This window comes from Bufo bufo, chromosome 5 (assembly GCF_905171765.1).
Source record: "Bufo bufo chromosome 5, aBufBuf1.1, whole genome shotgun sequence".
NCBI classification, from domain to species: Eukaryota; Metazoa; Chordata; class Amphibia; order Anura; family Bufonidae; genus Bufo; species Bufo bufo.
The window spans coordinates 145,489,729-145,633,907 of NC_053393.1; the positions used below are offsets into that span (position 1 = coordinate 145,489,729).

A 144,179-nucleotide genomic window follows, 5' to 3' on the forward strand; every position below is an offset into this window, starting at 1 on the left:
AAGTCCTGAATGCACATTTCCAGCCTATGCAGTTTTCAGGCTGATCATCAAACCTGGTGATGCCAGCAGAGGCGGCTCTTCCATTAGGCCACTTAGGCCACCGCCTAAGGCCTCGCGCTGGTGGGGGCCTCGCTCTAGCTCCCACCCGACAACGCCGCAAGTACAATTATTGGCTTCCGCTGCAGGGGCGGACTGAGCGGTCGGGCACTTCGGACGTGGTCCGAGGGCCCGGCCGGGAAGGGGGCCCGCAGCGGCATCAGGTCACAGGGAGATGAACGCTTCCTATGACGGATCTCCGTAGCGGAATTGAAAACGCTAGTGTGAAAGTAGCCTAACAGACAGTGGCGTGCCTAGGGTGTTTGGCACCCTGGGCGAGTCCTTTCTCTGGCACCCCCCTTCCCCCTCAATACCCCCTCACAGTAGTATAGCCCTCATTGTACAACCTTCACAGTAGTTTTGTACAGATGTGTGCCCCCTCACAGTAGTTATGCCATCTCTGTGCCCCTTTCATAGTTGTAATGCCCTAATTGTGCCCCATTCACAGTAATAATCCCTACTGTGCCCCCTTCATAGTAATAATCCCCATCGTGTCCCCTTTATAGTAATAATGGCCAGTGTGTCCCCTTCACAGTAATAATGCCCATTGTGCCTCCTTAATAGTAGTAATGCCCTCTGTGCCCCCTCTATAGTAGAAATCCCCATTGTGCCCCTTCACAGTAATAATGCCCTCTGTGGCCCTTTCATTGTAGTAATGCCCTCTGGCTCTGTAGCCCCTCTCTATAGTAGAAATGGCCATTGTGCCCCCTCCATAGTAATAAAGTCCTCTGTGCCACCTCCATAGAAATACAGTTCTCTATGCCCCCTCTATTAAAAAACCCACCCCAAAAAAACACAGTAAATATTCACCTTGTCCCATTCCTGATGCTCACATACCTCTCTTCCCTGCAGGCACAGATCGCTCTGCAGCACTGGGTGGGCGGAGCTTATGCAGATTTCTGGGCTGCAGGCTGCGCCCACACAGGCTGGCAGCGCGATCTGTGTCTGCAGGCTGAATGGTGGAGCGGGGAGAAGTCTTCCTGCTTCACCATTCTGTGCGGAGCCGGCCTGAAGGAGGGGAGGAGCGCTGGAAGCTGAGCGCTCTAGCAACGAGCACTTGCATATGTATTGATGGAAGCGCTCATTGCTTCTGGCACCCCCCTGAGAGCCAGAACCCAGTGCCACTGCTTACAGATTAACGTTTTCAGTGCTTGCAATTGAATACAGCTCATACATTGTGGAAAGTTGCACTAGGGCTCCCTCTGGTGGTTATTCATCACAAGCAGGCTGGGAGATGGTGGAGATATGACTAAGCAGTTTTTGCCATAAAGCAGGGACTTTGGAAGAAACTTCAAGTTTCCTGCTCTCAATATTTTCTCTGACCTTCCATGTAGGGTGATTTAGGCCTCTAGCTCTTTCACTAGATTGTGGGTGTTATGCAAGCGGGTGTGGACCCACTGCGCCACTGACTGGCGGTACTCTGGAGGTGCGTGACTAAGCAACTACCTGGTCTTCACTAGAGCCTCTGATGGTGAGGATAGGCTTGGGCCATTATGGTAGTTGCCAGGTGTCACTCCAAAACAGTCCCCGATTCAGCTGACCAGAGGGTCAGAGATACCGGTGCAAGGACGTGGTCGGGAAGTCCGAGGTCAGGGCAGGCAGCAATCAAGCAAAGTCCGTAAACAAAGTCCAAGGTCAGGGGCAGGCGGCAAACAAGCAAAATCCAATAATTCCAAAGAAGGGTCCGGTACACAGCAAAGCAGAACTACAAAAACACCTTCACACACAGAACTAGACAAGCTAGTGACCACGAGTTGCTCAGGCATCTTCCTGGGGTAGGAAGCGCCTTTAAATACTTCCTGCAATTCAGCCATAGGCTAGTAAGACAGGACGCATACGTGCTGCCTCACAAGGGAGGAGAGACACACGCATGCAAGCCCTAGGCAGATCTCCAGCAGTAAGTAAACTCTGGCTCTATGTACTCCAAGACTGCACCATTAGAACCTCTCTCACACTGCCGCTTGAAGGCATACACAACTCCTCCACAAGGTCCAGCAGTTCATGTACTTCCTATACAGATTTGGTGTAACGGGATGCCTGCTGCTTAGCTTCGGGAGCGAGGATCTGTGTTTGGCCTCGTTCCCAGGGCGGCTTTGCTAGCTGGGAGGCTCCCTGCACCTAGGTCTGCCTTGAGCGCCGAGATGATCACTCGGTGCTCGACTTGTCTGTCTGTCGGTCATGTGACGCTGGCCACGTCACATGACCCTCACTCCCCACTATAAATACAGGCGGCCTGCTGGCTACAGGTTGCCTATGATTTTCGTCCTATAGGCTGTGTACTTTATTGTTATTTAGCTACCTCTGTAATTGAACCTCGATCCGCCTCTTGACACCTCTTCTGCCTGCTCCTTGTACCTTGACTCTACCTCTCGGATTTTGACCTCGGCTTGTTTACGGATTTGTCTTTGCCTCTTCCCTTGTTCTGACGTGACCTCCTGGACTGACCTCAGCTAGTTGACCCGCCTCGCCTTCCGTTTTTGTTCTACCTCTTGTCCACTTATTGTAACTTCTCAGTGGCTGTCCTCTTCCCTGCTGTCTTTCTCTCTGCTTGTACTTAGTAGGTTAGGGACTGTCGCCCAGTTTCGCTCCGTCACCTAGGGGAGGTGGTGCAAGTAGGCAGGGACAGGGGACCGGGTGGCAGCTCAGGGGGTGCACCTCCGCTCTATCTTGATTCCCGTGACTCTACCCGTGACATTTGGTCAGTGACCAGTGGTGTCATAAACCTCTTTCTAACAACTCCATTCTGGCTTCTACCGCCAGGACAGTGCAGCGCAGTGCTGGCGGGAGACCACGTATCGGTAAGTGTTGGAAATTGGTCGCAAAAACACAAGACGACTTCTTCTTGAGAAGATTCTTTCTTTTATTCAGAGACAAGAGCAGCAAGACAGCATTTAAAGTACAAAAATCAGGCAGAATACGGCATGAGATAGATGCCGAACATGGATAGATCCCCAAACATGGTCTTTTATACCCCAGAGAACAAAGGAATAATTGGTATTATAATTCAAGTTTTCCAAAGTGTATTGCAGTCCATAGACATCAATGTTTACACACAGATTACATTATTACAGCATTATTATACATAACATATGACATCACAAATATTTTACTATTCATAACCATTGATATACATAAGTTCGTTCCCTTGGGTCATCCATCGATATGCTCCAATCTTAGTCCTTGTCTCCATTCTGCTCTTCAAGGAGACATATGGACCATTACCACTTGAGTTGGTCATCTTTATTTATTACCTATCCCAACACCAAGGGTCAAACATAATCATAAACATGTCAATAGCCTTCTACAACTTCAGTAACCAAGTATATTAATCTTAAGATCCCCATCGCTAAGGCCTCATGCACATGACAGTGAATAATGGCCATGTGACGGCCGTTTAAGTAACGGCCGTCACACGGCCATTTTTAGCACCAATGAAAGTCTATGGGGCTATTCACATGGCCATTCTTTTAACGGCCAGTAAATAGCGTCCGTCCAAAAATAGGACATGTCCTATTTTTGGCCGTTTCCACGGCCAGATGGACCCCATTGAAATCAATGGGACCGTTTTTAAGGATTGCACCTGTCTAACGGCTGTTAAAAACGGGTACACTTTATCTATATACCCCTCACCTCATCCACTTGCTCACGCTGCGGCAGTCTCTTCTCTCTTCATTGAGCTGGACCTGCGATATGCGTGGTGGTAACGTAACCACATGGGAGCGATCAGTGACGTCATCTCGCACATCACAGGTCCTTCGGCAGATCCTTTTCAGTGAAGAAAGAAGAGATTGCTGCAGTGCGAGCAAGTGGATAAGGTGAGGGTTTTTTTTTTGTATAAAATCAACAACAAAAAAATGCAGCGGTGGGCCACTATGGGGGCATTATTTAAACCATGGGGGAAATTATTTAAGATGGGGCCATACATTGGGGGCATTATTAAAGGGAACCTGTCACCGGGATTTTGTGTAAAGAGCTGAGGACATGGTTTGCTAGATGGCCGCTAGCACATCCGCAATACCCAGTCCCCATAGCTCTGTGTGCTTTTATTGTGTAAAAAAATCGATTTGATACATATGCTAATTAACTTGAGATGAGTCCTGTACGTGAGATGAGTCAGGGACAGGACTCATCTCAGGTTAATTTGCATATGTATCAAATCAGTTTTTTTACACAATAAAAGCACACAGAGCTATGGGGACTGGGTATTGCGGGTGTGCTAGCGGCCATCTAGCAACCCATGTCCTCAGCTCTATACACAAAATCCCGGTGACAGGTTCCCTTTAAAGCTGATGACATAAAAAAAAAAAATCTACACTATGGGGGACATTATTTAAGATGGGGGGGGCCTACATTGGGGGCATTATTAAAGCTGGGGACAGTATGAAAAAAAGGTTTACACTAGGGGGGAAATTATTTTAGCTGGGGGCCTACATGGGGGCATTATTAAAGCAATGGGCAGCAAAAATCTAGAAATAAGTCTAGAAATAACTGCCAATCAAATTCATCCATTTTTTCATGTCCGTTTCTAACGGACATGAAGAACCGATGCTAAACGGACATTTAAAACGGACACACGGACAGAAAATGGATGCACACACTGATGCAAAATGGCCATGAAAAACTGACAGCAGTTTTTTTCACTGTTGTGTGCATGTAGCCTTATGCAACTATTATTTACTTTCTAAATCCTACAGTTACATGCTGACCCTTTTAATCAATTACTTAAGAACCTCTATTTTATTATCCAAAGGATTATTCACTAACCATGCTATTTCGTCACCTTCTCTCAGACTCCTTTCTGAGGTGATAACACAAGATATTTACAAATAACTCAAGTAATCATTTCAGTCCTAATTTGAATAGATATAGGGTTTATAGGACACGGAATGTTGTTTCATGAGAATCCCTAAATGAGTAGGTGAAAGAATGTGGGTGATTTATGAGGGACAAATGAATGAAGTGCCTGATTTATGGAGATTCTAGTAGGTGTGACATCTTGTTCGTGGCAAGATAAGTCTGTCTGTCTTAAGGAGACAGAAGGAGAGAAAGTGTGTATGAAAAACATAACCAGCAGGAAATTTCCATGGGTGCATAGTAAATTCTTTGCTAATCCATAATGGAATCTTCCACGAAGAAGGATGTCGAAAGCGACTTTATCCTGAACATAACAAAGACTCATCGCATGGCTCATGAGCGAATTAAACCAGGGATTCCCAATTCAGAGGGCAAAACTATAAGACCAGACTTTGCAGATTGAAAAACATCCCAAAGAAGATACAGAAAAGATCTTGGGAAGGATAGAAGTAAGTCTGAGATGGTGATAGAGAAAGCCGAGATGAAGTGCCTTGAGAGCCAGACCCAAATCCTGTGATTGGACTGAGACAGACCATGGAGACCACACCAAGTAAAGGCCCTATTACACCTGCAGATTAAGCAGGCAATTGTCTGTAAGGAAGCATTCCTTCCTGGCAATCACCTGCTCAATAGCGGAGACCGTTGCTGTTACATGCAGAGATCTCCTCAGTATGTGGACGAGCGTTTGCTCGGCAGCAGAGTGCTGATTACATGTCACGATCTGCTGCCGGCAAACTAATATTTTAAAATATGTTGAAAGACTCCGATCACCTAATGAACGGACGTTGGCTCTTTCATCGGGTAATCGGTAGCAGTATTAAGTCTCATGTAGACGTCTGTTGAACACGGTCCGTGAGATACCAGACTGGCATTGCAGGAGCGCACGGCATCATAGCAACCAATAACGCCGTGATCTCCTGTAATGCCAGTTCGGTATCTCACGGACCGTGTTCCACGGACGTCTGCATGAGGCTTTAGACTGCCAGATCATCAGTAACGAATGTTCATACGAACACTTGTTAGCGATGATGTTAGCTATTATCTGCCAGTGTGATAGGCCCTTAAGTTCGGGGATCAAAAGTGCTAAACTGCCAGGCAAATAGTCAGAGAGAGTGGCAAAGAATGTGATAAAATGTTTAAAAAAAACTGACATGTTCAAGGATGGATGTCTTGATCTTGAAGTGGGAATTGGTACTGTTTGTCATAGTTTATACTATGTCTCTTTCTCCTTGAATATCTGTGTGCGAATGCGTTGTTGAATTACAGGAAAGCTGGATACTTGTATGGATGGAGACAGCAGGGGCAAGTAGCTGTGAGTGGAAAACCAAACTCTGCTTCGGTTTCTGTTGTGTTACTAGTAAAGCATTAGCTGGCATCTGATGCCTACTGATTGTTTTCTAGGATAATGAGAGGGACATTTGCATACTAAGCTATTCTGATTAAAAAAAATACTATAGTAGGGACTTTCTAGAAATGCTATTGTACAGTAGATGTATAGGCTCACTACCGTTACAAGTACCTGTAATAGAAAGATTGCTGCCTTGCCATTTCCACGCCTCCATGAAGTCTTCTATAATGCAGGTGCTGCCATTGAAACTAATATTTTCATTAGAAGGAATGAGGTCATTAACAAGGGGGTTATTGATTTTGCAGACTGGATGAATGATGAGGAGGATAGTGTGAATATGGTAGATGGAGGTTTCACGTTTGTGGATGCAGATCTCACTTCTGTGGACGCTGATTTCAATGTTGAGGATGAGGTGGATGCTGATTTCAATGTTGAGGATGAGGTGGATGCTGATTTCAATGTTGAGGATGAGGTGGATGCTGATTTCAATGTTGAGGATGAGGTGGATGCTGATTTCAATGTTGAGGATGAGGTGGATGCTGATTTCAATGTTGAGGATGAGGTGGATGCTGATTTCAATGTTGAGGATGAGGTGGATGCTGATTTCAATGTTGAGGATGAGGTGGATGCTGATTTCAATGTTGAGGATGAGGTGGATGCTGAATTCAATGTTGAGGATGAGGTGGTTACTGGTAAAGCTTGAGACTTTGTCAGATTAGAGATATCTGTTGAAATGACAATGACTTTTAAAAAGAATTATTGTAATATTTTTAAAAACTTTAGTGGGTTTCATTTATGAACATTCCTAGCTTTTCTACTACCTAAATACTTGCTGCGTTCATCTTGCAGTAATACTGCTGCCGATTGCCTGATGCTCGATCATCGGACAATTCAACTCTTTTGACATGTTAAAAAAGTATCGTTTGCCGACGGCAGATCTTGGTGTCTAATAACGATCTGCCGACGGCAAACCACTATACAGTATGCAGACGAGCGATGACATAGCGATTGCTCCTTCCCATACTGTGGAGGAGATTGCTGTATGTAATAGCAGCGGTCTCCTCCAGTAGCAAGCAGGTGATTTCCGTGAGGGAACGCTTCCCTCCCGACAATCGTCTGCCACATCGGGCTGTGTAATACAGCCGTTAGACTTGTGTTCAGCGTCTTGACTATAGAAAGCCATTTCATGAAGTTCCTGATGCAGAGATGCAAACTTATCGGCAGTCTGGAATGCTTTAGTGAGTAATGATACCGAAGATAAGGGATTTTGTGCTTGTCAACATTCAGTGGCTCCGCTCTGAGTTTACATGGTCGACGTCTTCGCTTTTGACCTGCTGTTACTCCTAGGTGCATCCACTTCCCCGCAATAGCAATTACAGTTGGCTGGGGAAAATGTAGCAGATCAGAAATTGTGACAAAGTTGGCATCCTATGTCAGTGCCACAATTAAGGTCATTAAGCTCTTCAGTGTGACCCATACTGCTACCAGTGTTTACATGACTGTGTGCTTGATTTCATGCACCTATTTTCAAAGGGTGTGGTTGAAACACCTGAACTCAGCAACCAGGAGGGTTGTTACATACCTTTGGCTATAAAGTGTATAAAACCTGTCTGGTTCAAAACCTGTAAATGTAATCCTTTCCAAGTATTTTATTAACCCTTTCATGATGGGGAGATTTTTCCTTTTTTTTTTTTCACTCCCAGGAAAGCCATAACTTTTTTATTTTTCTATTCACATAGCTGTATAATGCCTTGTTATTTGCGGGACAAGATGCCCTTTCTAATGGCACTATTTACAGTTGCATACAATGTGGTGGGAAGTGGGAAAAGAATTATAAATGGTATGAAACTGAAAAAAAAGTTTTTGGGGTTTTGTTTTTACGACATTCCCTATACCATAAAACTGACTTTCATTCTCCAGGTCAGTACAAATCCGGCAATACCACATATGTATATTTATTGCGTTTTTAAACTGAAAAAAAATATTTATGTGTGCTGATCTTTGTGAAGATTTTTTTTTTTGCAGGGCGATCTGTACTTTTCAGTGATACCATTTTGGGGTTGTGTATGATTTTTTTTTTAATCAATTTTTATAACATTTTTTGTGGGAGGAGAAGTGACTGAAAAATGAGGAATCGGCCATATTGACTTTTTTTGGTGTTTTCCATATGGGATTCTATTTTTTAGTTTTTTAATAGTATGGGCATTTTTTCACACCCGAATACCTATAATTAGGGTTGAGCGAATCGACTTCGAATAAAACATCCGAAGTCGATTCGCATAAAACTTCGTACAGAATTAGAATGTATTGGCTCCTATGAGCCTAAGTTATTACTTCGCGAAGTGGTACCTTGGAACCAGACCCGAGTTCGGGAAACGTTTTTTTACAGTAGAAGTCAATTTTTATGAAATTATTACCCGAAGTCTCGCGAGACTTAGCAAAATAATAACTTCGGCTCATTGGAGCCAATATATTCTAACACTGTACGGAGCGCTCGCTCCATACAGTATTGAAACTAAGTTTTATTCAAATCGACTTTGATGTTTCACCCGAAGTTGATTCGCTCATCCCTACCTATAATGTGTATTTTTTTTACTTATTTTTTCATTTTGGGGAAAGGGGGGTGATTTGAATGTTTAGATTTCTTTAAAAAAAATATAATTTCTAAACTTTTTTTTTATTATTACACTTTCTTTTTATAGTTCCCATAGGGCACTATAACAAACATCATTGGATTGCTTTTCTCATATACTCCAATGCATTAGCATTGAAGTCTGAGGATTTTACAGTATTTCTATGGAGACGTACTATAGGCAGGGGCTCCATAGAAATTACTAACCAGCAGCCTCCTGTCTCACAGGAGGACAGGAGCTGCTGCAAACACACTCCGGATCCCTGCCGGGGAGAGCTGGAACACACAGGAAGCGCACGCTTCCAAGTTTTCAGTATTCAGATGCCTGTGGTCAGGATTGACCTCGACATCTGAAGTGTTAAAATGTCTGCGATCGGCATTACTGCCAGTTGCGGACGTTAGCCACGGGTTCCTGTTGTATGAAACAGCAGACACCCTGCAGCTATGGCGCCCGCTCCGCTCAGGATCAGGCTGTAACGGTCACGTACACACACACACAGGGGGGTGGGAGGGAAGTGACCACTGCGCTCCACCCTCACCCCAGGCCCTGCCTACTTGCCTCGCGAGTCCTAATGACAGGGGACAACTGGACGGCAATCCCTAGCTTGGAATAAGTGCAGGGATGACAGACAGACAAACAACAGAACGTGAACGGACCGAGTCAATACCAGGAAATCTACAAAGTACAAATGGAGCAAGCGGAGAATAGTCAGGAGAAGCCGGGGTCATAAATACCAGGAGAGTCGTGAAGTACCAAAGGAGTCAGCAGAGGATCGTCAGGAGTTCAGCAGGGGGTCAGTACGCCAGGAAAGACAAAATCGCAGGTGGAACCTAAATAACAGGCAATCTGTGGCCAGCAGATTGCCTGTTTAAATAGGGAGCTAGAGGGGTCATGTGACGTGGCCAGCGTCACATGACTTCACACAGACTACACAGCCGAGCACCGAGTGATCAGCTCGGTGCTCAGCCCTAAAACCATTAGCATGAATGCAGATAGATGCACGCATAGTATTATCAGGAGCGCGGGTGACGCTGGACGCACTGATGATGCGCGCGCGCTCTGGACCGCAGAAATAAATAGATGTATGGGGGTCGGGAAGGGGTTAAGGAGTTTGATTAGCATATGAAACAGTTTTTTGTTTTTTTTTGTGTTCAAAAATTTTCATCTCCTTACAAAGTATTCTTAAAAACTTAAAGCTGTAGACCAGAGTCTAGAATGCCGCTGATATGGTTGGCCATATATACTGTAAAGCTGATTTGCCGTACTGACATCACTATGCAGAAACTCTTGATAAATAGGATTAAAACATAGATATGTCAGAATAAAAAGACTAAACAGCACTTTTAACTCAGATATACCCTAGTATTCTATCAGTAAGTTCTTTGCCGTAATCTTGATGTCTTCAAGAACCGTAATATCATTGGGCCATAAATTCAAATAACTAAACAGAACTGCAGCGTAGGCTATCGGCGTCAGGTACTCTTTAACGCTTTCTGCTCTTTAGGCTACATTCCCACAACCATATGTGTTTTGCGGTCTGCAAAACACGGACCTTCAAAAAATACGGATGACGTCCGTTTGGCATCCGTATTGCATCCGTTTTTTTGTGGATCCATTGTGACAATGCCTATCCTTGTCTGCAAAATGGACAAGAATAGTACATGTTTTTTGCGGGGCTACAGAACGGACATATGGATGCAGACAACACGCGGTGTGCTGTCCGCATTTTTTGCAGAACCATTGAAATAAATGGGTCCACATCCTATCCGCAAAAAACGGAACAGACTCGAAAACAAAATCCGTTCGTGTGCATGAAGCCTTTAAGGGAGTGTGTCAGCAAGAAACTCAGTGGTAAACCAGGCACCCTAACTCTGCCATTTTACTACGCCTGCCCCTCCCCCGTATGATCTACAGGACCAGGCTTCAGAATTGTTATCTCAGCTGTCACTAAAATCTAGTGCAAATTCTGCAAAAATTGTTGCAACCTTGGAGCATTCGCAGTAAACTTCCTTTCAGTGTGCTGCACTGTGCATGATCAGAGGTTGTGTCAAAGTGCTGAGGTGTGAGATTTCAGGGCGATGCAATATGACATTTCTGAAGTTTGGCCCTGTCAATTATCCATACAAGAGAAGGGATAACAGAACAAAATAACAGAGCTAGGGTGTGCTGTGGGGTTTGGTCCATTCTTTGTGCCCTTAACCCCTTAAGGACCCTGCCATATTTCACCTTAAGGACCCAGCCATTTTTTTGCAAATCTGATGTCACTGTATGTGGTGATAACTTTAAAACGCTTTTACTTATCCAGGCCATTCTGAAATTGTTTTCTCGTCACATATTGTACTTCAGTACAGTGGTAAAATTGAGTCAAAATTTTACATTTTTATTTATAAAAAAATACCAAATTTACCAAAAAATTCGAAAAATTTCCAAATTTCACTTTCTCTATTTTTATAATAGATAGTAATACCTCCAAAAATAGTTATTACTTTACATTCTCCATATGTCTACTTCTTGTTTGGATAATTTTGTAAATTACATTTTCTTTTTTGGGGATGTTAGAAGGCTTAGAAGCAAATCTTAAAAATTTTTTAAGAAAATTTCCAAAACCCACTTTTTAAGGACCAGTTCAGGTTTGAAGTCACTTTGTGAGGCTTACCTAATAGAAACCACCCAAAAATTACCCCATTTTAGAAACTACACCCCTCAAGGTATTCAAAACTGATTTTACAAACATTGTTAACCCTTTAGGTGTTCCACAAGAATTAATGGAAAATGGAGAGGAAATTTCAGAATTTCACTTTTTTGGCAGATTTTCCATTGTAATCAGTTTTTTTCTGCTAACAAAGCAAGGGTTAACAGCCAAACAAAACTCAATATGTATTGCCCTGATCCTGTAGTTTACAGAAACACCCCATATGTGGTCGTAAACCGCTGTATGGCCACATGGCAGGGTGCAGAAGGAAAGGAACGCCACATGGTTTTTGGAAGGCAGATTTTGCTAGACTGTTTTTTTGACACCTTGTCGCATTTGAAGCCCCCCCCCCTGATGGACCCCTAGAGTAGAAGCTCCAAAAAGTAACCTCATTTAAGAAACTACAGGATAAGGTGGCAGTTTTGTTGGCACTATTTTAGGGTACATATGATTTTTGGTTGCTCTATATTACACTTTTTTTGAGGCAAGGTAACAAAAAATAGAAATTCAGAAATTTCATCTCTATTTGCCATTAACTCTTGTGGAACACCTAAAGGCCTCTTTCACACGGGCCTCGCGTGTGAGGGCCGGTCGAGATGCGGGTGCGTTGCAGGAAAATGCACGATTTTTCCGCGCAAGTGCAAAGCGTTTTTTTTTTTAAATCATATCATTTTTATTGAACATTTTACAGTGTAAATACACGTTTTAACACATTACGTACAAGGATGACATAGGGACATACTGTCCATAGGGCTAATAACAAAAAGGATACCAAACTATGTGTAGTAATCAAGTTTCAATCCAACCCCCCCACCCCTCCCATCCCACCCCACCCTAACCTGCAAAATACAAAGGCACATTGTTAAACATTCCTATTCAGACGTCGAAACGACAGCCATGGATCCCACAATTTTTCAAATTTCGCTGGGCATCCACGCTTCTGGTACACCATCCGTTCATAACTCAGCATTGTGTCAACCGCACTTAGGAATTCGCCTAGGGTTGGCGGCGCTGTCTGTATCCAATGTAGGGCGGTTAATTTTCTAGCAACATATAACATTCTACCTATAGCTATTTTATGCACCTGACCGGCGGCCAATTCAGAGACATATCCTAACACACACACTTTAGGGTCAGAGGGTATTCGTACTTTGTAAACGTCCTGTGTTGTCTGACGTACCAACTCCCAGTATCTCCCTAACCTCTCACACGTCCACATCATATGCAACAAATCTGCAGACACCACAGAGCATCTTCGACAATCATCCGTGGGTCTAAACCCTACACGGAACAAAAAAAACGGTGTTTTGTAGACTCTATGGACAATAAACAGCTGCGAGAGTTTACGTCCTTCACTCAAGGAAGAGAGAGGTATCGCCTCCAGTATGTCAGACCATTGGTCATCAGTTAATTCGCCAACATCTTTCTCCCATTTACTTTTAACCGCAAGCGGATGTGACATTAGAAACTTATCAAGCAACAGCTTATATATACAGGATATCATACCCCTCCTCGCCCCCCTGGACAGGATCTGGTGCAATGCAGCATCTCTCCCTGCCACCTCAGTCGTACCTTTAAATGTGGAGTTGTATGCGTGTCTCACCTGAAGGTACTTATAAAAGTGAGTTCTAGGCAATTCATACTTCTCCTGAAATCTGGTAAATGACATGAACTTCTTTTCCTCCAAAAGATGGCCCAACCTCAGAATACCCTTTCTTTTCCATGCCCTAAAATCAGACAGGGAGAGGAATTCCGGCAGCACGGGATTGTCCCACAGTGGAGTGTATTCCGTATTGCCGATAACCCCCCTCAGGAGCTAAGTGCAAAGCGTTTTAATGCGTTTTGCACGTGCGTGAGAAAAATCGGCATGTTTGGTACCCAGACTCGAACCTGGACTTCTTCACAGAAGTTCCGATTTGGGATCGGTGTTGTGTAGATTTTATTATTTTCCCTTATAACATGGTTATAAGGGAAAATAATAGCATTCTTAATACAGAATGCTAAGTAAATTAGGGATGGAGGAATTAAAAAATAAAAATATAAATAATTAATCTCTCCTCACCCACTTGTTCGCGTAGCCCGACTCGTCTTCTTTCTTCTTCTTTGAGAACCTGGGAGGAAAAGGACCTTTGGTGACGCCACTGCACTCATCACATGGTCCATCACCATGGTGATGGATCATGTGATGAGCGCAGTGACGTCACCAAAGATCCTTTTCCTCCCAGGTCCTCAAAGACGACGAGCCGGGCTACGCGAACAAGTGGATGAGGTGAGATTAATTTTTTATTTTATTTTTTTTAACCCCTCTATCCCTAATTTACTTAGCATTCTGTATTAAGAATGCTATTATTTTCCCTTATAACTAGAGTTGAGCGAACACCTGGATGTTCAGGTTTGAGAAGTTCGGCCGAACTTTTCGGCACTAAAAAGGCTGTAAAACAGCCCAGGAAAGAGCTAGAGGGCTGCAAAAGGCAGCAACATGTAGGTAAATCCCCTGCAAACAAATGTGGATAGGGAAATGAATAAAAATAAAAATAAAATAAATAAAAATTAACCAATATCAATTGGAGAGAGGTCCCATAGCAGAGAATCTGGCTTCACGTCAGCAGAGAATCAGTCTCTTCATGCCATAGCAGAGAATCTGGCTTCACGTCACCCACCACTGTAACAGTCCATTGTCATATATTTAGGCCCCGGCACCCAGGCAGAGGAGAGAGGTCCCGTAACAGAGAATCTGGCTTCATGTCAGCAGAGAATCAGTCTGCATGTCATAGCAGAGAATCATGCTTTACGTCACCCAACACTGGAACAGTCCATTGTCAGATATTTAGGCCCAGGCCCCCAGGCAGAGGAGAGAGGTCCCGTAACAGAGAATCTGGCTTCATGTCAGCAGAGAATCAGTCTGCATGTCATAGCAGAGAATCAGGCTTTACGTCACCCAACACTGGAACAGTCCATTGTCAGATATTTAGGCCCAGGCACCCAGGCAGAGGAGAGAGGTCCCGTAACAGAGAATCTGGCTTCATGTCAGCAGAGAATCAGTCTGCATGTCATAGCAGAGAATCAGGATTTACGTCACCCAACACTGGAACAGTCCATTGTCAGATATTTAGGCCCAGGCACCCAGACAGAGGAGAGAGGTCCCATAACAGAGATTCAGGCTTCATGTCAGCAGAGAATCAGTCTGCATGTCATAGCAGAGAATCAGGCTTTACGTCACCCAACACTGGAACAGTCCATTGTCAGATATTTAGGCCCAGGCACCCAGGCAGAGGAGAGAGGTCCCGTAACAGAGAATCTGGCTTCATGTCAGCAGAGAATCAGTCTGCATGTCATAGCAGAGAATCAGGCTTTACGTCACCCAACACTGGAACAGTCCATTGTCAGATATTTAGGCCCAGGCACCCAGACAGAGGAGAGAGGTCCCATAACAGAGATTCAGGCTTCATGTCAGCAGAGAATCAGTCTGCATGTCATAGCAGAGAATCATGCCTTACGTCACCCAACACTGGAACAGTCCATTGTCAGATATTTAGGCCCAGGCACCCAGGCAGAGGAGAGAGGTCCCGTAACAGAGAATCTGGCTTCATGTCAGCAGAGAATCAGTCTGCATGTCCTAGCAGAGAATCATGCTTTACGTCACCCAACACTGGAACAGTCCATTGTCAGATATTTAGGCCCAGGCACCCAGGCAGAGGAGAGAGGTCCCGTAACAGAGAATCTGGCATTATGTCAGCAGAGAATCAGTCTGCATGTCATAGCAGAGAATCAGGCTTTACGTCACCCAACACTGGAACAGTCCATTGTCAGATATTTAGGCCCAGGCACCCAGGCAGAGGAGAGAGGTCCCGTAACAGAGAATCTGGCCTATTTTTTAGGCGCTGGGTGACAGGTATACGTTTAATCACAGAATTAGACTTGGATCTGCACTGTAGCGTGTGTGTGAAGTTCTTGAGAATGACCCTATCAGCACCTTGAATCTAATCTACCCTTTTAGGGATAGATTTAAAGTAGGCCTGATACAGCAGAAACCACTAATTTTGAGAATTGCAAAATTGGGAATTGTTTTTCAACCCAGAACAAAAACTGTGCTTTGACGGACACTAAATAACTTGACCAGCTAAAACAGTAATGACAGATTTGGATGAATATAAATGTGAGGCCTATTTTTTAGGCGCTGGGTGACAGGCTCAACTTGCCCCTGATGTAGTATATGGCCAAAAAATAACCACACTATTGATGGTTAAATGCACTTTGTGACAGGCTCAACTTGCCCCTGATGTAGTATATGGCCAAAAAATAACCACACTATTGATGGTTAAATGCACTTGATGAAAGCTTGACCCTGATGTAGGATATAGCAAAAAATAACCACACTATTGATGGTTAAATGCACTTGGGGGACAGGCTCAGCTTGCCCCTGATGTAGTATATGGCCGAAAAATAACCACACTATTGATGGTTAAATGCACTTGATGACAGCTTGACCATGATGTAGGATATAGCAAAAAATATCCACACTATTGATGGTTAAATGCACTTGGTGGTAGCTTGTGCTGGCACACCACAAGCCACAAAATGGCCGCCGATCACCCCAGAAAAAAGTGACTGAAAAACGCTCTGGGCAGCCTAAAAACACTGATCAATTGAATAGCAGCAGGTCAATGATCCACAGCTGTAGATCGATCACTGAATGAAGTCTTTTGGAGGAGTTAATCTGCCTAATCTCGCCCTAACGTCGCAGCTGCAACCTCTCCCTACACTTGTATCAGCAGAGTGACGTGCAGCGCTACGTGACCCAAGCCTATATAGAGGCTGGGTCACATGCTGCACTGGCCAATCACAGCCATGCCAATAGTAGGCAAGGCTGTGATGGCCTCTTGGGGCAAGTAGTATGATGCTTGTTGATTGGCTGCTTTGCAGCCTTTCAAAAAGCGCCAAGAAAGCGCCGAACACCGAACTCGAACCCGGACTTTTATGAAAATGTACAGTTCGGGTTCGCTCATCCCTACTTATAACCATGTTATAAGGGAAAATAATAAATAATCTAGCAACCGTGCGTGAAAATCGCACCGTATCCACACTTGCTGGCGGATGCTTGCGATTTTCACGCAGTCCCATTCACTTCTATGGGGCCTGCTTTGCGTGAAAAACGCACAATATAGAGCTTGCTGCGATTTTTATGCAACACACAAGTGAAGCGTGAAAATCACCGCTCATGTGCACAGCCCATTGAAGTGAATGGGTCCGGATTCAATGCGAGTGCAATGCTTTGACCTCACGTATTGCACCCGCACAGAATTCTCGCCTGTGTGAAAGGGGCCAAAGGGTTAACAAAGTTTGTAAAATCAGGTTTGAATACTGTGAGGGGTGTAGTTTCTTAAATGGGCTCACTTTTTTGGAGTTTCTACTCTAGGGGTGCATCAGGGGGGCTTCAAATGGGACATGGTGTCAAAAAACCAATCCAGCAAAATCTGCCTTCCAAAAACCATATGACGTTCCTTTCCTTCTGCGTCCTACCGTGTGGCCATACAGCAGTTTACAACCACATATGCAGTGTTTCTGTAAACTACAGAATCAAGGCAATAAATATTGAGTTTTGTTTGACTGTTAACCCTTGCTTTGTTACTGGAAAAAAAGGATTAAAATGGAAAATTTACCAAAAAATAGCTGTTTTGTCACCGTTTTTATTTTGTTATTTACAACGTTCATCTGACAGGTTAGATCATGTTCTATTTTTATAGAGCAGGTTGTTACGGACGCAACAATGTGACTACTATTTTTGTTTTTTGTTTCAGTTTTACATAATAATGCATTTTTGAAAAAAAAGATTTTTTAGTGTCTCCACATTCTGAAAGCCATAGTTTATTTTTTGGGCGACTGTCTTATGTAGGGGCTCATTTCTTGTGGGATGAGATGACGGTTTGATTGGCACTATTTTGGGGTGCATATAACTTTTTGATCGCTTGCTATTACACTTTTTGTGATGTAAGGTGACAAAAAATTGCTTTTTTGACACTGTTTTTATTTTTATTTTTTTACGGTGTTCATCTGAGGGGTTAGGTCATATGATATTTTTATAGAGCCGGACGTTACGGATGTGGCAATACCTAATATGTATACTTTCTTTTATTTATTTAAGTTCTACACAATAATATCATTTTTGAAACAAAACAAAATCATGTTTTAGTGTCTCCATATTCTGAGAGTCATAGTTTTTTTTTGTTTTTGGGCGATTGTCTTAGGTAGGTGATCATTTTTTGAGGGATGATATGACGGTTTGATTGGCACCATCTTGGGGTGCATATGACTTTTTCATCGCTTGCTATTACACTTTTTGTGATGTAAGGTGCAAAAATGTCTTTTTTGACACCGTTTTTATTTTTATTCTTTTACGGTGTTCACCTGTTCACCTGAGGGGTTAGGTCATGTGGTATTTTTATAGAGCAGGTTCTTACGGACGCGGCAATACCATGTTTCCTTTTTTTATTTTTATTTTTTTATTTTTTTACATTTAACATAAAGCATTTTTGAAACAAATAAATCATGTTTTAGTCTGAGGCCATCGTTTTTTTTTTTTTTTTGGCCAATTGTCTTAGGTAGGGGCTCATTTTTTTTTAGGTGATGGTTAGATTGGCACTATTTTGTGGGGCATACGTCTTTTTGATCGTTTGGTGTTGCACTTTTAGTGATGTAAAGTGACAAAAAAAAATTATTTATTTAGCACAGTTTTTATTTTATTTTTTTGACAGTGTTTATCTGAGGGTTAGGTCATGTGATAAGTTTATAGAGCCGGTCGATACGGAGGCAGCGATACCTAATATGTCTACTTTTTCTTTTTTTTCTATTTTAAAAAAAAAAAAAATTTACTTTATTTGGGGAAAATAACGTTTAGTTTTTTTACTTGCCATTTTTAATTTTTGGGGGGGAAAACTTTATTTATTCAACTTTTATTTCACTTTATTTTGTGTCCCACTTTGGGACTTCAACTTTTGGGGGTCTGATTCCCTTTACAATGCATTCCAATACTTCTGTATTGGAATGCATTAGCTGTAAGTGTAATACAGTGTGTATTACACATACAGCTTCCTGCCTGTGAGATCCAGGGGGCTGGATCTCACAGGCTCTCCCCGGAGGGCAGCCCCAATGCCTAAGGAAGGCATTATGCTGCCTTCCCTGCTATCGGGTCCCCGTCACAGCAGCACGAGACCCGATGGCAGCTCCGATCCCCGCACGACATCACACGTGCCGTGGTCAGCGCTGACCGCGGCACATCAAGGGTTAATGTGCCGGCATCTGGGATTTCACCGATGCTGGCGCATGCAGCAGGAGTCCGGCTATCAGTGACATGTACGTCACGGGTCTTTAAAGTCCCATGGGTCCTTACGGGGTTAATGGCTCGCAGAAAATAAAAGGTACGGTTATATTATGATGGGCAAGCTGTACCAGGAATTCATGCCTAGTTTACAATAGATTTTTCTGCTGAAAGGCTCACTTTAAGGCCTCTTGCACACGAACGTATTTTCTTTACGTGTCCTTTTCGTTTTTTTTTGTGAATCATTAACTACAGTGGGTGTGCAAAAAAAACGGCAGTTACTCCGTGTGCATCCTGTTTCCGTATGTCCGTATTTCCGTTCCGCAAAAAAAAAAGAACATGTCCTATTATTGTCCGCATTACGGACAAGAATAGTACTGTTCTATTAGGGGCCAGCTGTTCCGTTCAGCAAAATACGGAATGCACACGAATGTCAAGAGGCCTAAGGGCTCATTCACATGAACGTGTGAAGCCCGTGCTGTGGACCGCAAATTGCGGTCCCCAATGCACGGGCACCTTCCGTGGGCCTGCGCATGGGGATCGCCTGCCCCAGGCATTTTGTCCGCGATCCTTCCGTTCTGCAGAAAGATAAAGCATGTTCTATTTTTTTGCAGTGTGGAGGCACGGAAAGGAACCCCAGAAAGCACTCCGTAGTGCTTCCGTAGTGTTCCGTTCCGTGCTATCGTTCCGCATCTGAAATGAATGGGTCCGCATCTGTGATGCGGAATGACAACGGAACGTGGCCCGTGTAATGCGGATCCGTAAATGCGGTCCGCAATACGGGAACGGGACACCAACGGTCGTGTGAACGAGCCTTGACACAGATTTTTTTTTTCTTCTGGCTAAAAATGACTTCATATTGAGTAGAAGTGAAAACAATTTGGGACAATAAGAGGGTAAATAATAATTGCATTTTTTTGTTACATAAAGTTAATACACTTATGATACTTTGTGACGTACCTTCCATGGATATCGAAATGAAAGCATCTCCTCCTTTCAGGAAGTCCCTTCTATAAAGCCATTCTTCAGCCGTAAAGAGATATTGTCCATATATGCCGCCAGTTATATTGTATATAGTCCCATTGGGATATGTATATTCAAAGCCATTCACCGCTGGATTATCCCACGCATAATAACCATCTGAAAGTAGATACAATCCACTATCAGTATGTAAACATTCAATATCATTTGTACAGCCAATTAGCTTCACAAATGTAATCTACTTTATGTTAATAACTACTGATCATAATTAGTAAGGAGCTGGTAAGTGCTTAAGGGCTCATGCACACAAACTTATTTTCTTTCCGCTTTAGTTCAGTTCTTTTTTTTGCGGACCGTATGCAGAACCATTTACTTCAATGGGGCTGTAGTTACTCCGTGTGCATTCAGTTTCCGTTCGTCCGCATGGCCGTTCCGCAAAAAAGTAGTGCGTGTCCTATTATTGTCTGCAAATCACGGTCCGAGGCCCCATTGGGTCCGCAAAACATACGGAACACACACGGAACACATCCGTATTTCATCCGTATTTTGCGGATCCATACTTTACAAATGCTATGCACAGCCCATATTGCTCATGTGTTTGCTGATTAATAAGTTACTATTTCTGTATACGATATGCAAAAAACTGATCAAATACAGAAACCATGTGGATATGTTTTGTGCAATAACGGAACGGAAGAGGACTTAAATCAGAGAGAAAAAACCTCAGATAAGGAACAACGGATCAGTGAAAAACGGACCGCAAAACAACAACGGTTGTTGTTGGAGCTGCTATTGGGCCACGTGAGAGAGAACAACACCCTTGAACCACTATTAATAATGGCCATGTTAAAGGGGTTAACCGGGATTTATATATTGTTAACTTATTCTCAGCATAGGTCAACAGTATGAGAGTGGCAGCGGCGGACTCTCAGGACCCCTGCTGAACAGTTGTAAGAAGAGTCTGCGGTGTTCCATGAGCGCTTAGGTCATTTCTTAGGCCAGTAATGTCACTGCACATCGGTTACGTGACCTAGACACAGCTCAACCCTCTTCAAGTGAATGAGGCTCAGCTTAAATACCAAGCACAGCCTATATGCAATGTACAGCACTGCTCTTTGTAAGTTGCAAGGAGGCTGCAGAATTCATGGGAATGATACGTCATCCTCAAACAGCTGATCGGCAGGGATACCTGGAGTTGGACCCCCGCCGATCTCATATTGATAGGATAGGTCATCAATATGCAAATCCTGGAGAACCCCCTTTAATATATTATTCCACCATCTTAAGACTCACATTTTGTGGCTGTGCAAGGGTGTGGGAATTCACTCATGCTTATTTTGGGGCAAATTAGATGCATATGTGCATGTATAAAGTTATGTTGGTGAAAGGATATCATCCAGCTTGGTCTTTGTGTATTCCGTTAGTTAGTTGGGGTCTGGAGAGTGGGTGGGGTCTGGAGAGTGCCCAAGAAAGTTCCCTGTTTTTCCCACCAGTGTAGCGAGTGATGCCGCAGAATCAGACAAACTGGGTTTACGTTAGGGAGAAGGCTAGTAGCAGGCTGAGCAGATAGGTACACATGAAGTCGGCTGGTGTGCAGGTGACAATGGCATGTATGCAGAATTAGGTCGCTACAGCTATAAGGTCTGTTCGACAGTAAGTGGGCATGCAGTGTTAAAGTATCTGTGCCCTCCTATGGAGTGATCAACAGTAAATAAAAGTTGTTCGGTTGCTGCATCAGGACTTTTGCTCTGTCTGCTATCTATTGCACTCCATCAAAACAACCTGCAATCCACAGCTATTAGACTCTTTCAGTAGGTTCCTATAAATTTAGGTTTCTTTTCATGCAGTTATAAGGTGAGGAGCAACATAAAAACAAATGTGTAGATTGTTTGACATACAGTAATAGTGACCTGATATAAAAGCAAAAACGAATACAAACTGAAACAATGTAGATTACACAACCCATAGAAAAAGAAGATGATGGAAGAATAGAACATTTCCCATGCAATTGTATAACCAAGTAGACTATGATTTGCATGTTAAACTTACAGTATTCATTAGGATCAGTAGTAATACTCTTCATATTTGATGTCCGTTCTTGAGCATTTGGGTTTTGATCGATGAACTCTACTGTGACTTGTCTCCAGGGGCATGGCCATTGAAGAGTAGCATCATTCGTGCCTGATACCAAATATAGATATGTTGCCATGTTGAATGGAAAACTTGACCAAGGATCTTCTATTAAGGATATCTGGTAGGCATATCCATCTTTGGAGTAGTATGGGGGACTATAAAGAGAACTTTTTATCAAGTCACGTGTAAAGTTTCTGATGTGCCAGACATTTTGAGGGCATTCTGTTTCTGACAAATTGATGTCATCAATTGAAATTCCTCCAGCGGAGTCGCCCCCTCCTTTTAGTCCTTGAAATACAAATCTAAATTTGTTTTTTGCAGTTAGTTTAGAATGGTGAATCTGCCAGTAATCAGCAGGTGGACCTGAAAAATAAAATGACCAAAAATAAGCAATACTCTCACTTATATGATCACACATTCATTATAAATACATAGTTACAGAAAGTGCACCTCCTTCATATACTTCTCCATCCCTTCTCTATATAGAGAAACCTGAACATTAGGAGGAAATTTATCAAGAAGGCTACTTTCTGTGCTGGTCTTGATATGCCCTGCTCATTGCCGTGATAAAGCACTGTATAGCGTGAAATGTGTAGCCTGAAGGACGCCATGAGGAAGCTTTTAACCTTCATGTTATAAAAGTTAAGTTTTATCTAAAGGCGCTGGATCATGCAAAGTTTCAGTTTAAAAAATAAATAAGTTCTCTCTTCCCCATGTGAGAAGACCAGTACTGTAAATAGGGTGGCTACTTGCTTAAAGGGCTTCTGTCACCCCACTAAACATTTATTTTATTTTTTTGGTTACTTATAATCCCTATAATGCGATTTTTGCATACATACTGTAATTAATGTGGGGGATTGGGTCAGCACAACCTGTATGTGGTGCACATCACTATGGCGAAATACATATACAAACGGAAAATGCAAATGTGATCGCACTCTGCATCCAGCATTCTGCCCTGCCTCCATGCTGGATGAGGCATTGGTGTACATTTTGGCCAAAGCGTAATAAGCCACTCACCACGTCAAGGTCGCCTCTATTGAGTGGTCCCTAACACTAGTTCCTACCTGTTTATGGGCCATGACAGCCACACAAAGTCCAGGGAATGCAGGTCAGCATGCAAGCCAAGCACACTCTGCTTTTAACCCCGTCCGGTGCCATTACAGCTTTCATCGGATCCAGGGATGCAAGTACAGCATGCACGCTGAGCCCACCATATACTTCTCCTGGAGCCAAATGGCTACTGGTAGGTTCTATATAAGCAGACTCAGTTTTATACTGACTTTAAAACCAGCCTCCAGGACAGATTGACTGGTCAGGTGTGCATGACTCCAAGGAGATCGCCACGCCTCCAATATATACTACAAAGAACAAATGTGGGGGATTGGGTCAGCACAACCTGTATGTAGGTGCACATCACTATGGCGAAATACATATACAAACGGAAAATGCAAATGTGATCGCACTCTGCATCCAGCAGTATAAAGTCAGTATAAAACTGAGTCTGCTTATATAGAACCTACCAGTAGCCATTTGGCTCCATAGAGGCGACCTTGATGCGGTAAGTGGCTTATTACGCTTTGGCCAAAATGTACACCAATGCCTCATCCAGCATGGAGGCAGGGCAGAATGCTGGATGCAGAGTGCGATCACATTTGCATTTTCCGTTTATACTGTAATTAATCATTTTGGTTCAGCAGATTATGTTAAAAACGTACTTTTAAAATATGCAAATTACCTTGCTACCAGCAAGTAGGGCGGCTACTTGCTGGTAGCAGCCGCATCCTCCTATCTTAAAGACGCCCCCTCCGCATGTTGATTGACAGGGCCAGCGGACGGGATCTTTCTCTGCTGGCCCTGTTTGCATTCAAAATCTGGCGCCTGCGCCGTATCTGTCTTCAGTCGGCGCAGGTGCACTGAGAGGCGGACGCTCGCTCGGCGCTCCATCCTCAATGCGCCTGCGCCGGGTGTAGATGTGACGTCATCAGCGCAGGCGCATTGAGGATGGAGCGGCCGAGCGAGCTTCCTCCTCTCAGTGCCCCTGCGCCGACTGAATACCGTTACGGCGCAGGCACGAGATCTTGATAGCAGACAGGACCAGCCAGAGGACGATCCCGTCCGTTGGCCCTGTCAATCAGCATGCGGAGGGGGCGTCTTTAGGATAGGAGGATGCGGCTGCTACCAGCAAGTAGCTGCCCTACTTGCTGGTAGCAAGGTAATTTGCATATTTTAAAACTACGTTTTTAACAAAATCTGCTGAACAGAAATGATTAATTACAGTATGTATGCAAAAATCGCAGTATAGGCATTCTAAGTAACCCAAAAAAACAACAACTGTTTAGTGGGGTGACAGAAGCCCTTTAACAATATAGGACAAATTAAAGGGATTATCCAAACCCCTATAATGACACCCCCTCATATAAATTATACTGTACTCACCCTGCTGCCCGGCACCCACAACGCTTCTGATCCCCGCACGGCCGCTGCTGCATCTCCGCGTCGCATGGATCAGAACATCCGGCGATGGAGCTAGCATCCAATAGCCAGGGGCGGATTAAGTGCATGATAGGCCCGGGGCTGTCTACCCAATTCGGGCCCCTCCCCTCCATTTTAGTTTTATTTATTTTTTCTGTATGAAGAGGCTGCGGTGCTTTGTAAGCGCCACAGTCTCTTCCTAGGCCATATGACATCGTTCACATGGTCTTGGTGCAGCTCTGTCCCATCAGAGTGATTAGGGCTGAGCTGCAGTACCAAGCACAGTGCTATCAAATGGACAGCACTGTGCTTGGTAAGGAGCAAAGAGGCTGAGGCGCTCACTGGGACATCGCAGTCTCCTCAAACAGCTGATTGGCGGGGTGCCAGGAGTCAGACCCCCACCATCTCATAACTCTCTGAGTACAGATGTCATAGATGTTACCTGCAGTCCTATGTAACACCCCACATAACACAGTGAACTATTGTGTTATGTGGCATGTTACATAGGACTGCATAGAACATCTACTACATCATCTGCACACAGAAAGTTATCACTGTTATATGGGCTGTTACATAGGACTGCAGGTGACAATTTAAATTTTAGTTGCCAAATTTAAAATACATATGATTATGATAAAAAAAGACTTGGAGGAGAAGATGAGACGCAGTTCACAGTAGTGAGCCAGCTCTACATATAGGGGAATACAACATCACATTCCTCTTCTCCTCCATTTGACCCAGACTGCCATGACAAATAATTTCAGCCGCATCTCATCTCTACAGAGTTTGTTAAACAGACACGTTAGAGTTCTCATATTGGGGTCATTTATCAAACTGTGTAAAGTAGAACTGGCTTAGGTGCCCATAGCAATCAATCAGATTCCACCTTTCATTTTCCAAAGGAGCTGTCAAAAATGAAAGGTAGAATCTGTTGCTTTGGGTAACTAACCCAGTACTACTTTACACCAGTTTGATAAATTACCCCAAAGGTCCCTATAGTGTCTACAGCAATTATAATGTCCCATACAGTGCCCCAAGTAATAATATTGTGCTCCAGGTAATAATGCCTGTATAGTGTCCCCAAAAATAATGTCCCCTAATAGCAATGCCCCCACACAACCCATATATAGTAATTTCCCCCACACTGCCCAATATAGTAATTTCCCCCACACTGCCCAATATAGTAATTTCCCCCACACTGCCCCATATAGTAATTTCCCCCACACTGCCCCCATATAGTAATTTCCCCCACACTGCCCCATATAGTAATTTCCCCCACACTGCTCCATACAGTAATTTCCCCCACACTGCTCCATACAGTAATTTCCCCCACACTGCTCCATACAGTAATTCCCCCCCCCCACACTGCTCCATACAGTAATTTCTTCCACATTGCCCCCATATAGTAATTCCCCCACACTGTTCCCCATGTAGTAGTTTGCCCCCACAAAGTAATTTCCCCCCCCCACACTGCCCCCATCAAGTAATAACCCCCCAGACTGCCCCATTAAGTAATTTGCCCCGACACTGCCATCCATTAAGTAATTTGTCCCCACACTGCCCTTCATTAAGTAATTTGCCCCCACACTGCCCTTCATTAAGTAATTTGCCCCCACACTGCCCCCAATTAAGTAATTTGCCCCCACTGTCCCTGTAGTAATATGTCCTCCTCTGCCCCCCAAAGTTGGCACACACACAAAAAAACAAACAAAAAAAAGGCTAATACCTGTGTCCGGAATGGCGAGGCAGACGCATGTATGTCAAAGCCCTGCACGCTCCCCTATATAGGCGCGCGATGATGTCATCACGCACGCCGCACGATGACGTCACCACGCACGCTGGGCTTTTACCACCACATAGGCCTCAGGCCTACTAGGCTTAAAGCCTAAGGCGGTGATAGGTGGCAGGGCAGGGAACTATGCGCTCCAGTGCCCTGCCGTAGTTTGTGGACGTTTGGGTCGGCATTGGGGCCCCCAGAAATGCTGGGCTAGGGGCTACAGACCCAAACGCCCCAATTATAATCCGCCACTGCCAATAGCAGACCACGAAGGGGACGAGCCTCCCAAGTGTCACCGGCAAGGAGATGCAGTGGCGGCCGTGTGGGGGAATCAGGAGAGACACAGGTGCTGGGGAGAGGTAGGTGGCCACTGGCTTCATCCCAGAAAGCCAAACCTCACTGGCCATGCTGCCAAATCTTTTAAGACACACGCTGCTCCATGAAGCCACGCCCCCATCACAGGCAGGAAAAAAACGTATAGTATACCACCACCCTATATAAATTTGGAATTTTCTGTTATTTTACATGTAAAATACTCCACCGTACAAATGCTGTGTGTGAACCTGGTCAATCCAGCTCTTCTATCGAGTCACTCCATCTTGTGCCTGTGATCCTTCAGTTTGTCTGTTTTATATACTGAAGCCCATGCTTCCAATTGGGCTCCTGGTCAGTGCTTTCCCCTGGATGACCTCCTATCAGTAAGTGTAGACACTAGACAATACACGCTTAGCTGATCCTCCCACTGTAGAGATTTCCAACCTCTCTCCATAACGTCTCAGTCCCTGCTGTGCCCCATCTCTATCCCCAGGTATTGGCTCCTGAAGGAGTTATGTGCCCACCTCTGCTGCTCTCCCATCCGTGGCGCTCCTCTGTTCCCGACCGTTCCCGTCTGCACAATTGGCCGGTGCAGCTGCAGCGCGTGTGCTGATATGACGTTGATATCACGTAAACGCGCAGATCCAAACGTGTCGGGGCCTGCCTCCTTAAAGTGACCAAGTGAGCGGACCCGCTGTCTAACAACAAAAAAGGAGGACTTCTGGCCGTCTGTCCTGGCCTTGCGCCAGATGGAGGACCAGGAGTCTAAAGACCGGACTGTCCGGCCTAAAACCGGACATCTGGCCACCCTAGGGAGCGGGGTAAATATAATCTATATGAGGGACTCAGCCATTAGGGGGTCATTATAATAGCAGTTTTCTAATAAAAGTGTACATTTTCCCTAATAAAATATATTAAGGAAAACACTTACCAAGACTGTCCCTATTGTGGTCATGCAGGTGGAATACTGGTGGAAGGAAGGTATATTTCACCCAGATTTCTCACCTTGCTGAAGTAAGTGTAATCCAGGGAGTGCTGTGGCCTGAACAAACTTAGTTGTTTAGGCAGGATTCTTTCTGGAAATACGTGGGGCCTGGATTATGGGGAACGGTTGTTAAGGTTGGCAGAGGGAGCAACCGTTCCCTTCCTTCCAGGCCAGTTTGTTGGTATGCTCTGAAACACCTTAAGGCAGTTAACCTCGTTAGGTTGCTATATACAGAGTGCTGTGGCTCACTTAGGTGGAGGCCTGCAAGGATAGCACACGGTGCTGTGAATACTGAGGACCAGTGAGCAAACTACATGCTGTGTGAACGTCAGCCTAACAACTGTAGCCTAGGTGAGACAAACTCTTTGTGTTATTATAATGAAGTGAAGAGTAATAGAATAGGCGGCACTCACCAGCGTAGAAAAGACGATTCTTTATTCATACAAAAGATAAAAAGTAACTCTTCGGGCTGGAGCGTATGGTGCGGTAGAACACAGATGAAGTCGGCGGCGATGGCCGTTTTGAGCTAACTTGCGCTTCGTCAGGCCAGTGTCATAGTTGCGCTCACATGCGCATTTTATGCACGTCACTGCGTCAGGTTGCCTAAGCAACTAAGACGCTGGACCTCATTGCAACCGCCCATACGATCGAGCCCAGCTGGATCCTATAACTTCTATGTGGCGTCAGAAATGAAGGTTAGATGAATACACTTAGATCATGTCTGTCATTGAGTCCTAATGGACCTACAGCGTTAGCTTTTATAATCCACATGGTTCCCTCTGTAGGAGTGCACGGTGCCTGTCCCCACCTCAGGACCTAAATGGCACTTGCTCTATCCCTGCAAAGGAAATACACTGTGGATTACCACCATGTTCATTGCGGACATGTTCAATAAACCTGGTGCAGCCTTTTCCTGTTTTTAGGGAGTTTAGATGTTCTCTGAACCTCTCAAATAAAGGGCGGATTGTTTTTCCTATATAGATCAAGTAGACCACGTAATTACTTCTGCAAGTAATAAATTGTGTAAATCGATGCGAAACTCCACCAAATGACAAGTGTTTAATTTGGTTATTATAATTGCAGAAGGAGCAATTCCCACAATTGTAATTGCTCTCAGGTCTACTAGATGACAGCCAATTGCTGGGCACCTTGTTCCTAAACCTGCTCTTTACGATCTGATCCTTTATGGTATGACACTTTTTGAAGACTATGATAAATTAAACTCCAGCAAATAATTGCGTTGGTATTCTTGGTTTTTATTGTAACGCGGCAAAATAACACTTTTGCCGCGTTACAATAAAAACCAAGAATACCAACGCAATTATTTGCTGGAGTTTAATTTATCATATATGACGGGGTGGGATCCCGACTCCATGCAGCATCACCTAGTGTGCTATACTGGTTTACTACTTCACTTTTTGAAGGCTATGAGTTGCCTGTTGTTTGCAACAACTTCCAAACCTTCCTCATTTTTCAAAATATCCCAGTTATTACAAATAACTCGTCTAATGAGGTTTGCTGCGGGACTATATTTGAACGTGAAAACGAATCTTTCCATTTCATTGCAAGTATTTTCCTTTTCCTATACAATAGCTCTTGTTAAGTGAAGGAACCTGCTTTTTTTCTGGCTGTATCTACATCCTTCTCCTTGTATCCTCTGTCGAGTAGTCTACCTTTCAGTTCCTCTGACTGTGATGCAAATTTTGAGAAGAAATTTAATAAAAAGCTAATTCTGACACAAGTAGAAATTAAAGAGAAGAAAAAGGATAAGTTCCTAAGAGACAAGTGGGACTATGAGAACGGAAGAGTAATCGAATGGAACAAAAGAAGACCGCGCAAGAGACGTCCCGCACATAGAAGTAGAAGCGAATTCTGGACCACAGATTCCGACTCCAGTTCCTCAGAAGGAGGCCAAGTTAACAACGCCACTGGAGAGGACCCTTTGGGAAGAAAACCCGAAGAGGGGGAAGAAGGAGGAATAAGAGAACAAAGAAAATCAACCAGAAGGAGGAGACAAGTCTCTTGGAAGCGTTAGTCCTGTCTCCCGCTAACAAGGACATACGATCGAAACAGAATATTGTTGTAAACCTCACGGCGCTCACCCCGTGGACTTAACGAGCGCCTGACTTTTTCATGCTTTCTATAATTACCAACTTCCTATGTATGCCCACCTACATCTATTCCCATATAGACTGTATTTATCCTGCTGCCTCGCTGCCGTGGCCTCGGTGCGGGACCTTCCCTGCTCCGGGGTTGTCCCTTTAGCACCTGTGGCCTCAGTAAAAATATTATGCATTCCTTGTTACGTAGCCTGGGTACGTTAAGTACCCGAATGTAACTTATTTGGTGTGGTCTTGTACCTTCTCACACCCTTTAGGGGGCGTCCTTGTTATCATCAAGGTAGCCCTATTTCTGTATCTGAGGATATGTATTTATATATTCATTATTCTATCTTTATTTTCCCTGGCACATTTCTATATTCCCCCCCCCCCCCCCCCCCCCTTTCCCATTTTTCCTTTGTCCTTCATTGTTATGCCCGTTTTTTTCCATAATTATCCTTTTCAGTATTTACCCCATATGTGGCCTGGGTTAATTCTTCTTTTTTATTATTATTTTAATTCTTCTTCATCCTCCGAATATGTGTACTCAATGCTACCCAAGCCGACTTATGGTTAACGATATTCTTGCCAATCGGAGGAATCCTGGTTATGCGGTCCACACACCGTACTTCTGGTCCGGCAGTAGCCCAGCTGCGCCACTTCCGGCGTGCGTTCCACTCTGGCACGCACGTCGCACGCCAGCTACGCATGGGCTGGCTGTATTATACTCACCGGATATCCGCCCGGCTCATGATCTGTGTGGACGCATCCTAGCGTGCGTTCCACTCTGGAACGCACGAATCACGGCGGTTATACAGTAGCCGTCCCTCCCCCTGGGTATTCGTTCTATCCTATGGAATGGGCGCACAAGGTATTTAAAGGGCGGGGGAACACATCATGACCGCCTCAGACTCACCTCCCCACACTGACGGCGGCACCATGTAAGTACCTGTGAACTATATCCATTACAGTTTCTATACGGGTTAGTTCCTGAGTTTAATTCCAGGCATGTATGCATTTTAGGTATCTTCTTGGCGGGTAGCCCTACACCTTAGGAGCTACGAGCTTTGGTATCATCTTACCTTATTCCTGGAGTGCTTATCAGGTATCTACATAGGATCCTCCTACTCTGGTTCTACTTGTTATGGGTGAGGGTCATGTATTTAGGGATCATTATGCTCATCTCGTGTTTTTTACAGATAGGTAGGTTCGGGGTGATTATTCTTTATGCCCCTTTATGAGCCTCTTCACAATTTATCCTTATGTGATCCTAAGCCCTCGCCAATCTCAGGTACTTACTACTACTTTATCTTTTTAACGCTACGCTTGTATATCCTTCTCTGTCTTATATGTTCTTATCCAAGCCTCTGTTTTCTATATAGATTTGCAGTCTGCATCTAGTCGGTTGACTTCACTAACCGTGCCGCTGAGTGACCGTATGTAATCTGCCATTTGGTAACTACTTACCAATTTTGGGTCTGTTGTCGCGTTATAAGTGTATATCTATCAACGCATTTATTTACGCACGTATCATTGGACTGGGCCTGCTATAGTTATTGTCACGGGCTTCCTGTCCTTACTATACCTACCCCGTATCACCCCCTGATGATCCCACGGCTGTGGGTGAAACGCGTAGGGATCGTAGGTCATCTATTGTTACTACATATGTGTTTATATGTGCGTGTGTCTGTTTGTATATTTTATCCTCTTGGTGGACCCTGTACCTCCTGGCAAACTGTCACGAGGGCATTATACAGTGGACACCTCTCAGTCTTTCTGATAGTGTGCTAGTCATCCGTTAGGGCACCACTTTTACCTATTTCCCTCCACCCGTCACTTCACCAGGGACAGCCAGGAGGTTGAGAGTAGGTACGTGGACGTCCCTGGGCAGAGGACCAGTTTAGGGTATCAGTGCTAGGGATTTCTTTCCCCACCACTTACCCAGTGCATCTGACTGTATCCTGGCCTCTCACCTCGGATTGATCATGTAGAGTTTTTGTTTATGTATATGTCTACATTTCTCATTAAATTTAGTCATCTTATGATTTAACAGGGTACCCTTGCTGGACTTATCAATTTCAAGTGTGGGAATTGCTCCTTCTGCAATTTTAATAACCAAATGAAACACTTGTCATTTGGTGGAGTTTCGCATCGAGTTACACAATTTATTACTTGCAAAAGTAATTACGTGGTCTACTTGATAACTTGCCAGTCCGGGGCCTTCTAGGAAAAACAATCCGCCCTTTATTTGAGAGGTTCAGAGAACATCTAAAAACAGGAAAGGCTGCACCAGGTTCATTGAACATGTCCGCAATGAACATGGTGGTAATCCACAGTGTATTTCCTTTGCGGGGATAGAGCAAGTGCCATTTAAGTCCTGAGGTGGGGACATGCACCGTGCACTCCTACAGAGGGAATCCATGCTAGTGCTGTAGGTCCATTAGCACTCAATGACAGAAATGATCTAAGTGTATTTATCTAACCTTCTTTTCTGACGCCACATAGAAGTTATTGGATCCAGCTGGGCTCGATCGTATGGGCGGTTGCAATGAGGTCCAGCGTCTTGGTTGCTTAGACAACCTGATGCAGTGACGTGCATAAAATGCGCGTGTGAGCGCAACTATGACACTGGCCTGACGAAGCGCAAGTTAGCGCGAAACGGCCATCGTGATTTTGTTTTGTGATTTGTTACTGCAATACTGGAAATCCTGGGTTCCACTAAAAAGCATGTGTTGATGTAAACCTCCTGAAATCGGACCCTAAATAAAAGTGGCATGAACTTTATGTCATCTGTCCCTCCGTGAATATCCAGAACCGTACGCTACATCCCCCCCCCTTTTGCAGGCTTACACTATGTATTAAAATCTGAAACAATTTCACTTTAATAAGTCTACTGAATAATACATTCATAACAATACAGTGTTCCCCTGTTTCCTGACCACCATTAAAATAATAGCAGCCACTACTAACTTTGATCTGTATGTACTGTATATGTATTATTAGACATGCAAAAAAAAACAGGTCCGTTCAAAACATCTACTCATTTTTATATTTCGATTAATAGAACCGTGTGAGGACTTACTGGATGGAGCCTTATGGGTAGTGTCTGATTGGGGTGCCTAAGGCCCACTAGAGGAACTGATTCTGGGGGCCCACCCACTGGCATAGCTATAGGGGTCGCACTTGCCAGTGGTGCTGAATATTTTCCTTTATAAGATGCAGTGCATCTTATAAAGGGAATACTAGTGAGCGCTTCCATAATGGAAGCATTCACTAGTATGCAGGAGGCAGGGAGAGATCCTGCGCTGCTGTGTCCTGGCTGCTTGCAGTGTCAGTACGTACAAAGTGCTCTATGACCTGATGCTGCAGACAGTCAGGTGACTGCAGTGCGGACCCTAAGAAGAGAGCATGGAGACTGCCGGACCGGGAGAGTGGCGGCGGAGCAGAAGAGGCAAGTTAGTTTTTTATTTTTAAGTCTGATATGGGGGGTCTGGAGGTCTGGGGTCTATTTGAGGGTCTGGAGGTCTAATAAGGGTCTGATTGGTGGTTTGGAGGTCTAATGGGGGTCTGGAGGTCTAATGGTGGGTCTGATTGGGGGTTTGGAGGTTTAATGGGGTCTGGTTTGAGGTCTTATATGGGGGTCTGAAGGTCTAATGGGGGGCCAGGTCTAATGGGGGTCTTATATGAGGTCTGATATTGGGGCGTGTTCTGATCTGGGGTCTGACAGAAGTCTAAAGGGGGTCAGGACTGAGATGGAGGGGTGTCTCATCTGGGGTTTTATATGGTGATATGATCTGAAAGGTACGGGAGTTTGTTATTGTACTATCACACAATATAAAGGGGTATTTTTGTACTGGTGCACTATCTGTGTGGTACCAGTATTTTCAGGGGAACGGTATCTTCAGGATAGTATTGGGGGGCAGGATGGGGTGTTGAGAAGGTGGGGAGGATGATGGAAAAGTAAGAAACTAAGATGTCTGTTAGTTAAACTCTGCAGAGATGAGACACAGCTCTCTCCAAGTACATGTAGTAGGTATTACCTGCAGTCCCTTGTAATGCCAATGATAACAGTGATAACTTTCTGAGTACTGATAATATAGTAGATCTTACAGCCCTATGTAACACCACAGATAACACAGTGATAAGGCTAGTTTCAAAGTAGTGTTCAGAAATCTGGCAGGCTGTTCCAGCAGGGAGCAGCCTGCCGGAGCTCTCTGGATCCAGTATTGCCGGAAGCTACTTAAAGGCCCCCCGACCCCATTAACTAGAACGGGGACCGGCTGTACGCAGCAGTATTTGTCCTGCTAATTCTTGGCATATTTGTCGGGTTGCAGCCAGATCAACGCCAGTCCCCATTATAGTTAATGGGGCCGGCAGACTTCCTCACATCATTTTTTTTTTTTTTTTTTTTTACTTTACTTTTCTTTTTGATTGATAATTTTGATAGAAAAAACAACAGATCTCTAAATATAAACCACAGACAGGTAAATTACCAGTTACAGAGTTAACAAATGTCAGACTGCCATTGGGGGAATCACTGGTGTATTCCTTGATCCAGATGTTCAGTTGGTCACTCTCGTTACCGCTATGATAGTAAAAGAATTCCAGGCACTGAAATCCTCTCGCTGGGTAGAAGAGTCTACTTTCCAGGATAACTTCATTTCCAGTCTCGCCTGTACTTGTGTCAAAGTACATAAAATATCCTACAATAATTAAATGAGAAAAAAAATATACTATGAACAGCATTTATCAATACTGTTTAGGATACGTCTATCTGTGAGATTACACAAAATGTATAAATTGCATAAATTTATTAAAATAAGGCAAACGGCATGATAAATTTAGTGTAGCATAGTAGACACGCTAGAAATTTTTCTTTATGCCACCTTATGTAGACCAATATTTTGCTCCAAAAAATAAGTTGCATTTTTCTAGACTGTTCTAAAACGCATCATAAATTTGCTAAACGCTCTTTTCCTTAGTTCTTTGATTAAATGTTACAAACAGTAGCACTGACTAAAATATACTGCTCGACATAGGATACAGTCACTCTTGCTCAGAATCCCTCTTTCATAGAAGGTTTCATTTGATCCAGAAAACAAAAGTCACATTGACGAACCTCACTGGGCAGTTTTTTACAGGTGTGATATACTCCTCAATTAGGCCTCCTTCGATCTCTGATGCAGACTGCTATAGTTGACAAACCAATTCCTCTAGAGAAGGACAATCAAGATATATTTTTAAAAAAAGTCCATCTACCTTTGCCAGAAAAGAGTTAAATTCATATTCACAAAAGTAGGAACACGTGCTTATAAAGACAGCAGCATGCCTTGCAGTTACCCAACCCTGGCCTTTTTGGCTTCTTCTGGAGCATGCAGTCATATAGCAGTGGGAATTAAATAACTGCTAAGCTTGGGGACGTGGCCGGCGGTGCATGGAGTAGGCTGCAGTTTAGCTGAACTCCGGTGCTATCAGCCTATTTAGCGGCTCACAGCATTTGACCGGCGACTTAGGTCACCTGAGAGGACGTAGACTTGATCCTAGAATCCACAAGTGATGGTGAAAACTAAAAACAAGCCAATATCCTCAAAATTTTACGGGTTTTATCCGGTGGTAAGTGCTTCCCAAGTTGGCGCCGGTGGCGGCGGGACTCCTGCTAGTGAACTTGCGGGCACAGCACTCGCCCCAACAACATCTTCACCGCACTTGAGATCCAGGCCGCCTTCTGAATACTGTGCCTCCTCACCTCTTCACACCGGGGTCCTGCATGGACCTGGAAGCTCCTCACCATCAGGACTTTTGCCTGTGCAAGATATAGAGGGAGTTCAAACACTTCTGTATCAGGGCCACAGTAGTTGCTTGGAGGCACATGGAGGGAACCATATGGCATCATTACATCCTTGCCCTCACTCCTTGCAAAGGGAAGAAGAAGGAGAGAAACCTGTCACTGAATCCTTATTGAACGCTTTAATGGGGGACCTGAGGAAATCCCTCCAAGCTGACATAAAAGAAATTATAATCCCTTTGCAAAAAGACATCACTGAAATAGGTCACAGAACCTCCCATTTGGAAAACAAAATGGCGGAATTTGCTAAAGCCCATAATGAACTGGTTAACTAATGATAAGGATGAGGAATTAGCTGCTCTCAGGGCGAAAGTAATCGACTTAGAAGACCACTCCTGACAAAATAATATTTGTTTCCGCTGCATTCCTGAAACGGTCAAGCAAGAAGTCCTGCATGATTTTCTAATTGATTTATTCACTGCATTGCTGCCAGGGGTCTCGCAAAGTGAACTGTTTATTGATCAGGCACATAGAATCCTGAAACCTAAACGACTTCCAACCGATGTACCTAGGGATGTGTTGGCATGTATCACTTTCTACCATGTCAAGGAAAACTTAATGGCCGCTGCCTGCAATAATCCAGTATTGCCTGAAAGGTTCCAACCAGTTTCCCTCTACACAGACCTCTCTGCTGCCACCTTAGCCAAGAGGAGGGAATTTCAAGGCGCCACCAGAATCCTACGGTCTCATAAAATACCCTATAGGTGGGGCTTTCCAGCCAAACTGCTTATATCTCGAAATGGAGGAAAAGTTGTGGCAGTGAATCCTGAAGAAGCCATAAACTTATTATCCAGCTGGCATTTAATGCCCTCTTCAAGTTCTCGACTAACTTAAAAATCGCCGCCTCCAATGCAAATGGAAGAAGAATGGTCGGAGGTCCCGAGGAGCAATATCCCTGGCACCTGAAGGACCTACAGGCTAGTGATATCCTTTTTTGTTTCATGTAGGCTTAATCTGCTGTGGTCAAGTGTTTACACCCCCAACTGGCGACGCTAGTTCTATTGCGTCCCATATTGGGAGTATAATGTTGACTGGTATAAGTTTTCACAGTTTTTTTTTTCTGTTTGTTTGCCTTTGATCTGTTTTTTCACTTTACCGCAAAGGTAAATTTTCTGTATTGTGTTTTTACTGCTAACCAACACAGTTACTGTTGGAGGTCGAGAGAGATGTGTAAGGGGATGGCCTGGGGCTGGAGAGGTAGTTTTATTCCATCCGCCTCGGCATGTTTGCCGTGCTGCCGCCGGAACTCTGGCCCGCCCCCATTATAGTCAATGGGGCCAGAGCAGTAGTCCGGCGGCACGCATGCACTAGTGGCAGCACGGATTCGACAAGCGCACGGATCCGACAAGCTGTTCACCCGCCGGAACAGCCTGCTGGAGTTCCTTGCCGCTAGTGTGAAACTAGCTTAAGTCAGTTTGGTGTGCCCATAAGGCTTTTGCGAGAGGACATTTTATGGGAATAGCCTCTAGGGATAGGAAAGAAAGAGAAGCTCTTATGGTACAACTTACTAACTCCATTGTCAGACTCAGTAACTTGAATAAACAAACTTTCTGCCCAATTAGAGAACAAGAACTAAAGAACCTTCACCACAGACTACATAATCGAAACCTTTATAAATACGATCTGGCACTGAGACGCTTAAAAGCCCAATATTATGGGCATGACAGTAAAGCGGGCTTGTTTCTGGCCTCTAGATTAAAAGCAACGCAAACTAAGATGAAAATTCCCTTTTTGTGTGACTCTCAAGGTCGTAAAATATTTTACCCGCAACAAATTGCTAACTCCAATGCTCTGTTTTATTCCTCATTATATAATTTACGTACGGACACTGGCATCTCCCATCCCACGTCAGATGACATTGACCACTTCTTAGGATTAGTGACTCTGCCCCAGCTGCAACCAAACCAGCTAGACAAATTAAGGTCAGAATTTACTGATGAAGAGATTAGTAAGACTATTCAGTCACTAAAATCCAATAAGACCCCAGGGCCTGATGGGCTTTCAAATGACTACTACAAACAAGTTAATGAGATCCTAACACCCTCCCTCAGGAAACTCTTTAACTAAGTGAGAGCCAGTGGAGTTTTTCCAGCTGAAATTTTGGAGGCAACCATTATTAGGCCCCTTTCACACGGGCAAGAATTCCGTACGGGTGCAATGCGTGAGGTGAACGCATTGCACCCGCACTGAAACTTCTTAATACCGAATGCTTACTAAAATGTGGCTATAGGGGTTAAAAAAATAATAATAATTAACTCCCCTCATCCTGTTGTTCGCGCAGACTGCATCATCTTCTTTCTTCTTTCAGGACCTTTGATGACGTAATCGCGCTCACCACAAATTGCAATCCCTTCTCTTACGGTTTGTATGGAAGTATTCTAGGCATAGAGTAGCAGCTTCTACATTGTCAAATCATTGTGCACGATTGAGCTGATGATTTCTGACATTTCCTTTAGGCCTCATGCACACGACCGTTGTTTGGGTCTGCATCCGAGCCGCCGTTTTGGCGGCTCAGATGCAGACCCATTCACTTCCCTTTGCGGACAAGAATAGGCGTTTACATTGCCGGCGCCTGTTCTGTTCCGCAAATTGTGGAAGGCAACACGGACGGCTTCCATTTTTTGCGGATCCGCGGTTTGTGGACCGCAAAAAACGTCACGGTCGTGTGCATGAGGCCTTAAAGAGTGGATCCAGAATGGGCTTACATCAATTGGCCAAATATGGGAAGGAAACAAACTGATCCTATTCTTAAGGTTAGTAGATTTATTCCACTTGTCTAATAAATAACTGCTAGACTATTTAATTTCCACAATTAAAAAATTGAAATTTTAAACACAACAATACATCATACTCTTAATTACTAGTTACTACACATAAAACACAGAAATGCTACTTTTTATTTAGATTATATGAGCCTTCCAAGCAGAGAAGCACCTGGCCTTTTTGCTGCCTGAGGCAAAAATTAAAACGGTGCCCCCCCCTTCCCCATGCCAAATTCTCAATCTAACTTCTTCTCTCCTAACATTACATACAGCACTACAAAACATACAGGGTAATACAGCGCCACATACCTCTTACATCCAGTGACGTCTCCTCTGATGTAGATGTTCTCTTTCCTCATCTTCTCCTTTCACACCAGACTGCCATGATCATTTCTTTCAGCCATGTCTCGTTTCTGCAGAGTTTGACAAACAGACATATTGGTTTCCTACTTTTCCCATCATGCTCCCACCGCCAATACTGTGTCCGCTGTGCCCCCAATACTATCCTGCAGAAACTGCCCCCTTAAAATATTAGTACCACACAGATAGTGCCCCTTCAATAATTATTGGCACACAGTTCCCTAAAAAATAACTGCGCCCAGCAAATGGTGTCCCTGATACTAATAGTGTAAGCAATGTCCCCCAAAAATAAATGTGTTAAGCTGATACTGCCAGGGTGCCACCCACAGTAATAGTGCTCCTCAATGTCCCACCAACAGTAGTAACTCTCTGCCAGAGTGCACTTACTAGTAATAATGTGTACCAATACAAAAATGCCCGCTAATAATGTGTGCCAATACAAAATAATGCCCCATAATGTGTGTCAGTACAAAAAATACCTCCTCTGTGGCCCCAGTAGAACCAATGGCCCCATAATGTGTGCCAATGCCACTGTGTGCCAGAACAAAAAATACCCCCTCTTAGTGGCCTCAGTATGCCCCCATAACGCATGCCAATGCCTCCTTGTGTATGCTAGTATAAAAAAAATCTTAGTGCCCCAAGTAGAGTTAGTGTCCCCATAGTGCCCCTACAATGTGTGCCAGTACAAAATACTCCTATATAGTGCCCCCCCCCATAATCTGTGCCTGAATAAAATTCCCTTATATAGTGCCCCCAGTAGATGCCCCCATAATCCTTTCCCCATTTTGACCAAACAGCATGGTGTCAAATAAAAAATAAACACATATACTTACCTCCATGGCACTTTAAGTTATCCGGTGGAGTCCTCTTCTGGCCTATGACCCGTGCTGTAGGCTGCGCGGCTCAGGCAGCACGATGATAATGACGTCATCGCGCCACCTGCGCTGGTTTATGATCAGAAGGAACGGGGCAGGGAGATGTTGCTGCCGTGCCCCGCTGCAGCATTCAACTGTATAGCTGTCCTGAGGATGGCAATACAGCTGAATATAGAGAGATAAGTGCTTCCACAATGGAAGCGCTCATCTCCCTCTGCCCTGTTGCCGCCCACACTTGTCTCTGGGGTTGCGCCACCTCGCCTAATTGCCAGTGCGGCCCTGCTTCCATGTATGCAGTAAATAGAGGATTACTAACCAAATAGAGGAACTTATAGTACACATACACTATATGGACAAAGGTATTGGGACACCTACACATATATCTACAAGAGTTCTTATGGCATCTAATTCTAAATCCATAGACATTAATAGGGAGCTGTTGCCCCATTTGTAGCTAAAACAGCTTCCACTCTTCTGGGAAGGATTTTAGAATGTTTCATGTGGGCAAGGGACTTCCACAAATTGTTTCCACAAAGTAGAAAGCATACAATTGTCCAACATTTCTTGGTGTGCTGAAGTATTAAGATTTCCCTTCAGTGAACCTAAGAGGCCAACAAACTTTACACTTGTCACAATGCAGTCGGGCAGGTAATGTTCTCCTGGAATTCACCAAAACCAGTCTCATCCATCAGACTGACAGATAGAGAAGATCAAGTCATCACACCACAGAACATGGTTCCACTGGTTGCATGCTTTACACCATTCCATCTGATGCTTGACATTGTGCTTAGCCATGGAAACCCAAGGCATGAAGCTCTCAGCACACAGATTTTGTGCTGGTGCTAATACCAGAGGAGATTTCGAACTCTGCAGTTATTGACTTAGCAGCGCTGGTCATTTTTATGCACTATGCACCTCAGTACTCAGCAACCCCACTCTATAACTCCACATGATCTGCCACTTTATGTCTGAGTTGTGATGGTTTCTAAATGCTTCCACTTAACATTGTAATGAGTTTTGCACTCGCGTGAGAAAAATCGCGCATGTTTGGTACCCAAACCCGAACTTCTTCACAGAAGTTCGGGCTTGGGATCGGTGTTCTGTAAGATTGTATTTCCCCTTATAACATAGTTATAAGGGAAAATAATAGCATTCTGAATACAGAATGCATAGTAAAACAGCGCTGGAGGGGTTAAAAAAAATATATATTTAACTCACCTTAGTCCACTTGATCGCGGCCCGGCATCTCCTTCTGTCTCCTTTGTTGAATAGGACCTGTGGTGAGCATTAATTACAGGACCTTTGATGACGTCACTCCAGTCATCACATGGTACGTCACATGATCTTTTACCATGGTGACGTACCATGTGATGACCGGAGTGACGTCATCAAAGGTCCTGTAATTAATGCTCACCACAGGTCCTATTCAACAAAGGAGACAGAAGGAGATGCCGGCTACGCGATCAAGTGGACTAAGGTGAGTTAAATTTAAAAAAAAAAAATTTAACCCCTCCAGCGCTGTTTTACTATGCATTCTGTATTCAGAATGCTATTATTTTCCCTTGTAACCATGTTTATAAGGGAAAATAATAATGATCGGGTCTCCATCCCGATCGTCTCCTAGCAACCGTGCGTGAAAATCGCACCGCATCCGCACTTGCTTGCGGATGCTTGCGATTTTCACGCAACCCCATTCACTTCTATGGGGCCTGCGTTGCATGAAAAATGCAGAATATAGAGCATGCTGCGATTTTCACGCAACGCACAAGTGATGTGTGAAAATCACCGCTCATGTGAACAGCCCCATAGAAATGAATGGGTCGGTATTCAGTGCGGGTGCAATGCGTTCACCTCACGCATCGCATCCGCGCGGAATACTCGCCCCGTGTGAAAGGGGCCTTACAGCTGATGGTGGAATATCTCAGAGAGAAGACATTTCATGAACTGACTTTTTATAACAGAGGCATGCCATTACATGACCATGCTGGAATTCAGTGAGCTCTTTAGAATGAGCCATATATTAACAAATGTTAGTAAAGGCAGACTGCATGGCTAGGTGCTGGATTTTAGGCTAGGGCTACACGGTGACTTTGGTCACATCCAGGATTGCTGAGTAGTGATGATCCCATAGAAATGCATGGGATCGCCTCAGCAGTCGCAAGAAAACCTACATTTCTTGAAACTGCCGTGACTATCCCATTCATTTCTGTGGGATTACTGCTACTCAGCGATATCTGTCACGCGACCAGTGTTGCCATGTGGCTCTAGCCTTTTATACCTGTGGCAATCGGACAAAATGAAACACCTGCATTCAGTAATTAAGAGGGTGTTCCAATTCTTCTCTCCAGATAGTGTGTATGGGTGTTTTGTATTTATCTGATACACCAACAATCTTACAATTACTTTGTAGCAGGTTATGGCATTGTCATGTCCCATGTCTTCATATGCACTGATCTTATTTCAGCATGTTTGCTGCTTAAAGGGGTTTTCCCCATCACAGACAATGGGGGCATCTCTGAGACCTGTACCTACACCGAGGATGGAGAGGGGAAAGGTGGTGGAGGGTGCACTGCGCATGCGCAGCCGCCCTTAATTCATTTCTATGTGACCGCTGAAAATAGCCAAGCTATTTCTGTTGGCCCCATAGAAATGAATGGGAGCATCAGCTCCTAGCGATATGCCCCCATTGTCTTTGATGGTAATACCCCTTTAAATTGGCCCTACAATCCCCCTTTAGGCAGGCTCTGGTATAATCAGATCCTCCCTTCTTCCTGTGTGTGTGCTGGCAGCCATTTTCTTTGTACTGTCATCATATCATGTGCTGTTGAACCCTGGCAAAAATAAAAATCATAATTTTACCTATTGTTTTGTGCATAATTACAAGGATTCAGCCTGGAATAAATCTCATCTGGATTCTTCATGCATGCCTGAGCAGTTCAGTTGACACCATTTGACAAGATTTCAATATCTAAGTATTACAGACATACTTTTTCCTAAAGAGCTTTGAATAATCAAACATGGAATCTGATTGGTTGCTGTTGGCCAGTTTGATAAATCTCCTCCACTGTCTCAAGAGCCTCAACACTTGCTGTCTACTTATTGAGTCAGAACAGGCATATTATGTACTGGCAAAAAGGGACCTAGTTGGAGAGTTTCTTTCACAAGGTTGGTACTTTGAATAAAAAAAATATCACAGCTTGTACTGTTTGGTATCTCACAGTGTAATATGAATGACTTCAGATATTACCTGTGCCTTTTCCCATATGTGTATGGTCTGTGTTTGGTCCTTCTGGTACACTGGAAACATACTCCCAGTCAGTACTGTCATTTGTGCTCTGAATCATGGCACATATGTCGTCTGATTCAAAGCTACAGGAATCCAGGAATGTTAAAGAAGAAGCTGGAAAATGAAACACAAATGCAATAAAAATTCAGGAAAGTCTATCACAATAAATTGTAAGGGATCGCTCTCTCAAGCAGGGCGGCGATGACAGACGTCTCAACAAACATTGCTTTATTAGATCACTTCATCAATACAGGCGATCTTCCAGTTATAGCCAGAGCCGGTGCAAGGATTTTTGCCAACACAAGCGAAGCTACATTTTGGCGCCCCCCCTTCCCCCCATCTAGGTTTTATAATAATAATAAGAAAATATATTCCATTACACCTCAGGTCAGACCGGCAATCAGACCCCCAATGTTAATCAGACCCCCAATGCCTCAGATCAGACCCCCCATGTCATCCATCAGCTCCCCATGTCACATTTCTCCCCCTCAAGGCCTCCATGTTAACACCTGAGTGGGGCTGTGACTGTCTGACTCCTGCTGCTGGCTGCGTCTTCAGTCTGGCTGACGGCTGTGTCTGTAGTCAGACGAGACACAAGTTATGGTACGTTCACTCTTGCCATATCGATTGCCACTCAGCTTTCCCAGGAACAGATATGCCTAGGTGATGGCCCAATAGAATGAGAATAGAAGCAGAATAAAACAAATCAAGGAATCATTGTCATCTTTCTGTCTATTCTGAATCTTAAGAAGATGGTCGAGATGAGTTTCTCCGGGGTTGTATAGACCTCTAGCTGCCTTCATAAACGCTAAATATGATGATGTTTACTGATGACACTTATAAATGGACATTAGTGATCTCACCTTCCTCCCCCGAAAGTATTATCATTCATCCCACACCTCTGAATTCTTCCATATCTGCCTCTCCACACGGAGCGTGACTCAGACGGTCAAACCTTTCCCCTTAATTTAATTCCATTAATAAAGTACTAACCACACCATGCACCATGGGGCTGATGCAACAGATCATGAATATTCTCATCCCTGTTACAGGAAGATGAAATATTACATATTCATTTACAGCAATGAACCCAGAAAGCAACATTGCAACCGTTATATTTCTACTCTTGACTCCTTCGGTGTATGAAATAAGGGGCCACAAGGGACGTAACACGTGGCCTACTGTATAGCGTTCTCACATGCGGACCCCTCACAGTCACTAATTGACTGACGGGACCTCAAATGCATTACTGGGATTCTCCCCTGCAGGTGATGACTTACTGCGGTACTCAGCTCAGCTGCTTTCTTAATGAACCCAGGACGGTGAGCGCAAACACAACACAGACACAGTCAGCTCGCCTCACCTCTAGTCCCTGCTTCAATTTCTTGGTCCCTCACCTCTGAATGAATTTCTTGGCGGGCGAGGGGCCACGGCTGCCTGTGTCTACTCACGCCCCCCCTGTGCAGGTGACTTGTCAGTTGTCACTAGTGGCAGCCAGAGCGGCGCGCTGAGCCAATGAATGAATATCTATCATTCATCTATCTATGATCATCTACCTCTGCCTAAGTGCCTAGCTAGCTATGTTGCCCTGACTACAAGTCCGGCCGGGCGGCGTGGCACACAGCCGCACACGCAGGCGCAGGCTGGGGTAGCGAGCGGGTGATATCTATTGCCCTGAGTCCCTGACTACTCTAGACTAGCCGAGCGCCGCGGCCGCCGGCCGGCACACGCAGGGCGGGCGCGTTCAAATAAGTCAAAAAGCATTCATTCATTCTTCCGCGCGCTAAGGCGGCCGCTTGGTCTGCCTTATGGTAGCGCCGGCCCTGGTTATAGCATCACTGGGAGAGGTGCGATTTCAGCACAACAAAACAAAATACACCTGCCCGTCTGGGCTCTAACTAATACAGAAGTGGCTTCTCTCTTGCCTATGAAGTCCTGTTCACACCAGATAAGTTCTGGCTTCACACAGCCTCACGGTCAGTTATCAAGCTTTAACCATGCAGGTTAGCTCTCCAGGCATATCTCCGCCAGATTGACAGTCTGGGTTCTGCTTTATTCCCCAGTAAGGATACCTCAGGTTATGGTAAAAAAACGTGTACTGGAGGGGTGTGGACTGGGAAATCAACCTATTTCCCAGTCCAAAGAAATCCAGCCCATATAAACTTAAACAAAGAACTCCTGCAAGTTATGAATTGCTGAAGAAAAATGCATCTCTCTGGATTTCTGCTATCTCATCCAGATAAGGAATCTGGATGAGATATACACGCCCACCACGACTTTACCGTTCACATTACCACATAATATAAAGACATTGGGGGACATTTATTAAGAACGGCAAATTATATGTCGGTCTTAATCCCCCTGCGCTGCCAGTGGATGCACCAAAGTAACCGTCGTCGGTCGTGCAACATGCTTTAAAGTACGCCAGCTCCCTTGTTAGCATAGTTTCAGGCCATTTTCCAGGCCATGGCGTGGAAAATGATGAATGAGATGGGCCGGCCCACCCTCTTCCCACCCATGCCATCATGTCCACTTTTTTCACCACATCGGAAAAGGGAAGTGAGCAGGGTATAGTCACAGATTTTGGCGCAAAACACCTTTGCGACAAAATCTGCAACTTAATTATACCAAAAACTAGTGTAAACCAGCACCGTATATATAAAGAGAGCATAAAGGGCAACAGTCACATGCAAAAAAAAAACGTACCGTCTCCGGCAATGGTGACAAATCGCATGTGATTACCTGCTCGAATTCATGATGCTGGGCTATAGATACACAGTAGGGTGACCAGTGGCCATGGACATTACAGCACTGTTAAGGGAAATATTAATTATTGATAATTTGTATAATACCAATAATTAATATTCATAAATAGGCGTGAGTCGTCTAGTGATGACTCCGCCTATTTATGCCTAAATGATGCCTAACGCTATATGTTAGCTAGCTAATTGCCTAACTAACTAGCTAACTACCTCCGTCGCCTATACACTCCACTGACCTATGTGCGATTTACTACCACTATACTACGGCTGCGACTATTAATGACCATACACTGTACTATGAATAATAAAGTATTTATTACACAATACAACTATACAATTCCAATAATACGCTATATCTATATATATTTATAGATCAATGGATATAAATATATATACATATAGACCTACACACCGCAGTAAAGTAACAGTACTACAATAAACACAATACAAACCTAACTACACTACATAGTACACAATTCCCATTCCACCCCACACACACACTATCTATACATTACACTTGCATACATTCATACGTATATCAGCAACCCACCCGCCTGGCTACTCACTGTCCCTACGGGGCACAAGGGGTTAACACAATGGTGGTACTGCAAGGGTTAATACTTGCAGGCCAGGGATATAGACAGGGATGTAGCCGTGGGTTACAGGTTAGTGTAATACAGGGGTTAATCTGCTGCTGGGTACTGCAGCAGGGGTTCAGAGCAGCAGCAGTGAAGGGGTTATTGCTGTAATACAGGGTTAATATAGCCCAGCAAGGGAATGCTGGGTCTGCACACAGGGAGCAGGGGACTGGGGGCAGGGGTAACCCAGGAAAGGGTTAACAATGTTTGTAGGCAGGGGTAAGGAAGGGTTAATACACCCCAGCAAGGGAATGCTGGGTCTGCACACAGGGAATGCAGGAGAGCTGGGTGCAGGGAATTGCAGGGGCTAATGCTCTGCAGGGCAGGACTGGGGTATAGGGACTCTGCAGGACAGGGCTCTGCTAGGCAGGATCAGTCCAGAAAGGGGTTAACTGCAGGGTAAGGGTTAACCCAATGCAGGCCAGGGGGGAATAGGGGTAAATCAGGGCAGGGGTATTAGAGGTACTGCAAGGCTGGAGGGAAAGGGTTACTGAGCCATCTCCAGGGGCATGTGGGGCTCTTCCTCTCTTCATGGCCTCTCTTCCTTCAGGGAGCTGTTCGGTCCATCTTCTCCGTTCATCTCTTTCTCTCCCATGTGTGTCTGTTTGAGGCCATCCCAAGAGAGAGCCTTTGTCCTGGCTTAAAGGGATTCTGTCACCAGGTTTCACCCCTGTCAGCTAAACATATGCTGATGTTCAGGGCCTCATCAGGATTCCAAATGTGGGCTTCTAAATGTGATCCGTAGCCTTATTTTGCTAAAAAAACAGGTTTTACTAACCTGTCACTCAAAGAAATAAGGTGCCCAAGGGGATGTCAAGGGATGCAAGGTGCCCGCTGCACCCACCGTCGTTCGTGCTCAGCGCCGCCTTTCCAGACTTCTGCGCCACCTCCTAATCCTCTGTGCCGCCTCTCGCTCTCCCTCCCTCCCCCTCCTCCTGCTGTAAGATATCGTGCGTGCGCACAGGGCTCTGAGAGGCTGGCGCCAGAGTGCAGGTCATACCTGGGTTGAGCGAAGTGCCGGTGCATGCGCACTTCGCTTCAAGAAGCCAAATCAAGAAGTCCGCACGGGCGCATCAGGCAGAGCCCTGTGCGCACGCGCAAGATCTTACAGCAGGAGGAGGGGGGATGGAGGGAGAGCGAGAGGCGGCACAGAGGATTAGGAGGCGGTGCAGAAGTCTGGTAAGGCGGCGCTGGGCACGAACGGCGGTGGGTGTGGCGGGCACCTTGCATCCCTTGACATCCCCTGACATCCCCTTGGGCACCTTATTTCTTTGAGTGACAGGTTAGTAAAACCTGTTTTTTAGCAAAATAAGGCTACGGATCACATTTAGAAGCCCACATTAGGAATCCTGATGAGGCCCTGAACATCAGCATATGTTTAGCTGACAGGGGTGAAACCTGGTGACAGAATCCCTTTAAGCTAATATAAGCCCAAAAGCAGCCCTCCCCCTCTTCAACAGGAGGGTGATGACATCATCGGGGGCTTGTGATGGAATGCTTGAACTGCCAGTTGCCCCCCTGAGGCTAGCTCAGGATCTGTACAGACAAAGGAATCAAAGGAATTCCTGCCCAAGGTGTAAATGAGAGCATCCCCCCAGATACACCATGGCATCACATACGCCCACATCATAACAGAACTAGTCTGATATTTGAATATATATATATATATATATATATATATATATATAAATATATCACCCTTCCCTCTACAAGCACTAACACTGTCAGTGTTAGGTCAGTGATTTCCATCAGTTGTGAAGAAATGAAGAACCGCACTGTAAAGGTTTTCTGGTAACCACAAGGGCTGGATTAGCCACGTTATATGTAGTAGAGATTGAGGCACTCAGATCATTCAGCTTTGCATTTCAGAAAATATTTTTAATTGATTTTTTATCATAATCCGGTTGCCCAATTTTCACATCAAACTTAAATAAAGGAAAATGACCGTCAGTGATTTTGAGCGAAAACTAGGTGCGGCTCTAAACACAGAACAGGAGCAGTTCTTTCACTTATACAGGGTGAGCTATTTATATGGATACACCTTAATAAAATGGGAATGGTTAGTGATATTAACTTCCTGTTTGTGGCACATTAGTATATGTGAGGGGGGAAACTTTTCAAGATGGGTGGTGACCATGGCGGCCATTTTGAAGTTGGCCATTTTGAATCCAACTTTTGTTTTTGCAATAGGAAGAGGGTCACATCAAACCTGTTGGGAATTTCACACGAAAAACAATGGTGTGCTTGGTTTTAACGCAACTTTATTCTTTCATGAGTTATTTACAAGTTTCTCTTTGTTTACAGCCATTGACATGTCGCCGAGGTTAACACGTGAGAAGCGGATAGAAATTGTGTTGATGTCTGGTGAACGCAGTAACCGGGTCATTGCAGCAGATTTCAATGCAAGACACCCTACGAGACCACCCATCTCCCATGCTACAGTTAGCAAACTGCTTGCTAAGTTTCGTGAAACTGGTTCAGTGTTGAATTTGCCAAAATGTGGACGCATGAAATCTGTCTCTAATGAAGAAATATCAGTGGCTGTCCTAGCTTCATTCAGCAAGAGCCCACAGCGTAGCACTCGCCGCATGTCACTGGAGAGTGGCATTAGTCGAACATCCCTTCGGCAGATATTAGCTACTCACAAATGGCACCCTCAACGAGGATGACCCAGATCGGTGCACTCAATTTGCAGAATGGGCAAAACAAAAATTGGAACAGGACCCTCAGTTTACGCAGAAGATTTTGTTCAGTGATGAGGCAAACTTTTATGTGAATGGTGAAGTTAACAAACAAAACCACCGCTATTGGTCTGACACTAACCCACATTGGATAGATCCCTCCAAGACTGTTGGAACAAAAAAATTGATGGTATGGTGTGGTATATGGGGTACAAAGATAGTGGGGCCATTCTTCATCAATTGAAACCTCAAGGCCACTGGATATGCGAAATTGCTACATGATGATGTGTTTCCCTCTTTATGCACTGAAGCTGCCACGTTCCCTGAGTTTTTCCAGCAAGATGGTGCACCACCACATTATGGGTGTCAGGTCCGAGCATTCCTAAATGAACAATTTCCTGGAAAGTGGATTGGTCGTCGTGGGCCAGTTGAATGGCCCCCAAGGTCTCTCGATCTGACCCCCTTAGACTTTTATCTTTGGGGTCATCTGAAGGCAATTGTCTATGCTGTGAAGATACGAGATGTGCAGCACCTGAAACTACGGATACTGGAAGCCTGTGCTAGCATTTCTCCTGCGGTGTTGCTATCAGTGTGTGAAGAGTGGGAGAAGAGGGTTGCATTGACAATCCAACACAATGAGCAGCACATTGAGCACATTTTATAAGTGGTCAGAATCTTGTAAATAACTCATGAAAGAATAAAGTTACATTAAAACCAAGCACACCATTGTTTTTCTTGTGAAATTCCCAATAAGTTTGATGTGTCACATGACCCTCTTCCTATTGAAAAAACAAAAGTTGGATTCAAAATGGCCGACTTCAAAATGGCCACCATAGTCACCACCCATCTTGAAAAGTTTCCCCCCTCACATATACTAATATGCCACAAACAGGAAGTTAATATCACCAACCATTCCCATTTTATTAGGCCTCTTTCACACGACAGTTTTTTTTTTTCCGTTTTGTGGGCCGTTTTTTGCGTTCCGTATACGGTCCGTATACGGAACCATTCATTTCAATGGTTCCGCAAAAAAAATGGAATGTACTCCGTATGCATTCTGTTTCCGTATTTCCGTTTTTCCGTTCCGTTGAAAGATAGAACATGTCCTATATTTGGCCGCAAATCACGTTCCGTGGCTTCATTAAAGTCAATGGGTCCGCAAAAAAAACGGAATGCATACGGAAATGCATCCGTATGTCTTCCGTATCTGTTCCGTTTTTTGCGGAACCATGTATTGAAAATGTTATGCCCAGCCCAATTTTTTCTATGAAATTACTGTATACTGTATATGCCATACGGAAAAATGGAACAGAAAAACGGAACGGAAACGGAAACAAAAAACGGAACAACGGATCCGTTTAAAACGGACCGCAAAACACTGAAAAAGCCATACGGTCGTGTGAAAGAGGCCTTAAGGTGTATCCATATAAATGGCCCACCCTGTACTTTATGTCTGTGGAGGCTCCAATCCTGGTTTGGGCTCAAAATCACTGATGGAAATCACTGACGTGTGAATGAGGCATAAATAGAAGTCAGTGACTCAATTTGAATTACCATGTCAGTCCATTAGATAATGTAGTGATTGGAGCAATGGACTGACATACACAGTACCATTGCATTCAGTCAGGATTGCTGGGGTTGGACCATCAGTCAGACCCCCAGCGATCCATTTATCACCTAGTGCTGTTGGTGGAGTAGGTCTTTAAAATAACAGGCAGCAAATAAAAAAAAACATAAAAGCTTTTCTTTAGGATTTCTACTTACAACAGTTGTACAGTCGATTTAACTTCAAGACATCATTGCCACTTAAATCTACTTGCTTCCCGATAAGATTATTGAATGCAGCTTTCTTTGTCTGAATTGTTGGATTGCCATTGGCAGAGAACGCTGTACTGGGGTAATGCATGACAGATGTGTAGTCATAGGGAACGTCTAGAAACGTGGTCTCTGTATCACTATACGAAACAAAATTGTGTTTCAAATCTTAAAAAAAAAAAAAGAGAGAGAATAGTTGTAAATGCTGCACATTTATATAAACTGTTTAATTCAAGTATTGTAGATGTCTGTTGGGTAACACAACTGAAATGAAATATATTAAATGAATTTCTTAATTAGGATAAGCGAGGAAATGAGTACTGCGGTAGGATCTGTACCAGCGTCATGATGTCTGGCCCCAAAGCCACATAAGACAACAAAGTATAAGAGCAATTGGTAGGTGGGGGGCCCAGTTACAGATTTTGGATTGGGGCCCAAAAAGTTCCAGTTACCTCTCTGGTAGAGATAATCGAAGTTTTCAAAAATTTGGTCACTTCTCTGAATTTTTCCCCAAAATTAGCTTCAATACGAATTAATTTGTCACAAAGAGCATAAAATCAGGTCTATCCTGGAACAGACTGGTGAGGGTGTCAACAGGATGAAGAGTAACAATAGTGGCCCTGGAACAGTGTGGTGAGGACGGCAACAGCATAAAGAGTAAAAATAGTGGACCCGGAACAGAGGGGGGGGGGACAATAATAGCAGTGGCAGTAACAGCACAAGATGGTGGCAGATCACAGTAGTGGCAGATGGCAGTAGAGGCAGCAGGCGTGTGGCATCAGGCGGGTGACAGCATCAGAATAGTGGCAGCATGTGGCCAGTAGAACTGGGCCATTTATCTAATCATTACTGCCAGAATGAGCTAGCCTGTTGTATCAGGCACCAGTGGAAGTCCTGGAAATCCTGGTTGATTCAGGCCTGATTCATCTTTGCAAAGCTAAAGGGTTAAACATAGAATTTAGAGTGACCTCAGGAATGATCAACTGAGGTATGTAGTGGATGGCGCACAAATTGCTGCTACCCTTGTGTCTGGCAACACTCGAGTCATTGTAGATGATACATTATGATATAAGGATTGTGCAACTTATTTATGATATTTTTTTATATTCCGCAGTTACTTATTGAGAGTTGTGGACACCTGTGGGAGAGATCGCTTACCCAGGTTTTATCCATTTCAGTTACCTTATAATATTAATCGTTACCATTATTACAGAGGGACTTTAATATGTGAGTATACGTATACAAATGTTCATGTGTTGAATATACCGGGTAGTATTCCCGGGAGGTCACAAAGATTGTGGTCAATACCATATCTAATATAGTCCTCAATAAATACAGGTAGCAATTATAATGATTATGTAATTCAGGCTGGGGTCAATACAAGGTTTTATTGCTGCTTGTAGTGAATACAGCGCTCAGATGTATAGAGAATCTTGGGCGACATGAAGATGCTGCGCGATGTAATACTGATGGTTGAACAGGTTTCCAGACTTGGTAGCTTTGGTGCTCCTTGGGTGTTCACCCTGTTGCAGGCGTGGGGTGCAGGGCGGGAGGCTGAGTTAGGCATGCGCGTGTTGCAGTGTTGGTCCGCCTTGGGTGCCGGGTTCGTGATGCACTGCGATGCGATGGTGGTGCAGGCGTAGTGAACAGGGAGACACGCCGTGTTGGGGGAACGCTCCACCTTTAAGATTGGCCTGCCTCTAACACCGGGTGATGATGCACGGCAGTATGAGGGCAGTGCAGGCGCAGTGTACAGAGAGACATGCCGAGATGGGGGAACGCTCCATCTGTGATATAGTGCCGTGAGAGCATAAGGTAACAGAATTTTATGGATTCCTGTGTTGCGTTTTTTTTTACAGGTGTGAATTATGTTGGAGCAAGCCAGGCCATTTTTGGCAAATCTGAAATGTGTCACTTTATGTGGTGATAACTTTAAAACGCTTTGACTTATCCAGGCCATTATGAGATTGTTTTTTTGTCACATATTGTACTTTATGACACTGGTAAAATGGAGTAAAAAAAATAATTTATTTTTATTTATAAAAAAATACCAAATTTGCCAAAAATTGGGAAAAATTTGCAAATTTCCAAGTTTCAATTTCTCTACTTCTATAATACATAGTAATACCTACAAAAATAGTTATTACTTTTCATTTCCCATATGTCTACTTCATGTTTAGATCATTTTGGGAATGTCATTTTATTTTTTGGGGATGTTACAACGCTTAGAAGTTTAGAAGCAAATCTTGATTTTTCAGAAATTTTTAAAAACCTACTTTTTAAAAGACCAGTTCAGGTATGAAGTCACTTTGTGAGGCTTACATAGTAGAAACCACCCCAAAATGACCCCATTCTAGAAACTACACCCCTCAAGGTATTCAAAACTGATTTTACAAACTTTGTTAACCCTTTAGGTGTTCCACAAGAATTAAATGGAAAATAGAGATACAATTTCAAAATTTCACTTTTTTGGCAGATTGTCCATTTTAATAATTTTTTTCCAGTTGCAAAGCAAGGGTTAACAGCCAAACAAAATTTTATATTTATGGCTCTGATTCTGTAGTTTACAGAAACACCCCATATGTGGTCGTAAACCGCTGTACGGGCAAACGATAGGGCGCAGAATGAAAGGAATGCCATACGGTTTTTGGAAGGCAGATTTTGCTGGACTGGTTATTTGACACCGACACCATGTCCCATTTGAAGCCCCCCTGATGCACCCCTAGAGTAGAAACTCCAAAAAAGTGACCCCATTCTAGAAACTACACCCCTCAAGGTATTCAAAACTGATTTTACAAACTTTGTTAACCCTTTAGGTGTTCCACAAGAATTAATGGAAAATAGAGATACAATTTCAAAATTTCACTTTTTTGGCAGATTTTCCATTTTAATAATTTTTTTCCAGTTACAAAGCAAGGGTTAACAGCCAAACAAAACTCAATATTTATGGCTATGATTCTGTTGTTTACAGAAACACCCCATATGTGGTCGTAAACCGCTGTACGGGCACACGATAGGGCGCGGAAGGAAAGGAATGCCATATGGATTTTGGAAGGCAGATTTTGCTGGACTGGTTTTTTGACACCATGTCCCATTTGAAGCCCCCCTGATGCACCCCTACAGTAGAAACTCAAAAAAGTGACCACATTTTGGAAACTACGGGATAAGGTGCCAGTTTTATTAGTACTATTTTGGGGTACATATGATTTTTTTATTGCTCTATATTATGTTTTTTGTTAGGCAAGTTAACAAAAAAATGGATGTTTTGGCACCGTTTTCATTTTTTATTTTTACTGCGTTTACCTGAGGGATTAGGTCATGTGACTTTTTATAGAGCAGATCGTTACACACGTGGCAATACCTAATATGTCTACTTTTTCTTATTTATTTAAGATTTACACAATAATAGCATTTTTGAAATCTAAATAATGATATTTTAGTGTCTTATAGTCTGAGAGCCATAGCTTTTTTATTTTTTATGGGGGGCATACTCCTTTTTGATCACTTGCTGTTGCAATTTTTGTGATGTAATGTGCCAAAAATTGCTTTTTTTACACCGTTTTTTTAGTTTTTTTTTCACGGTATTCACCTGAGTGGTTAGATCATGTGATATTTTTATAGAGCTGGTGGTTACAGATGTGGCGATACCTAATATGTATATATTTTTTTATTTTTTTCACTTTAGCACAATAATAGCAGTTTTGAAACCAAAAAAATGATGTTTTAGTGTCTCCATGTTCTGAGAGCTATAGTTTTTTCATTTTTTGGGCGATTGTCTTAGGTAGGGGCTCATTTTTTGCGGGATGAGGTGACGGATACCATTTTGGGGGGCATACGCCTTTTTGATCGCTTGGTGTTGCACTTTTTGTGATGTAAGGTGACAAAAATGCCTTTTTTTTTTACACTGTTTTTATTTTTAGTTTTTTATGGCGCTTATCGAACCGGGTTGATCATGTGATATATTTATAGAGCCGGTCATTACAGACGCGGTGATACCTAATATGTGTGGGTTTTGTTTGTTTTTTTAGTTTTTTATTATAAAATAAGGGGAAAGGGGCTTTTTTTTTCTTTTTTACTTTATTAATTTTATTACTTTATTAATTTTATTAAAAACCCTTTTTATAAACTTTTTTTTACTTTACTTTATTTATGACATTCACTTTTGGGGGTCTGATCCCCTCTGCAATGCATTACAATACATCTGTATTGTAATGCATTGCCTGTTAGTGTATGACACTGAGTCTTACACTAACAGGTTGCCTAGGAGACCCAGCCTGAGGCTGAATCTCCTCGGCACTCGTAGAAGGCAGTTCCCGATGCCGTGCAAGGAATTGGGCAGCCTCTGCACGGCATCAGGCTGCCTTGTGTCGCATCGGGTCCCCGCCACAGCACTGCAGGGACTCGATGCGATTGTTCACCTGACACAAACCTCTTCTATGTCGCGGTCAGCGCGGACCGCGGCATAGAAGGGGTTAATACGCCGGCATCAGCTTTCACAGCGATGTTGACGGATACACTGACTGCCGGGCCCCTGCAGTGATCGCGCACACACCGCTCCGGTGCCCGCGCGATCACTATGACGTACTATTACGCCAAATTGCGGGAACTCAGTGGTTCCCATGACATAACAGTACGTCAAAGGTCGGGAAGGGGTTAAACAGGAAATTAGCACTGATTACTTCCTGAAATGTTTCTATATATGCACAGTCACTTTATTATGTGTTTCACTTGGCTTGATGATGGCTCTGTGAGAGAGCTGAAACGTTGCCTGTATCAACATGTGTTGAATAAATTTAGTATTTTTTCACTTTTTATCTAAGGAGTGCTGCATTATATATATATATATATATATATATATATATATATATATATATTATATAATCCAAATAAATGTAAGTCAATTTTAGTTAGTAGTATTTTTGATTTTTGAACCCACTGCGTCTGCTCAGGTTTAGTGCCTTTTTTTTTGTGTAAAAAAAGAAATCAGTTAGTGCTAGCTAGTTATATATATATATATATATATATATATATATACATATATACATATAGATATATATGGACTCCCATATTGTTGAATGGATTAGGCAGTGGCTGAGGGACAGGCAACAGAGGGTTGTAGTCAATGGAGTATATTCAGACCAAGGTCTTGTTACCAGTGGGGTACCTCAGGGATCTGTTCTGGGACCCATATTGTTTAATATCTTTATCAGCGAAATTGCAGAAGGCCTCGATGGTAAGGTGTGTCTTTTTGCTGATGACACAAAGATTTGTAACAGGGTTGATGTTCCTGGAGGGATACACCAAATGGAAAAGGACTTAGGAAAACTAGAGGAATGGTCAAAAATATGGCAACTAAAATTTAATGTTGATAAGTGCAAGATAATGCACCTGGGACGTAAAAACCCAAGAGCAGAATATAAAATCAGTGATACAGTCCTAACCTCAGTATCTGAGGAAAGGGATTTAGGGGTCATTATTTCAGAAGACTTAAAGGTAGGCAGACAATGTCATAGAGCAGCAGGAAATGCTAGCAGAATGCTTGGGTGTATAGGGAGAGGAATTACCAGTAGAAAGAGGGAGGTGCTCATGCCGCTCTACAGAACACTAGTGAGACCTCATTTGGAGTATTGTGCTCAGTACTGGAGACCATATCTCCAGAAGGATATTGATACTTTGGAGAGAGTTCAGAGAAGAGCTACTAAACTGGTACATGGATTTCAGGATAAAACTTACCAGGAAAGATTAAAGGACCTTAACATGTATAGCTTGGAAGAAAGACGAGACAGAGGGGATATGATAGAAACTTTTAAATACATAAAGGGAATCAACAAGGTAAAAGAGGAGAGAATATTTGAAAGAAGAGAAACTGCTACAAGAGGACATAGTTTTAAATTAGAGGGGCAAAGGTTTAAAAGTAATATCAGGAAGTATTTGTCACGAGGGTATCAAGAGCCACGTCTGACTCCGTTATACCCGGGGTCAGGAAGTCGCAGCGGGTGGCTGCGCGCTCTATATCTAAAGATCACGTTGTTTTTTAGTGATTGTTTTCTGTGTTTGCCTTGCTATCCTTTTTGTCTCTCTCAGGGATCCGTAGCTTCTCCTCCTCAGCTGTTTCTTGTCTGCCACTCCCTACCTCCTTATATTCTCCCCTCACACTTCTCTAGTTGCCAGTTATAGAGCTTCCTGCCTGGACATCTATACTGACCCACTGGCGTGGTGAATCCTGCTTGTCGTTCCTGAGTGCTACCCTCCGGATCCCTGTTGGGCTTATTGTTGTCTCCTGTTGTCGCCCACCTGGGAATATATGTTGAGTCTGTGTTGTCTGTCCTCCCCTTGGTGTTTTCCCTTAGAGTTAGTGGTGCGGACTAGTGTTCCCATCGCCCTGTTCACTACCTAGGGCTCAGCTCAGGGAAAGCCAGGGCTTTAGGCACGTGATCGGCGTACGGGTGAGGAACCCGTCTAGGGACGTCAGGGCAGCCAGGTGCCAGCCGCCAGGTGAGTCAGGGGTCACCATCTTCCCTCTCACTTGGGCAGGGCCTTCCTCGTTCCCTCCCTCTGTGTCACGTATGTGATAGCCACGCCGACCGTGATATTATAACTGGCCCTTACTTTTTGAGAAAAAAAATAAAATAAAAAAATTTATATAATTTTTTATTTGTTGTTTTTTTTTCTCTCTCTACTTAGAATCCTATATGGATCCTATTGATGCCTTGGCAGAACAGCTTCAAAGCCTGTCTTTGGAGGTGGCAGGATTGAAGGCGTCTGTTCTCCAACAACAGCAGCAAATGCAGCAGACTGCACCCCCAGCGGTTGCTATGGGTAACCAGGTTGTCACTGAACCCAAGGTTGCTCTTCCCGACAGATTTTCTGGGGGAAGGGACAAATTTGCGACGTTCCGTGAGGCCTGAAAATTATATTTTAAGTTGCGCCCTTACTCCTCAGGTCATGAAGAACAGCGGGTAGGGATTGTCATTTCCCTGCTTCAGGGGGATCCGCAATCCTGGGCGTTCTCGTTACCCCCTGGTTCTCAGGCTCTTCGGTCAGTGGAGGGATTTTTTGGGGCTTTGGGTCTCATATATGATGACCCTGACCGAATCGCCCTGGATGAGTCAAAGTTACGGAGACTCCTACAGGGAGATCGGTCAGCAGAGGAATATTGCTCAGAGTTCCGTAGGTGGGCTACGGATACTCAGTGGAACGACCCGGCTCTCAGGAGTCAGTTCTGCTCTGGGTTATCTGAAAGGGTTAAGGATGCACTGGCGCTGTATGAGACCCCCCTTTCCCTTGATGCTGTTATGTCCCTCTCTATCAGAATAGATAGACGTCTTAGGGAGAGATCGAAAATTCCGGAGCAATTGGTTACCTCTCCCAAGCAACAGTCAGCCTGTACTGACTTAGATGAGCCTATGCAGCTAGGCGGAACTTCTTGTCAGGTCCGTCCTCCCGAGGTTCGCCGTAGGGGGAGGGCTTGTTTTTTCTGTGGGGGGAGGGGTCATTTCATTAATGTCTGTCCCTCCTTTCTCAAAAACAAAAGACCGTCGGAAAACTACTAACCCCGGGCTGTGCGGAGGATGTCAGCCGGGGGGTATACGTTTCCTCCATACGAACATCTCAATTTGTGTTACCAGCGGTCATTGTTTTTGGTGTTAAGACGGAGTCTATTTCTGTTTTTCTAGACAGTGGAGCAGGGGTAAACTTAAATGATGCCCATTTTGCCCGCACTATGGGTTTGTCTCTCTGTACGCTGCAGAGACCTATTCCCGTATTCGCTATAGATTCTGCTCCTCTGTCTCAGAGAAACCTCACCCACATTGTTCGTAATTTACACCTTCGGGTAGGGGACCACCATAATGAGTGTCTTTCATGTTACGTTCTGGAGGGCCTTCCCTCTCCGGTGGTATTGGGTCTTCCCTGGTTGATAGCGCACAATCCAGTGGTGGATTGGCAGGCCAGGGAGATATTGGAGTGGAGTGAGCATTGCAGAGAGAATTGCTTAAATAACAATTGCTTAATCGCCTCCATAGCTTCCCTACCTACATTTATTTCGGACTTTGAGGACGTTTTTTCTGAAAAGGGTTGTCAGAAACTACCACCTCATCGTCCTTATGATTGCCCGGTTAACCTGATTCCCGGGGCAAAATTACCCAAGTCCAGGTTGTATAATCTTTCGGGTCCCGAGAGACAAGCCATGAAAGATTATATCTCCGAGAGTCTGGCTAAGGGACACATCAGACCCTCTTCTTCACCCGTGGCTGCAGGGTTTTTCTTTGTTAAAAAGAAAGATGGGGGCCTGCGTCCTTACTTAGATTTCCGTGAGTTAAACCAGATAACCATCCGTGACCCATACCCTCTTCCTCTCATTCCTGACCTTTTTAATCAGATTGCGGGTGCTAAGTGGTTCTCCAAACTTTATCTTAGGGGGGCCTACAATCTGATTCGTATCAGGGAAGGGGATGAGTGGAAGACAGCTTTTAACACCCCTGAGGGGCATTATGAAAATCTAGTTATGCCTTTCGGTCTGACCAATGCCCCTGCTGTCTTCCAACATTTCGTTAATGATATTTTTAGTCATCTCATCGGCAGGTTTGTAGTCATATACCTAGATGATATCTTAATTTATTCGGCTGATCTAAAAACACATGAGGTGCATGTCAGGCAAGTACTGCAGGTCCTACGGACGAATAAATTATATGCGAAAATTGAAAAATGTGTCTTCGCTGTTCAGGAATTACAGTTCCTGGGATATCTATTGTCTGCTTCAGGTTTCCGCATGGATCCTGGGAAGGTCCAGGCAATTTTAGATTGGGATCTTCCTGAGAACCTTAAAGCCCTACAACGGTTTTTGGGTTTCGCTAATTTCTATAGAAAGTTCATTAAAAATTATTCAGTGATCGTTAAACCCCTTACCGACATGACTAGGAAGGGGACGGATTTTTCCAAATGGTCTGTCGCCGCTAAAGATGCATTTTCCTCTCTAAAGGAGAGGTTTACCTCGGCACCTGTTCTAATTCAACCTGATGTCTCCCAGCCTTTTATTGTCGAGGTAGATGCGTCAGAGGTGGGAGTGGGAGCTGTATTGTCTCAGGGTCCGTCTCCTGGCAAATGGCGTCCTTGCGCTTTCTTTTCCAAAAAATTATCTTCTGCAGAGAAGAATTATGATATTGGAAATAGGGAACTGTTGGCGATTAAACTGGCGCTTGAAGAGTGGCGTCACTTCTTAGAGGGAGCAATGCACCCCGTCACGGTGATTACGGATCACAAGAACCTTCTGTACCTAGAATCGGCTAAGCGTCTCACCCCTAGACAAGCTAGGTGGTCGCTATTCTTTACCAGATTTAACTTTGTAATCACCTATCGTCCTGGGGCAAAAAATACCAAGGCAGACGCATTATCTCGTAGTTTCCCTGGAGGGGGTAATGTTTGTGATCCGGTACCTATTTTACAAAGAGGAGTGGTTGTCTCTGCTGTACACTCTGTTCTAGAGGGAAAGGTGTTAGAGGCTCAGGGGGACGCCCCGGCCTCTTGCCCCTCAGAGAAATTGTTTGTACCGTTAAACCTGCGTCTTGAATTATTAAAAGAACATCATAATTCGGCACTTGCTGGACACCCGGGTAGTAAAGCAACCTTGGAGCTTTTATCTCGTCGTTTTTGGTGGCCAAGGTTGCGTCAGGATGTAATGGATTTCGTGTCTACTTGTTCTACTTGTGCACGCGCGAAAGTCTCTCATACACGTCCAGCAGGGTCTTTATTGCCACTTTTCATCCCCAATAGGCCATGGACACATCTGTCAATGGATTTCATCACTGACTTACCGTTGTCGGCGGGTAAAACAGTTATCTTGGTAGTAGTAGACAGGTTTAGCAAAATGGTACACTTTATTGCGCTACCCGCACTTCCTAATGCTAAAACTCTCGGTCCCTTCCGATGTGGTTTCGGATCGGGGAACCCAGTTTATTTCTAAGTTTTGGAAAGCTTTTTGTTCCCGTTTGGGGGTTCACTTGTCCTTTTCCTCAGCTTTCCATCCTCAGTCGAATGGACAGACTGAGCGTACCAACCAAAACCTAGAAACATATTTAAGGTGTTTTGTGTCTGAAAACCAAGAGTTGTGGTCATCATATTTACCGTTAGCTGAGTTTGCCATAAATAATCATTATCAGGAGTCCACTGGCAAGTCACCATTCCTTGGTGCATACGGTTTTCATCCCCAATTTTGTACTTTCAAAGAGGGGGGGTCTTCTGGGGTTCCCGAAGAGGAAAGGTTTTCTTCATCTCTTTCATCGGTATGGCAGAAGGTGCAAGTTAACTTGAAAAAGATGAGTGGTAAATATAAATGCATGGCCGATAAGAAACGGTCGCCAGGTCCGGACCTCGGAGTGAATGACTATGTGTGGTTGTCTACTAGGAATATTAAGTTGAAGGTTCCTTCTTGGAAACTGGGTCCTAGGTTCATTGGTCCCTATAAAATAGTAGCCGTCATTAACCCTGTGGCTTTTCGCCTGGAGCTACCTCAGACTTTTAAGATCCATAACGTCTTCCATAAATCGTTACTCAAGAAGTATGTTCCACCTCTAGAACCATCGCCGCTGCCACCTCCTCCTGTCATTGTGGCTGGTAATCTGGAGTTTCAAATAGCCAGAATTGTTGATTCTCGTCGGGTCCGCCGCTCTCTTCAGTATCTGGTGCATTGGAGGGGTTACGGTCCCGAGGAAAGAATGTGGGTTCCAGCGTCAGAGGTAAACGCCAACAGGTTAATTCAGACTTTCCATGCCTCTCATCCGGAGAGACCTGGTCCTGAGTGTCCGGAGGCCCCTCGTGAAAGGGGGGGTACTGTCACGAGGGTATCAAGAGCCACGTCTGACTCCGTTATACCCGGGGTCAGGAAGTCGCAGCGGGTGGCTGCGCGCTCTATATCTAAAGATCACGTTGTTTTTTAGTGATTGTTTTCTGTGTTTGCCTTGCTATCCTTTTTGTCTCTCTCAGGGATCCGTAGCTTCTCCTCCTCAGCTGTTTCTTGTCTGCCACTCCCTACCTCCTTATATTCTCCCCTCACACTTCTCTAGTTGCCAGTTATAGAGCTTCCTGCCTGGACATCTATACTGACCCACTGGCGTGGTGAATCCTGCTTGTCGTTCCTGAGTGCTACCCTCCGGATCCCTGTGGGGCTTATTGTTGTCTCCTGTTGTTGCCCACCTGGGAATATATGTTGAGTCTGTGTTGTCTGTCCTCCCCTTGGTGTTTTCCCTTAGAGTTAGTGGTGCGGACTAGTGTTCCCATCGCCCTGTTCACTACCTAGGGCTCAGCTCAGGGAAAGCCAGGGCTTTAGGCACGTGATCGGCGTACGGGTGAGGAACCCGTCTAGGGACGTCAGGGCAGCCAGGTGCCAGCCGCCAGGTGAGTCAGGGGTCACCATCTTCCCTCTCACTTGGGCAGGGCCTTCCTCGTTCCCTCCCTCTGTGTCACGTATGTGATAGCCACGCCGACCGTGATAGTATTACTTTACTGAGAGAGTAGTGGATGCATGGAATAGCCTTCCTGCAGAAGTGGTAGCTGCAAATACAGTGGAGGAGTTTAAGCATGCATGGGATAGGCATAAGGCCATCCTTCATATAAGATAGGGCCAGGGGCTATCCATAGTATTTAGTATATTGGGCAGACTGGATAGGCCAAATGGTTCTTATCTGCCGACACATTCTATGTTTCTATGTTTCTATATATATAAGTCAATTATAGTTAGTACTAGTTTAGATTTTTGAAGCCATACACGTGCCATCTGCGTGCGTGGGTCCTGCACCTGCTGAGCGCCAGTCAGTACGGTCAATTACTGACTGCGTCTAATCAGGTTTAGTGCCTTTTTAATTTTTTTATATTTTTTTTTTAGCCTTTTTTTTCAAATTTTTTATCTAATTCTTTCACTTATCCTTTTCTCTTTTCTTTCTTTCTCTTTTTTTCTTTATCATAAATTTTATTTTAATTAATTCATTACAGGCCCCCTCACGTGTTAAATCACTACATACACCCCCTGACACTTTTCAATTTACATACACCAATAAAAATAAAAATGTCCAATTCGTCCCAGAGAATGTACTCCACTGAAGAGGCATACGCCATCTTTGCCTCTGAAACGGAGTCTGCAAGTGAGGGAGAACAGGATGCCACATTCCTCTACTCCTCTACTCCTTCATCGTCATCTGGTGATGAGGGACCCTCAAGGAGACGCCCCAGGAGAGATGAAGTAGCCCCCCCCCCAGTGATCCCCTATGGTCCACACCGCCTGAGGATTATGAGCCCCAAATTCCAGAGTTTGTGGGAAACTCTGGAATCCAGATTGACTCCACGGGCTTCACAGAAATAGATTTTTTCAAATACTATTTCTCTGACGATCTCATAAATTTGATGGTGACCCAAACAAATTTGTACGCCCAGCAGTTTATTTCTCAAAACTCGACATCCTCATATGCTAGACCCCTAGGTTGGACCCCTGTAAATGCAGCAGACATTATGAAGTTTTGGGGGCTGTTGCTGCATATGGACCTTGTAAAAAAACCTGAAATGAGACAATATTGGAGTTCAGATGTCTTGTACCACACTCCAATTTACAATATGGCCATGTCCCGCTCAAGATTTGAATCCATTTTGAAATTCCTACATTATAATGATAATGCACAGTGCCCCCCCCCCCCCAAATGACCCAAAATTTGACCGTCTATTCAAAATAAGACCCCTCCTGGAGCACCTCAACTCAAAATTTACAGAGGTGTTCACCCCAGCAAAAGAAATTAGCATAGACAAGTCCCTTGTACATTTTAAAGGAAGGGTTAAATTTCGCCAGTACCTGCCCAGCAAGCGGGCACGGTACGGAATAAAAATGTACAAGCTGTGCGAGAGTACATCTAGGTACACCTACAGGTTCCGGGTTTATGAGGGGAAAGATTTCCGGATACAACCCCCTGAATGCCCCCCCGTCCTAGGAGTTACTGGCAAGATTGTGTGGGACTTACTGCACCCACTGCTGGATAATGGTTATCACCTCTATGTAGATAACTTTTACACCAGCATACCCCTATTCATGTCCCTAAAAGCCTGAGGTACTGTGGCTTGCGGCACAGTGTGAAAAAATCAGAGAGGGCTCCCTAGATCCCTGGTAGGGCAACTACTCCGTAAAGGTGACAGTGAGGTTCTCCTCCATGAGAACATGCTGGCGGTTAAGTACAAGGACAAGAGGGATGTCCTTTTACTAGCCACCATTCACACAAACACCAGTTCTCCTGCCCAAGTGCGAGGTACCACTACCCCTGTCAACAAGCCTGACTGCATCCTTGATTACAACAGGCACATGGGATGGGTTGATCTGTCCGATCAAGTTCTGAAGCCCTATAGTGCCATGCGTAAAACTATGGTGTGGTACAAAAAGCTTGCCGTATACATTGTACAGATGGCATTGTACATTTTACATCGAACTGCAGGCCAGACAGGAACTTTCCTTCAGTTCCAAGAGGCGGTAATCAAGGCCCGAATTTTCCAAAGTCAGGAAGGGGAGGGCCCAAGTACTTCAGGAGGTCATGGTGCCCGTGTTGTACCAGGACAACATTTCCCTGGTGAAGTCCCACAAACAGCGAAGAGGGGAAAGACCCAAAAAAGACGTCGGGTTTGTTACAAAAGGGGAATACGAAAGGACACCATTTATCAGTGCAACACCTGCCCTGATAAACCAGGCCTCTGCATGAAAGAATTCTTCCGAACCTATCACTCATCCATGGATTTTTAATTTCATCCTTTATGCTCCCTGTAATATTTCCATATCTCTGATTTAGTCCACCTCACTTGCATACTCACTTTCCAACAACCACTACATCATCTTTTCTGTGAGACACCTGTTTGGTAAAAAGTACCCTTTCCACCACTTAAATTGTCCGTACAAGGGTGCTCTTTCCATAATGGGGTCACTTCTTGGGGTTTTTCATTTCTGGGGACCTCTTGAAATTTTTTTAATGCGACATGGCAGCTAAAATCCATGTCTACATATTCAGTCCTGCAAAAACCATATTTTGCACTTTGCCTGTAGCGGCCTGCTGTGCGCCAATACAGCAGGCCATGAGCACATATGGGGTGTTTGTAAAATGGGGAGAAAATGAGGAACATATACTGGGGTGCATTTTCTCCTTTAACCCCTTGTGAAATGGAAAAATTGGGGTCTGCTAGTAATTTTTCATTTTTACAAATGTGTGCTTTGAAATCCTCTCTCTAGTATTTCTGCCTTCTGTGAGACACCTGTTTGGTCAAAAGTACCCTTTCCACCACTTAAAATGTCCGTACGGGGGTGCTCTTTCCAAAATGGGGTCACTTCTTGGGGTTTTTCATTTCTGGGGACCTCTGGAAATTTTTTAAATGCGACATGGCAGCTAAAATCCATGTCTGCCAATTCAGGCCTGCAAAAAACATATTTTGCACTTTGCCTGTAGTGGCCTGCTGTGCGACAATACAGCAAGCCACGAGCGCATATGCGGTGTTCACAAAATGCTGAGAAAATGGGGAACATATACTGGGGCAAATTTTCTCCTTTAACCCCTTGTGAAAGTGAAAAATTGGGGTCTGCTAGTAATTTTTACAAATGTGTGCTTTGAAATGTTCGTACGGGGGTGCTCTTTACGAAATGGGGTCACTTCTTGGGATTTTGTATTTCTGGGGATCTCAGGAAATTTTTTAAATGTGACTTGGCAGCTAAAATCCATGTCTGCCAATTCAGGTCAGCAAAATCCATATTTAGCTTTTTGTATCTAGAGCCCTGCCATGCGTCCATACATCATTTTATGAGCACATATTGGGTGTTGGCATATTCGGGGGGAAATAGGGAACAAAATGTGGGGTGCATTTTGTCCTGCTTCCCCTTGTGAAAGTGAAAAATGTGGGTGTAAAGCAACTTTTTCTGGAAAAAAATTTAATTTTTTATTTTCACAGCCAAGCGTTTCCTAATTCTGTAAAAACGCTCAATGGATCTAAGTGCTCACTACACACCTTGAAATATTCCTTAAGGGGTGTAGTTTCCAGAATGGGGTCACTTTTTGGGGATTTCCACTCTAGGGGTACCTCAGGGTGTCTTTATTTGTGACGTAGTTCCCAAAAGCCAATCCTCCAAATCTGTCCTCCAAAAGCCCTATGGCGCTACTTCCCTTTTGGACCCTGCCATGCACCCATACATCCTTTTATGAGCACATATTGGGTGTTGACGTATTTGGGGAGAAATGGGGAACAAAATGTGGGATGCATTTTGTCCTGTTACCCCTTGTGAAAGTGAAAAATGTGGGTGTAAAGCAACTTTGTTAGGAAAAAATAGTAATTTTTCATTTTCACAGCCAAGCGTTTCCTAATTCTGTGAAACGCTCGATGGGTCAAAGTGCTCACTACACACCTTGGAATATTCCTTGAGGGGTGTAATTTCCAGAATGGGGTCAATTTTGGGGGGTTTCCACTCTAGGGTTACCTCAGGGTGTGTTCAATTGCAAGATGGCACCTGTGAATTATTCTGGTGAAATCTGCCTTCCAGAAGCCATTTGGTGCTCCTTTCCTTCTGACCCCTGTGGTACGCCCATATAGCAGTATACAAGCACATATGGGGTATTGCTGTAATCAGGAGAAAATGGACAATAAATTAGGGGGTACATTTTCTCCAGTTCCCCCTTTTGAAAGGGAAAAATTTGGGGCTAAAGTCCATTTTTCATGAAAAAAATTAAATTTTTCATTTTCACAGACAATTCCATGTTTTACCTTTGAGGACAAAGTTCTCACTACACATCTTGAAATATTCCTTGAAGGGTGTAGTTTGCAGAATGGGTTCACTTTTTGGGGATTTACACTGTAGGGGTACTTCAGGGTGTCTTTATATGTGACATAGCTCCCAAAAGTCAACCCTGCAAAATCTGTCCTCCAAAAGCCTTATGGCGCTACTTCCATTTTGGACCCTGCTATGCACCCATACATCATTTTATGAGCACGTATTGGGTGTTGGCGTATTCGGGGGGAAATGGGGAACAAAATGTGGGGTGCATTTTGTTCTGTTACCCCTTGTGAAGGTAAAAAAATGTGGGTGAAATGCAACTTTTTATGGAAAAAATTGTAATTTTTTATTTTCACAGCCAAGCGTTTCCTAATTCTGTGAAACGCTCGATGGGTCAAAGTGCTCACTACACACCTTGAAATATTCCTTGAGGTGTGTAGTTTCCAGAATGGGGTGACTTTTTGAGGGGTTGTAGGGCCACCTCAGAGTTTCTTCACATGCGACATAGCTCCCAATTACCATTCCAGCTAAATCCGCTCTCCAAAAGCCATATGATGCTCCTTCCACTATGAAACCTACTGTGCGCCCATACATCAGTTTTTGAGCACACATGGGGTGTTTCTGTAAACCCCAGATTCAGGGTAATATATTTTGATTTTTTTTTGGCTGTTAACCCTTGCTTTGCTACTGGAACAAATTGATTAAAATGAAAAATCTGCCAAAAAAGTGAAATTCGGAAGTTTCATCTCCATTTGCCATTAACTCTTGTGGAACACCTAAAGGGTTAACAACGTTTGTAAAATCAGTTTTGAATACCTTGAGGGGTGTAGTTCTAAAATCGGGGTGATTTATGGGTGGTTTCTAATATGTAAGCCCCAGCAAGTAACTTCATAACTGAACTGGTCCTGAAAAATCTGGGTTTTGGAAATATTGTAAAAATTTTAAGATTTGCTTCTAAACTTCTAAGCCTTCTAACGTCCCAAAAAAATAAAATGTCATTTTCAAAATGATCCAAACATGAAGTAGACATATGGGGAATGTAAAGTAATTACTATTTTTGGAGGTATTACTATCGATTATAAAAGTAGAGAAATTGAAATTTGGAAATTTGCTAATTTTTTTAAGTTTTTGGTAAATTTGGCATTTTTTTATAAATAAAAATAATTTTTTTGGACTCCATTTCAAAAGTGTCATGAAGTACGTACGATATGTGACAAGAAAACAATCTCAGAATGGCCTGTATAAGTAAAAGCATTTTAAAGTTATAACCACATAAAGTCACAAATGTCAGATTTAAAAAAAAAATGGCCTGGGCAGGAAGGTGAAAACAGGCCTGGGGTTGAAGGGTTTAAAATGGCAGACCTGGTTCTGTGCAGGAATTGTTGTGCTTTTATTTCAGGTTCCACTCTTCGGAGGTTTGGATGGTGTCTGATTTTTAGACAGCTCTCCGTAATGCAGCATGAAATTGCATTTTTGAAATCTGAGATTTGTAAATTAACTGTTAAACAAACTCAGGCTGGGAACGTTGCAATGCCACTGCTACAGAGGCCCCCTAGAAATGGAAGATGGGTTACTGCAGGTTCTGGTAGACTTAGAGTTGTGGATAGAAGACATGTCCCACAGCCTGTGGCTCTCCATAATTCATTTGCGGCACTTTCAGAGCGCAAGAGCAACATGGAGGATGGCTCAGGCACAGTGGGTGAGGAACAATCATCTTCTATGCTTAAAATATGCAAGACTGCAGCCAAAGACAAAAAGGATAAGGTGAGGACTGATAGTAAGCAGCTGTTGGTGGGCGCTTCTATCATAAGAGGTGTGAAGTTTGAGGAAAATGGTTTTGTGAGATGTCTCCCTGGTGCTACCGCTAGCAGGGACAGACGACATATCCTTAATATTGTTAGGCAAGCAAAGCAGGAAAGGGAGGTGGATGTTATTGTCCATCTTGGGACAAATGATCTGGCTTGCAATGAGGTTTCAAAGGTGAAGGAAGATTTTCACACACTTGGAAATGATATACGGGAGGTTGCATCGACCGTTTCATTCTCTGCAGTTTTGCCTGTGCATAACCTTCAGCATGACAGGCAGATTCGCATTAAGGAATTCAATGTATGCCTTGGTGAATGGTGTCTGAACCAAGGGTTTGGCTTTGTGTCTCATTTTAGCTCTCGTTGGTTTGCATCTTTCTCTCAAGGGAACGAATGTCCTCAGTGAACAGTTCAAAGTATTTGCTAAGGAGCATTTAAACTAGGAAAGGGGGGCAAAAGAGTGATAATCCAGCAGTCCGACTTCCCCCCGGAACAATGCCAGAAGATGCCAGTAGCAAATAGGTTAAGAAATGACAAGCTCAGAGTCTTGTCTACAAATGCTCGCAGTTTAGGGAATAAGATTAATGAACTTGAGTCTATAATGGCATCTGAGAATATAGATTTAGTGACTGTTACTGAGACATGGTTCAATGGGAGTAATGACTGGGATATAACAATACCAGGGTTCTCTCTATATAGGAAAGACAGGGAAAGCAAGAAAGGGGAAGGGGTAGGCCTGTATGTGAAAGATAGCATAAAATCTAATTTAATACAAGTTAGCAAGACCAATTTAGAGTCAGTTTGGGTTATGTTTCAGCTTGATAATTATAAGGTAACTTGTGTAGGTGTGATATATAGACCACCTGGCCAAGTCAAAGAATTAGATGATCTACTAGTTGAGGAAATAGCTAAAATGACATTGAAAGGGGAAGTTATCATTATGGGAGACTTTAATCTTTCTGATGTAAACTGGAAAACCAAAATAGCTAGTTCTGCCAGGAGTACAGATATTCTAAATTCCCTCCTGGGATTATCTTTACAGCAAGTAGTTGAGGAGCCAACCCGGAAGGAGGCCATTTTAGATTTAGTATTCACAAATGGGAATTAGGTATCTGATATTACTGTAGGGGAAAGCTTGGGATCTAGTGATCACCAGTCAGTGTGGTTTACTATAAGTACAGTGACTGAGTCACACCACACAAAAACAAAAGTTTTAGATTTTAGAAAAACTGACTTTTCTAAAATTTGATTAGAGGTATACGAGTCCCCATCAGATTGGAATAGTTTCAATGGAGTCCAGGAGAAATGGGACTACTTAAAAGTGGCACTATTGAAGGCAACAGATAATTGCATTAGTCTAGTCAGTAAAAGCAAAAAAAGGAAGAGACCACTCTGGTACTCAGCAGAAGTGGCAAAAATCATTAAAAACAAAAAGATAGCACTTAGTAATTATAAAAAAAAAAAAAAACGAGGATGACAGGGAAATTTATAAGATTAGGCAGAGAGAGGCCAAGCAAGTTATAAGAGCTTCTAGAAATTAGCTCAGTCAGTGAAAAAAGGTGATAAGACATTCTTCAGATACGTAAATGAAAAAAGGAAACTACCAGAAGGAATTACCAAATTAAAAACAAAAGAAGGAAGGTATATGGAATAAGATAAAGAACTAGCTGACTGCCTCATTGAATACTTCTGTTCAGTTTTTACAAAGGAAAAGGAAGGAAAAGGACCTCAGTTAGGGAGGAAGACTAATTAATCTTTTGATGCATGTGTCTTTACAGAGGAAGAGGTTCTAAGTCAGCTGTCTAAGATTAATGTGAATAAGTCATGATGGGATACCACTAAAGCTATTAAAAGAGCTTAGCGGTGTACTAGCAAAACCATTAACAGATTTATTTAACCAATCACTGGTATCAGAGTCATCCCAAAAGATTGGAAATTAGCAAATGTTGTGCCTATTCCCAAGAAAGGTAGTAGGGAGGAATCGGGCAACTATAGGCCAGTAAGCCTGACATCAATAGTGGGGAAATAATGGAAACCATACTTAAGGAGAGGATTGTGGAACATCTAAAATCCCATGGATTGAAAGATGAAAAACTGCATGGGTTTACTTCAGGCAGATCATGTCAAACTAATCTTATTGATTTTTTTGATTGGGTGACTAAAATAATAGATGCGGAGGTGCAGTAGACATCGCTTATTGTCATGGTCTTACCTTCTTGCTGTTCTCCTTCGTTTGACATGTGCTGGCGGCCATCTTGGTTTCTGAGTTTCTTGTAGCCTTCCACCCTGCGGCTCCTCCTTCCCACTGGGAGGAGCTGGATGCCTAGCTCATATATATAGGAGGTCTGTGGCTTCAGTTCCTTGCTTGGTCCTCCTGTGTTCACATGCTTCTAAGACTGCTGCTGCTTCTGGTTCCTGATCCTGGCTTCGTCTGACTACCCTGCTGGTTCCTGATCCTGGCTTCGTCTGACTACCCTGCTGGTTCCTGATCCTGGCTTCGTCTGACTACCCTTCTGGTTCCTGACCCCTGGCCTCTCAAAGACTCTGCTTCGGTTTCACCCTCCGCTTGGACTTTTGCTTTACAGCTTTATTTTCAATAAAGCCTTCTTATTTTCACTTATCTCTTGTTGTACGTCTGGTTCATGGTTCCGTGACATTAGGACCAAGCCATGAATTCTGACGGTACAGGGCCATCCTCGCTACCCATGCTGGTTGCCAGACTTGATCAGCAGGATCACCTGTTGGGTCGGTTCGCTGTGGCGTTGCTAACCCTGCTTGAACGCACGGCTCATTTCGCTCCCGTTGCCGATGGGTCGGTTGTCGCTCCTACTGCCGCTCCGGTTGTTGCGCCAGAGTCTACCCCGACACCTGTTGTTGCGCCTGCGGTGTTTCGGGGTATGACCGGTTCTGCCCCTCTTCCACAGCGCTTTGGGGGAGAGCCAACTCAGTGCCGAGGTTTCCTTAACCAGGTGGGCATTTATTTCGAGTTGCTGCCACATGCCTTTCCTACTGAGAGATCAAAGGTGGGCTTCTTGATCTCGCTGCTCTCGGACAAGGCCTTGGCCTGGGCCAGCCCTTTATGGGAGAACAACAATCCGGTGGTTGCCGAGTTTTCCGGTTTTGTTGCCTCTCTTCGGAAGGTATTCGATGTGCCGGCTCGTGCTGCCTCTGCTGCGAAGCTCCTTATGTCCATCAGACAGGGTTCACGATCCGTAGCTGAATACGCCATTGAGTTTCGTACCCTGGCAGCAGAGGTGGGCTGGAATAATGAGGCTCTGGTCGCTGCTTTCTCTCATGGTCTCTCGGATGCCTTGAAGGATGAGGTTGCAGCTAAGGACCTACCAGTGGAGCTCGAGTCTCTTATTTCTTTCCTGATTTTGATTGACACCAGACTCAGGGAGAGACCTTCCTTTAAGGAGAGCCTGCGGAGGTCTTCTAACAGATTGGCGCCTACGTTTGCTGTCCCACCCGTGCCTCCCTCTCCTCCCACGCCTCCTGGGGATGACTTGTCTGGGGGTGAACCCATGCAGCTGGGGTTTGCTCGCCTGTCCGAGGGGGAGAGGGTACTCCGGAGACGCGAGGGCCGATGCATGTACTGTGGTCTCGGTGGGCATTTTCGGTTGGCATGTCCGAACCGTCCGGGAGAACGCTCGCACCTGAGATCCTGTCGGGGGCAGATCTTGGGTGGAGTCTCCTCGTCCCCGGTTTCCCGTGTTGACAAACCACTGATCACTGTTGTCCTCTCCTGGGTCGGGGGCTCGGTGACGACCCAGGCGTTGGTGGACTCTGGTGCTGGTGGTTTGTTCATTGATAGTGTGTTCGCTGCCGCCAATTCCATTCCTCTGCAGGCTCGAGGTTCTCCACTGGCTCTTGAGGCGATAGACGGCAGACCCCTTCTGCCGCCACACGTGACTCATGAGACCCTTCCAGTGGGGATAGCCATTGGTGCCGTTCACAGAGAGTCGGTCTGCCTCCAGGTTATTTCGTCTCCACACTACTCGGTGGTCTTGGGGTACCCCTGGCTCCAGAAGCATAATCCGACTTTCGATTGGAGATCGGCCGAGATCCTCTCGTGGTCACCGCAGTGTGGGGCTAGTTGCATCCATGGGTCTGTCAAGTTGCTGTGTACTTCCTCGGACTCTCTGTTGCCTCCTGAATACGAGGAGTACCGGGATGTATTCGATAAGGTGCGCGCGGTTGCCCTACCTCCGCACCGCCCATAGGATTGTGCCATAGAGTTACAACCTGGTGCCGTTCCTCCTCGTGGCAAAGTCTATCCACTGTCGGTAGCGGAGAATGAGGCCATGGAGGAGTACGTGAGGGAGGCGCTTTCACGCGGACACATTCGCAAATCCTCGTCCCCGGCAGGGGCTGGATTTTTTTTTGTGAAAAAGAAGGGCGGTGAGTTGAGGCCTTGCATCGATTACAGGGGTCTCAATCGCATCACGATCAAGAACGCTTACCCGATACCCTTGATTTCCGAGCTGTTTGATCGCCTTAAAGGGGCCACGGTCTTTACCAAACTCGACCTGAGGGCGGCATATAACCTGGTAAGGATCAAGGCGGGCGATGAGTGGAAGACCGCGTTTAACACCAGGACCGGTCATTATGAATCCTTGGTTATGCCCTTTGGGTTGTGCAATGCGCCCGCAGTCTTTCAGGAATTCATCAACAATGTTTTCCGTGACCTGTTGCAGCAGTGTGTGGTGGTCTATTTGGATGACATCTTGGTATATTCTGAATCCATGGAGGCCCACATTCTGGATGTCAGACGAGTGTTGCAACGGTTACGAGAGAACAAGCTGTTCGGTAAGCTTGAGAAATGCGAATTTCACCGATCCCAGGTAACCTTCTTAGGTTACATCATTTCCGCTGAGGGGTTCTCCATGGATCCTGAGAAGGTTTCGGCTGTCTTACAGTGGCCCCAGCCCAGTGGTCTTCGTTCCCTGCAGCGCTTTTTGGGCTTCGCCAATTATTATCGGAAGTTCATCAGGGACTTTTCCATGCTGGCCAAGCCTCTCACGGATCTGACCAGGAAGGGCAGTAATTCCCAGGTCTGGCCGCTCGAGGCCATCCGAGCTTTTGAGGCCCTAAAGTCCGCTTTTGTGTCGGCTCCGATTCTGTCGCATCCCAACCCTGGGTTGCCCTTTGTCCTCGAGGTGGACGCGTCTGAGACGGGAGTAGGCGCCCTTCTGTCTCAGCGTAGAACACCAGAGGGTCCTCTGCTTCCTTGTTGGTTTTACTCCCGGAAACTGTCTTCCGCGGAGTGCAACTATCAGATTGGTGACAGGGAGTTATTGGCCATCGTGCAGGCCCTTAAAGAATGGAGGCACTTGCTCGAGGGTTCGGTGGTTCCGGTTCTCATCCTGACGGACCATAAGAATCTGACCTACCTTTCTGAGGCCAAGAGATTGACACCACGTCAGGCCAGATGGGCTCTGTTCTTGTCACGTTTTAATTACGTGGTCTCCTACCTACCCGGTTCCAAGAACATCAGGGCGGATGCCCTATCACGGCAGTACTCCGAGCTGTCCAGGGAGGAGTCGATTCCGACTTCGGTCATACCTCCGAATCAGATCCTGGCCGCCATTCGCACCAGCCTGACCTCTCCCCTGGGTGAGCAGATTTTGGCGGCTCAATCTGGTGCTCCCTCTGGGAGACCCAACGGCAGATGTTTTGTGCCTGAGGAGTTGCGCACTCGGTTGTTGCGAACCTACCATAACTCCAAGACCGCGGGGCATCCTGGAAAGAATCACCTGTCCTGGGCTGTTTCACGTCTGTTCTGGTGGCCTTCCCTACGTTCCGACATCGCCGCATATGTAGCGGCATGCTCCGTTTGTGCCCAGAGTAAGTCCCCTCGGCACCTTCCGTTGGGCCTGCAACCCATAGCCACCGGGGAGCGCCCATGGTCACACCTGGGGATGGATTTCATTGTGGACCTCCCTGCATCCCGAGGCCATACGGTCATTCTCATGATTGTGGATCGGTTTTCCAAAATGTGCCACTGTGTTCCTCTCAAGAAGTTACCCTCTGCACCAGAGTTGGCCACGATTTTTGCCAGGGAGGTCTTCCGGTTGCACGGTTTGCCCAAGGAGATTGTGTCGGATCGGGGGAGTCAGTTTGTGTCCAGGTTCTGGCGCGCCTTTTGCTCCCAGTTGGGGATTCATCTCTCCTTCTCCTCGGCCTACCACCCTCAGTCCAATGGGGCCGCAGAACGATCCAATCAGGCCTTGGAGCAATTCCTTCGTTGCTATGTCTCCGATAACCAAGACAATTGGGTTGACCTCCTGCCTTGGGCTGAGTTTGCCAGGAACACGGCGGTGAACTCTTCCTCTGGGACGTCTCCCTTCATGGCCAATTATGGGTTCCAACCTGCCGTGTTACCGGAGGTATTCTCTCCCCAGGATATTCCGGCTGTGGAGGATCACCTTTCCCTCCTACGTGCTTCTTGGGTACAGATCCAGAAGTCCCTTGAGGCCTCTGCGCAGCGCCAGAGACTCCAGGCTGATCGCAGACGAGCGCCTGCTCCTTCCTACCAGGTCGGAGACCGTGTATGGTTGTCTACCCGCAACCTCAACCTTCGAGTGCCCACTCCCAAGCTGGCGCCTCGCTTTGTTGGTCCCTTCCGAGTGCTTCGCAGGGTAAACCCGGTAGCCTATGCCCTTGCGCTTCCTCCTGGCATGCGGATCTCTAACGTGTTTCATGTCTCCCTGTTGAAGCCACTGGTGTGTAATCGTTTCACTTCCTCGGTTCCTCGGCCTCGTCCGGTCCGAGTGGGCAATCGTGAGGAGTATGAGGTGAGCAATATCCTGGACTCACGCCTGGTCCGCGGTCGGGTGCAGTTTTTGGTCCATTGGCGTGGTTATGGTCCAGAGGAGCGTTCCTGGGTTCCCTCCGCAGATGTCCATGCTCCTGCCTTGCTCCGAGCCTTCCACGCACGCTTCCCTCAGAAACCGTTTTTTGCTCCGCGGAGGAGGGGCCCTTGAGGGGGAGGTACTGTCATGGTCTTACCTTCTTGCTGTTCTCCTTCGTTTGACATGTGCTGGCGGCCATCTTGGTTTCTGGGTTTCTTGTAGCCTTCCACCCTGCGGCTCCTCCTTCCCACTGGGAGGAGCTGGATGCCTAGCTCATATATATAGGAGGTCTGTGGCTTCAGTTCCTTGCTTGGTCCTCCTGTGTTCACATGCTTCTAAGACTGCTGCTGCTTCTGGTTCCTGATCCTAGCTTCGTCTGACTACCCTGCTGGTTCCTGATCCTGGCTTCGTCTGACTACCCTGCTGGTTCCTGATCCTGGCTTCGTCTGACTACCCTTCTGGTTCCTGACCCCTGGCCTCTCAAAGACTCTGCTTCGGTTTCACCATCCGCTTGGACTTTTGCTTTACAGCTTTATTTTCAATAAAGCCTTCTTATTTTCACTTATCTCTTGTTGTACGTCTGGTTCATGGTTCCGTGACACTTATATAGACTTTAGTAAGGCTTTTGATACTGTCCCACATTGAAGGCTTATCAATAAATTGCAGTTTTTGAGCTTGGACTCCCATATTGTTGAATGGATTAGGCAGTGGCTGAGGGACAGACAACAGAGGGTTATAGTCAATGGAGTATATTCAGACCATGGTCTTTTTACCAGTGGGGTACCTCAGGAATCTGTTCTAGGACTCATATTGTTTAATATCTTTATCAGCAAAATTGCAGAAGGCCTCGATGGTAAGGTGTGTCTTTTTGCTGATGACACAAAGATTTGTAACAGGGTTGATGTTCCTGGAGGGATACACCAAATGGAAAAGGATTTAGGAAAACTAGAGGAATGGTCAAAAATCCTGCAACTAAAATTTTATGTTGATAAGTGCAAGATAATGCACCTGGGGCGCAAAAACCCAAGCGCAGAATATAAAATCAGTGATACAGTCCTAACCTCATTATCTGAGGAAATGGATTTAGGGGTCATTATTTCAGAAGACTTAAAGGTAGGCAGACAATGTCATAGAGCAGCAGGAAATTCTAGCAGAATGCTTGGGTGTATAGGCAGAGACATTACCAGTAGAAAGAGGGAGGCGCTCATGCCGCTCTACAGAGCACTAGTGAGACCTCATTTGGAGTATTGTGCGCAGTAACTGGAGACCATATCTCCAGAAGGATATTGATACTTTGGAGAGAGTTCAGAGAAGAGCTACTAAACTAGTACATTGATTGCAGGATAAAACTTACCAGGAAAGATTAAAGAACCCTAACATGTATAACTTGGAAGAAAGATGAGACAGAGGGGATATGATAGAAACTTTTAAATACATAAAAGGGAATCAACACGGTAAAAGAGGAGGGAATATTTATAAGAAGAAAAACTGCTACAAGAGGACATAGTTTTAAATTAGAGGGGCAAAGGTTTAAAAGTAATATTAGGAAGTTTTACTTTACTGAGAGAGTAGTGGATGCATGGAATAGCCTTCCTGCAGAAGTGGTAGCTGCAAATACAGTGAAGGAGTTTAAGCATGCATGGGATAGGCATAAGGCCATCCTTCATATAAGATAGGGCCAGGGGCTATCCATAGTACTCAGTATATTGGGCAGACTAGATGGGCCAAATGGTTCCTATCTGCCAACACATTCTATGTTTCTACTTTGTAACACATGTAGCCACCATTTTAGGAAAAAAATGATTTGTTACAACGAAGCGAGAGGAAATTCGGATTCGTGGTAAATCAAATTTTTCCTGAAATTCGGATCGAATGCAATTTGTTTCACTTTGATTCACTCAACAACATTCTCTGGTTTTCTTTTTCCATAGTCATAACCTAACACTAGTGTTTAGCGAATCGAAGTAGCCAAAGTGGACTTCGATCTGAATTTCAGACAAAAATTCCTTGCCCTTCCTGGTAACAAATAAATTTTCCCTGAAATGGAGGTGAAAACAAAAAAAATTCATACTTCTCTATTTGTGCGTGAAGAGGCCACCGCAGCCATCATGATTGAAGATACTATGCGAAATCTAATGAGCAGCGGCCTCTACGTGATTAATTGGATAAGGTGAGTTTATTTTTATTTTTTTTACCGGATTAACACTTGAAAGCCTCATGTTAGCAGAGGCGTAGCATTAGGGGAAGTAGGGGAAGTGGCTGCTATGGGGCCTGAACTCAGAAGGGGCCCACCCAGGAGGAGTAGTAAAAGATTTAATTGTCAGGGCTCCTTCAACAGTATTATACCAGGACATTATATACGGTGACACTCTAGGAAATGGATGGAGCAGCTTCCGTGCCTCGCCTGAGAGAGTGATCTTGACTGGGGGTTGCGCAGGAGAAGGGGGTTGGGAAGAAGTTGCTAGGGGGGCCCATTCAAAAATTTGCTGTGGGGCCCAGTTATTTCTACTTACGCCACTGCATGTTAGTATAATTATACTCAGATGTAGCAGAGCTTAGTTTGTTGAGCGGATATTTATACATAGTGCTTACATTGTGGTTATTGATGAAAAGCATGTTCTGAAAACTTCACCTATTTTGGTGCTGACTTCCACAGTTTGCAGCAAGTACAAGTGAAGCATATAACAGGCTATCATTTATCAGACCTACATGTACTACACTGGCCTTAATAGAGCCTGCGCCACCAGTGGTAACTATGCTGTTATATGTGACAGAATAAATTCGCATCATACATCAACAGTGCGAGTGCCGGTCTTTTCTTCACGAGGCGTGTAATTTATGACGAAGTACAGTCCATGTACCAGACTGAAATCTATGGAGCTGCCACAGGATACAGTCATTATTTATGCAATTTTCTGGCATAAATAATGAGAAATGTGCCAGGACTGAAGGTCCTGCCTGCATCCTGCCCTCATTACACCCCCTTTTTGGAAACCAGACCAAGGGGATGTAAAAATGGCAGTTGTGACTAAAGAAGTTGCAATGACATTTAAAAAGTCCCAAGACCAATTTTGTTGATTATGGACACAGTGTGGTAGGGCAATGGTGGGAAAAGGGGGTCCAGGTTTGGAGAATACTGGGCCTAATGTCTACTTAAACCTTCAATGCTCTGATGTAATCAAATAAACAGATGTGTCAACCCCTGTCATTGCTCTAGTTTGATTAAAGTGTCCAGTTTTTTTATGAAATCTTATGAAAGTGTTCAGTTTCTTATGAAATTATGAAATATACTGTACTAACACTAGTTGGCCGCCTATCGACATGTATGAGATAGACATCTCATGCACAGTGTCAAACAATCATGTTGTTTTGAAAAGCTGGTTCTCTCATGATGCATCATTACATATCCAGCCAAGAGAAAAGATAAGGAAGGACACATCTGCACATATGTAGCCACCATTATTTTCACTAGCTCAACGCATTAACACAACAAAAACACATAAAAGTAGTACAACAAATTGCTCTAAAGTGACCACCCTGGTGCAGCTGGTGTCAAAATGACAATAAAAGTCTGTATGTATAAGATAATTAAAGTTCATCAAGAGAGGAGGTGCTTGTAATGGTCAACTGTTAACTTGCATCTGAAGATATTTTAGTTTTTATAGGGTTCGTAGTGGTAGAAGTATTTGTCCGGACGCTCCTCGGCATATTTGCCGGGTCGTGGCTGGATCTCCGCTGGCCCCGATCATAGTGAATGGGGTCAGACGGAGTTCCAACAGTGCACGGTGGCGCCAGGCAGGGTCGAATCAGCCTGCTGGATCTGTGAAACAAGCCTAAATACAGTGTATACCAAATGTATTTGGTCCAATTGAATACAATTTGATTCTTTAATACTTACTAGACTGAATATTTTCCCACAAGATGGTCACATAGTCATCCCGGTCAGATCGCGATTGCTCATGATAAAATCCTAGTGCGTGCAGGACTTCATGTTGAACTATTTCTACTGTGTCACAACCAGTGCCAATAGAAAGTTGCTGTTTTCCATTCTGCATTCCAACATATGAATAGCATCTAAAAAAAAAAAGAAAAAACGGTGTATATAATATATAACACATAACCCTAACTAACTAAATATTGAACACCTATCCTAAAAATAGGTGATCAATATTGTAATCTTGGACCTTTTAAACTAGTAGATCATATGCTATCTTTTGGAATCTAGAAAGGAGCAGGCCTCTCCAAGGGTATTACACAGATCTCATAGGGTACCACAGTAAAACAATGTAAAAAATGGCTGCCTGCAGCTACCACTACGGGAGCTTAGTGCTTAGGAAGTTATACAGTTACCACTGTACAGTGGAATCTATAAAAATCTTTTTGCATTAAGCTCCCCCTTGTAGTGGTTGCAGGAAAGCACAGCCCCTTTCACACTGATGACTTAGGCTACTTTCACATCTGCTGCACGAAGATCAGGCGGATCCAGCTGGGCACAAATCACAGCATGCAGCAGTTTGTGCCTGGAAGATTCTCAGCATTTTTAATGCAATGCGGCTAGATCTCTGCCGGACCGAATTATACTTAATGGGGCCGGTGGGCATTCTGTTTGCATCCGGCTGTGACGGATCCAGAGAATTCCAGCAGGCTGTTCTCTGCCGAAACAGCCTGCCGGAATACCTAAAAACAGATGTGAAAGTAGCCTTGTCTATACACTTAAAATGAAAGCTTTAGGAGAAAAAAGTTCATATCAAAATATAGAAGAGATAACCAGTGGCACTACACCGAACCTATAGTTGTGCTGGATACCAATACCGAGGAGTGATACCTCACAGTGGTGCTCAGCCTGTAGCAGCAGTAAAATGCAAAGTATCTTCAAACGAAGGAGAAAACAAAACGAGCGGCACTCACCGATTGTAGAAGGTACACTTTATTCCAGGGCAGGAGGGGGGTGCATGAGGTGCAAACACAGCATTAACAAACAACAGCCATTTCGCGCATGAAAGCCAGAAGAAGCGCACACACGCGCGAAACGGCTGTTGTTTGTTAATGCTGTGTTTGCACCTCATGCACCCCCCTCCTGCCCTGGAATAAAGTGTACCTTCTACAATCGGTGAGTGCTGCTCGTTTTGTTTTCCCCTTCGTTTGAAGATACTTTAGGAGAAAAATGCAGTAATAAAAAAACATGCCCCCAAAGGTGTCCTTAGCCTTTTAATCATTTAGACCTATATTTGCAACCCAAATGCCTGAACTTGAATGAACCTCCTAAAGGAGGAAAACTGCTACTATATTGACAGGGGACATGGGATATATTCTACCTCTGCAAAAATAGCACCCTGCCGCTCCATTCATTCTCTTTAGGATTGCTGCCAAATACAAAGATTGGCTTCCTCTGGCAATCCCATAAAGAATGAATAAAACAGCTGAGAGCATGCTCTGGATTGGTGTGGATCCCAGTAGTTGGACCACCACTGATCAGTTTTTTATCCCCTAATGTGTCGGAAAAGGAGAACTTTCAAAGTTGGCACAACCTCATAAAGTATTGTTTTGGTCCTGGAAGTGGTATGCGTGGCTACCCACTCAAGGATGGTGGAAGGAAAGAGGACACAGCTGGTACTTGGTGACTAGTATTTTCTGAACTCATACAGGATAACAAGTTTGGCGGCTACAACAGTCTTACAAAAGACAACTGGCTTAATGGTGATACAGTCTTACAAGAGGCAACAGGCTTAGGCCTGTTTCACACTTGCGTTGTGGCTGTCACGCTCTTGTGTGGGAGGGAAACCTCACACTGAACATAGGAGGAAAAGACAAAAGGAAATCAGGCCTGGAAACTAGGGAAGGAAGATGGACACCTCCTAGTGAAAACCCTAACTAAAGTCCTGACTGACTACCAGTATGAACAGACCACAGAGGCAGGCGAGTTCATACACAGGAATACCTAAGGTCCTAAAGGAACCTGGTACTAATGACAGGAATGAGACAACCTGTTCCTCCATAAGGAAGGATGAACAGGAGTCTCCCTAAGGCCTAATACAAAACGACAAGGAAATGCAACACACAGAAAAGCCAAAATACAAAGGGAAAGGTAACACTTTACTTCCAAGAAGCTATGGCAGCACCAGGAACTCACCCGAGAGCCAAACATCAGCTATCCACAGGTCCAACTGAAGCTATAAACCGCACAGCATTGTGGGAGAAACAACTATAAATAGGGAAAGTTAGATGACCACAATAGCAACACCTGGAGGTTAAGGGTGTGGCCAGTACCAGAAACAACACAGACACCTATTGATCCACAAGGTAAACATGTCAAATCAAACCACGTGTTGCCAGTCTCAAAGATCTCCTGCTACTCACTGTCGCGGGGACGTCCATATGTCTCGGTACGTCGTGACAGTGGCTTTCTGGTTTTGAGATCCAGCAGAGGATCTCAAAACTGGACTTAAACGAATCAGTGCCATTTAATACATTCGGATGCATCCATTTCATCCGGATCTGGTTGTATTAAATCTAAACTGAACAAACCAGATCTGGTATGAAAATCTTTGTAAGTCAATGGGCTCCGGATACGTTTTTTTGTTAACCAAAGAACCAGATTCGGCACCATTGACTTACATTGATTTTCATGCTGGATCCGGTTTGTTCCGTTTCACAGATCAGTGGTCGCTTGCAGTGGTTTTGTGTCCGGTCCAAAAATGCAACAAAACGTAATGCATCCTAATCAGTTTTGAATGCGGACAAAACTGATCCGTTATAGCCCACTTTTGAGATCCTCTGCCGGATCTCAAAAACAGAAATACCTTAGTAGTTACACACTCTTTAGTGACAAGAGACTTGGTGATTCACAGGTAATTTGGTAGCACAAACATGCTTATTTCAAGTGTTACCCCCTTCTCAGGAGTCAACAGTCTTCTATCAAGTCTTTCTCTAGTGGCAGAAATGAAGATAGCTCAGCTGTTTAAAGGAGTTTTCAAGGAGTAAAGCATTGATGACCTATCCTCTGGAGAGAGACCAACTTCCAGCACCCTAACAGATTGGCGGTTTGAAGATTCTGCAGTGCTCCTGGGAGTCCTGTGGCCTCTTCCTTGTCCAGTGATGTCACGTTCATTGGTCACAAGGCCTATGTGCAGCTCACTCCCATTCAGGTGAATAGGTCTGGGCTGCAATACGAAACAAAGCCACTTTACGATGTACGGCACTGTTCTTGATATGCAGTTAAGAGGTCACAGGCAGCATTCATCTGAGAACTGAGGTCCCATTCAAACAGCTGATGGTGGGCTTGCCAGAAGTTTGACCCCCACCAATCTGACATTAATGACCTATCCTGAAGATGGTAATGATGGTATGATATGCCATCATGACTAAGCAGTCTGACAGGAAACTCACCAATATGTGGAATATGTGAGTGCCAGAGTATAGCGTGTAGTGAGGCCCTGCCCCTCACAAGCTCCCAAATGATCTAAAAAAAAAATTATATAAAACGTAACTCTTTCTTCAGCTTCTTTCTCAGTTCCACCAGTCCAGGCCTCCTGCTACTGCTTGTTTAGAAATGGCAATGCTGACATGCTATTATACACAGATGATCACTGCAGCCAATTATTGTCCTGGCTTTCAGTGGTCACATGCCAAAATTCTGACCAAGTTTACACTGGTAGGGTTGATCATGTTGATTAAAATTACAGTATATCCTTCTTTTGTCTGTATGTTAAACAGCTACAGATATATCTGTGTTTTTATTCATATGCAAATGAGGAAATTGGAGCACCAGGGGATGGGGATGAATTTTTTCAGCACTGCTTTTGTAACACCCTGTGCTCGCACACTCTTCCCCTTACTTGATTGACAGCAGTGGCGTAACTACCGGGGAAGCAGGGGAAGCAGCTGCTTCGGGGCCCGGCGTCCCGGCAGCATGTGTGACAGTTTATTTTCAAGTTCGTTAAATATCGATGTCTTACTGTTCAGGGCCCCTTCACAGCAGCTGACCAGGCCCCCTCACTAATGTGATCTAATCTTACTGTCTCCTGATGTGTCTGGGATTTGAACCCACTACCTCCAATGTCTGAGTGTATCAGAGGCAAAGCATTTACCCTCACAACCATAAAGGCTGCATTACAACTGATTGAAAAAAAACGAGACTTCTACTGTTATAGCTGGCTAAGTGTACATCTATACACATGACAGCTGCCCCAACACACCCAGCACTGCTATATCTCTATATGACAGCTGTCCCAGCACACTCAGCTCCGCTATATCTCTATATATGAGCAGCTGTCATGTGTATAGATGTACACTTAGCCAGCTATAACAGTAGAAGTCTCATATTTTTTCAGTCAGCAGCAAGGCATCTCTTATGGTCTTGTGGTTAGATGCTTTGCCTCTGATACAGAAGGTCGTGGGTTCGAATCCCAGCAGAAACCTTTTCTGAAATACAAGCACTGACTCCATATATGTACATACAGGAAGAGGCTGCATCGCATCGCTGTAGAAGTGTTTATTTTATTTTTTTTAATACCCGACTGTTACTGCCATGGGGGGAGCGGGGGGCACTTGATACTGGCACATGGGGGGAGGCACCTGATACTGGCACATGGGGGGGGGGGGGAGAGGCACCTGATATTGGCACATGGGGGGGGAGAGGGGTTGGCACCTGATACTGGCACCTGGGGGGAGGGGGGGTTGGCACCTGATACTGGCACATGGGGGGGAGAGGCACTTGATACTGGCACATAGGGGGGAGGCACCTGATACTGGCACATGGGGGGGGAGGGGGGGTTGGCACCTGATACTGGCACATGGGGGGGAGAGAGGCACCTGATACTGGCACATGGGGGGGGGGGAGAGGGGTTGGCACCTGATACTGGCACCTGGGGGGGAGGGGGGGTTGGCACCTGATACTGGCACATGGGGGGGAGAGGCACCTGATACTGGCACCTGATACTGGCACCTAGGGGGGGAGGGGGGGTTGGCACCTGATACTGGCACATGGGGGGAGAGGGGTTGGCACCTGATACTGGCACCTGGGGGAGAGGGGGGGTTGGCACCTGATACTGGCACATGGGGGGAGAGGCACCTGATACTGGCACATGGGGGGAGGCACCTGATACTGGCACCTGGGGGGGAGGGGGGGTTGGCACCTGATACTGGCACATGGGGGGGGAGAGGCACCTGATACTGGCACATGGGGGGGAGAGGGGTTGGCACCTGATACTGGCACCTGGGGGGGAGGGGGGGTTGGCACCTGATACTGGCACATGGGGGGGGGGGAGAGAGGCACTTGATACTGGCACTTTTTTTGTGGGGGGGGGAGATGGCACTATGATACTGGGACATGTGGGGGGGGAGGAGAAAGGCACTTGATACTGGCACATGATGGGGGGGGCATTATGGGGGACACTAGGCCGGCAGCCTATCAGAGGCCGGACACTGAGGGGCATCTACTGGGGCACTATATATGGGGCATTTTATACTGGTACATTATGGGGGCACTAGCAGGAAGGGGGGAGAGGAGCACTATGGAGGCATTTACTGGGGGCACTATATAGGGGTATTTTATACTGGGACATTATGGGGGCACTATGGGGACATTAGCTCAACTGGGGGCATTACAAGGGGGTATTTTTGCACTGTCACATTATAAGGAGAATTATTACTACTGGGGGGGGGCATTATGGTGGGCTTTATTACTCCCCCATGGGTATGACCCCGGAATAGCAGCACCAGCCTCTCCCTGCTCTGCGACCCCACTGCCCCTTCTCCAAATCCTTATTATGAAATCTTTCTCATTAGGATAAAGCACAACATCCGCTCCGCCGAGCCCCCGGCCAAGTGTTGAAGTGGTGTCCGAGATCCCCAAGGGTCAAGTAACTAAGTTTTCATGTGAAATATGTTTATGTTATACACATATAGCATACTACACTGTGCCACACAATATACAGTATACCTCTACACTGTGCCACACAATATACAGTATACCGCTATACTGTGCCCCACAATATACAGTATACCTCTACACTGTGCCACACAATATACAGTATACCTCTACACTGTGCCCCACAATATACAGTATACCGCTACACTGTGCCACACAATATACAGTATACCTCTACACTGTGCCCCACAATATACAGTATACCGCTACACTGTGCCACACAATATACAGTATACCGCTACACTGTGCCCCACAATATACAGTATACCGCTACACTGTGCCCCACAATATACAGTATACCGCTACACTGTGCCAAAGGAGTGGGGTTTACACAGGAGGAGGGAGGTGCGAAGCGCGCTGGGGGGGCCCTTACAAATATTTGCTGTGGGGCCCAGTCACTTCTAGTTACGCCCCTGATTGACAGGGCTAGACATCAACATGGTAAGGGCACATCTGTGCCCTAGAGCTGTGTCATAGCATGTACATAGCATGCAGACTACTTACTATAGCCTTACCATGTTGAGAATAGGGGTTTTCTATCCTTAGAAAGCTAATATGTATTACTGGTTTATTCACCGGCACAATATATGATTATAAAGAACCCAATAATACGTATTCGTTTTCTAAGTATAGAAAGCCACTCTTCTCAATATGATAAGGCTGTAGCCTGGAGGTAAGTGGTCAGCTTTGCATGTCGAAGGGTCAGGTTTAAATCCCAGGATATGTCCTGGTATATATAGAAAAAAAAACTCCCATACAATGTCTTGGAGATATATCTGTAGATTTTAGTACATTGTACGTTTGAATAGATGTAAGAAATACTACTGAGGTTTTTAGCTATAGATAATTTTCCATTTACTAGCATTGAGCCCTATGGCTCAGTGATTTCAGTCTTTGCCTTCAATGCAAAAGGTTCGAGACCCAGCAAAGACAATTTAAAAATAGAGACTGAAGAAAGTTAAATACACAGGGGTGTTCCCAGGCATACTGACAGTGCTTTAAATCCCCTTGGTTCAGGGTCATAGCACTGACTCCGTATATGGACACAAAGCAAGAACTCCTAAGCTATATATGGAGTCAGAGCAATGACTCTCAAGCAGCACAGAGAAAATATTGGCATGTCAATGAGCTGGTAAAAAAAAATGTGCACAGTGACGGGCAGGTGTCCAGCATATGACCGCTGCAGCTAAGAACACTAGCAAGAGCTAGAACTATGAGGACAGTCATTGGCCATAGTGGTCACATGCCGCAGACCATCATGTTACCACTGCAGTTTGTAAACAGGCAGTGAAAGGAGAATAGACTGGTAGTGTAGAGAAAGGTGCTGGACAAAGAGGTAAGTATAACATCATTCTTTATTTTAGACCATTTGGGGGCTTGTCTGTCATTTTTAATTACCTTGGACAATCTATTTAAAGAGAGGGTATACCCATGTAACTTGTTGACTCTAAGTAAGACTGTGCCCCCTGTGCCCTGTTAAAAGACTGTTGTAGCCATTAAGCTTGTTACCCCACCTTAAACCGCTAACAGCCTCCGCCCTCCTATAGTGGGTAGCCACACATACCACTCAAGGGCTAAAAATGATATTTTCTGTGAGGTTTGAGCCTCTTACATGCCCTATATTTCCTCCCTTTTCTTTGTCTACCCCCTTAACTCTGCTCTACATTCTGCCTGTGATCTAAAACTACAGTGCATTGAAACAGCATTCATACCCCTTGACCTTTTCCACATTTTTTCACATTACACCCACAAACTTAGGCTACTTTCACACCTGCGTTCAGAGCGGATCCGTCTGGTGTCTGCACAGACGGATCTGCTCCTATAATGCAAACGATGGTATCCGTTCAGAACGGATCCGTCTGCATTATATTTCAGAAAAAAATCTAAGTCTAAAAGTTAGTCAGACGGATCCGTCCAGACTTTGCATTGAAAGTCAATGGGGGACGGATCCGTTTGCAATTGCACCATATTGTGTCAATGTCAAACAGATCCGTCCCCATTGACTTACATTGTAAGTCTGGACGGATCCGCTTGGCTCCGCACGGCTGCAAGCTGTGTTCGGGTGTCCGCCTGCTGAGCGGAACGGAGGCCAAACGGAGCCATACTGATGCATTCTGAGCGGATCCGCATCCACTCAGAATGCATTGGGGCTGGACGGATGCGTTCGGGGCCGCTTGTGAGAGCCTTCAAACGGAACTCACAAGCGGAACCCCGAACGCAAGTGTGAAAGTAGCCTTAAATGTATTTTAATGAGATTTTATGCAATAGACCAACACAAAGTAGCAAGTAGGTCTGAAGTTAAAAGAAAATGATACATAATAAAAAAAAAAATATATATAAATAAAAGTCTGCTGCACCCCCTACATGGCTTGTTGCAAACTGCCAATGGGATTTCTTATGGCTTGTCTTTCTTCTTGACATTCTCCCATAAAGGCCAGCTTTGTAGGGTACACAACTAATAGTTGCCCTGTGGACAGATTCTCCCACCTAAGCTATGGATCTCTGAAACTCCTGCAGAGAGACCATGGGCTTCTTGGCTGCCTGGTCTGTCAGTTTAGGTGGACGGACGTGTCTTGGTAGGTTTGTAGTTGTGCCATACTCCATCCATTTTCAGATGCTTTACACTTCTCCGCAACTTTATCCCTGACCTGTCTGGTGTATTCCTTGGTTTTCATAAGGCCTCATGCACACGGCCGTTGTTTTGGTCCGCGTCGCACATTGTGCGGCTCGGGCGCGGACCCATTCACTTCAATGGGGCCGCAAAAGATGCGGACAGCACTCCTTGTGCTGTCCGCATCCATTGGTCCGTTCCGCAGCCCCGCAAAAAAAATATAACATGTCCTATTCTTGTCTGCAAAATGGACAAGAATAGGCAGTTATATCAATGGCCGCCGTTCCGTAAATTGCGGAAGGCACACGGGCGGTTTCCGTTTTTTGCGGATCCGCGGTTTGCGGTCCGCAAAAAACAGCACGGTCGTGTGCATGTAGCCTAAGGCCTCTTTCACACTACCGCATGGCTATTTCAGTGTTTTGCGTTCCGTTTTTCACGGATCCGTTGTTCCGTTTTTTTTTTTCCCATTGTGTTTCCGCTTAGGTTTTGTTTTTCCGTTACGTTTTTCCATATGGCATATACAGTATACAGTAATTACATAGAGAAAATTGGGCTGGGCATAACATTTTCAATGGATGGTTCCGCAAAAAACGGATACGTATGCATTCCGTTTTTTTTTTGCGGACCCATTGACTTTAATGGAGCCACGGAACGTGATTTGCGGCCAAATATAGGACATGTTCTATCTTTCAACGGAACGGAAAAACAGAAATACGGAAACGGAATGCATACGGAGTACATTCCGTTGTTTTGGCGGAACCATTGAAATGAATGGTTCCGTATACGGACCATATACGAAACGCTAAAAACGGCCCACAAAACGGAAAAAAAAAACGGTAGTGTGAAAGAGGCCAAAATACATTTAAGTTTGCAGGTGTAACGTGAAAAAAATGTGGAAATGTTCAAGGAGTATGAATACTTTTTCAAGGCACTGTAACATCCTTCATAATCCACACCTCCCACTCCTGTCTCCAAGACATCATAGCAATGTTCATCTGGAATGTGCTATCCAATAATAACCCCATACTCTATGAACCCAAATGCACTAGATAGCTGTGCTTACACAGATACTGGTTGAGTAACTACTCTATCATATGCACTATCATATTCTGTATAAAAATGGCTGGACAACTGTACAAAAAAAGAACTTTTACCTTTTTGTGCCACCCCTGTTTCCCAATAGATCGTAAGCTTTTGTAAGCAGAGCCCCCACTCTTAATGTCTATGCAGTGTCTGACAGAAAACAATCTTAGGCCTCATGCACACGACCGTTCCGTTTTTTGCGGTCCGCAAACCGCGGATCCGCATAAAATGGAAGCCAGCCGTGTGCCTTCCGCAATTTGCGGAACGGAACGGGCGGCCCATTGTAGACATGCCTAGGACATGCTATATTTCTTTTTGCAGGGCCTCAGGACAGAGCAACGGATGCGGACAGCACACGGAGTGCTGTCCGTATCTTTTGCGACCCCATTGAAGTGAATGGGTCCGCACCCGAGCCGCAAAAACTGTGGCTCGGATGTGGACCCGAAAAACGGTTGTGTGCTTGAGGCCTCAAGCCTCATGCAGACATCAGTGTTTCACGGACGTGTGCTGTACGTGTTCTCCACGGACAGCACACATCCCTATTCATTTTAATGTGTGTATTCACACATCAGTGTTTCAGCACGGTTCGTGGGTCCATTTTTTTACCACGAATGCCTGCTCTATTTTATCCGTGTTCACAGATCCATCATGCCCATTATAGTCTATGGCCCGTTCAAACCACGGATGCCATCCGTGTTGCATCCGTGTTTCACGGATCATTAACAAGAGATTCTTTGAAAATTATTTTTCAGCTGTTGAGTGTTAGTGAAACATGGATGCAACACGGACAGCAAAAAACTGACCCATGGACCCAACACTGATCTGTCACGGGAGAAAACACGGATTGAACACGGTCTGTGTTACCACTGATCCAAAACTGACACGGACGTCTGCATGAGGCATTAGGGAGAGTGTAGAATGTACAGTATTAATCAAGCTTCTGTTCTAGTGTCAGGGGAAGGGAAAGACTAGAAAGAAGAAGAATCGTATAGAATATGGAAAGGCAGGGAAAACTATTAGCCAAGGAGTGAGAAGTGAGGAGCTAAGGCTGTGTGCCTGGCAGTGCCTTCTATTGCCCACTGCTTTATAAAAACAGCTGCAGCAGAACCTCAAAAGCAGCTACCTGCAAGTACATATGTTGATTCTTTGAACAGAAATACAGCTTTTTTTTCCTCAAGTGTCGATGTGGGGGGAAAAAGTTAATACAAAATGTACATCACATGTTTTACCATTTAGAAGATGGATACTGTTTTAAATCTCAGTGAAAATACCTTAAATATTAGTCAAATCTGGTACAGGTCATGTGTTTTACAATCCAGAGGATAGTGTTTTAACTGTCAGTGAAAACATGTGAAATACTAGACCGATATCTGTGTCAGGGCACCTTCAGACAGTTCAAGGGTTTTTTTGTTTTGCGAAAAATAGCAATACAAGTGTGCAATGAGTGTTTTACACTACAGAGGGTAATATTTTAACTGTCAGCAATAACACAAGACATAATAGTCCGAAATCTGGGACAGAGCATCTCCAGACAGTTCAAGTTTTTTTTTTTTTTGCAAAAATTAGCAATACAAGTGTGCAACGTGTGTTTTACAATCCAGAAGGTAGAGTTTTAAATCTCTGAAAAGACTGGAAATACTAGTCTGAAATCTGTGAGAGGGCATTTCCCGATAGTTCAAAGGTGTTTTTGTTTTGCCAAAAATAGCAATACAAGTGTGCAACATGTGTTTTCCAATCCATATGGTAGCTTTATAAATCTGAGGGAGTGAAAATACTTTCAAACTTTTTGGGAAAAGAGCAATTGCCTTTTAAGTTTCAGAAAACGGACTTGCAAACCGTTCCATACTTTGTGTGACTGTGTACATTACGCCAAAATTTTTTATGAATATGGAATAGTTCCAAACAAAAGACCCAGGGCCAGGCCTTGCTCTCCCAGAGCCAGTATGTGGTTAGTACCAGCACCAGCTATCCAGCCAGAAGTAGTAGTCGGCTGCAGTTCTCATTGGCTTTGGAAAGGTGCAACATTATCATTGAGGAGAAAGAAGATGAGATTGTGGATTGGATGCCTTACTCCTCCTCTCAGTCAGGATGATGTGGAGGTGATTTTTGACTCTAACACCATGTCTTGGAGCCAGAGGTCACAGCATTCCTCCTGCTCCTCCTCCTTGCAGCCCCAGAGAAGCCTTTGAGTGGAGTCATCACTGTCACGGTGGGGAGTGGGGGAAACTCCCCACCATCCAATGCCTGAAATGAAGGAAATCCACAATGCCTGGAAGCCACAAACCTTAACCCCGTGCTCACCAGAAGGGAAGGGAAACAGCCTTAAAGGGAAAACGCACACACATGCATAAACTGCAACCAGCATGCGCGGCAAAAGTGTCACGGCAAACAACCTCCAAGCTGTGACACTCCCTCCCCTCAAAGCCCCTTCCCCCCCCAAAAAAAACATAATGGGAAAAAAAAAAAAAAAGGTATGAATCGGTGTTAGCACGTTCCTCCAAAACTGCCGCCCGCACACCAGGACCACAACTAGGCCCCTGGCAGCCAGCCAACAAGCAGTCAGGAGACACCATACTGGACACTGCATCCATCTCAGAAACAGTTCACACTTTGGGCAGCTGCCAGCAAGCATTCTTCAACCAGCACACAGTCAGTACACCAAAGGAATGCTGCCAGCAACCAGCCCAAGAGCAAGGAACCACTGGGAACGGACGAGGGGTCACACCAACACAAGCAATGGTTCAACAACAATGGCAACACCTGTTACCAAGAACCACACCATTAACAGTAACTCCCCTTTCGCCCTCCCTCCAGAGGAAAAGTATGTTTGCCAGGAGAAGATGGCAAAACTCCCTCTTCCGAAGGAAAAACAGAGTGGCCATGTCACAGCGGACTCTGGGAGAGATCTTAGAAGTTCAGATAGACGGAAGACTCAGGAGTCGATCTGACAGATCTCTATTGTTTTCATTGTTGCTGACAGGTTTCCAACCCTTCGCAGGTGTTGCTCATTATCAGTCAGGTGGCTCTTTCCGCCTCTCACTGGTTTCCCTGCAGCTGATAGTTCTTCTGAGGAGTGCTCTGCTTGTGTGGTGATTCTCCTATTCCAGTTGCTTCTCAAGCTAAGTCCTTTCACTTTTCTTGGTGTGTCTGTCCTGCCCAGGCCTCAGGGAGACACTGGCTCCTTCAAATTGGAAGGAGGCGGTTGCCTCTTTCCATGTTCACTAAGCTGAGGGTTTGGTGCAGTGTTTCAGCAGTCTCAGGTTCCAGTGCATGTGCATTTCTACCTTTGAGATTTGCACATGTGGTTAGCAGCTTAGGGAGAGAGTCAGGGTTTGCTAGGAGGTGACATCTTTATTCCATAGGCTTGGGGCCTAGTCTGTAATTGTTTTTTTGTTGTTAACTTTGGTTGTCTTTCCTTCCCTGTACTACCCGTGACAGGCCGTTGTGGGACATACTGTCATGGTGGGGAGTGGGGGAAACTCCCCACCGTCCAATGCCTGAAATTAGGAAATCCACTAGGCCTGGAAGCCAGATTAAGGGAGAAGGTCACCTCCTATCGCCACCCTCATCCTATCCCTGACCTTCTAACCGCATGAGCAAACCCAGATGGCAGGAGGGCTCATGCACCGGAACGTGGGCCCTACGGACCCTATCGGTCCCTGCAATATGGAAGACAGGAATAAGAGACAACCGATTCATCCACGACACAAATAAATCTGAGTCTCCCACAGGCCTAGTAACAAGGAGGAGACAGCAAGCAACAACAGAACGACAGGTAAGTGTCCTGTGGCCAGATGACCACAGAAAACAGAATGATAAGATCACTTACCGGAAGCCACAGATTGCTGTATTGTAGTTCCCCCTCCAGGCAACCCCAGGGACCCTCTTTCGGAGGTACAACAAACAGGACATGTCTAGCAACCATGCGAGATCATCCACACCATAGACAAACCACACATGGAACAAACAACTAGACAAACATCAACCCATAAGTGCAGCACCACACATAACAACAATGGGGAAGGGTAGACATAGGCAAGGACCTCGATGTCCCACTAGGTGGCAATCAAGGACAGGGCAGTTGGAAATGCCCAGAAAGGAGCATTGCATCCAGCCCCGATAAAGGCAGAAGTTAGGCCTCTTTCACACGACCCCCCCCCCCCCCCCCCCGTTTATGGGCCATTTTTACATTCCGTATACGGTACCATTCATTTCAATGGTTCCGTAAAAAAAACGGAATGTACTCCGTATGCATTCCATATTTTCGTTCTGGTAAAAGATAGAACATGTCCTATTATTGACCGCAAATCACGTTCCGTGGCTCCATTCAAGTCAATGGGTCCGCAAAAAAACAAAACGGAAATGCATCCGTATGTCTTCCGTATCCGTTCCTTTTTTGCGGAACCATCTATTGAAACTTTTATGCCCAGCCCAATTTTTCCTATGTAATTACTGTATACTGTATATGCCATACGGAAAAACGGAACAGTAACGGAAACACAACGGAAACAAAAAATGGAACAACGGATCCGTTTAAAACGGACCTCAAAACACTGAAAAAGCAATACGGTCGTGTGAAAGAGGCCTTAATCTGAACTCAGGCTCTCAACACCAATACTATAAGAGCCCAAGAGGCCACACCCAGCTCCACCTAGTACACACCTTAACCCCGTGCTCACCAGAAGGGGAGAGAAACAGCCTTAGGGCTCATGCACATGACCGTGGCGTTTGTTGCGGTCCACAAATTGTGGATCCGCAAAAAAAATGGATGCCACCCGTGTGCCTTCCGCAATTTGCGGAACGGAACAGGAGGCCCATTATAGAAATGCCTATTCTTATCCGCAAAATGGACAAGTATAGGACATGCCTCATCATTTTTGCGGGGCCACGGAACGGAGCAACGGATGCGGACAGCACAAAGAGTGCTGTCCGCATCTTTTGCGGACCCATTGAAATGACTGGTTCCATATACGGAATCAAAATACGGCCCCTATACGGAAAAAAAACATTTGTGTGCATGAGCCCTTAACCTGTTAAGGACATAGGGCGTAAAGATACGCCCTGATGTCCCGGTACTTAAGGACACAGGGCGTACCTGTACGTGCTATGTATTTCAGAATCGGAACCCGGTGCCTGCTCAAATAATTGAGCAGGCACCTTGGGTAAATGCGCGGGGGGCCGTGTTGGCGATCGCCACAAACCGCAGGTTAATTGCGGCTTTTACATGCTGTGGCCAGCGGTGCCATCAGGGCCCTGTGGGGCTGTAGGGGAAACCTGATGGCATGGAAGGCAGCGCAATGCCTTCCTGAGGCATCGGCGCTGCCTTCCTGTGACGAGCCTGTAAGATCCAGCCCCCTGGATCTCACAGGCAGGAAGCTGTATGAGTAATACACACTGTATTACTCATACAGCCAATGCATTCCAATACAGAAGTATTGGAATGCATTGTAAAGGATTAGACCCCCAAAAGTTGAAGTCCCATAGTGGGACAAAAATTTAAGTGAAAAAAAGATGAAAAAATAACGTTTCCCCCCCAAAAATTAAAAGTTTCAAGTAAAAATAAACAAAAACGTAATTTTCCCCAAATAAATTTAAAATAAATTGCTAAAAATTAAGGGGGGGGAAAGTAGACATATTAGGTTCGCCGTGTCCGTATCGACTGGCTTATAAACATATCACATGACCTAATCCCTCAGATGAACACCGTCAAAAATAAAAACTGTGCTAAATAAACTATTTTTTTGTCACCTTACATCACAAAAAGTACAACAGCAATCAAAAAGGCATATGCCCACTAAAATAGTACCAATCAAACCGTCACCTCATCCCGCAAAAAATGAGCCCCTACCTACAATTGCCCAAAAAATAAAAAAAACTATGGCTCAGAATATGGAGACACTAAAACATAATTTCTTTTTGTTTTAAAAAAGCTGTTATTGTGTAAAACATAAATAAAAAAAAGTATACATATTAGGTATCGCCGCATCCATAATAACCTGCTCTATAAAAATATCACATGACCTAACCCCTCAGGTGAACACCGTAAAAAAATAAAAATAAAAACGGTGTAAAAAAAGCAATTTTTTGTCACTTTACATCACAAAAAGTGTAATAGCAAGCGAACAAAAAGTCAAATGCACCCCAAAATAGAGCTAATCAAACCGTCATCTCATCCCGCAAAAAATGAGACCCTACCTAAGATAATCGACCAAAAACTGAAAAAACTATGGCTCTCAGAATATGGAGACACTAAAACATGATTTTTTTTGGTTTCAAAATGAAATCATTGTGTAAAACTTACATAAATAAAAAAAATAGTATACATATTAGGTATCGCCGTGTCCGTAACAACCTGGTCTATAAAAATACCACATGATCTAACCTGTCAGATGAATGTTGTAAATACAGTCCTGCAAAATCTGCCTTCCAAAAACGTATGGCATTCCTTTCCTTCTGCGCCCTGCCGTGTGCCCGTACAGCGGTTTACGGCCACATATGGGGTGTTTCTGTAAACTACAGAATCAGAGTCATAAATATTGAGTTTTGTTTGGCTGTTAACCCTTGCTTTGTAACTGAAAAAAAAATATTAAAATGGAAAATCTGCCAAAAAAGTGACATTTTTAAATTGCATCTCTATTTTCCATTAATTCTTGTGGAACACCTAAAGGGTTAACGACATTTGTAAAATCAGTTTTGAATACCTTAAGGGGTTTAGTTTCTAGAATGGGGTCATTTTTGGGTGGTTTCTATTATGTAAGCCTCACAAAGTGACTTCAGACCTGAACTGGTCCTTAAAAAGTTGGTTTTTGAAAATTTCTGAGACATTTCAAGATTTACTTCTAAACGTCCTTGTAAGCCTTGTAACGCCCCCCAAAAATAAAATGTAATTCCCAAAATGATCCTAACATGAAGTATACATATGGGGAATGTAAAGTAATAACTATTTTTGTAGGTATTACTATGTATTATAGAAGTAGAGAAATTGAAACTTGGAAATTTGCAAATTTTTCTAAATTTTTTGCAAATTTGGTATTTTTTTTATAAATAAGAATGAATTTTTTTGACTCCATTTTACCAGTGTCGTGAAGTACAATATGTGACGAAAAAACAATCTCAGAATGGCCTGGATAAGTCAAAGCGTTTTAAAGTTATCACCACATAAAGTGACACTGGTCAGATTTGCAAAAAATGGCCTGGTCCTTAAGGTGAAAATGAGCCCGGTCCCTAAGGGGTTAAAGGGAAAGCGCACACACATGAATAAACAGCAACACGTTGCCATCAGCAACCAGCATGCGCAGCAAAAGTGTCACGGCAAACAACCTCCAAGCTGTGACAATCACTGCCTTCATTGCCTCTCCCTAATGTGGCATCTTCTTTTTTCATAAGAGGCAACAAAACTCAACTACGACCTATGGCAGATAGTCAAGAGAGTCTCCCAGGGCCCCGTTATCAAGTCTTTTGGATGAATGAATATAATAGATAGTATTGCACTCAGTAATATTTGCATGGTTCCTATTGCAAGGTGGCTTGTGGCATTAAAACTTAAGTATTTAAACTAATCGACTTTGTATCTATGATTGAAAGGTTGATTCACTCAAGCCTACACTAGACTGCCCTAACAGGGAGCATGTGTTCTGTCGAAGTCAGTCAGTGGCAGTTCATGCTGTATATGCTGTAGGCACAACTGTGGCATGAACAACTTCATCCCCCTCATATTTATCTTAGAACAGACGCTGACGCTCATGCAGCAGTGTCTGACGGTGGAATAACAGCTAATGCATCTTGCCGTCCACCCTTTAGCTGTTTGGGACCCACAAAGAGAAACTCCCATGGAGGTGGAGAATGATCCCCCAACAAGCCACTGTTTTGTTGTTGTTTTTTTTAATCCCATAACACCATGTGTGTTTAACCCTTTAACAACCCAGGACAAGAATGCTCGTCCTAAACAGGGGGTACCTCCCGTATTAGGACAAGCATTCTCCTCCTGCGGTTAACCCTGTCCCCACACAGCATTATCTTGATCAGCGGCAGGGGCCCGGCTGTTACCGTGTGAAAACACAGATGTCGGCGGATTAACTCTTCATATGTCCCGGACAATGCTGATGGTGGCATATAGGAGGTTTGCAGAGGGAGGGGGCGCCCTCTTTCACCCTATCAGGTCCTCGCGCTGCAATGAGGGTCCAAATGGTTGCCACGGCAGCCCCAAGCCTTGCAAAAGCCTTGGGGCAGGCAGCTACGGAGGTCTATGAGGCCCAACCCCCAGACTGGGTCTCATAGGCAAACTGGCAGTGTATTACACTGATAGTCCAATGCAGCACAATACAGCATGTATTGTGCTGCATTGATACAGGGATAAGACCCTGAAATTTTAAAGTGGGGGGGAAAAAAGTAAAAAAAAGTGTTTTTAAGAATAAAAAATGCTAAGTTTCAAGTGAAAAAAGCACCCTTTCCAATAATCAAGCTATGTACAATAAAAAAAATAGTCATATTAGGTATCACCGCGTCCTTAACAACCAGCTCTATAAAAATCTCATGTTGTACCCTGTCAGATGAATGCTGTAGAAAAAAATTATAAAAACTGTTGCAAAGTAGTAATTTTTGGAAACATTGCCTTACATAAAGTGTAATAGCGAGTAATCAAAAAGTACTATGTACCCCAAAATTGTACCAATGAAAACATCAACTCATGCTACAAAAAAACGAGCTGTCAAACAAGACAATTGGCAGGAAAAAAAAAATGGTTTTAAAAAAAATGGCAACACAAAAACAGGTTTTTTATTTTCAAAGAAGCTTTTATTGTGTAAGATTGCAAAAAAGAAAAAAAATATACAGATATTAGGTATTGCCGTGTCCGTTAAGACTGGCTATATAAAAATATCACATGATCTACCCCATCAGATGAATGCGGTAAAAAACTGTCAAAACAGAAATTATTTGTCACCATGCCTTACAAAAAGCATAATAGTAATCAATCAAAAAGTACTATGTACCTCAAAATGGTATCAATGAAAATCTCAACTCATCCCGCAAAAAACAAGCCACCACACAAAACGATCAGCAGAAAAACAAAAAATATGGTTCTTAGAAAATGGCGACACAAAAACAAGATTTTATTTTGTCAATAAACATGTCATTTTTCCCACATGGTGTTCGCTGCAATAACAAAACCCAAAAATGATTGGCAGAGTTGCTGCCTTTTCTTTATCCTGCTTCCCAAAAAGCTAAATAAAAGGCGACCAAAAATATATACCTCAAAATAGAACCAATGATAAAGCTCAGTTGAAATTAAAATAAAATGTATGGTTGCCAGAATATGGCTGTACCGGTCTCCAGAGGCTGATCAGTAGCAACATGGTGCATGTAGACCATTCCACCAAAATCTGCCCTCCAAAAACCATATAGTGCTCCTTCTCTTCTGATCCCTGCCGTGTGCCCAAGCAGCAATTTACGACCACATATGGAGTGTTTCCTTGTTCAGGAGAAATTGCTTAACAAAATATGGGGTGCTTTTTCTCCTGTTACCCCCTGTGAAAATGAAAAATGGTGAGCTAATGCTTATTTTACTGTTTCTACTGTAGGGGTACCTTACGTTCTGTTCAAATATGACATGCCCCCTTGTGAAACAGGTAAAGGGTTAATAAAGTTTGTAATATCAGTTGTGAATAACTTGAGGGGTGTAGTTTGAAAATTGGGTCACTTTTGATTGGTTTGTACTACATAAGCCCTACAAAGTGACTTCAAAACCGAATTGATCCTTAAAGTTAGTTTTAGAAATTTTCTTGAACACAAGACATATGGGGAATGTTAATTAACCCTTTCATGACCAAGGGCCATTGATGCCCCAGTGTCCAGGTCAAATTTTGCAAATCTGACATGCGTCACTTTATGTGGTAATAACTTTGGAACGCTTTTACTTATCCAAGCCATTCTGAGATTGTTTTCTCGTGACACATTGTACTTCATAAGAGTTTTGAAATAATGCATTTTTGTCTCTATGACAACCTGTTGTCACGTGTTATTGACGTCATCAGTGGCGGGCTATTTAAATCTTATATTCCTTGTTTATTTGTACTTGACAAAGGCTCAGTATGTGAGTCGAAACGCGTCGTTTATCTAGTCCTCTTTATGGCGAAAATAAAGAAAGATTGAAGATCATATTATCATTGTGAGTGCCGGTCCTTTACTTCACAGTCATAAATTTAAGTCAATATATTTCACCTTTATTTATGAAAAAATCCCAAATTTACCAAAATTTGGAAAAATTAGCAATTTTCTAAATTTCAATTTCTCTGCTTTTAAAACAGAAAGTGATACCTCATAAAATATTTATTACTTAACATTCCACATATGTCTACTTTATGCTGGCATCATTTTGTAAATGTGATTTTATTTTTTTAGGACGTTAGAAGGCTTAGAAGTTTAGAAGCAATTCTTAAAATTTTTAAGAAAATTTCCAAAACCCACTTTTTAAGTACCAGTTCAGGTATGAAGTCACTTTGCGGGGCTTACCTAGTGGAAACCCCCTATAAATGACCCCATTGTAGAAACTACGCCCCTCAAGTTACTCAAAGCTGATTTTACAAACTTTGTTAACACTTTAGGTGATCCACAAGAATTAAAGGAAAATGGAGATTACATTTCAAAATTTCACTTTTTTGGCAGATTTTCCATTTTAATAAAATTGTTTCTTTAACACATTGAGGGTTAACAGCCAAACAAAACTCAATATTTATTACACTGATTCTGCGGTTTACAGAAACACCCCACATGTGGTCGTAAACTGATGTAAGGACGCACAGCATGGCGCAGAAGAAAAGGAGCGCCACATGGTTTCTGTAAGGCAGATTTTGCTGAACTGGTTTTTAGATGCCATGTCCCATTTAAAGCCCCCCTGATGCACGCTTACAGTAGAAACTCCCAAAAAGTGACCCCATTTTGGAAACTAGGGGATAAGATGACAGTTTTATTGGTACTATTTTGGGGTACATCTGATTTTTAATTGCTCTATATTATGTTTTTTGTGAGGCAAGGTAACCAAAAAATGGCTGTTTTGGCACAGTTTTTTTTATTTTTTACAAGATTTGACAGGTAAGATCATGTGCTATTTTTATAGAGCAGGTTGTTATGGATGCAATGATATCGAATATGTCTACTTTCTTTGTTTGTTTGTTTGAGTTTTACATAATAAAGCATTTTTGAAAAAGAAATTATGTTTTTGTGTCTCCATTTTCTCAACACCATATGTTTTTTTATTTTTCTGCTGATCGTCTTGTGCAGCGGCTCATTTTTTGCATAAAGAGTTGAGGTTTTTATTGGTACTATTTTTGGGTACATAGGATGATTTTTTGATCATTCATTATTACACTTTTATGGGACAAGGTGACCAAAAAATTGGTTGTTTTGGAACAGTTTTTATTTATTTTTACAGCGTTCATCTGAGGGGTTAGGTCATGTGACAGTTTTATAGAGCAGATCATTACAGATTTGGCAATACCTAATATGTATACATTTTCTTCTTTATTTAAGTTTTACACAATAGTAGCATTTTTAAAACAAAAATGATGTTTTAGTGTCTCCATAGTCTGAGAGCCATAGCTTTTTTATTTTTTGACTAATTGTCTTAGGTAGAGTCTCATTTTTTGAGGGATGAGATAAAGGTTTGATTGGTACTATTTTGGGGGGCATACGCCTTTTTGATCGCTTGGTGTTGCACTTTTTGTGATGTAAGGTGACAAAAATTACTTTTTTTTTACACAGTTTTTATTTTTATTTTTTTATGGTGTCTATCGGACATATCGGAGTGATATATTTATAGAGCCAGTCGTTACGGATGTGGTGATACCTAATATATCTAGTTTTTTTTGTTTGTTTGTTTTTTTATAGGAAAAGGCAATTTATTTTATTTTTAATTTACATTTTTATTCATTTATTTTTACTTTTTTTATTTTCACCCTTTTTTTTTCAAGTGCCACTTGGATCTGGGGTCGAAAAATGCAAAAATTTATAAAAAAATTATTGAAAAGAGATAACATGTTTTCCTGGTCCTAGGAGACTAGAGGGTGTTATATACCAATATCCAGGAAAATTGGAGCCACTTTGGTTAAGGCCAATTCGATTCAGGTCTGAACCATACGTTAAAAAAAAATTGGCGAATCGGAACCAAACTAAATCTCAAAAAGTTCATTCATATTTAGTTGGTGCTACACAAATAAAGATTATTATGATTATTTATTAATACACCACCCTGGTTGGTATCCATATTTGTTTGTTATACTCATTTGCCTTACTGATAGTCTTTTTCCCCTCTGCATGAGGCGCATATGTTTGTCCAATACATACTCTAAAACCATAATCTCCTAAAGTAAAAATATAACAAACCCCAATAAATGGTCCCTCCCAAGAGAATATATCATAACACTAATAATAATGCAAAAACAGCCACAGATGTCCTTTGCGACTGCCTAACAAACTTTTTTATGTGGCTGTTTTTGGCCACATGAAATAGATTTTTCTTGCGTTTTTTAAGTCTTATAGAAACGCATATGGTAACAGGTATGAAAAAAAGTCACTGACCCAAAAATGTACTAAAAGTGAAGGGAGTTGTCTGGGAATAAAATCTTCCCATTGCTCCGATCCTCTGCGCAGGCTCCCATATGTCCAAGTTGCATTCCCCAGACTGTTGCATGGGAATGGTTACATGCTCCTCTGCAGCCAATAACTGGCTTCAGCTGTGATTTCCTGCTTGTGGCCATGTCACTGTTGAAGCCAGTTATTGGCCGCAGTGGAGCTTGGCAATGCAGCACCAGATGTAAACAGTTCATGGAAGCAGAATATGGACATGTGGGAGCCAGTGCAGGGGACCGGAGCAGTGAGGAGCAGGTAAAAATGAATCTTCGGTTTACAGAGGCAAGCTGGGGGCATTAGAGAAAAAGTATTTATTCCCAGAGAACCCCTGTAAGCTAACATCTTGCTGCAGTATTTTTTTATAGAAAAAAAACTAAAAGCTGAAAAATGCCAGGAAAATTGCTGTAAAACAAGGGGCGTTTTTCACAAAAAAAAAACACTGTGCGTGAAGTAACCTTTAAAAATGTTTTCAGACCACAAGGCACTTCAGTCTAATTTCCTCTTTTAGTAAAATGCTTTACTTACCCATTATCTTTAAACACGGATACATAATTTTTTTCACCATTCCAGGGTTTAAAGTTAATACAAGTTTTCAGTCGGTAGCGCTCAAAAGCTTTCAGGATAACGCCTTTCGCATTTATTTCTATAAAACAGATAGAAATTATTATAATTTGTAGTAAGTACAGTGCATGGGGGGCACAGTAGACCAATTATTCAATAAACAGGGAAGTAGTAGGAGCCAGCTATTCATTCTATTTTTTCATAATACATCCATAGTCACATTTCTACAATTAAAGGGGTTTTCCAGAAGTTCAATATTAAAATCTCCATCTATATAGGTTATTAATATCTGCTCAGTCGGGGTCAATTCCCAGCACCCCGCCAATCGCTGAAGAGTTTGTCGTGATCTGGTGAGCCTAGCAGGCTCCTCACAGTATACCAAGTAGAGGATACTACATTGAATAGCAGCTGTGCTTGGTATTGTCGCCCAGGCACATTCACTTGATTTTGACTGAACTGAAAATAGACCATGTGACCAATGAAAGCGACATCACTGGCTAGGAAGTGCTACAGCCTTTTCAAACAGCTGATTGGCAGGGGTGCCAGGAGTTGGTTAATACAGCATGTCTGAGTGGCACAAGTATGTGAACTTTTGCTTTAATTTTGCTTTCAGAATTTGTTGCCATCTTTGTTGGTTGACCACTCCTATGGAGGGTAATAATGGTCTTGGATTTCCTTAATTTGTACAAGATCTGTCTGACAGTGAATTGATGGAGCCCAAACTCTTTAGAGATGGTTTTGTAACCTATTCTAGCCTGATGAGCATCAACAACTCTTCTTCTGATGTCCTGAGGAATCCCATGCCACTTCTACAAATGTGTTGTGAAGACCTGACTTTAATAGATTCCTGCTCTTTAAGTAAAACAGATTGCCCACTCACACCTGAATGTCATCCCTCGCCTTCAAGTTATGTGTGAATCCTAAAAGTTCACATACTTTTGTCACTCACAGACATGACTTTTTGTTTGATTTGGTAATCTTTATCTATTTTTAGGACTTGTGTGAAAATTGAATGTAGTTTTAGTTCAAATTTATTCAGAAATATTGAAAAAATCTGAAGGGTTTGCAAACTTTAAGCACCACTGTATACAAATATGACGGTATCAGCAAAATAATTTATTGTGTGATATTTATACAATTTACTAATATAACATCTGTGTCAATTCATCACAGTCTTCAAGACCTCTTGCAGCATCACAAACGGAACCTTTAGGGGTTTTTTAATTACATTTTAGATCCATTTAGCTGGCAGTGGATGCGCCGAATTTATATAGAGGGCGGCGCCTCGAGGGCATAGCCACTGCCTGTCTCAATCTACACCAGCAACCTTACTGGTGTAGATTCAAAACATTCTTTAAAGCTAAGGCTACTTTCACACTTGTGTTTCACTTTTCCGGTATTGACATCCGTCATTGGGTCTCAATACCAGAGAAAAACGCTTCAGTTTTGTCGGCATTCATTGTCAATGGGCATAAAACTGAATAGAACAGAGTGCTCCAGAATGCATTCCGTTCTGTTTGGTTGCATTCCCATACCGGAGAGCAAACCGCAGCAAGGTGCGGTTTTCTTTCCGTCATGGGAATGCGGAGCAATACAGATCCGGCATGAAACACAATGCAAGTCAATGGTGCCAGATCCGTTTTCTTGGACACAATAGAAAACTGATCCATCCCACATTGACTTTCAAGGGTGTTTATGTCCGATCCATCATTGCTATTTTAAAGATAATACAACCGGATCCGTTCATAACGGATGCAGACAGTTTTATTTTCAGTAACGGAAGCGTTTTTGCTTATCCCTGCCGGATCAGGCAAAAACGCAAGTGTGAAAGTAGCCTAAAACAGGCGTAGAAAATGATAAATGAGACGGGCCAACTGGCTCTCCCACTTCCCCACCGATGCCACACACCCTTTTTTTTAGACCGGATGTTAACAGGGAAAAGTCAGAATCAGGCTGAGGTTGGGGCAAGCAGAGTTCGTCCAAATCCGAGAAACAATGCAAAGATCAGCGCAGGCAGCATAGGGTCAATGCAGTGCAGGCATAGATCAGGTGAGATGAGAGAAGGTCAGAATTCGGAAATAAGACAGAAATTGGTAGACGGGCAAGCAAGCAAATTATAGCACCTTTGGAGGGTCTAGCAAGCTAGTAAACCTATTGTTCAGGAAGTGAGTGAGACAAACAGAAATACATATATAAAATGGAAAATCTAACTGTATCCCAATGGATGGATTGGTGCTCACCTCTCGATACCCCCAATACAGGGAATCATAAATAGCAGCAAAATATTTTATTGCATCTCCAAAATACATAAAGATCTGAATTCACCACCAGGTAGACCGATTGTATCAGGCATAAATTTCATCTCATCCAATTTATCACAATATATCAATAAATTGTTACAACCTACGGTTAGAAAAATACCCTTGTATATTAAGGACACCACAAATATAGTTAAGACACTGGAAGAATTAGTCTGGAAGGATGATTGGATATTGGGCACATTAGATGTTATCTCTCTATACATGATTATAGATCATTCAGTAGGATTGGAAGCGGTTCACAAACATCTTGGGAATAAGAGTACAATGAAAGAAGAACAATTACTTTTTTTGTTAGAAGGTGTGAACTACATCTTGACCCACAATTATTTTGTGTTTGAGGGAGAATATTATGTGCAACACGGGGGGACCGCCATGGGCACCAGATTCGCCCCCAGCTACGCCAACCTATTCATGGCCCAGTGGGAAATGGAGGTTATTTAACCCAAGCTGGGGACGAGTCTGGTGCTATGGCAAAGATATATTGATGACATTGTCTTTATCTAGCAAGACACAATGGAATCTTTGAACCACTTCTTACAAGACATTAATGTGAACGATAGGAATCTCATTTTTACTCCAGCCATCAGTAGAACTAATATACAATTTTTGGATCTCAATATTACAGTGAGGGAACAAAATCTTGTATGCAGCATGTATTTGAAACCAGTGATGAGAAATAGCTTTATCCGCTTCTCTAGTTGCCATCTCCCGAGATGGTTGACTAATATTCCTACGAGTCAATTTCGTAGGATAAAACGTAATTGTATTGATGATACTCACATAAATTTTTGGAAAAAGACTATCCAGCCAATTTATTGGAAGACTCACTGAGTAAAGTTAGGATTATGAACAGAAAAGAGTTCTTCTCCCCCAAGCTAGAAACAGGTAAAGAATATATACTTAGAGTAATCTTACCATATCATTTTGAATATAAGATAGTGGAAAGGATCATCACTAGACATTGGTGTCATTTACTCAACGATAAGATTATTGGGCGTATATTGACAAATACCCCACGTATCACTTATACCATAGTTCCAAACTTAGGATTAAAGGTAGCTCCTTCGGTTAAGAATGAGAGAAGTATTAATAAGAGTTCCTGGTTGTCCTTTAAGGGATTTTATAGATGTGGGCGTTGTGCTAATTGTAGGGTTACTGTATTTCCAAAAAAGACCCTCAAAGTAAATTCCACTCAGAACACATTCAGTTTGGATATAAAGGAAGGACTGACTTGCGATTCCACAGACGTTATATACCTTATACAATGCACCTGTCAGAAACAGTATATTGGAAGGACAAAGAGGACTTTAAAGAAGAGAATTGTGGAACATGTGGCAAATATTAGAAAGGGATATGAGCTACACTCTCTGTCCAAACATTTCAAGGAACACCATAATTGTGACCCTTCAACTTTGGTCTATGTAGCATTAGAGAAAGTCAAAAGATCCTGGAGGGGATGGAATCATGTGGCACATATCCAGGATTGAGTCCAAGAGAATATTTGATTTCAATACTTTGTCTCCAAGAGGCCTAAATGCAGAGATAGAGTTATTTGGATTCCTCTAGTTAGTACAACCCGTCGACCGAATTTGGGGTGGATGCCTGTTGGGGACGGGAGATTGGCGTCTGGTTGTTTATCAGCACCCCGATCTCTCCTCCCCGGCAGGCTATCTCCCCCCATTTCTCCCCCTCTGCATCTATGTACTTTTCCTTTATTGTGTATTATTTTCCTTACTGTCCAGAATTAGTACATGTAGAATCTCATAGATATTATGGAAAATACAGATATATGTTTTTTATGCATTTTCTGCACATGTGTATGCACCTTCGGTGTGAATATGCGTCCATTCATTTGGACATGCGTTTTATATGAATATGAGGTTTCATGTGCCATACAGTATATACTATTTACACCTAATTCAGTTTAATATACAGGGTGGGCCATTTATATGGATACACCTCAATAAAATGGGAATGGTTGGTGATATTAACTTCCTGTTTGTGGCACATTAGTATATGTGAGGGGGGAAACTTTTCAAGATGGGTGGTGACCATGGCGGCCATTTTGAAGTCGGACATTTTGAATCCAACTTTTGTTTTTTCAATAGGAAGAGGGTCATGTGACACATCAAACTTATTGGGAATTTCACAAGAAAAACAATGGTGTGCTTGGTTTTAACGTAACTCTATTCTTTCATGAGTTATTTACAAGTTTCTGACCACTTATAAAATGTGTTCAATGTGCTGCCCATTGTGTTGGATTGTCAATGCAACCCTCTTTTCCCACTCTTCACACACTGATAGCAACACCACAGGAGAAATGCTGCACAGGCTTCCAGTATCAGTAGTTTCAGGTGCTGCACATCTCGTATCTTCACAGCATAGACGATTGTCTTCAGATGATACGAGATGTGCAGCACCTGAAACTACGGATACTGGAAGCCTGTGCTAGCATTTCTCCTGCGGTGTTGCTATCAGTGTGTGAATAGTGGGAGAAAAGGGTTGCATTGACAATCCAACACAATGGGCAGCACATTGAACACATTTTATAAGTGGTCAGAAACTTGTAAATAACTCATGAAAGAATAAAGTTACGTTAAAACCAAGCACACCATTGTTTTTCTTGTGAAATTCCCAATAGGTTTAATGTGTCACATGACCCTCTTCCTATTGAAAAAACAAAAGTTGGATTCAAAATGGCCAACTTCAAAATGGCCGCCATGGTCACCACCCATCTTGAAAAGTTTCCCCCCTCACATATACTAATGTGCCACAAACAGGAAGTTAATATCACCAACCATTCCCATTTTATTAAGGTGTATCCATATAAATGGCCCACCCTGTATACTATGTTTTTGATATTAGTCCAGAAGTTTTATGAGAATGAAGAGTTGTAAGGTGTTAAAGTAATGGAATTCCAAGCATAATCCAAGGCTGTTTGAAAGTCCTGAATCCGGATATTCCGGATACCTCACTGTCCCAGCAATCATTGCTACACCTCCCATATACCATATAAAAGGGAGGCTTCTACACCCACTGTTCAGCCACTGAGGAAGGGGCATGTGTAGCACCGAAATGCGTTTGGTATAAAGAACAGTGAGGTACATGCAAGCCAGGACTATTAGAAGGAACAGAAACTTATCGCTGGACTATAAATAATTGATTTACGCACGAAGGTGCCGCATTCCCAGCCCGGAACCTAGGACTGATTACGATCCTCCCTGCATGTGATGTATCGGTCCGCCTCTGTCACGTGGGATGCCACGTGGAGGTGTGTTGACCACGTGGGACGCCGCGTAGGTCCTTACAGGTCAGAGGAGCAGTATAGAACGCGGACGACTACAGCAGCATGGAGTGGTAAAGTACCGAACCTCCAGTCGTGACAAAGCTTGATTGTATGCACCTAGCACATTGATTTATGTACTCAGCACCGCATGATTGACTATGTACTATAATAGTACGAATATGAGAGTGTCATAGTCCGACATGTGGAGTGGCAAAGCATTGAACCATTGACCTTTATGTATCTAGCTTGTACCCTTTACGTTTGTGTACTCAGCATCTCTTTGTATTCAGCTCACTGATATATTCAGCATATAAATCATGCAATTTGCTGCTGGTTATAGCCATCTAAAGTTTATAGAGCACTGGATGAGTAGTAGCCAGGCGAGACTTCTGGTGACATAAGATATATATGATTGATTTGGGACATAAGATATATATGATTTGGGAGATATCGGATCATATTGGACCATTGCATCTGGACTTTTGAACAGGTGTACCTTTAACAAAAAAGCTGAAAGTGCAGGAGTGGACGTCCGTGATTACATATTGTAACAATTGATTACATATAACTAGGACCAATTACCCCAAAAAGGGGGGCCACCCATACTGCATGACAGCTGTTGTTTTAAATTGTGTGTTTATTTTTATATTCATTTTTATGTTTATTTTTATTTTGGCATTTCAATATCATTATCGCTGAATAAAGGTGTATCTTTTATCCAGCATGTCATAAGGGAAGAGAAGCTGAGCAGATTGATATACAGTTTTGTGAGAAAAAGATTCAGTAAAATGTATAATTTATACCTCTGCTTTTTCTGAACTTAAAGGTGTTCTCCGGGAATAATTACTTTTTATCTAATGCCCGCAAGCCTGCCTTCATAAACAGATGATTCATACTTACCTGTTCCCCTCTGCACTTACATGTAACCATGCCCATGCTGCACTGCGGCCAGGCATGGGATTCAGCTGGTTCGCTCCGGTTCTACAGATCCGGTTGTTAAAATTACAGCTGGATCAGAGAACTGGCTGAATACCGATCCGGTGCGGCGGGAGATGAGCGCTTGCATTGTGGAAGCGCTCATCTCCCTACATTCATCTGTATCACTGTCCTCAGGACGGCGATGCAGATGAACACTGCAGCAGGGCAAGGGAGAGGCGTCTCCCTTCCCTGTTCCTCTGATAGGCTGCTGGCATAAGGCCAGCAGCCTATCAGAGGCCGGTGCAGGCGGCACGATGACGTAATCGCGCCGCCTGAGCCGTAGAGCGCGGGACACAGGCCGGAAGAGGCCTGCATCGCATCGCTGACAGGGTGGAGGTAAGTGTTTTTTTTTTGCTTTTCTGTGGCGAAACTGGGGGCATTGTTTGCACATATGCAACACTATGGGGGTATCTACTGGCTGCATGGCTAACACATGGGGGACACTATGGGGGTATCTACTGGGGCATTGCTGGCATATGGGGGACACTATAGGAGCATCTACAGGGGGCATGGCTGGCACAAAGGGGACACTATGGGGGTCATCTACTGGGGCATTGCTGGCACATGGGGGCATCTACTGGCACATCATTGGGGACACTATGGGGGGAATCTACTGGGGACATTGCTGGCACATGTGGACACTATGGGGACATCTACTGTGGACATTGCTGGCACATGTGGACACTATGGGGGCATCTACTGGGGGCATTGCTGGCTCATGGGGGACACTATGGGGGGCATCTACTGGGGGCAGTGCTAGCAGATGGGGACACTATGGTAGCATCTACTCGGGACATTGCTGGCATCTACTGGCACATCATTGGGGACACTATGGGGGGCATCTACTGGGGTCATTGCTGGCACATGTGGACACTATGGGGGCATGTATTGGGGATATTGCTGGCACATGTGGACACTATGGGGGCATCTACTGGGGGCATTGCTGGCACATGGGGACACTATGGGGGACATCTACTGGGGGCATTGATGGCCCATGGGGGACACTATGGGGGGCATTTACTGGGGACATTGCTGGCACATGGGGACACTATGGAGGCATCTACTGGGGACATTGCTGGCACATGTGGACACTATGGGGACATCTACTGGGGGCATTGCTGGAACATGGGGGACACTATGGGGGGCATCTACTGGGGACATTGCTGGCACATGTGGACACTATGGAGGCATCTACTGGGGACATTGATGGCACATGTGGACACTATGGGGGCATCTACTGGGGGCATTGCTGGCACATGGGGGACACTATGGGGGGCATCTACTGGGGGCATTGCTGGCACATGGGGGACACTATGGGGGGCATCTACTGGGGACATTGCTGGCACATGTGGACACTATGGAGGCATCTACTGGGGACATTGCTGGCACATGAGGGACACTATGGGGGGCATCTACTGGTGGCATTGCTGGCACATGGGGACACTATGGGGGCATTTACTGGCACATCATTGGGGACACTATGGGGGGCATCTACTGGGGACATTGCTGGCACATGTGGACACTATGGGGGCATTGCTGGCACATGGGGGACACTATGGGGGGCATCTACTGGGGGCATTGCTGGCACATGGGGGCATCTACTGGGGGCATTGCTAGCACATAGGGAACACTATGGGGGCATCTTATACTTGCACATTATGGGGACACTATGGTGTTGGAGGGGAGGAAGAACACTATGGGGGCATATTATATAGGCACACTATGCTGGCACTAAGAAGGGGCATTTATACTGGCACATTCTGGGGGACACTATGGGGGAATCTTATACTGGCACATTATGGGGGCACTATGGGGAAGAGGAGAGGAGCACTACAGTATGTGAGCATTTACCAGGGGCATTTATATAGGGGTGTTTTATACTTGCACACATTATGGGGGCACTATGGGGACATTAGCTCAACTGGGGGCACTGAGGGAATTTTTTGTACTGGCACACAGAACTGGAGCATTTTTGAACTAGTGCACATTATTATTATTATTATTATTATTATTATTATTATTGAAGGTGGCAAGTGAGTTGTTAAGAAGGTAGGAGGAGGATGGAAAAGTAGTAACCTAAGATGTCTTTTGTCAAACTGCAGAGACAAGAGATGGGTGAAAAATCATCTTGGCGGTCTGCTCTCAAAGGAGAAAATGAAGAAAGAGAAGGTCTGCATCAGAGGAGAAGTCACTGGATATAAGAGGTATGTGGTGCTGTATTCTGGATAGCACAGAATATAATGTGTATGCAAATATGTCTTTAGTGCTAGGTACAAATGTGTATAAAATGTATATGGAGTAGGAAAATCTACTGTAAGTGTAACGGGGTGTTGGGGGCGCCCTGTAACCCTGTGAAGTTACATAAGTTTAGCCTAGGGGTCATTTATATACTGTATGATGTATATTGTATATGTGACTGTGAGTGTAGTGTCTATATAGTCTGTTTATGTATGCATACCTCCCAACCATCCCAGATTTGGCATAACTACTGTGTGGGGGGCGCAATGGAGACTAATCAGGGTTAGGACATGTACAGATAGACATTGGGAGGAGTTAGAGGTGTGGGCCAGCGCTGGAAAAAAAAACTTCTCGCAACACTGATAGTTTAGCTCCTTAGGCTTTTTGAAAGTTTTGTGATATGTGTGTAGTGTATACATGGGGTATTTATGTATGTGTACCATGTATATGGGGTATTTATGTGTATGTGTGTTGCATATATATGGTGTATGTATATGTAAACATGTGTCGTGACGGCGCGTATTTGCTGTTGAGTAGGAAACCTTTTTCTTAAAAATTTGAATCCCACCCCTGGGTGCGGCATTGCGCATATGAAGTCCCCAGTATGTCAATTCATACTGTGGATTTCACCCTTTGCAATGGAGAAGGTGAAATCCAATATCTTTTCTGCTGTAAAAACCACATGTAATACAGAAATGCTGGATTTTCACTCACTTATGAACCCATCTCCAAGAAATCTGCACCAAAATCACATATCAAGTTGTATTTTTGAGGATTAATTTTATTATTGAACAACAACCATGTTCTCAATGAACCCAAAAAACTCATTAATATCAAAGCTGAATATTTTTGAAAGTAGTTTTTAGTTTGTTTTTAGTTTTAGCTATTTTAGGGGGATATCTGTGTGTGCAGGTGACTATTACTGTGCATAATTATTAGGCAACTTAACAAAAAACTAATATATACCCATTTCAATTATTTATTTTTACCAGTGAAACCAATATAACATCTCAACATTCACAAATATACATTTCTGACATTCAAAAACAAAACAAAAACAAAATCAGTGACCAATATAGCCACCTTTCTTTGCAAGGACACTCAAAAGCCTGCCATCCATGGATTCTGTCAGTGTTTTGATCTGTTCACCATCAACATTGCGTGCAGCAGCAACCACAGCCTCCCAGACACTGTTCAGAGAGGTGTACTGTTTTCCCTCCTTGTAAATCTCACATTTGATGATGGAGCACAGGTTCTCAATGGGGTTCAGATCAGTTGAACAAGGAGGCCATGTCATTAGATTTTCTTCTTTTATACCCTTTCTTGCCAGCCACGCTGTGGAGTACTTGAACGCGTGTGATGGAGCATTGTCCTGCATCAAAATCATGTTTTTCTTGAAGGATGCAGACTTCTTCCTGTACCACTGCTTGAAGAAGGTGTCTTCCAGAAACTGGCAGTAGGACTGGGAGTTGAGCTTGACTCCATCCTCAACCCGAAAAGGCCCCACAAGCTCATCTTTGATGATACCAGCCCAAACCAGTACTCCACCTCCACCTTGCTGGCGTCTGAGTCGGACTGGAGCTCTCTGCCCTTTACCAATCCAGCCACGGGCCCATCCATCTGGCCCATCAAGACTCACTCTCATTTCATCAGTCCATAAAACCTTAGAAAAATCAGTCTTGAGATATTTCTTGGCCCAGTCTTGACGTTTCAGCTTGTGTGTCTTGTTCAGTGGTGGTCGTCTTTCAGCCTTTCTTACCTTGGCCATGTCTCTGAGTATTGCACACCTTGTGCTTTTGGGCACTCCAGTGATGTTGCAGCTCTGAAATATGGCCAAACTGGTGGCAAGTGGCATCTTGGCAGCTGCACGCTTGACTTTTCTCAGTTCATGGGCAGTTATTTTGCGCCTTGGTTTTTCCACACCATTCTTGCGACCCTGTTGACTATTTTGAATGAAACGCTTGATTGTTCGATGATCACGCTTCAGAAGCTTTGCAATTTTAAGAGTGCTGCATCCCTCTGCAAGATATCTCACTATTTTTGACTTTTCTGAGCCTGTCAAGTCCTTCTTTTGACCCATTTTGCCAAAGGAAAGGAAGTTGCTTAATAATTATGCACACCTAATATAGGGTGTTGATGTCATTAGACCACACCCCTTCTCATTACAGAGATGCACATCACCTAATATGCTTAATTGGTAGTAGGCTTTCGAGCCTATACAGCTTGGAGTAAGACAACATGCATAAAGAGGATGATGTGGTCAAAATACTCATTTGCCTAATAATTATGCACGCAGTGTATGTTCCCCCATTAATATAACATAACGTCCCTCTTGGTCAGTGATTTGGTCAGTAACCTGAAATGGGAATGAGTTCCGTAGAAGAGTAATGACCCCCCTGGATTTAGTGCAGAAGGTGGAGGAGAAGAATCTGGAATATCTGGGATGGAAATATTTGGGGTGGGAGGAGGGTGTGAAATGTGACTCCTGAATACATATTATATCTGGGTCATGTCTAACATAAGATGTGAATGCTGTTTTACGTTTGCCTGGTGAGTTCAGGCCACGTACATTGTGTAACAATATCTTACACATTATCCCAACAATATAAGGTAAAGCTTAGTATAGCAGTATGTCTGGACCGCCTAGCATAGGTAGTGGTAAAAACATAGATCTCCATATAGACGATAAAACTGAAAAACATAAACAAATCCAACAATACTGTTAGATAGCATAACTGGCTGGGCCTAACATAGCCCGCAGTAATTAGTGGGTCTAGTGTGGAAATCAAGGATGCAATAATCATCCCTGAAACTACAGTTTGTAACCCGTAAATGAAGGGCAACAATGATGTCCGATTCGCTGTATCCCTAGCGAGAGTCCTGAACTGGACCCACACCGAAAGTCACATGCGACCAGCCCCAACATCAAACTGCTTTCAGGAAATCAAGAATAAACATTCCTGGAGACTCTTTAGGAGACTATTCAGAATATCACCTTCTGTGGATGAGCAAAGCAGGACCGTGTTTTCAATGTCCCGGGGACTTGGAGGTAGTTGGTACCTGGGACCAAACTCTGGCAGGGCACTGAGGCCTAGGAGGCGCAACAGATTTCTCCAAGCAGTCCACCTTTAAGCCGGCTTGCCTCAGTTTTTCAATCCCCTCAGCAGGTGTATGAACCGTATACTGGCGCGAATTAAGCTGGAACGATAGGGCGAAGGGGAATCCCCATCTGTAGCGTACCTGAGCTTGCTGTAGCGCCTGAGTCACCGGCTTCATCTCCCTACGCATCCGGAGCGTCGTGGGAGCCAGGTCCGCGTAAATGTGTACCTCAGGCGGAAGGTTCGGCATGGCCTTCAAATTTCGTGCGGCGTTGAGGATCAAGTCTCTCATCTCAGGGTAATGTAACTTAAGGACTACATCCCTAGGAGTATCAGGGATGCGCGGCTTCCCCAGGGCTCTGTGGATTCTGTCCATCTTTAGTTGAGACAGTTGGGCCTGTGGGAGCAAGGCGCTAAACAGCGCGCCAATTGTACCTGGGAGGTCTTGGAAGGATTCAGGTAAGCCCTTTATGCGCAAGTTCCCTCTTCTAGACCTGTTCTCTAGGTCCTCAATCTTTGTCTCTAGAGCTTGTAGTTGAAGGGAGTGCGCGTCGATGTCCTCCCTGTCAGTCCCAATGGCGTCAGCTAACTCGTCTGTCCTGGTCTCCAGGTCAGATACTCTGCTCCCCAGCTCGTTAATTTGGCGGGAGAATTCTGCGACCGCCTGTGAGAGCTTCTATTTGAAAAGGGCTGCAATGTTGGTATATAGTTCCGCCTGACCTGCTTGTGGTGGTATCGCTTCCACATGAAGTTCACCTTCAGTAGATGAGGCCGGGCTTGCTGGGGAAGCCGCTTTGTCGGCCATGATGGAATTCCTCGTGCTCCGGAAGATCTCCGGTATTGTCTGTGAAGCGGCCGGCGTTCCCGGGATTTTCGTTCCCCTTTTGCCTCGGGCAGTCTTCTGTGATCTCTGCATGGGCATTCAGTGCTTATGGAGCCGAATGAACGGCGCTAATGAAGGGAAATTGCCAGCGATCGGTGCGGAGCTCACACAGACATGTCTGTCCTGCAAGCCGCGCGCATGCGCCCCCCGTGGGTGGTGATTTTAACTCAGTCGCATCTGTTCTGGAAGACCGGAAGAGGGATGAGGGGACGGTCAGAACACAAAGGCTCTCTGACAAAGTTCTACCTCCCCTTTTAGCCTCTACAGGATTATATGATACCTGGCGCTCTCTACATCCTGATGACAGGGAATATACACATTTTTCGCACGCACATAATGTATGGTCTCGTATTGACTACCTCTTCCTTCCCTTGCATATGTCATCTAGGGTGGTTTCCGCAGAAATTCATGACTTACTTAATTATGACCACTCACCTATCTCCATTTCCCTACAGGATACTTACCTTAGAGGAACTGATTTTCTGTGGCGCTTTCCTTCTTTTCTGGCCAAAGATGACAACTTCAAAGATACACTGCAAGGTTGGTGGTGGGAGTTTCAGGGAGACAATCCCCGGGATGCATCAGATGTTTCGACCCATTGGGAGACTGCTAAAGCGGTCCTGAGGGGTCGAATTCTCAGTTATGTCAGTAATTTACGCAAGGTGGTCGCAAAACAATATCAGGAGGCTAGCTCGGCCCTCAGACAGGCATACACTCAATTCCTCCGGGTGGCTACCACTCAGTACAAGGAGGCCTGGATCGCAGCTAGAAATACCTTTGAAGTATGGGTAGATAAAAGGGAGGCAATGTATAGGTCAGAGTTCCAGACGGATCTGTTCAGATTTGGGAATAAGTCAGGCAAAATGTTGGCCAACTTAGCACGGGGCAGGAGGGCTCCTACAGTCATCACAGCTCTGAAAGGGGAGGGGGGAGTGGTCCAAACAAATCCTAAGTTGATAAATGATTTGCTGGGGAAATACTATGAGCGTCTCTATAGTGACACCCCAGAAGACCCTGAAAAGGGCGAGCGTTTTCTATCAGACGTCAAATTACCTTCCTTGACTGAGGAACAACAGGGATCTTTAAATGCAGAGGTAACTGCTGAGGAAGTACTACATATAATACGCTCCTTACATAACGGAAAGGCGCCAGGCCCTGACGGATTCTCAGGAGAATTTTATAAAGTGCTACAGGAAAATCTTGCCCCCACGTTAACGGATTATTTTAACCACCTACTGCACACAGGTAGTTTTCCTGCTCATGTGAATGTTGCCCACATTAAATTGATACTTAAATCTTAAACCTAATAAAGACCCACAAGATCTGGGTTCGTACTGCCCGATCTCGCTCATTAACCAGGATCTCAAGATCTTGACTAAAATATTGGCTGACAGACTGAGCCTATTAATGCCTGCCCTGGTAGGTCCTTCCCAAGTTGGTTTTATTAAAGGGAGGTCGGGGGTGGCCAATATTAGGAAGGTGTTGGCGACCTTGGATTGGGTTCGGCGCCGCCCTCAGCCAGCCTCGACCCCTATTTTGCTGGCTTTAGACGCGGAAAAAGCTTTTGATTCATTGCGTTGGGACTGGCTGTGGGCGGTGCTCGATAAATTCAAGATTTTTGGGGATATCCGTACTTTTCTGAAGGGTCTCTATTCCAGCCCAGCGGCGCGCATTTATACGGGAGGTTTCTTGTCTCAGGTTTTCCCCCTTCAGAGAGGGACTAGACAGGGTTGTCCGCTTTCCCCCCTCCTCTTTGACCTAGCCATCGAGCCTCTAGCTAGATTTTTTAGAAGACTCTGACTTGTACTCGGGTATCACCATAGGTAAGAAAGAGGTCAAACTAGCTTTATATGCTGATGATCTTCTGATTTTCATGGAAACTCCTCAGCGACACTTAGGCCCCTTAATGGAGTTCCTGAGTTTTTTTGGGTCCTTCTCGGGATATAAAATAAACTCGTCTAAAAGTGAGATTCTGGAGTTACACGTCACTAACCCACCGCAGTTTTGGCTGGACATTGGTTTCTCTTTGTCTGCTGTTAAGAAACATGTCACGCACTTAGGGGTTAAAATTGGTAAGCTCCCGGGGTCACTGTACTCGCTAAACTGCCCTCCCCTCATAGCGAAAATAATATCTGAACTACAGAAATTGCATTCACTTCCCTTATCTCTATTAGGAAGGTGCCAGCTCATTAAAATGATGAGTTTTTCTAAGTTGCTCTACCCCCTCCAAACGCTTCCGATCCTACTGAAACATACTGATGTCACTGCTCTGAATAAAGCGTTTACCACGTTTCTGTGGTCCGGCAGGCGCCCTCGTATCTCTCTTTCGAAGCTTATGCTTTGGAAACCAGAGGGAGGGGTGAAATTCCCGAATATACGGGGTTACAATTTATCATGTCTTATGTCACATATCCGATTGGGTGCACAATACTGATCTTTTCTCTAATAGGGAAGTGGAACAAAACCTGGTAGCTCCATGGAACTTGGTATCGTGCCTTCATTCTAACCTGGCCGCGTTAACTGGGGATATTAAATCCTCGCTTTTATTGAGAGATACGATAGCAGCCTGGAAGGCGATTAGGAAGACAGTAAATCTGCCTCATGTAATCTCTAAATGGATGCCGTTATGGGGTCATCCGGAATTTCCATCAGGAACTAGTTTGAGACCCCCTGAGCTGTGGGTATCTAGAGGTTTGACTAGGGCGGAACATCTGATGCATCAAGGGGAAAAACATTGGCTGACTCCAAAAGAATTGAAGGAAAAATACGCCCTGCCGGATTCCCATTTCCTGCAAATAATGCGGATTGTGGGTTTCTGTTCACATAGACTGCGTGATCTGTCAAGGGAGGCGAGCACAAATTCCTTCGACGAGATCCTCAGTTTCTCCCCCCAAACAGTTTCTCTCTCTAGGCTGTATAGAGCTTTTTCAGGCAATTTTACGAAAGCCAAAGTGTCCACACTTTTTAAGAAGTGGGAGCATATCACCATGGATGATGAGATTGGGGTGAAGATCCTGGAAGGCTGGAGTAAGGTATGCCAGTGCGTGATAGGTGAGACTTGGCGTGAAACGTTTTTTAGAATGATGCATCGGGCAATCTATGGTTTTAACTTTCCAGCCTCACCTCAGTTTCCGGACCGTATCACACATTGTCCTAATTGCAAATTGGCGGCTACGGATTTCTGGCATGGCATATGGACATGTCCTGAGGTAGTCAAATTTTGGGACGCTGTGATTGATTATATCAAGACTAACTGGTTGGTGGAATTACCTATGGAACCCCAGGCCTTGGTCTTCCATTATATCCGTCCGGAAAACCAAACTCAGATACTGATTATATTGCACTCTGTGTTATTAGTAGTCAAAAGAGTCTTGCTCCAAAGATGGCTCATAGATGCCATGCCAGACATTCCAGCTGTGATCTCTGAATTGAAAGTTCTATTGGGATTCGAGAGGATTGAAGCGTCTAGGCACAAAGAAGGTTCAGCTTCCAAATTCTTCAATAATTGGCGCACTTTTATTACCGCACTCTTTAGTCCGGTAGAGATTGGGGAATTAGTTAAACCCTTTTAGTACACCTCATGGTATCCTAAAGCATCTCTAGGTAATACTCTGGGACCCCTGGCAGTATAGTCCTGCCTCCCGTCCCCCCCCCCCCCCCCCCCCCCTATGCCTCTTTCCCTCCCACCTCTCCCCTTTCTTTTCTTTATTATTTTTGTTTCTATTTTATTTTAAATTAAAATAAAAAATGCAGTCAGATTCATATATACTGAACTTATGTTCCCTAGGATACTGTATTTGACTCCCTGACTTCCTTTGGAGGCCATGTGGGGAAAGTATGTATAATGTATGATATGCGGGTACATGACCCTTGCCTTGTTTTTTGTGAATCTGCTCCAAAAAAACAGAATTAAAAAAAAAAAACTTCCATGAACTCACTATGCCCATCACGAAATACCTTGGGGTGTCTTCTTTCCAAAATGGGGTCACTTGTGGGGTAGTTATAATGCCCTGGCATTTTAGGGGCCCTAATGCGTGAGAAGAAGTCTGGAATCCAAATGTGTAAAAAATGCCCTGTAAAATCCTAAAAGTACTCATTGGAATTTGGGCCCCTTTGCCCACCTAGGCTGCAAAAAAGTGTCACACATGTGGTATCGCCGTACTCAGAAGAAGTAGGGCAATGTGTTTTGGGGTGTATTTTTACATATACCTATGCTGGGTGAGAGAAATATCTCTCTAAAAGTCAACTTTTCCCATTTTTTTATACAAAGTTGTCATTATAGAGAGATATTTCTTCTCCTGAGTACAGAGATACCACATGTGTGACACTTTTTTGCAGCCTAGGTGCGCAAAGGGGCCCAAAATACAATGAGTATCTTTTAGGAGGGCATTTGGATTCCAGACTTCTTCTCACGCTTTAGGGCCCCTAAAATGCCAGGGCAGTATAAATACCCCACATGTGACCCCATTTTGGAAAGAAGACACCCCAAGGTATTCCGTGAGGGGCATGGCGAGTTCATAGAAGTTTTTTTTTTTGGCACAAGTTAGCGGAAATAGATTTATTTATTTTTTCTCACAAAGTCTCCCTTTCCGCTAACTTGTGACAAAAAATTAAATTTTACATGAACTCGCCATGCCCCTCACAAAATACCTTGGGGTGTCTTCTTTCCAAAATGGGGTCACATGTGGGGTATTTATACTGCCCTGGCATTTTAGGGGCCCTAAAGCGTGAGAAGAAGTCTGGAATATAAATGTCTAAAAAATTTTACGCATTTGGATTCCGTGAGGGGTATGGTGAGTTCATGTGAGATTTTATTTTTTGTCACAAGTTAGTGGAATATGAGACTTTGTAAGAAAAAAATAAATAAAAAATTTCCACTAACTTGTGCCAAAAAAATGTCTGAATGGAGCCTTACAGGGGGGTGATCAATGACAGGGGGGTGATCAGGGAGTCTATATGGGGTGATTACCACCCTGTCATTAATCACCCCCCTGTCATTGATCACCCCCCTGTAAGGCTCCATTCAGAGGTCCGTATGTGTTTTGTGGATCCACGGATCCATGGATCGGATCCGCAAAACACATACGGACGTCTGAATGGAGCCTTACAGGGGGGTGATCAATGACAGGGGGGTGATCAGGGAGTCTATATGGGATATATGTCATTGATCACCCCCCTGTAAGGCTCCATTCAGACGTCCGTATGTGTTTTGCGGATCCGCGGATCCATGGATCGGATCCGCAAAACACATACGGACGTCTGAATGGAGCCTTACAGGGGGGTGATCAATGACAGGGGGGTGATCAATGACAGGGGGTGATCAGGAAGTCTATATGGGGTGATCAGGGGTTAATAAGGGGTTAATAAGTGACAGGGGGGTGTAGTGTAGTGGTGTTTGGTGCTACTTATTACAGAGCTGCCTGTGTCCTCTGGTGGTCGATCCAAGCAAAAGGGACCACCAGAGGACCAGGTAGCAGGTATATTAGACGCTGTTATCAAAACAGCATCTAATATACCTTTTAGGGGTTTAAAAAATTGCATCTACAGCCTGCCAACGAACGATCGCCGCTGGCAGGCTGCAGATCAGCTAGTTTACCTCCGGTTCCTGTGTGCGCGCGTTCACAGGAAATCTCGCGTCTCGCGAGAGGATGCGCCGCCGCGTCCACTCAGAATAACAGGGCCGCCACAAAGACGCAATCCTGCGTACGGCGGTCCTGTAGTGGTTAATAAAATCTGTAAAAAGGAGATAAAATTTTTATTAATACAAACGAATAGCAGGTGACAAAAGAGAGCAAAACAAATCCCCAAAAATTCTTTAAATATATAAATGCTAAAAAAACAAGGTCTGAGCAGGTAGGTCGCCTAAATAATGCTAAAGGGGGGTTAGTCACTGAAGATAAGGAAAAGGCAGAATTACTAAATGTTTTGTTTAGCTCTGTATATACAAAAGATGAGAAAGGAGCTGATTAGTGTTGAGCGAGCATGCTCGCCGAACTGCTGTTTGGCTCGAGCATCGCTATGCTCGGCACATCGGAGTGCTCGGCCTAATACTGGGGGTGCTCCAGTACAATTTAATACAATGAAAGTCAATGGGAGACCCGAGCATCAAACTAGGCACCCCCTGCTCTGAAGAAGAGAGGGTGTCTGGTTCACAAAAAAAGGTTAGAAATTAATGGAAACCCTATCAAAATGTTTGGAACAGCATTAAGAGGATAGCTGGATGAGTCTTGGACTCCTATTAACTACGACATACAATAGACAACCACACAAAGGCTATATGCCAAAAGCCAGGTATGTGCAAGCCATCAATCTATCCATGAGACAGATAAAAGGCTTAGTCAGCATACCTTACAATGGCAGCCTTGTGCACTATGAGACATTCCAAACCAGCTCTCATCTGACTGAGAGCCAGTAAGCCTCAAAGTTACTTCAGATCTGTTGGATGGCTTGGGTGGACCTGCGCACCTAGATCAATATCATTAGGGAGACAAAAAGTTTTCTGATTGTCCTATCATAATATTTAATAACCTTTCTATACAGTTTTGTCATGTAAAAACTTATTTGCATAAACATGGGCATATGGGAAAGACATGCAAATGAGCAGAATCTGCCTTGTTTTAAGCTGAAAAACCATTTGCATTGAAAATTCGCGATCTACACTACTCATGAACAGTGCCATCTATTGGTTTCATAGTCTTATGACAAGAGTAATAGTCTTGTCATAAGACTATGAAACCAATAGGTGGTGTGGTTGTCTATTGTATGTCGTATGTTTCCAAACATTTTGATGGGGTTTCCATCAATTTCTAACCTTTTTTTGTGAACCAGACACCCTCTTCTCTTCCAAGCAGGGGGTGCCTGGGGTTCTCCCATTGACTTCCATTGTGCTTGGGTGCTCGGTAGAGCACACGAGCATACCGATGTGTTCGGCCAGAGCACACGAGCACTTTGGTGCTCGATCAACACTAGAGCTGATATCTGTGGTGCTGGGGCGGTTAGTACATCCAGTAATATACTCAATTGGCTAACTGTAGATATGGTCCAAGCTAAGTTAAATAAGGTAAATGTGAACAAGGTTCTGGGTCAAGATGGATTACACCCAAGAGTTCTTAAAGAACTCAGTTCAGGCATTGCTGTGCCCCTGTTTATATTTTTTAAAGATGCTCTAGGGATTGGTACAGTGCCAAGTTATTGGTGCACGGTAAATGTGGTGCCCATATTTAAAAAAGGATCTAGGTCCTCCACAGGTAATTATAGTCCAGTTAGTTTAACTTCTGTTGTGGGAAAAATGTTTGAAGGACTCCTAAGGGACTATATACAGGAGTATGTGACTATAAATAATATTATAAGTAAAAACCAGCATGGGTTTACCAAGGACAGAGGTTGTCAGACTAACCCGATTTGTTTTTATGAGGAGGTGAGTAGTAGCCTGGACAGAGGGGTGGCTGTGGATGTAGTGTTTCTGGATTTTGCAAAGGCTTTTAATACTGTCCCTCATAGAAGTTTAATAGGTAAAGTAAGTTCTATAGGCTTGGAAAGTATAGTTCATAATTGGATTGAAAACTGGCTGAAGGACCGCATGCAGAGAGTTGTGGTCAATGATTCCTATTCAGAATGGTTCCGGGTTTTAAGTGGTGTACCCCAAGATTCATTAATGATTGAGGATGGGATTAATAGCACAATTTCTATTTTTGCAGATAACACTAAGCTGTAGTACTGTACAGTCTATGGAAGATGCCCATAAACTACAAGATGACTTGAACACTCTGACTGATTGGACATCAACTTGGCAAATGAGGTTCAATGTGGATAAATGTAAAGTTATGCATCTTGGTAGTAATAATCTTCGTGCTTCATATGTCCTAGGTGATGTAACACTGGGAGAGTTACTTATAGAGAAGTATTTCGGTGTCCTTGTAGATGGTAGATTAAATAACAGTATACAATGTCAATCAGCTGCTTCTAAGGCTACCAGGATATTGTCATGCATTAAACGAGGCAGGGATGTAATATTACCACTTTACAAAGCGTTGGTGTGGCCTCATCTGGAATATGCAGTTCAGTTCTGGGCACCAGTCCATAGAAAGGATGCACTGCAGCTGAAAAAAGTACAGAGGAGAGCGACTAAACTGATAAGGGGCATGGAGGGTCTTAGTTATGAAGAAAGATTAAAAGAATTGAATTTATTTGGTCTTGAGAAGAGACGTCTAAGGGAGAACATGATTAACCTATATAAATATACACTCACCTAAAGAATTATTAGGAACACCTGTTCTATTTCTCATTAATGCAATTATCTAGTCAACCAATCACATGGCAGTTGCTTCAATGCATTTAGGGGTGTGGTCCTGGTCAAGACAATCTCCTGAACTCCAAACTGAATGTCAGAATGGGAAAGAAAGGTGATTTAAGCAATTTTGAGCGTGGCATGGTTGTTGGTGCCAGACGGGCCGGTCTGAGTATTTCACAATCTGCTCAGGTACTGGGATTTTCACGCACAACCATTTCTAGGGTTTACAAAGAATGGTGTGAAAAGGGAAAAACATCCAGTATGCGGCAGTCCTGTGGGTGAAAATGCCTTGTGGATGCTAGAGGTCAGAGGAGAATGGGCCGACTGATTCAAGCTGATAGAAGAGCAACGTTGACTGAAATAACCACTCGTTACAACCGAGGTATGCAGCAAAGCATTTGTGAAGCCACAACACGCACAACCTTGAGGCGGATGGGCTACAACAGCAGAAGACCCCACCGGGTACCACTCATCTCCACTACAAATAGGAAAAAGAGGCTTCAATTTGCACAAGCTCACCAAAATTGGACTGTTGAAGACTGGTCTGATGAGTCTCGATTTCTGTTGAGACATTCAGATGGTAGAGTCCAAATTTGGCGTAAACAGAATGAGAACATGTATCCATCATGCCTTGTTACCACTGTGCAGGCTGGTGGTGGTGGTGTAATGGTGTGGGGGATGTTTTCTGGGCACACTTTAGGCCCCTTAGTTCCAATTGGGCATCGTTTAAATGCCACGGGCTACCTGAGCATTGTTTCTAACCATGGACTTGATTAAATGAATAATAGGAATAGCTCACTCCTATGCGATTAGGGCCAGGTGCTCTAGTCCAGGGAACTGTATCACCCGTACAGGAAAAGTATTAAAAATAAATAAATGGACTGGACTGGCACTCTGTATGTATGGCGTGATAAGGATAAAATACAATAAAATACAATTAAATGTGGATAAGAAATATATAAATACAATATGAAGTGATCACACAATTTAATAACAATAAAATATATCGCTACAATGATGAACACTGCACAACAATATAAAACACTGCAAATGACAATAAATTAATATTGGAAAATCGTTCCTTCATGTATAAGTCCTTGAATGGAAATAGAAGGAGCAGGTATAATGTCCTTTCTCTCAGGTACTGTATGATGAGAGGTACCGCTTGTATGCAGTGTGTGGTTTAGTCCATGATTTAAAAAAGACTATGCAAGGAAAGGGTTTCCAGAGATGGCTTTTTGGTTGTAATCCAAATTCAATGGATAAAGTGCTGTATGCTCTCAGGTAACAATGGTCTTACCTTGGCCCAGATGATTTTCAAAGGTACCGCGTACCGGATTATACACGATTCCGTTTTGTATAGAAGGACGCCGAGGTAGCGAGGTCTGTGGCGTACTACTAGCTGGTTCCGTAGTAGAGACGAGTGACCGGACTGTTTGTGTCTCAGGACGTCGGCGTCTCACGTGACCTATGGCGTACCTCTAGTCCGTGATTGTATCAGATTATCGCGGGAGGTGAACTCGGCGATTTCTGTATAGAAGAATTCTTTCTTGGAGCGCTCCAAATTTTGAAGAAATATTCACAGACTTGATGTCATCTGTGAAAAGGCCTTAGACTAAATGGGAGCTATCAGCTGGTTACGCCAAACGCGTTTCGGGGTCCTCTTACCCCTTCTTCAGTGGCAGCTGATCTCCCAATCTTAGATTGGCTTTATATAAGTCCATCAGAGAAATCCAAAAAGCGGTCTGGATTCAAAATTCAGCAGAATGGTTGATAAATGTTCCCTTTGGACAATTTCCTCGTTTAAAAAGAAATTGTACTGAGGAGTCACAATATCAGAAGGAGGCTGAATTATTGAAAGATAAATTCATAGAGAAAAAATATCCTATAGATATCTTGGAAACAGCATCTCAGAGGGTAAATAAAATATCGAGAGAAACCTTCTTCATAAAAGATTCCAAAGACTCTGAGGAGTATATAAACAACACAAAAAATGGTAAACGAACGGATTTTAGGATTGTATTACCTTTTTCCACTCAATACAAAAATATCGAACGAATAATTAACAAATATTGGCACTTATTAACACAAGACAAAATAATCGGTCCACTATTACCAACAAAGGCACTTATCACTTATACACGAGCACAGAACTTAGGTCTTAAAATTGCACCTTTAATAAAACATAATCCTAAAAAACCTTCGTTAAGTGAAAATTGGATGAGCCTCAAGGGATTTTATAGATGCGGTAAATGTCAAGGATGCAAAACAACAAAATTCCCTAAAAAAACGACTGAAATCAAGTCATCACAAAATAATTTCTCCATGACCATTAAAAATTTTCTCAGCTGTGATTCCTCTAGTGTAGTATATTTAATCCAATGTCCATGTGGAAAACAGTACATTGGAAGGACAAAACGATGCCTAAAAATAAGAATAAGCGAACACCTGCGCAATATTAGGAACGGTTATTTGAAACACTCTTTATCAAAACATTTTAAAGAGGTCCACAATAAAGACCCCAAGGGTATGTTCTTCATGGCATTACAAAAAATTGACACACACTGGCGAGGCGGCAAACATGTAGAAAAGATGTCCAGGGCTGAGTCACGATTGATCTTTGATTTTGGGAGCCTGATCCTGATGGGCCTAAATGCCGACTTAGAAATTTTCGGTTTTTTATAGATATGGGCTGCATGTCCGCTTTCCGACGGAGAGCCTCAGGTTGCTGTTCACCAGCACTGAGTCTCTCCCTTGGAATCGGACATGCATCCTTTTAACATCACACAATATTTTATGATCTGGCAACATTTTATCTTCATGCAATATTTTAATAGCCGTTGGTAGTCATAATATATTTTATATGAAATAAATGTATCTGAAATATGTTCTGCTTATTTATACATTTTATATGATGTTTTATTGTATAAATACATTGTTTTTAGCTAGTATTTTGTATATTTTATCAAAAACAAGTGTAGCTGCAACTTTTATTTTCTTTCTAGATTGACTAGATTAAACATTGCGCATGATATATTGAAAAAATGCAAAAGCAGTAAAATAACGCACAAAAACCGCATACAAAACTTCTTATTAAGAACTGGATTTTTCTGCTGAATTTTGAATCCAGACCGCTTTTTGGATTTCTCTGATGGACTTATATAAAGCCAATCTAAGATTGGGAGAACAGCTGCCACTGAAGAAGGGGTAAGAGGACCCCGAAACGCGTTTGGCGTAACCAGCTGATAGCTCCCATTTCGTCTAAGGCCTTTTCACAGATGACATCAAGTCTGTGAATATTTCTTCAAAATTTGGAGCGCTCCAAGAAAGAATTCTTCTATACAGAAATCGCCGAGTTCACCTCCCGCGATAATCTGATACAATCACGGACTAGAGGTACGCCATAGGTCACGTGAGACGCCGACGTCCTGAGACACAAACAGTCCGGTCACTCGTCTCTACTACGGAACCAGCTAGTAGTACGCCACAGACCTCGCTACCTCGGCGTCCTTCTATACAAAACGGAATCGTGTATAATCCGGTACGCGGTACCTTTGAAAATCATCTGGGCCAAGGTAAGACCATTGTTACCTGAGAGCATACAGCACTTTATCCATTGAATTTGGATTACAACCAAAAAGCCATCTCTGGAAACCCTTTCCTTGCATAGTCTTTTTTAAATCATGGACTAAACCACACACTGCATACAAGCGGTACCTCTCATCATACAGTACCTGAGAGAAAGGACATTATACCTGCTCCTTCTATTTCCATTCAAGGACTTATACATGAAGGAACGATTTTCCAATATTAATTTATTGTCATTTGCAGTGTTTTATATTGTTGTGCAGTGTTCATCATTGTAGCGATATATTTTATTGTTATTAAATTGTGTGATCACTTCATATTGTATTTATATATTTCTTATCCACATTTAATTGTATTTTATTGTATTTTATCCTTATCACGCCATACATACAGAGTGCCAGTCCAGTCCATTTATTTATTTTTAATTGTTTCTAACCATGTCCATCCCTTCATGACCACCATGTACCCATCCTCTGATGGCTACTTCCAGGAGGATAATGCACCATGTCACAAAGCTCGAATCATTTCAAATTGGTTTCTTGAACATGACAATGAGTTCACTGTACTAAAATGCCCCCCCACAGTCACCAGATCTCAACCCAATAGAGCATCTTAGGGATGTGGTGAAACGGGAGCTTCGTGCCCTGGATGTGCATCCCTCAAATCTCCATCAACTGCAAGATGCTATCCTATCAATATGGGCCAACATTTCTAAAGAATGCTATCAGCACCTTGTGGAATCAATGCCACGTAGAATTAAGGAAGTTCTGAAGGCAAAAGGGGGTCCAACACCGTATTAGTATGGCGTTCCTAATAATTCTTTAGGTGAGTGTATATAGGCCATACAAAAAATACGGTGAAAACTGTTCCATGTCAAATGCCCTCAAAAGACAAGAGGGCACTGCCTCCGACTGGAGAAGAAAAAGTTCAGTCTCCAGAAGCGTCAAACCTTCTTTACTGTAAAAACGGTGAAGCTGTGGAATAGACTTCCTCAAGATGTGGTCACAGCATGAACAGTAGATAGTTTTAAAAAGGGTTTAAATCAGGGGTGCACAACCCGTGGCCCGAATGCGGCCCCCAGAGCCAAGGTTTTCGGCCCCTGTCCTCCTGCACAGAAACAGCTGATCGTGCTATCAGCTGTGTTTCTGCCCGCAACGCTGCACGATCGATCATTACAGCTCCTGCTCCTGCACTGTAGCAGGAGCAGGTCTGTCCCCGGCTGTCAGCGACAGCGGGGGAGCCGAGGAGATGGCAGAAGCAGTGTATCAGCGCTTCTGCCTTCTCAGATAGGTGAGCGTCTCACTATTCAGGGTGGACCCGGTTTGGGGGCAGAGGAGTGCAGAGCTGCAGGGTCAGGAGAGATCAGCTCTGCCTGTGCATAATGCCCCCACAGCAGGCTGGTTTCCCCTGTAACTGGAGCTCCTTTGGATGCCCCAGTTACAGTGGAAATAGTGCCAAAAAAAAGTCTGTATCCCCAAAGGTCTTTCAGTGACCTCTTGGGAACAAATTATGTGGAATGTGAAATAAGTAAAAAAAAGTTTAAAAAAAAATAAGGAAAAAATTGGAAAAAAAACACAAATACAAGAAAAAATAAATAAATATGATGTGGCAAAAAATATAAAGTTATAAAAAAGTAAGAACATAGGAAGACAGGCACTCTATATGAGGTCACCAGCAGATATCAACAAAGGACAAGGGATAGTGTGTATATGATAAAAACTATATTTATTTTGGTAGTAATAAAAACGTTATCAATAAAGGTCACTCCCAATGTACAGGGAGAGGAGTGGGTGGTGTAAAAAAGATGAATGGATAAATGAATAGAGTTGAGCGAACACCTGGATGTTCGGGTTCGACGAGTTCGGCCGAACTTTCGAAAAATGTTCGGGTTCGGGATCCGAACTCGACCCGAACTTCATCCCGAACCCGAACCCCATAGAAGTCAATGGGGACCCGAACTTTTGGGCACTAAAAAGGCTGTAAAACACACCCGGAACGGGCTAGAGGGCTGCAAAAGGCAGCAAAACGTAGTTAAATCCCCTGCAAACAAATGTAGATAGGGAAATGATGAGTTAACATAAAATAAATAAAAATTAAACAATATTAATTGGAGTGATGTCCCATAGCACAGAATCAGGCTTCAAGTCACCCACCAATGGAGAAGGTCACTTACTATTATTTTGACCACAGCACCCAGACAAAGGAGAGAGGTCCCACAGCAGAGAACCAGGCATCATATCACCCACCACAGGAGTAGGCCACCATTTAGTTACTTTGACCCCTACACCCAGACGGAGGAGAGAGGTTACACAGCAGAGAATCAGACATTTAGATCACCCACCACAGGAGTAGGCCACCATTGAATCAGACCCCGGCAACCATGTCAGATGGCACAAGCATAAGCTTTATATTAATCAGCACAGGAGAAGGCGACTTTGACAGACTTTGACCCCTACACCCGGACGGAGGAGAGAGGTTTCAAAGCAGAGAATCAGGCATTTAGATCACCCACCACAGGAGTAGGCCCCAATTTAATGGGACCCCGGCAACCATGTCAGATGGCACAACCATCAGCTTCATATCAATCAGCACAGGAGAAGGCGACTTTGAAAGACTTTGACCCCTACACCCAGACGGAGGAGAGAGGTTTCACAGCAGAGAATCAGGCATTTAGATCACCCACCACAGGAGTAGGCCCCCATTGAATCAGACCCTGGCAACCATGTCAGATGGCACAACCATCAGCTTTATATCAATCAGCACAGGAGAAGGCGAGTTTGAAAGACTTTGACCCCTACACCCAGATGGAGGAGAGAGGTTTCACAGCAGAGAATCAGGCATCATATCAACCACCACAGGAGAAGCCACCATTTAGTTACTTTGACCCCTGCACCCAGGAAGAGGAGAGAGGCACCACAGCACATATTCTGGCATCATATCAGCCACCACAGGAGAAGCCACCATTGAGTTACTTTGACCCCCGCACCCAGGAAGAGGAGAGAGGCACCACAGCACATATTCTGGCATCATATCAGCCACCACAGGAGAAGCCACCATTGAGTTACTTTGACCCACGCACCCAGGAAGAGGAGAGAGGCACCACAGCACATATTCTGGCATCATATCAGCCACCACAGGAGAAGCCACCATTTAGTTACTTTGACCCCTTCACCCAAACAGAGGAGAGAGGTTCCACATCAGAGAATCAGGCATCATATCAACCACCACAGGAGTAGGCCACAATTTAGTTTATTTGACCCCTGCACCCAGGAAGAGGAGAGAGGCCCCACAGCACATATTCTGGCATCATATCACACACCACAGGAGAAGGCCTCTTTCAGTGATTTAGGCCTTTGGACCCAGACAGAGGAGAGAGGTCAGAGATTAGCTTCATATCCCCCAGCACAGCAGAAGACCGCTTTATTTGACTTAGGCCTCAGCACCCAGACAGAAGACAGAGGTAGCATGGCAGAGGTTATGGCTTCATGTCACCCGTTAGTTTAACCGGCCACTTTCATCTGGTTAGGCCCCGGCGCCCAGACAGAGAAGAGTTTCATTCAACTGTGGGTTTCATAAAATTTGTATCAAATAAAGAAGTGGCCCGTAGCACAACAAGACATGTTTTAGGCAGTTAATAAGGACTACTCTGCACAAGGGAGGGACAGGTCCTGTGGGATCCATGCCTGGTTCATCTTTATGAAGGTCAGCTTGTCCACGTTGGCTGTGGACAGGCGGCTGCGCTTGTCAGTAATGACGCCCCCTGCCGTGCTGAATACGCGTTCAGATAAAACGCTGGCCGCCGGGCAGGAAAGCACCTCCAAGGCATAACATGCTAACTCTGGCCACGTGGACAATTTCGAAACCCAGTAGTTGAATGGGGCCGAACCATCCGTCAGGATGTGGAGGGGTGTGCAGACATACTGTTCAACCATGTTAGTGAAATGCTGCCTCCTGCTAACACGTTCCGTATCAGGTGTCGGTGCAGATAGCTGTGGCGTGGAGACAAAACTTTTCCAAATTTCTGCCATGCTAACCCTGCCCTCAGATGAGCTGGCCGTGACACAGCTGCGTTGGCGACCTCTTGCCACTCCTCTGCCTTCACCTTCCACCTGTTCCCCTGTGACATGTGGGAATGCTCTCAAGAGCGCCTCTATCAGCGTGCGCTTGTACTCGCGCATCTTACGGTCGCGCTCCAGTTCAGGAATTAAAGTGGGCACATTGTCTTTATACCGGGGATCCAGCAGGGTGGCCACCCAGTAGTCTGCACACGTTAAAACGTGGGCAACTCTGCTGTCGTTGCGCAGGCATTGGAGCATATATTCGCTCATGTGGGCCAGGCTACCCATGGGTAAGGACAAGCTGTCCTCTGTGGGAGGCGTATCGTCATCGTCCACCGTATCCCCCCAGCCACGCACCAGTGATGGGCCTGGGCTGCCACCCCGCTGTGAACTTGCGTCATCCTCGTCCCCCTCCACCTCCTCCTCCTCCTCGTCCTCCAGTACAGTGCCTTGGCTGGCGACTTGTGAACCTGTCCTCTGCTGCTTAAACAAACCTCCCTCTGAGCCACTTCGAACAGACTGGCCCGAAAGTGTTAGAAACGAGCCCTCATCCTCCTCCTCCTCCTCCACCTGGGCCACCTCCTCTAACATCATTGCCCTAAGTGTTTTCTCAAGGAGACATAGAAGTGGTATTGTAACGCTGATAACAGTGTCATCGCCACTGGCCATGTTGGTGGAGTACTCGAAACAGCGCAGCAGGGCACACAGGTCTCGCATGGAGGCCCAATCATTGGTGGTGAAGTGGTGCTGTTCGGCAGTACGACTGACGCGAGCGTGCTGCAGCTGAAACTCCACTATGGCCTGCTGCTGCTCGCACAGTCTCTCCAGCATGTGCAAGGTGGAGTTCCACCGGGTGGGCACGTCGCATATGAGGCGGTGAGCGGGAAGGCCGAAGTTCCGCTGTAGCGCAGACAGGCGAGCAGCGGCAGGATGTGAACGGCGGAAGCGCGCACAGACGGCCCGCACTTTATGCAGCAGCTCTGACATGTGCGGGTAGTGGTGAATGAACCTCTGCACCACCAAGTTCAGCACATGCGCCAGGCAAGGGATGTGCGTCAAACCGGCTAGTCCCAGAGCTGCCACGAGATTTCGCCCATTATCGCATACCACCAGGCCTGGCTTGAGGCCCACCGGCAGAAACCACTCGTCGGTCTGTTGTTCAATACCCCGCCACAACTCCTGTGCGGTGTGGGGCCTGTCCCCCAAACATATGAGTTTCAGAATGGCCTGCTGACGTTTACCCCGGGCTGTGCTGAAGTTGGTGGTGAAGGTGTGTGGCTGACCGGATGAGCTGGTGGAAGCAGTGGAGGAGGAAGCCGAGTAGGAGGAGGAGGCTACAGGAGGCAGAGAATGATGCCCTGCGATCCTAGGGGGCGGAAGGACGTGCGCCAAGGAACTGTCCGCCGGGGGCCCAGCCGCCACTACATTCATCCAGTGTGCAGTTAGTGAGATATAGCGTCCCTGGCCGTGCTTACTGGTCCACGTATCTGTGGTTAGGTGGACCTTGCCACAAATGGCGTTGCGCAGTGCACACTTGATTTTATCGGACACTTGCATGTGCAGGGAAGGCACGGCTGTCTTGGAGAAGTAGTGGCGGCTGGGAACCACATACTGCGGGACAGCCATGGCCATCAGCTGTTTGAAGCTGTCTGTGTCCACCAGCCGGAATGACAGCATTTCAAAGGCCAGCAGTTTAGAAATGCTGGCGTTCAGGCCAAGGGCTCGAGGGTGACTCGGGGGGAATTTGCGCTTCCTCTCTAAGGTTTGAGATATTGAGAGCTGAACGCTGCTGTGTGATATAGTGGAGACGCTAGTTGACGGTGGCGGTGGTGGTGGTGTCGGTGGCACATCCTCTGTTTGCTGCTCGGCAGGTGGCAACATTCCTCTCGAGGCGGAAGCCGAGGCAGCAGCGGTAGAGGGAGCAGGGGGAGCCTCAGCGAGTGCCTGGTTTTTAAGGTGTGTACCCCACTGCAGTTCATGCTTTGCATGTAGATGCCTGGTCATGCAGGTTGTGCTGAGGTTCAGAACGTTAATGCCTCGCCTCAGGCTCTGATGGCAGAGCGTGCAAGTCACTCGGGTCTTGTCGGTAGGACATTGTTTAAAGAAGTGCCATGCCAGGGAACTCTTTGAAGCTGCCTTTGTGGGGCTGGGTCCCTGTTGGCGATGTCCAGTAGCAGGCGAACTCTGGGGGCGGCGGCTCGTCTGCTTTGGCCCCCTGCTCCCTCTTTGGCTTCGCTGTTGTCTCGGTCTCACCACTACCTCTTCCTCTGAACTGTGAAAGTCATCGCCACGACCTTCAGTCCATGTGGGGTCTAAGACCTCATCGTCCTCTGCATCGTCTTCCACCCAGTCTCCCTCCCTGACCTCCTCCTGTTCAGTCTGCACACTGCAAAAAGACGCGGCAGTGGGCACCTGTGTTTCGTCATCATCAGAGAGTCGGTGACTCTGCTGTGGTGGTATTCCCATGTCCTCTTCATCTGGAGACATAAGTGGTTGTGCGTCAGTGCATGGTATGTCTTCCTCCACTGGGGAAGGGCTAGGTGGACGCCCCTGGGAAACCCTGGAAGCAGAGTCTTCAAACAGAAGAAGAGACTGCTGCATAACTTGTGGCTCAGACCGTTTCCCTGATATGCTTGGGGGTGATGTGACAGACTGATGGGCTTGGTTTTCAGGTGCCACCTGTGCGCTTTCCGCAGAAGACTGGGTGGAAGACCATGTGGTGAACGTGCTGGAAGCACTGTCGGCCACCCAATCGATTAATGCCTGTACCTGCTCAGGCCTTACCATCCTAAGAGCGTCATTGGGCCCCACGAGATATTGCGGTACATTCTGCCGGCTAGTTGAGGGAGTTCGTTCCCTACTGTGTGCGCCTGGGGCCGAACGGCCACGTCCTCTACCAGCAACAGAGGCTCCACGGACACCACCACGACCGCGTCCTCGTCCCTTAATAGTATTTTTCTTCATTGTTGCGATTCAACTCGCACCACAATGAAATATATTATTTTTTATAAGCAAAATCCCCTCACTGGAATACTTTCAGTCTTTTGACTGTATGGATTACAGATGGAATGACTGTTATATGTGAGTACCGCTTTCTTTGACAGATTCTAGTATGGGTACATATATGTTTTCCCAACCCCAGCACATTAGTTTGCTAATTCCAGATGTATGAAACGCAGGCCTAACTGTATCTAGTATATTGAACGCCAGATAAACTAACTTGGCCTTTTTTAAATAAAAAAAATTCCCTCACTGGAATACTTTCAGTCTTTTGACTGTATGGATTACAGATGGAATGACTGTTATATGTGAGTACCGCTTTCTTTGACAAATTCTAGTATGGGTACATATATGTTTTCCCAACCCCAGCACATTAGTTTGCTAATTCCAGATGTATGAAACGCAGGCCTAACTGTATCTAGTATATTGAACGCCAGATAAACTAACTTGGCCTTTTTTAAATAAAAAAAATTCCCTCACTGGAATACTTTCAGTCTTTTGACTGTATGGATTACAGATGGAATGACTGTTATATGTGAGTACCGCTTTCTTTGACAGATTCTAGTATGGGTACATATATGTTTTCCCAACCCCAGCACATTAGTTTGCTAATTCCAGATGTATGAAACGCAGGCCTAACTGTATCTAGTATATTGAACGCCAGATAAACTAACTTGGCCTTTTTTAAATAAAAAAAATTCCCTCACTGGAATACTTTCAGTCTTTTGACTGTATGGATTACAGATGGAATGACTGTTATATGTGAGTACCGCTTTCTTTGACAGATTCTAGTATGGGTACATATATGTTTTCCCAACCCCAGCACATTAGTTTGCTAATTCCAGATGTATGAAACGCAGGCCTAACTGTATCTAGTATATTGAACGCCAGATAAACTAACTTGGCCTTTTTTAAATAAAAAAAATTCCCTCACTGGAATACTTTCAGTCTTTTGACTGTATGGATTACAGATGGAATGACTGTTATATGTGAGTACCGCTTTCTTTGACAGATTCTAGTATGGGTACATATATGTTTTCCCAACCCCAGCACATTAGTTTGCTAATTCCAGATGTATGAAACGCAGGCCTAACTGTATCTAGTATATTGAACGCCAGATAAACTAACTTGGCCTTTTTTAAATAAAAAAAATTCCCTCACTGGAATACTTTCAGTCTTTTGACTGTATGGATTACAGATGGAATGACTGTTATATGTGAGTACCGCTTTCTTTGACAGATTCTAGTATGGGTACATATATGTTTTCCCAACCCCAGCACATTAGTTTGCTAATTCCAGATGTATGAAACGCAGGCCTAACTGTATCTAGTATATTGAACGCCAGATAAACTAACTTGGCCTTTTTTAAATAAAAAAAAAATTCCCTCACTGGAATACTTTATGGCTTTTCACTGTATGGATTACAGGTGGACTGGTATTAGTAGGGGTGACACAAGCACACCCAAGTCCCTGATGTAGGATTTCTATGGCACAGACCACTATTACAAGTGATTAATGGACGTTGGGAGAGATTGTGCTGCAGCACTAGTCCCAAGATGGCCGCCGCCTATCAGCCCAGTAACATGTGCCACAAAATGGTCTGCACAACCTTTAAAAAAAATAGCCTTGGACTGTGCTGCTAAATCGCTATTGGTCTGAATCCCAGGTGTAGATGTCTGACTTGTTTGGAGCTTTGGAATGCACACTGTGGCAGCTTCTGCTGCAGCACTACAAGTCGCAAAATGGCGGCCGGCGGTCAGCCCAGGTACATGTGGATGGAAAAATCACTCTGGCCACTCTAAAAATAGCCAATCCCTATCAAAAAAGAAGCTCAGCTGCAGTTGTTCAGATGAATCACAGGTGGAGGAGAGAAATTTGCTTCCAGTTATTCAATTATCCCTGCCTATTCTCGCCCTAGCATCAGCTGCGTCTATCCCTGTTCTATTCACATCGGGAGTGAGCACGTCCCGACGTGCGCACAAGCTTATAAAGAGGCTGAGTCACATGCTGCACTTGGCCAATCACAGCCTTGCCAATAGTAGGCATGGCTGCGATGGCATCTTAGGGCAAGTAGTATGATGCATGTTGATTGGCTGCTTTGCAGCCTTTCAAAATGCGCCAAAATACATGCCGAACGACGAACCCGAACTTTTACGAAAAAGTTCGGGTTCGGGTCCGTGTCACGAACACCCCAAAATTCGGTACGGACCCGAACTATGCTCGAACTGTTCCCTCAACACTATAAATGAATAAAGAAAAATAATGTGAAAATGTGATGATAACACACCCTGTATTGGGCTATAAGTCCAGAATCATGGTATGTAGAACTTTAAATATTAGACAAATATAGTCAATAGTCTGAAATGGATTCAGTTGATTAAAATAAGTAAAAAGTTAGTACAAAGATCTAAATTGTGACAGGTTTAAAAGAATATATCAGCAGCATTCCAGATCCGATGTATGTGTATACACAGCTATGTGAAAGTTATTTTCAGCGAACCAGTGCCTGGTGGCGTCCCACCTAAAATTGGCTATCTGGTCGCTGTTACCTTTCTGGAGGATCGTCGGTTCTTCTATGTGGGTGTCTCCGCGCAGGATCCTCTGTGTGCTGTGGATGCTTAGTGCGGTTATGGATAGACGGGGCCGGCAGCGCGGTTGCAGATGGATGCGATGACCGCGAAGGGCTGCTGTTTGTGGATCAGTCTGTCGATGCGAATGTTGGTGGTGAAGAAGGCTGCAATCCTTCGAAACGCGTATGGTTATCCAAGTCCTGGGAAGCGCTTCCAAACTCCCCTGCACCATCAGGCTGCCTCCATCCATTGACAACACCGGGAATTAAAGCGCGCGCTAAACTGCCGCACGTGGCAAGAACGCCATACACAGTCAGCAGCCCTCTGACCAGAGGAAAAGACAGCAACATTCGCATCGACAGACCGATCCACAAACAGCAGCCCTTCGCGGTCATCGCATCCATCTGCAACCGCGCTGCCGGCCCCGTCTAACCATAACCGCACTAAGCATCCACAGCACACAGAGGATCCTGCGCGGAGACACCCACATAGAAGAATCGACGATCCTCCAGAAAGGTAACAGCGACCAGATAGCTAATTTTAGGTGGGACGCCACCAGGAACTGGTTCGCTGAAAATAACTTTCGCATAGCTGTGTATACACATACATCGGATCTGGAATGCTGCTGATATATTCTTTTAAACCTGTCACAATTTAGATCTTTGTACTAGCTTTTTACTTATTTTAATCAACTGAATCCATCTCAGACTATTGACTATATTTGTCTAATATTTAAAGTTCTACATACCATGATTCTGGACTTCTAGCCCAATACAGGGTGTTTTATCATCACATTTTCACATTATTTTTCTTTATTCATTTATGTTGTAGAAAATATTAATAGTTGTAATCAGCTCGCATCAAAGTTTGTGTAAGGAAAAAGGTAAGTCCCTTTTCCCTCAGCCGCAGTCAGAGATAGACCCAGGTGTTACCATCTTGATTAAAAATTCTGAACAACTCCTCTCCTCCCTGCTCAACCTGTGTCTTTTATTTACTAACAAAAGGTGTAAAAGGGGCTGGCCCAAGACAAAGATACAGGAAGTGATGACATGTCAAAGGACAGGGAGGGGCAATCAATGTGGCAGACAATGCACACACCCCATCCCTGTATAAGGAAGGATGAGTCATGTCCATTGTCTGATCAGCCAGGTGGCCGCCCACCCCCCATCACTGTCAGCATGGACCTCATTCAATACTGCTCAAAGGTGATCAGTATCTAATAAAGATCATTCTACTGGTTCCTATAGGTTTGAATTTATCTGCAAGACATTGCTACGGCTATTGTCAGTATACGGTACTAGTATACCGACAAGGCAGATATGCATGTCTTAAAAGCAGATATGTCTCCAAGCCCATGAGAAGGTTTTCATACTGACGGTTTTACCACTGGTCCCGATTCAGCCAAAGTACCCTCTGCTAGAGCGCTCCTTGGCTAAATCCGACACAGGGAGACAGATGACAATCTATAAAAACACACACACATCCTAAAGTAAAATGTCCGCATAATAAAATTTCCACAACAGTCCCTCCTCTTTGTCATACGCTCCCCAATGTCCCTCAACGGATCTCGATCTTCTTCTTTGAAAAAAAACAGTCTTGTCTACGAAAAGTCCTGAATCCATAAAACAAAACAGATGATGGAAAACAGAAAGTCAATCTTGACACGTAGCTTCTTTTATTCGGGAGGTGACTTAGGAGGTGGCGTTTTGCGTTGGTCGCCGGCTGGTTTGGGATCCTCTGCATCTGGTCCATGGTTTGGTCTTCAGGGCGTCTTGTCTGTTCGGGCTTCGGTAACTAGAAGTAATGGAAACAAAAAAACATAAGTATATGTCCTATTTCCTTTCGCCCGGATCCAATGGAAAACCAGTGAGCCCCAAGACCTCCCAAAGCTTTAAAAAGGATTCTGACCCTCACTAGTCATAGCTCCGCCTCTGCCCTGCTCCTGTCAGTATGGGCCTGACCCTTGTCAATGGTGTCTGCTAGCCAGGCATAACCATATACCTTCCTCACAACTGGAGGATCCCACATCTACGGGTCACCTAGCTGCCCGGACACCCATACAGGATTAACAAGAAAGGAGCAGGAGCCAGAGCTAATATTAATATTACCCTCTAGGAATGTATTGTCTATCAACAAATGCCTCCTTGTAACAAATAAACAAAAGTGATACTCTGCATTCTTTGACTTAGTTGAGCAGCTTCTTGCAGTGACCGGTGTGGATCCAGTTGTCTCGTCCCTCGAACTTCAGAGAGGTTGGCGTCATCAGCAGCACCTGGAATGGCCCAAGATGTCTCGGCTCTAGTCCCGTCCTCGGATGTTTCTTTAGCACGACCCAATCACCTGGTTGACTAGAATGAACACTGGTTATTGAGTCTGGGTCCGGGAGAAACTCCCGAACCCGGTGGTGGACATCGGGTGATAACCCGTGGGGCTGCATGGGGGCATACCTGATGGAATAAAAGGGTTACAGTGGAACATTCAGGCCATGGATCGGCCATGATTTTTACCTTTTTTGCAAGAATCTGACCCAAGTACCATCAAAGAAAAGGCACTCGTGATGGTTCCTAACGCACTAGGTTAGAAATTGATTGACATTTGAGAGGTTAGAAAGATTGAAGATCGTTGTTTTCTGCACCACTTTCCCCCCTTCTCATCGTCCTTAAAACCAGAACGAAGAGAAGCTGGATTAAACATGGTGCATAGTCTCAAGGTTAGATGGAGAGATGACGGAGGGATGAGAGAGAGAGATAGAGAAAGAGAAAGAGAAAAGCGCTTCTCTTGGACTCTGCAGTCTAAGCGGGACGGGAGTACATGACAGTGTTAGTTCGCACTGTCTGGGACTTTTGAATGCCCTGTTGCTGGAGATCGATGGATTCGTGCAGCCACAGTTCTGCTTTCTGGAGGGAACCATGGCTTTAAAGTCTAGTGGGGAATTTACGGACAAACTTTTTCCCAATCCAGACCTCAAAGGTCCCTTCTTTGGGGATGGTCCACTCTGAACCTACAGTCCCTTGGTGCCAATCTTTGAGGGGCTTAACAACTCCTCCTCTATAGATGGATTTCATGTACTGCTTGGCTGTCCTATAGTCAGAAGTGGTACCCTTCTGTTCCCTAAATTTCCCTAAACCCATGCTCGAGCCTTCTAAAAGTAGATGCGTCCATATACAGTTTCCCGCAACCTACGCAAGGAATTGTCCCGCGACCTACGCCATGGACTGTCCTGCGACACACGCTGGGCGGCTGTTACCCCCCTTCGTTCGCCTCTGAGTTGCCTTAGGGTTTCTTGCACCGACACACGGACTCCGTTCACCCTAGATAGACCTCAGAAAAAGGAGTAATCAGTGTAAGGAGAAGGGCTCTCGCCTACACACGGCGGCCCTCTGAGTCTCCTAATGAGATATACCAGCCTCGGTTTTGCCTCTGAATAGTGACCTGACCACAGGATAGGGCTTCCAATTGACCTGGAGTGGAAAGAGGGGTGCACAGAGAACACACAGTACTTTCTGTGGGGACGAGGGGTGCACAGAGAACACACAGTACCTTCTGTGGGGAATGGGGTTACTCACACAGCTATTGGTATGCCCAGGTGATATATATCACCTTGTCTCCTTAAAAAAAAATGCTCATCAACTCACTTTCCTTTGCCGATATGATTCTATATAGTCAAGCTGAACAGCACACAAAGCCCTTTTTGCAGTGACTGATCAAAAACCTCTCACTCAGCAGTAACCCTTGAATTCAGACAGTAGTTCCCACACAATATCATGAGACCCCCAGTACTCCTAACCAATACTGCAGAGAAAAGAGAGGGAAAGAAACAGAAAAAAGAAAAAGGAGAAAAACGCCAAAATATGAAAAACCTAAAAAATAAAAATGGGTTAGTAAAAGAAGAAAAATGTAAATGTAAATTAATCAAAGAAATACCCAAACGAAAATAGACAAGAATAACTGAAAAATAAAAAAGGAAAAAACTTGATTACAACAATAAAACCTAAAACTTAGGAACACATACAATTGTATAGGACTGAATTAACAAATCAATGTCTTGGAGGGTTCCCCTGAAACCGTATAGGAGAATTTCTACCCACCCAGTCATTGAAATGTTAATTTGCCCAGCCCCAAACAGCTTCAGATTCATTTTACCAGAGAAGCAGGATTTAACATTTCAATGTCCCAAAACCGTTTTTTCAAAGACCTTGGCTGTCCCTGGGTTCTCTGCCTTTGCAAAGAAGCATGTCTGGGACCATCACCTCACCTTGCTGAAAGAAACCACTTTACTTCTAGGTGTGGTTCTGGGGTACTTAACATACCTGTGTCTGTTGCCATTAGCAATGTTACAATATCGTGCAATGTGCCCGTATTCCCTGCATGCAAAACAAAGGATAGCTCGCCTCCCTGCATAATACCTTGTCGATTTGACTTGGTGCACAACATTAACCATCATAGCATGACTAGATCCCACACTACTATCTGTATTGAGTCCACTTACCACAGACTCATCTGAGGAATCTTCTGGCCTTGTGTTAATACGTCCAACTCCAGGGTCAGACACATTGTCAATCTCCATTCCTGAGTCGGTTCCACTATCTAAACCACAGTCCTCAGACTTCTCCATGCTTACAGCCCATACATTGCCTCTAGTCCCAGACACATTACTCTCCAACAGTTGTTTCAATAACTCTGGCAATTCCCTTACAGCACCCTGTGCATGCGTCAGGCTTTCAGATAAACATTCATTTTCCTTCCGCAGCTCAGTATTACACCTCACAGTACATTCATAATTAGAGCTAGCTTCAGCTGCCTGCTGGACAAGAGTTCTCAATTTAACAATTTCCACTTTTAAATCTTCCACTTCTCCTTCCAAACTCAGCTTCAGCCTACAAGACTCCTGATATTTATCCGCTATCCACCCAGCAGCAAAAATCCGAGCATACTTGCCTTTCCTTTTGCGCCATTTTTTGGTACCGATCAGGTTTGCTACACAATTCTGAGCCTGCAGCCATGAATCAGTAGATCCCTGCATAGCCTGAAGAATGGCCGCCGTGTCCTTCAACTTTGCTACTTCATTAACCTCTTGCCGCACACCTAACGCCGAAAGGCGTCATTGCGGCGGCTCTCCCAGGCTACACTAACGCCGATTGGCGTCATCTCGCGTGAGCCGAGATTTCCTGTGAACGCGCGCATACAGGCGCGCGTGTTCACAGGATCGGAAGGTAAGCGAGTGGATCTCCAGCCTGCCAGCGGCGATCGTTCGCTGGCAGGCTGGAGATGCAATTTTTTTAACCCCTAACAGGTATATTAGACGCAGTTTTGATAACAGCGTCTAATATACCTGCTACCTGGTCCTCTGGTGGTCCCTTTTGTTTGGATCGACCACCAGAGGACACAGGTAGCTCAGTAATATGTAGCACCAAGCACCACACTACACTACACCCCCCCTGTCACTTATTAACCCCTTATTCACCCCTGATCACCCCATATAGACTCCCTGATCACCCCCCTGTCATTGATCACCCCCCTGTAAGGCTCCATTCAGACGTCCGTATGATTTTTACGGATCCACTGATATATGGATCGGATCTGCAAAACACATATGGACGTCTGAATGGAGCCTTACAGGGGGGTGATCACCCCATATAGACTCCCTGATCACCCCCCTGTCATTGATCACCCCCCTGTCATTGATCACTCCCCTGTAAGGCTCCATTCAGACGTCCGTATGATTTTTACGGATCCACTGATACATGGATTGGATCCGCAAAACACATACGGACGTCTGAATGGAGCCTTAAAGGGGGGTGATCAATGACGGGGGTGATCACCCTATATAGACTCCCTGATCACCCCCCTGTCATTGATCACCCCCCTGTCATTGATCACCCCCCTGTAAGGCTCCATTCAGACGTCCGTATGATTTTTACAGATCCACTGATACATGGATCGGATCCGCAAAACACATACGGACATCTGAATGGAGCCTTACAGGGGGGTGATCAATGACAGGGGGGTGATCACCCCATAAAGACTCCCTGATCACCCCCCTGTCATTGATCACCCCCCTGTAAGGCTCCATTCAGATGTCTGTATGTGTTTTGCGGATCCGATCCATGTATCCGTGGATCCGTAAAAAACATACGGACGTCTGAATGGAGCCTTACAGGGGGGGTGATCAATGACAGGGGGGTGATCACCCCATATAGACTCCCTGATCACCCCCCTGTCATTGATCACCCCCCTGTCATTGATCACCCCCCCTGTAAGGCTCCATTCAGATGTCCGTATATGTTTTGCGGATCCGATCCATGTATCATTGGATCCGTAAAAAACATACGGACGTCTGAATGGAGCCTTACAGGGGGGTGATCAATGACAGGGGGGTGATCACCCCAGATAGACTCCCTGATCACCCCCCTGCCATTGATCACCCCCCCTGTCATTAATCACCCCCCTGTAAGGCTCCATTCAGACATTTTTTTGGCCCAAGTTAGCGGAAATTTTTTTTTTTTCTTACAAAGTCTCATATTCCACTAACTTGTGTCAAAAAATAAAATCTCACATGAACTCACCATACCCCTCATGGAATCCAAATGCGTAAAAAATTTTAGACATTTATATTCCAGACTTCTTCTCCCACGCTTTAGGGCCCCTAAAATGCCAGGGCAGTATAAATACTCCACATGTGACCCCATTTCGGAAAGAAAACACCCCAAGGTATTCGCTGAGGGGCATATTGAGTCCATGAAAGATTGAAATTTTTGTCTCAAGTTAGCGGAAAGGGAGACTTTGTGAGAAAAAACAAAAAAAAATCAATTTCCGCTAACTTGTGGCAAAAAAAATAAAAATTCTATGAACTCGCCATGCCCCTCATTGAATACCTTGGGGTGTCTTCTTTCCAAAATGGGGTCACATTTGGGGTATTTATACTGCCCTGGCATTTTAGGGGCCCTAAAGCGTGAGAAGAAGTCTGGGATCCAAATGTCTAAAAATGCCCTCCTAAAAGGAATGTTGGCCCCTTTGCGCATCTAGGCTGCAAAAAAGTGTCACACATCTGGTATCGCCGTACTCAGGAGAAGTTGGGGAATGTGTTTTGGGGTGTCATTTTACATACACCCATGCTGGGTGAGAGAAATATCTCGGTCAAATGCCAACTTTGTATAAAAAAATGGGAAAAGTTGTCTTTTGCCGAGATATTTATCTCACCCAGCATGGGTATATGTAAAATGACACCCCAAAACACATTGCCCAACTTCTCCTGAGTACGGCGATACCACATGTGTGACACTTTTTTGCAGCCTAGGTGGGCAAAGGGGCCCACATTCCAAAGAGCACCTTTCGGATTTCAACGGCCATTTTCTACAGATTTTGATTTCAAACTACTTCTCACGCATTCGGGCCCCTAAAATGCCAGGGCAGTATAACTACCCCACAAGTGACCCCATTTTGGAAAGAAGACACCCCCAGGTATTTCGTGATGGGCATAGTGAGTTCATGGAAGTTTTTATTTTTTGTCACAAGTTAGTGGAATATGAGACTTTGTAAGAAAAAAAATAATAATAATCATCATCATTTTCCGCTAACTTGTGACAAAAAATAAAAAATTCTAGGAACTCGCCATGCCCCTCACGGAATACCTTGGGGTGTCTTCTTTCCAAAATGGGGTCACTTGTGGGGTAGTTATACTGCCCTGGCATTTTAGGGGCCCAAATGCGTGCGAAGTAGTTTGAAATCAAAATGTGTAAAAAATGGCCAGTGAAATCTTAAAGGTGCTCTTTGGAATGTGGGCCCCTTTGCCCACCTAGGCTGCAAAAAAGTGTCACACATGTGGTATCGCCGTACTCAGGAGAAGTTGGGGAATGTGTTTTGTGGTGTCATTTTACATATACCCATGCTGGGTGAGATAAATA

General features: G+C 44.3%; 1 protein-coding gene across 1 annotated transcript; it reads right to left on the minus strand.

Annotated features, from left to right (window-relative positions):
- Positions 1-12,457: 12,457 nt before the first annotated feature.
- On the minus strand, positions 12,458-114,691 carry LOC121002435 (meprin A subunit beta-like). The gene is made up of 12 exons (XM_040433891.1): positions 114,632-114,691; positions 113,849-114,562; positions 108,982-109,001; positions 104,729-104,745; positions 101,930-102,047; positions 79,057-79,232; positions 50,677-50,895; positions 42,793-42,945; positions 34,197-34,406; positions 21,969-22,415; positions 19,899-20,078; positions 12,458-12,462 (listed from the first exon to the last, which is right to left on the minus strand). The coding sequence occupies exons 1-12, from the start codon at positions 114,689-114,691 to the stop codon at positions 12,458-12,460; spliced, it is 2,319 nt and encodes a 772-aa protein (XP_040289825.1).
- Positions 114,692-144,179: the final 29,488 nt, after the last annotated feature.

Excerpts from the sequence above, each read along its gene's own strand:
- LOC121002435 (XM_040433891.1), bottom strand. The coding sequence starts at position 114,691 with ATGGCCGACAAAGCGGCTTCCCCAGCAAGCCCGGCCTCATCTACTGAA. Across the intron at positions 42,946-50,676 it reads AAATCGACTGTACAACTGTT|CTTCTTCTTTAACATTCCTG; the intron begins GTAAGTAGAAAT and ends TTCATTTTCCAG. Across the intron at positions 20,079-21,968 it reads TACTGATCCTAATGAATACT|ATGGTTATTATGCGTGGGAT; the intron begins GTAAGTTTAACA and ends ATCTACTTTCAG.